The 121,896-nt window shown below is 40.4% G+C and overlaps 2 long non-coding RNA genes across 3 annotated transcripts; one reads left to right on the forward strand and one right to left on the reverse strand.

Moving 5' to 3' along the window:
* The first annotated feature begins 22,956 nt into the window (after nt 1-22,956).
* Nucleotides 22,957-121,176, forward strand: LOC136304212 (uncharacterized). Of its 2 annotated transcripts, none has more exons than XR_010724426.1 (5): nt 22,957-23,020; nt 55,195-55,456; nt 56,422-56,468; nt 64,126-64,295; nt 119,064-121,176. It is a non-coding gene; the product is annotated as an uncharacterized lncRNA (long non-coding RNA). The 2 variants fall into 2 exon arrangements; XR_010724423.1 differs by lacking the exon at nt 22,957-23,020 and adding an exon at nt 54,634-54,782.
* LOC136285791 (uncharacterized) lies at nt 59,402-61,149 on the reverse strand. Its single transcript, XR_010719529.1, has 2 exons — nt 60,726-61,149; nt 59,402-60,616 (listed from the first exon to the last, which is right to left on the reverse strand). It is a non-coding gene; the product is annotated as an uncharacterized lncRNA (long non-coding RNA).
* Nucleotides 121,177-121,896: the final 720 nt, after the last annotated feature.

The following is a 121,896-nucleotide window of genomic DNA, read 5'->3' on the forward strand; positions in this document are numbered from 1 at the left end:
TGATAACTTCGCAAATCTAGACTTTATTTTATATTTTTCTCCTTTTTCTACCTGTGGATGCTTTCTGAGAGGATGTGCACATGGAAGATGTTCTGCACGCTTAGCTTGATGGGTTTGCGTCTCTGTAAATGGTGTCTTCCCTTTCTGAGGGCCTGAGGGTAACTCAATAGCACAAAGATACCAAGTTGCTCTAAATAAAAGGAAATAAACTCAAATCCTATAAAATCAGGGCTAGATCTGGTATGTGCAGGTGGGAAACGGGCAGGTACATCTCTCAGTTGTACAAAAACAATGATGTTACCAAGAGTGCTAAGAGTTAACACTGATGTTAAAAAGGAGGGCTTTTATGTGGCACGTGCAATGTGCAATTCAGATTGTGACCTTATTCTGAGTTTTACAGGTCCCCCTGACCCCACTGGCATCTCATTTTAAGATTTTTTCAGAAGAATGTTGAGTTCTTGGATTGACTTTTTAGTCTCTCTTCAGAGTGCGGTGGGCATCTTCATTTCAGTGCCCTCTTTTCATTTATTCCCAACATTGTAATTTTTTATTTTACACACACGCACACACTGAGTATCTGCTATTTTCCATACTTCGATACCTCACATGTTTGTCACCTTGTAGCAGTAATTTGTTTTGTGGGGGTGGAAAGTGAGCTGGAGAAAGGCACGATGCCCTGACGCCGTTTGGTTTGATCCCTGCAGGGCTGTGTGGTGGAAGGACACGCAGTCTGCTCAGGCTGGAGGAGTGCCAGGAGCAGAACATCCTTTCCTTCTACCTCTTGGCAGAGGGAATAGTCACTCAGATAACAGCCCTGGTTCAAACACTCGATTATTTTTGTTTGTTTGAGATGAGATTTGTTTTGCATAATCACTGATCTTATTTAGAATCTACCCACGACATCAAATTTTATCAGCTGTTAGCTTCAAGGTCAGCACTTCTGCATCGCCTGTATGAGCTTGAAAACAGCTTGGCTGGATTTTTGACTCCTGGCCCCTTGTTTTGTCTTGTGTTTACAGACAGAGGGTAAGATCTTTGGTCTGTAAAGCCTTCCCAAGCGAAATGAGCTAACTGCATCTTTGTAAAACCATAAAAATTCACTTGGCAGAACATCTTCTGTCCAGGTCATTCAGAGGAGAGACTGTTTAGAATGTGTTGCCAGCCAGGCTGGGAATTCTTTGGGATGCTAAGCCTGCCTTACAGAGCCTGCCTTTGAGCCACAGGTGTTTGGTATGTGGCCTCTGTCGTGGCAGGTCAGAGCCAGAGGGGTTTCTGAGAGTTCTGCTGCTGGGAATCATTGGCATAATCCCTGCTTTTTGAGCAGGGAGAATTTCCAGCCTTGTTGAGGTAGGGGATGTGGAAGACGGCTCTGGAAGAGCATGGGGTGCCAAGGGTGGGATGAAAGGGAGCTTGTGAGCATGGCTGAGTGCTTCCCTTGCCAGTGACACCTGGGAGTCCTTCACTTTTGGACAGCACCAAGCCCTCACTGAAACACAGAGTGCCATCTCCAGGTTGATTCTCAATATATAATTCTCTGCTTCGCAGTTAATTAAATGTTGTTAATAAATCAATGGCCCCCTTGGATCCTAATGTGATTTTAGTCACGTGAGGTGAACAGGGTTTTTTGCCTTGCAGCAGTCACTTTCATTTTGATCTCTGCATTTTTACAGAGTGGTGGGACTCCAAGTTGCTCAGTGCTTTTCGATGGCTCTGTTTGGAGTTTTGTACAGTGAACATCCCCAAAACAGTCAGAGGATGCTGGATTTTGAAAGATAAACCAGACTGTTGAGCTTTTAGTGATAGGAAAACTTGCACAGAATAGGAACAGGAGGTGTCTGCAAACAAATCCACTTTTCCCCCCATTTTGCTCTAATGGGAGGAGATCTTTCTTTCAATTCAATTTCCTGAAGTCATAGAATGTCCTGAGTTGGAAGGGACCCACAAGGATCACCAAAATCCAACCCCTGGCCTTGCACTGACATATTTTCTTAACTTCAAACTGCATTTTAGAATGAATAAATTTATTCCCAAAAACATCTCCAACCCCCCCATTTTTGAAAATTTTGAAAAGCTGAGTTTGCTGTGAGCTTTTTTTTTCCACGCTATTTTTAATTTTTTTACTCTGAATTTTGGGTGCAGTCTGGCACTGCTGTTGTAAACTAAAATTCCGGCCCCATTCAGTTAAAGGCTGTAAGTTTGTTTTAGGCTTGACTTAAATCACAAAGCCTGTGCAGGGCTGCAGAAAGAATGGTTCTCTTTCGTGTTTTCATAGGGATACTCCTTTGTGTACATCCACTGGCCTATCTAGTGATAAGAATGGATGTGCTCTTAGAAATACACATAATATGCAGAAATATCTAATTTATGGAAAGGGAAAGCCTGGGTTCCATTGACCTCCTATACTGAAGTGTGGATGGCATCAAAGCACACAATGTTGCAGTTTTCTTTTTTATCTGTAAATTAATTAAGGAGCTGCAAACATTGTGAAAGGAGCTTTAAGAAAAAGGTGATTGATAATGGACAAGTAGAAGAAAAAATGTAAATTTAAGACGCCCAAGACTTTTCTTTTGATTGCACAGCCTGCACTTGGGTTGTCTGTGCAGTTTGCCAGGGATGCACATCCCCTCTGGTGTGCCTACACTTAAAAAGAGGCTTGCATTGTCTAATGCAAGAGGAGGGGCAGTCCCCAAGCCCACAGGGGTGTTTTAACTCCTGAGCCAAGCTGCTGCTTGCTTTTGGCTGTGGAGCTTCTTGGTATGGGGTGTTTCAGTCACGGTTAACAGGATTTCACTGAGCATTTTCCACCGTTCCCTATTTCCCCTCATTCTCACCTCTTTGCTCAGTTACTCTGCCCTCCTCCATGCATTCTGCTTGGAAGTGTTTCTGTGATTTGTCCCCATCCTTGCCTTTCCCCACACATTACTGCGGGCTGCCAACAAGCAGCGTGCTGCCAAGTGAGCTAGCTGCAAAGGAAAGCATATGGAAAACCTCGTGGAAATGGGGGGAATAATCCATAGACCACAGCTTTAACAACAGTATTGACAACATGCACTGCTAGGAAGGAGTTGTTTTCACTGGGGAATGATCAGCTTTGGCTCTGGAGCTACGAATGAATGAAGTTCTCTGAGCGGTGACCAGGCTCTGAGCATGCAGGGGTCCTGTTTTGCTGCTTTGTTTAGCTGAACTCAGCAAAATGCCTGCCTGGGGCTCACAAATCTGCCAGCTCAGCGCACTACACACTGAAGGAATTGGAAGAATTTCTAGATTCTTCTAAAATCGCAGCCCTCTCCAATTAACAGTGTGTTTCAGAAAATTGTCCTTGGAATAGTCAACTTGATATAGAACCCAGGTGACCATGGTAAAAGCATTGAAAGACTTGTCCAAAGTATTTACTGCCACTTTTGTTGTTTTTTTTTTTTTTAAGGTGTAAAATAAAAACCTGGCTCGTGGCAATCCCAGCTTTAGAAAGTCATGCATTCTGCAGGGTGTTTAAATCAAAATCAATCTCTTTGTCCTCAAACTTGGCGCGTTTCAGATTTATTTCCCCCTTCTCTTCTTCTTCAACTGACATGGTCATTTAGAGACACACAGAAAGTGATGAAAATGGGATTCATTGCTGCTGAGTGTTAGCTGGGTTTTATTGATTTTTTTTTTCATCTTTGTCAGTTTGTTTTCCTTTGTTTCACTTTTTGACGGGAACAAAGATGCCCCTGATGATGTGACTTTTGCATGATAGCTTCAAATATGTCTTTTCCATGACTGCATCAATATAAAGCCTTGCATGTAGTTTTCTACTGCCTTTATTTTTTAATTAAAAGTTGATAAACCAGAAATAGGATTTCCAAGGTTATCTTTAGCCATTAACCTTGTTTAAAAGCTAGGAAAATCTCTGGGAAACACTATTACAGCTACTCTGCAAGGCCAATTTAGTGGAAAGGCTGAATGGTCACTGTTTTGCATAGGATCTATTAACATTTTTTTTCTTCTTCTTGTGTTGATAAACAGATGGTAGAAAAAGCCCTAATTTACAATGCTTTTTAAAGTTATTATTATAATGGAGAGTGATGTAGCAGTGTTAGAGTCTAGAACTCATCAATTGGTTGGTAATCAATAAACCTGTAGCTAAGTTTATCTAGATTTGCTCCACAAACTCCTATTTTTTTTTTCATAAAAGAAACATTTTAGTGTCTAAGATTTTTTTTTTTTGAGATCTATCTTGAGCTACAAATTTGGGACCCCTTACCACTTTTCCTGTTGTTTGTGTAACACCTCTCTTTTACTTTGGAACTTCAGTTTAAAAAGGACTTGTCTCTGAATTGACCAACTTAAAAAGTTATTAAGGAATTAGTGCTTTAGCAAAGGATGTGTTTGGAATGAAGCCCAAATAAATCTACAGCTTAGTGCTCCTTTAGCCATGATTTTGAATGGAAGGTAATGCACTAAATAGAAGTGGAAATCATGAGGCTGCTCTTGAACTTTGTACCTGCAGGAACTCAGTTGACTGGGGGTGTGGGGAGTGGAAAAATGGTGTCAAAAGGGAACAGAAGAAAATGTCTGATGTGCCAGTGGTGATGGGAACATGTCCTTGGCAGCTCAAAAAAAGAAACAGCTTTAGTTGTCATTTCAGTGCAAAGTTCGGGCTTTGGAGATAGCTGAAAAAAAATGAGTAAACACCGGTTTTCCAAGAGAAAATGGAGGAGTCACATTTGGCTGGCAGTGAGAGTTCCATGGAGCTCAGTGCTCTGGCCTTGTCTCTTTCCAGCCAACATCAATGGCACAGATGTGGGAAATGAACTAATTGAACTTGCTGATGCCACAAAAACAAAAATTGAGGTCACTTCTGAGCAGCAGGTAAAATTCAGAGCTGATTTAGATCTGCTGTTTAAGGGGGCCCAAAGAGAGCAAATGAAGAAATTGCATGTCTACGAGTGGAGTGCAATCCGCATTTGGCTTCAAAATGAATTCATGACTATGAATTAATGGGATTGAACTGGAGTGGGAGAAAACTGGAAATGACTTTGAGGTAAATAGCTCATGCACGGTGCTGTCAGGCCATGTGACAGGGTGCTGGTGCACCTTGGAATGGCAAAGAGAAGGTCCCCTGGAATTTCTAGCATTTAAATAAGAGCCTCAGGAGAATGAGCAAAGCTTCAGCTGTGCAGTGGTGAGTGCAGTGCCATGGATAACCTTTCCTTTGCTGGAAAGACTCTGTGTTGCTCGTGGACAGTGGGGTGTTTAAGAACCTTAAGAATGAACAGTCCAGATATTAATGGGGAGAGAAAAAAAAAAATCTCCTCAGGGGCATCCTGAGCTTGATTGGTTAGAGGGAATTTTATTAAAATTTTTTTTTTTGTACTATTGTGTTGATCTTATAAAATTCACAAAGCCTCCTGGGTTGCTCATCACTGTACTTTGCTCCATCAACACAATCACCTCTGCCTTTGAATTAATTATTTTGCCCCTACTGCTTCAATCAGAAATACACTTCAGAATATTGTTGTTCTAAGAAGTAGAGGTTGTCTTCAGGTGCTGTTGCAATCCTGGTGGTTTGTTCAAGGATCAGAAATGCCCCGAGAAAATCTATTAATCAAACATTTATTTCTTATTTCCCTTTCTGTTCGCTTGTCCAGTGATATTTACTTTAATGCCTGCATGATCAGAGCAGATCCAAACTGCCCTTTTCACTTTCCTGTTCTTAGGGTAAATGAGAGATTATATCTCCTTTCTATTCTCTTTCTTTGCACAAATCTGGTTTCTTTTGTGCACATGGGTGGCTGGAACCTCAGGCACTGTTGCAGGTGAGGTTCACCAGTGTATTGTGAATTGTGGCGATTTCTTTTCCCATCTCTGAGATAACCATGAGGAAGATAAATAAAATTTTGTCAACTGCAACAGTTAGAACACTCGTCGACGAGGCGTGAAATGCTGTTTTGTGGCTCCTCAACCCGAGTTTGTTCCATTTGACAAGCTCCTGCTGTTTCGCTGCAGCTTGTGGTGACATCGTGACCTTTTGTTGTGACGTGAAACATCCGTGATGGAAGAGAAAATAATTCTGTTCCAGTCCTTGTCATCATCCTGCCTGCTTCGTGCAGTGCTCTCCCCACCCTGTGTTGATCACACCTGCGGCTTCATCTCGCAAAACACTTCTTGTTCTGGTGCCCAGGTCAGGTGGTAGTGCAAATATCAACAAATCCTCTCTTTCCACCTCTCTTTCTGATGCTCACCTCTTCTCACTAGGCCGGTGTTCCTGTTCGGCCTGCAGGGTTTCTGACCTTCCTGCTGTTCGGGGCAGATTTAGGGTCAGGGTCACGCATAGGGTCAGGGTCACGCAGGGTCACCGTCCCAAGGGCTCTGCAAGGACCAAGACACAGTTGCTGAGTGTCCTTTGCCGTTGTGTTGGAGAGAAGGAGGACGCAGGTAAAATTCCAATGTCACAGATCTCTAAGAAAGGAGGGAATTGATACCTATCATATCCTCTAAAATCTGCCAGCAACGCACATCGTTTGGTTTTGTTCGTTTGTTTGTTTTCCTGCGCAGCGCTCGGGAAGCAAATATTTCAATTGGGGCTTTTAACAGCAGGAACATCACAGGCTGCACATCGTGCTCCTCACACACCCAGATCCCTTTCATCTGAGCAGCTCACGTTCAGATTTTGTATGCAGTGTTCACCTCTTATCGCAGTGAATGGAATCAAGTGTTGGTGTTGCTGATGAACGACTCAGGCATGTCTGTTTTGAAGTAAATCCTGCGAGATCAAAGACATCTAGAATAAGTAATAGGCTCTTAAACTATGGTAATTAATTAACCCTTTGGGATGTGGCAGGGCTGTCAGTAATTGTCTGTGGCAAGCACAAATAATTGGAGCTGTTGCTCCGAAGTCTCAGAGTTGAACCTTGGTTCCAGTCGGTGGCTCAGGGTCTCCTCTTTAATATGTATCAGGGTAATATATTACATTACAGAAGCCTTTGCAGAATGTCCTTTCCAGTTCTTAATTGCTTGTTTTATTTTAACCTCAGCTATGGAAAGGGCTTCGTCCCCATTTCCTGAAACTATCTTATGCTTCATCACTGTTTATATGATAGTTTTAGCCTTTAATTGAATTTTAAATGTCAGTGGCTCCATGTGACCTGATCTCCAAGAGTGTGTTGCAATCTTTAAAGTGCAACCCAGTCTCACAGAAATGAGGGGAAATTCTAATTTAACAAACAGGCAAGTGTCTTTTTTTTCAGCTGGGAGCATGAAACTCAGTCATGTAGAGGAGGTAATTAAACTCTGAGCATGTCAGAGAAAAGATCAGAGTTTTTGTCTTTGCCAAAGGTATTTCTCTGTCTGATGATTATTTTCCGTTTCCCCTCCATCCCCAAGTATTTCTATTTAGATAGGCAAATCCAGAGTCTGAGTGCCTTTCTATCTCCACAGTGAACAGTGTATCATTTAATCCAAGTCTGTGTGTGCTACTTGATAAGAGCACTTCATCATCCATCTCTGATACAGGATTTGTAAACTTTGAACTGTCCTGTCATGTTTTGTTAATTTTTCCTGTGGAAATATGTATTATTTGTTCATGATAAGGGAATGATAAGAGGGAAGGCCTGTCTTTGCAAGCCTGTCCCTGCTTCTCTCTGTTTATTTGCAGTGTTGGACTTGGGAAGCTCTCCCTGGGAGCAATGAGGGAGTGCTGCAGCAGGGGATGTGAAGTGCCAGAAACATCCCATCCCTTTAAAAGTAAAAAATTCCAATCCATCCAGGAGGTGGAAAACAGGGTGGAAAACTGAGTGTGGCAGTTGCCACTGAGGGACTAAAGGCTTGACAAATGTTTCTGTTGAATCAGTCCGTGGCACAGCCTTATGATGATATAACAATCAGGCTGCTTTGGTCTGAAATGGACTCTGACTGCAATTATTTAACACGTTCCTTTCAGCTGCTGCAGCCTCCATGGTTTCAGGGAGTGCATTTTGTTGGCATAGCAAGAGTGAGATGGGCACTGCGGGCAGCCTCTCCCTGCACAGCCCCCCCCCTGCCCCAGGGCACAAGGAATAAGTGGATTTTCTGTTGATTTTCTTCGAGATGGGTTGAGGGCTTGAAATGGGCTGCAAGGACAGAAAAGTGTGAGCATGCAATAACACTTCCACAGAGGAGAGTATTAACTTTTCCAGGAGGCTAAGAGCAGGCTTTTTTTTTTTTTTTTTTTTTTTTTCCCCTATTAAAAATACTTGTTTTACCCATTTTACTTTCTTTGGTTGCTGACACTGCTGTGCTTGCTCTATCCATTAAGCACAAGGGGAAGCTCAGCTGGTGTTTGTTAATGTTCTAAAATATCCCCATCCATCACTCTTCTTCTGAGACTGATCCACCAAGCAGGAGGCAAGGATTGTTTCTCTCTTGCAGGTAATTATGCTCTAAAGTACCAGCCACATCTAAGTTTCTGTAGCCCTGTGTCTGTAAATGGTTATTTTTTTTTTCTTACACTAAAATGGGCCAAGCCCAGAGGTGTGACATTGACATTCTGAAAGCAAATTAATCCTTCAGCTGCATGCTAAGATTAATGTACTTCTTGCATTGTAAACTGCTTTTTGATTCCCCTTGGAACAGCTGCAAATGCAGTTTTGCTCAAATGCATTTGTTTTTGCTCTAGAGCCAGTAGGAGTAATGCCATTACAAATATTCTTGGGCTGCTGTTAAGGAATGCTGCTTGCAATGAACACTTTGAAGTACTCATTAAAAAAAAAAAAAGTAAAAGAAAAGAAAGATGAGAGATGTTAGTTTAAAGGAGTAGATTGTGAGTGTGTGCATAAGCATTAATTCAGAATCAATGCTGGGGATAAATGTATTCCTTGCTAACCTTACGAAAAGTGCATAAATTCCCTTTCAAATACACCAGCATAGTGAGGTGAAAGATGCATGCATGCTGCTCAGCATTTCCTTCTGGGAGCAGGCTTTCCATTAAAGTGGGAATTCTCAGCTCTCCATCCTGTGCCTGCACATAAGCAGAGACCCCTGGAGGTGGAAAAAAACTTCTGTACCTCAAGTACAAAACACATCCTAGAGTTTGGGTTTTCCTTTCTACCTGGAGAGCTCTGAATTCTGAGGTTCTAGACTGATAAAAGCCGCCTTCTGTCCACGAGAAGGATCCAAAATCAGAAATCAAGGATTGCTTGCACCACGTTAACGACACGAAGGGAGGCTCTGCAGAGGCGGAATCTGCTGTAAAACCTGCCTGTCTAAAAAAAGCTGAGCAGGCGCGCATTTAAAGGTGGGCTGGTGACCCGACAGCACCTGCTGTGCCTTGTTCCTCCCTGGCAGCACGGGAAGCTGCTGCTTAATTAGGATGCAGGGCGCAGAGTGCATCACAAATTAAGCCGATACATTACAGCAGTGGTTGAGCTCTCACGGACTTTGAGGTTCTGCACGCCTGGCAGAGTGTTTTTCAGGTCGGAGGATTCTTTAAAGTAGACTTTTGGCTCCTGTTATTTTCTTTCTGTTGGTTTGTTCGTTTTGTTGGTATTTTTGTTGTTTGTGTTGTTTTGTTTGTTTGTTTGTTTGTTTTTCCCCTGTAATTTTTCCTTGGAATTACAGAACCAGGGTGAGGATGGGTTTATGTCCAGAAAGTGAGAATGATTTGCCCGAATGATCTTCTCTCCATAACAGAGACACCATGCTGCTCCAAATGACCCTTGGAAAAATTGTTGGGGACTCTATTTCCAGGCTGAAAATCCAGGTGCTGGTGCCACCCCTCCTCCAACCGCTCCATATGTTGTGCCTACCCTGACAATCAGTGAGGACACTTTGTGAAAACCTCAATTTCTGCCTTGCCTTTGAATCCTAAGATAGGCTCCATTTCTTGCTTTGCTCCATGACAAGGAAGCAAACTTTTATTTGTGAATGGCATTTTTTTTTCTTGTAGTCATACAAAAATATAAAATCATAAATGTCCACAAGACAGGGGCAGAGGTTTTGGGGTTAAGTATAAATTCACTTTTTCATATATTCTGCTCTTGTACAAAAGTTTGTTTAAGGATGAAACTGTGTACTTCTGTCAGAATTCTTTGAGTGTTTTCATCTGTACCTTATCTTGGATATCTTAGAAGGTTTGGGGTCATGTCATAGTATCAGAATAAAAGGAATGCAATTCAGTGGTGTCAGAAAGGTAGCTTAAAGTAACAGATATCAAAATAAAGTTATCCTAACAGAGACGTTCAGGTGTGAAAGTACAAATGCTGTTGTGAAAACCTGACTGATGGAGCAACGGCCTCAGAATTCACTTTTTTACCTGTGTCTTGTTGGCAGTGAGGGAAGGTGGCTAAAGGCAAGCAGAGATGGACATCAGATGCTTCAGCAGTGGATTTGTGGCCAAATTTCTGAATGCTGTTGTGCAGCAAAAGGATTTAATTTGTAGCCAGCTGCCTATTTGTTTTTCTAAATATTTCTTTTCCTGTTTGATAGTATCTGATTAAAATGCAGGAACCTGAGAAAATATCTTCCATCTCATCATTAGGAGTCAAAGGAATGTGTAAAGAAAGTTCTTTTTAAGTGTTAGTGGGGAAAAAACCTCAGCAGTGGGAACCCTTCAACACTGAAGAATTTGAGAAAATATTTTTATTTCTTAAGTTAATAACTGCACAAACTACTCATAAACAACAGAAATGTTGATTCACAGCAGCTATTTTTTTCCACATTCCATTTTCTTCCGGAGTCCATTCCCAAGGCCATTGTCAGCTTAGTAAGAAACGTCTGGACTTTATTCAGCAGTAAAATAATATTCAATATTACAACTTCTAAATGTTCTTGTTTAGACAAAACAAAGGGAAACCACAAGGACGGAAAAAATTCTCTGTAGATATTTTGTTGGAGATAGAGAATGGTAAAATTGTGCTTCCTGATGTTGGATTTTTCAAAAATAATTTAAAATATTTTTTTTAAAAAAATTATATTAGTTATGGGCTACAGACATGACATATATTTCTTTACCGTGTTGCTTTTGAGGACATAATAAATAATTGGACTGATACTGCTCCACAACTGTAAGTCTCATCTTTCGGTGCGCCCACCTCCAGGTAAATGTGATCATCTCCCTCTGTCTGAATAGCTGCAGAATGTTTAATGGGAATTGCTCCTCAAGGATGCACTTGCCATCAGCTTTCAATTTGAAGGGTTCTTAAATCTGAAAAAGCAAGCACTTTGCAAATTGATTTGGATGAGCCAGCTCCAAGCCAGTAGTTAGGAAATATTTATTTGATAGTTTTGGCAGCTTAGCTTCACCTGCACTTTCATTTCCTGTTCCATCCTGGGGCGAGCCAATAGTCTGCTTCACTGGTCCAACTGGTACCGAAGCATTCAGAAACCTGCTTTAACCTGGAGATTGGTTTTGGTATCCCTTGCTGTATTAATTTCAGGTTGTATTCCATGAGCCTAAACACTTCAAATTTGTATTTTACTTTATTTTTTTCTACCATAGTGTAAAATTGGTTCCCTCCCCACTGCTGCCTTCTGTGACACTATCACAGACACATTTAAGATTATGATTTAAAACCGAACTATCTTCTTCAAACAGCTTGACTGTAGGATACAAGCAGTTTACTGAGCCCTATTTTTTTCATTAGAGTGGGCTGTTTCTCAGCTAATCAAGTGAGCTAGCTAGAAATATTTTATATATAAGGTGAGGTGGTTGCTAAGACCAGCACAGACGTTGACGTTGGCTCAAATCAGGTTCCAAACAAGGAAGTCATCATCTCTGGAAAGCTCCTGCCTGCGGCACTCACTCCTGCAGGAGGTCACACAGACACAAGCGCCTCATTTCCTAGAGGGCTGATAATATTATGATCACTGATAATGTTCCTTGTTAGCTGAGATAAAATCAGGTCTTTGGCTTTGGGATAAACTGAGTTTGAAATTCAGTCCTGATAAGCAGAGAGCTTTCCTGTGAGGCAGTGTGGGACTAACTGTGGGATGCTCAGAGGTGCAATATTTTTCCCTGATGTTGTTTGTATTTGATACTCTTTAAAATATCACTTGTATCTCTGGCTTCAATCTGGGATATGAATTAATCATTACTGACCTAGATATTTTACTCCAGCATTCACTGTTGTGGATATACCAGTTAAAAATTTTCAGGTGGATTATTCCAGTACAGGTTTCCCTCTCTTCACTGTTTTTGTTTGTTTGTTTTCTAATTACCTTAGATTTCCGTGGATACCAACAACCACGTCTCCAAATATTCTTCACTGCCAACAAATCTCCAAGTTTATTGAGAAATGGGGTGTTGAAAGCAAGTGATGTGCATCACAGAGTGAGACAGGGATCTTGATTTTGTAAACCAAATGGTAACTGATTTTAATTAGGCCAACAGAAAAAAAAAAATTGAGGTTTTTTTTACTGTAAGAACTTCAGCATTTCTGTCAATCAGGACAAAAATGAGACTTCAAAGTACCTGTGGGAATTTGAGGGGGAAGAGGAGGAGACAGAGGTTTGGACTAACTCAGGAACCTACCCTGAACTAATTTTCATTCTTTGGTTTCCCCAGTTTGTGACTATTTCTGATAATGTTTTAAGAATTGTACATTGAAACCATTCAGAAATTTCCCAAAATACAGTCTCCTTATTTTAAAAGGTCTCATTTAAAAGATCCAGCATTCTGAACTCTTTTTTTCCTTGATGAATTTTGCCAGCAAAATTCCAAATTGCATTCCTCTCAGGTTCAGTGCCTTGCACAGTAAAACACTCACACTTTCTCTCTCCACCACCCACTTATGTGGTGGCAGAACTACATCAACAAATTGCATCACATCATGACAAAGTCTACCTTTGAATACAGATAGAGACAAAATTATTTCAGGTGTGCAGTTTAATTATGCATTCGGGTCTCCCAAAATGAATATTGATGGCGTTTTATGGCTGTCAGTTTCTGCTTTGGGGTTTGTTGGTTTGCTGTGATGGGTTGAAAGGTGATTTGAGTGGCTTTGTTTGCTCCTCGATCAGATGGCTGCTCGAGTACTTCTGGTGTGAAACCTGACTCTAAAATTTCCCTCCACAGACTGGCACAGCAGACACAGATTTGTCACAGGGGCCAAAGGAGCTGATTTCTTACATTATTGCTTCAGGAGAGGCAGGAATTTTCACGGCTTTGTGATTCTTCTCTGTTTTTGCTCAGAAAAGCGGCGTTGTTCAAATGCTGTTGTGAAGGAAACAGGAACTGGTGCTGGGATATGATGACAGAGTGAAAACAGTGAAACTTTCATTAACAGCAGTGGCTGTACCAGCCTGAGTGATGAGTATGAATGTGAGGCACATTTCTGGTGGTTACAGCACGTGGGCTCCCACTGAACTTTCAGGTGTGATTTTCAGATTCATAGGTAATGCATCACAGGCTGTAATTTTTTACTGCCTGATACGGGCTGATCCTTTAATGTCCTGTCTGCACAGATGTGATCGGTGTGGGCAGTGTCCTAGGGGTCCTGAAACCAGAACAGGTGACAGGAGAGTCAGAGCTGCCAAGTTTTCCAACTATTTCTTGTCTCTTATTGTCCTAAAATATTTTTGAGAAGGTGCCTGTATTCTTTGAAAGCACGGGCAAAATAAGGCTTCGTGTAGAGGACTGGGATATATTTTTTAAAATATTTTTTACATATAAAATTTGGTCTCTATTAATTCAAGCAGTTAATCACTGCTTGAATTAATAGAGATAAGTAAAAAAAAATAAAATAGACCACTGTGTCTTGCTGGTCCTTTTCTCATGCTGAGAAACTTCCACCTGAAGGAGTTGAAAAACACCAGGGCAGAATGGAAAATAATCACTAGAGGTGTTTACTTGATCTGTGGAACGCTTTGTGTTCCACTTTGTGGAGCAAAAACATCGAGATGGTTTTGGTGCTAAGATTTCACGTGAATTTAAGGAGAGGCTGGGCAAATTCATAACAGAGAAATCCTTCGATATCAGTGAAAAGGGCCTGACCACAAATTGGTGGAGGAGTATTTCAATGGAATGCCAACAGTTCATTTTAATGAAATACCAACGCATACCAAGCCTTTTTCTTAATTTTTTTTGGCTCTTTGGCTACTGTCAAAGCAAGCTATTGGGACTAAGTTTTGACACACTGGTGCTGCTCTGTAATCCATCAAGAATTCAGCTGCTTGTTTTGTTTTCAAAAGAGCGTGGTCTTGCAATCAGAAATTTTACATTGGGGAAAAAAAACCCCAACTCGCTAATCATGTCTATGCTGATTTTGTTAGGGTGCTCTTTTTGTTTCAGCTCATTCCCTCATAATCACATTTTAATTCATTCCTCGTAGCTGGCATGTTGGTCGTTTCCCAACATGACCATTTTCAGTTGTCTCCAAATGCCCACAGATCAAACACATATTGCTTCCGTCCTTAAGTTTCCCCCAGCCTAATAAATACAAGATAGTCTTTGCAATCATGTTTTCTTTTAGTGGGAAAACACGAAAAATCTGAAACAGATTTGGGATTTCTTACTTTTAATGTGGTGAGGTGCTTTGCGGGGGTTTCTCCACAAAAATTGAAAAAAGTAGGTATATAAATTTCCGGATCTCTTGAAAACTATTCAGCGTTGGCCCATGCAGGAAAATCAGAATGAATTGTGCATAGATGTTAAAAATGCCTATGAGGTTGTTGTGACCCGTGCATATGTTTAGCCAGGCCCTTTGCTTTTTTAAGGCTGTCTGGTGGGTATTATCCACCAATCTAAACATAAAAGCAAATTAAAGAGGTTGTTCACTTCTCCTGGAAACCCAGTTTGCTGAAGGGAAGCGTTCCTGCCATCAAGGAAGCCAGCATGTCATGTTTAAGTGGCAGCTCAGTGATGATAAAAATGGACTTTTGTTATCAAGCAGGGGATTTTCAGCTAAACCACAGCATTTCCACACAGTTTTATTGCATTTGGTCCTTTTTAGCGATGCCCTTCCCCTGCCCTCTTTCTATCTTTGTGACTGGAAGGAGCTTTGTTCCCTCTCTGCCCCGAGCCTGGCCCTAAGCATTGATCTCCAGTGGGTGAGTTGTCTGCATTTAGCTCTGGTAAAATCAAAAATAAAGCTCTTGGCTGAAGATTTCGGAAGTTTTGCTCAGTTAAGGAGTCTCTGAAAGTTTCCAGCCAGATTGACAGGTGAGAAAACACGCTGTGGTTTGGCTCCCTTGTGCTAGAATGCTGTATTCTCCTGGAGTTTACTGCGGTGATGGGAAGCTTTATCACATAAATAATGCATTGATTCAGCTCAATTATTTGCTGTATCATTGCCTATGTGCTTGAGGAGTTATAATTTACATATCTATTTTAAATAAAGCCTTTGAAAACAGCCATTAAGCTTCAGCATGAACAGTAGGGTGGGTTTATGTCAGAAGCTGCAACTTATATCTTACAAAGTCTGACTAAATAACCTTAAATGAAAGAGGTTTTTCTCTTCCCTGGGAAGTGCACACTATAACTTCTATGCAGAGAATGGCAGAATCTGTTTCAACTTAAACTTGTGCTGCAGGTTTCATCCAAAAATATTTTTAAAAAGCAGCTTTAGTTACAAGCAAAGCAACCACCACTAGAAGGGAAAGCGTTGCACTGAACACTGCATATGGAACAATTTCTTTTTTTCCTTCCACTTGATCTTGCAAAACCCAGCTTTGAGTAGAGGCAACTGCATGACCCAGAACAAAATCAGAAAATTTTAAATTTGAAGACAATTTGAAGCCTTTATCATAATGGTACTGTATGATAATTTCAATTTGTTGTAGGTTTTGAAAAAATTTTAACATTCTTTGGAAAGTCTGGAACTTTGCATGGAGCTTAGTTTAGACTTCTCTAGATAGTTACAAAAGCAAAGGTGAATTAAAAATCAAGCCTGACATTTTAAATCTAAATTTTGGCATCAAAAGAGATAGTTTTATTTATGGCGTTCAATAGAACAACATAAATTAGGGTTTCTGAAAAATCTACTTATTTTTCTTCAGATGTCAAGAAGCAAAGTGAGTGTCACCAAACTTCACAGATTTGTGTTTTTCTTCAGTAGAGTCTCCTACAGAAAGACAAAACAGAAAGGTAATAAAAAGTAATTTACTGAATTGTCCAAGTCGCCCTTCTCTGAGGAATTAAAATATTCCCCAACTTTCCCCATCTATTTCTGTGATGCTATTTTAATTGCACGTCAGTGGCTTGGAAAAGGGTGGGTGACGAATTGCACCCACAGGAATGCTTGGCACATAATTATTATTTTTTTTTTGGACTTTCAATTCGTTGCAGCTCACTTGAGGCAATAAAGATGACATCTCCAGAAAAGGAGTGTATTACTTGACGTCAAGTGTCAACTTGATGTCACGATTATTAATCCCCAATCCATCCTAGGACTTTCTGTGACGAGCTAAATTTAAAAATAAATAAAATTTTAAAGAGAGAAAAAAGGCAAAAAAAGCAGCACCCTAACATTTGGTCTCCCCATTATTTTCCCACACAGGCCAAATATTTAAAGAGTACAGTGAAATTTCAGGCGCTAAATAATCTGGGTAAAGATATTACAGGTAAAATTATGGTTGTTGGATCTTTTATGAGAATTAAACACAAAAGAGAATAGTTATTTGAGAGGTTTGTTTGTTTGTTTGTTTGGTTGGTTGGTTTTTGTTTGTTTGTTTTTATTGGTTTTTTTGGGGGTTTTTTTTGGTGGGGTTTTTTTTGGCAAGAAAAGGAGAGTGAAATATTATGACTGAATTGGTAGGAATGATTATCTTGAAAACAGAGCAGTCGAACAGTTGCAGTAAAGGATAAGGAAACCAGGATTTGTTTTTTGGTTTGTCCTCACGGTTCAGTATGTTTTCAAGTACACAAGATTTGGCCATTGTTGTCCTTTCATAAATATGTGGGGGGGGTTTTGTTTTGTTTAGTGAATATCTGTAACTTTAGGCCTTTTTTAAACTTATTTTCTGCTAGGAGGAAAACCTGATATTTTTCATGGAAAAAAATGTAGGAAAAAACCCCATTCTGGTCAGCTAGCACTTCTGATTTCATCTGTTGAGTGATTAAAAAAAATCTGACAGTGATTATAGATGAGTTGGGGGGAAAAAAGTGTGTTTTCTTTAAGCTGCACTATAGATCTCACATTTTTAAGCAGTGCTCGTGAAGATAAAATCCCCAACTCTGCTATTTTACAGAAACATCCAAATGTTTATTTGCTAATCTGTGTCTGAACTCCTTTTGATGGCTGGTCTTCATTTATGCACCTCTCCTTAGAGGGAAGACCAAGACAGGGAACTTCCACTTCTAGAATGAGTGAAGCCCAGATCAGTCAATGATCCCGTTGGTTTTTTAGGCAGAAACCTTGGGTGGTGCACACCTTGGGCTGTGTTCAAACTCTGGATGTGTTGATAAGATTTTAAACCTGCTCATCTCACAAGCGCACAGCTACCCCAGCATTTCCTGTTTTCCCCAGCAGGGCAGAACAAGCGGGATTTAAAATAATTTACCCCAAAGTGACCCACAGCAGTCAGCTCTGAAGTACAAAAAAAACCCCCCAAAAAATCCAACCCTCTACTTCCTTCTGAGGATGGGTTAAAAGACTCTTGTTTTGCCCCCATGAAGAGTGACCTCAGGAGGGGTAATTGACCTTTCTGATTCCACTATTAGATATGTGGTCAACCCTCAGTCTGATAAGCAAACTCTAGACAGATTATTATTATTATTATTATTATTATTATTATTATTATTATTATTATTATTATTCTACAGAAATGTGCAGAAAAGAAGAAAATCAGCTGGAATACAAGGATGCTGTACTGATCCATGACTCCACTCTTGCTTGCCCAAAAAAATCCTACAAAAAAGTGAGACGTAAAGCCTGGTGTAGGAGTTTCCAACTCTGCCAGGTGTATTCACCTGCTGAGGGAGCCCTGGGTTCGCACATTGATTGGGTTGTAGTGGATTTTTTTTTTTGTTTCTCATAATCATACAACTTTGCGCTTTCGGTAAAGAAAAGTAGCCAGGTTGGGATTGACAGATAGCAAGAAATACTTTCCCACTTCCTGTCTGTAACAGGAATCCTCTTTGGTAGGGATCCGCTGTTTCTTCAGGGCTGTGTTGCTTTTTTAATGTTGTTGACTTGCAGCCACGTTATTGACAATAAACCAATTACACTCCGAAGCAAGGATTTACTAGAAGATATTTTATAGGTCTTAGAAGCAGTGCTGTCAGGAAGGATGATCTGGGAAGGAAAATTGTCTTTCTCCAGCTTTGGTGGTGGGAGTTTGTGAGGACTGAGCCGTTCAGTGCGAGAAGACAAAGCAGGATGCAGAAATTGAGCTGTCATTTCCCATTACTGCAATGGGAGAGATGACCTGAGCCCCTGTACAAAGATAATTTTGTTTCACTCTTACCCTTGGCAAGGTTGATGACTGAAAGCCAAGCTTGATTTTTAGGTGAGGAGTCAATACAATGCAGGGGCATGTGCTCTGGAATTAAATGCACAAGACAAATGAGGCTGAAGGGGAGGGAAGGAAGGAGAAAACCAGAAGCCCACTTTTGTCTCCCACTTTTATTGCTGTTTTTTTCTCTCTCTGTACTTTGTTAAGTAGGTACCATTGTAAATACAAAAACGACAACAACAGCAGGAAAAAAACCTCCATCCAAGACCCAAACCAACTCCAAACCCTCTCAAAACAAACAAAAAGTCACCCCTTCCCTCCCCACAACGTGGCAAAGGCTTTGGCGCTGTGGCTCTGCCAGGTTCTCTGGTGAAGGAAAACACATCCAGTGGTTCATAACAGGGACGATGGTCCTTTGATTACTGCTTTTGGCAATGGCAAATACGGCCTGACTTTCCTCCAGCTGCTGCTAGATATTAAGCTGTCAGCCTTCCAGTGTTCATTCAGGCCAGGCACAGAATGTCACAGCTCAGTGATGATCGACCCTCCACACCACGAGGGCTTGGAGCAGGTGACACCTTTCACAGCAAATGAGGAGGGTCTCAGTCTGACCTCCCTTACATTGATTTTATGGGTCTGTTGCCTCCTGTGGGGGCACTTCTCGTTAATATGGTGGGCTCAGAATCAGATCAGACAGTTTAGAGGATAATAATAGCACTTTGGCAACTCTTTTTTTTTTTTGCTTTTTCTTTTGTTGTGTCTGTTTTTTTTAATAAAGAGAGGAAATTAACACTCCTGCATTCCTTAATCCTCTTTAGGTTTAATTCATTCCTCACTGGGAAATCCACTTTATTGGAGGTGATTATGATACAAATCCTGCAGGGCAGTGTTGGTCCTTTCTTGGTCATGCCTTGTAGAACATTTAGGGCAAAGATTCTCACAGCAGCTCTCTCTGCTACAAATCTTTACTGATTAAATTCATGCACTTGCTCAGATTTTCCCTTTGACTCTGAGAGTTAAATATATACCAGAATAATCTTCTGATTATACCAAATATTAGTCCCAGATCCTCTGGCAGGAAAGCAACTTCTAGAGGTGGCTCCTGTTTTAAAGACTTCATGTCCTGATTCTGACTTGTGCACAGGTATTGCTCCCTATAAATCTAGGGGAAAAGTGATCCAATAGTGAATTCGGTGGGCACAGAGCCTGGGAAGAGTCTGATTTAGGATAACATTTGATCACTTGAATTTGGAAGCAAAAGCTGGGGAAAAAAGTGGGGAAAAACAGAGTAGTTCCTCATGAGGGAGGAAGCTGAGGGAGTTAAAACTTACCTGTTCACATTTTCTGTCGAAAAACTCTTCAGAGATAAACAGGGACAATTTTTATGACTGCCTCTATGGGATTTTATCTTGATCTTTCCAGCCCTCTGCATGCCCTCTATTGGGAGCTCCACACAATCCTCAATTTTCTTTCACCATGCCAATGCTGTATTACACTTCAGTGATGTATTACTCTTGCCCTGTGCAGGTCTTAAAACAATTTTCCCCTCCCTGTATGAGTCCTCACTTGTATTGTTTTATTCCATAAAGGCTTTTACTTAACAGCAGACAAGGGCTGTGTAATCTCTCCACTCTCTAGGATATATATATATTTGGTTTTTTCCTGTTAATTTTTACAACAAATCCATTCTTTGCATATCACCTTGTAAATTGATAACAGCAATGTCTTTGAAAATAAAATCAAGGAGATACTAATTTCTGCTAAATATTCTACCTAATCCTGCAGACAGGGTAATTTTTTTTTTTCTGTCATCAGAACGCTTCTGTCTGATCTTCAGAATGATCAAAACAATTGTCATCTAAATACTTTCCTAATTTAATCATATTCCTTGTGAGGGGATGAGGTTTGTTGTTTTTTTTTTTTTTTCAATTTTATTCTACTCAACAATTTCTTTAACTTCTGTGAGCAACAAATTGAGTTATGAGCACTGTAGCCTTCAGCCAGTATGTGAATGATGCTATCAGATTGGACTGAACTGCTTATTTCATTGTCTGGATAAACGTTTGGCTGGCATTGGGACCTAATAGGAAGGATAGTATCCAAAATGCTGTCCGCTTAGTGCCTGTGAATGCATTTCGTTCTGTTAAGACAAACAGGTCACAAAATTGCTGCAACTTTATTGTTTTAATAGAAGGCAACCACTAATTTTTTAATCGAGGCCATAAAAAGCAGATATTTTTAAAACCCCAGGGATACTGAGGTTGGTGACTGGAATATCTGTGATTAACAAAGGGTGATAATTTATTGATGGTGAAGTGGCTTGATGAATTTGGCAAGAATATAAAAATACAGCCTCTGGATTACTTTTTGTGGTGTATTTTTTTTTCTTGGCAGTGGGTTTTTTGGTGGCTTTTGTTTGTCTTGTTGTTTTTTTTTAATGATTGGTTGTTATATATCAGTAACCTCTGTGGAGTCTGGGGGGAAAATGCTGCTTTGATGGTCTGCTCATGCACAACCATAGCTTTTGTTTAACTCTACAGTAACTCAAAGGGAAGCCTGCGTAACTTAGCCTTGATTGACCATTACTGGAGTTCTCCACGGACTGTGAAGGAGCCAGGATTTCACACACAAAGTCTAGAAAAGTTTTAAAACACTCAAACTTTGTCCCAAGGCAAAGAGATCTCTCTTCAATCACAAAAATCTTCATTAACACAGAACGAAAGTAGCAACTTCCTTCTTCCAGCCCTTCCAGAACTTCAGCTTGAGGAAATTCAATGACCTGACAAGTCTGCAGCCTCAGTCTCCAGCTGAATCAAAAACTGGTTTTGTTTAAATTGTTTGTATGAGGTATATCTGCATTGCATGAATGAGAGATTAGGTGGGTCCAAGGGTTAATTGTGCCAAGGTTGTTCTTTGAGGTGACCAGACTGTCAGGTGATGGAGACTGTTTGGAGTGGAATCCAAAGTTTTGTGAGTACCCTGAGAGCACATTTTTCTGCAGCATCCTGTTGGGCGGTGAAGTTCAGGTGCAATGAGGCTGGTTTGTAAGATCAGGGATGTGTGTATTTGGAATGGAGAACAGAAAATATTAGAGGATAAAATTGCCTTGGTTGTGACATTAATAACCTTTTGTAAAGTCAGGGTAAGACTAAATAATTACTGATTGCTGTGGTTTCAGATAACCACGTGTATGTGATCATATTTTCACTGGGACATTGCTCAGAGCCACGCTGCACTTTGATCTGGCACAGCTGGAGCAGTTAACTCAGAAATCAGCTGTGAATGTGAGTCTTATTCATCTGCAGAATAACCAAGACCTCTGGCTGAATTTAGTCACGTTTCCTTTATTTAGTCACAGTTTCTTGCAGGCTTGCATTCGGACTGTTACGTACAAGGGAAGAGCATTTCTGATTTCCCCCTTCCTATTGCTACTGTGAAAGTTGGAAACAGAGATTATGGCCGTTCACTGAATGGTAGTTGTAGGAGTAAGAAATTCTCAGATACACCCTGCATTCAAAGAGATACCCCCTGCATTCAAAGTGTGGCTGTTTGAATACATGGTCACTCCTGTGGTTGTCAGCATGAGGGAAATACACTTTGTCCCCCACCATCAGCCATAGAACTCACACAACATTTTCAGCCTCAGTCATTTTGCAGGAGGAGTGAACTCTTAACAGGCTGGAAATTGCTTTTACGTGGAAAGGCTCCTTGCTGACTGAAATGCGCCTCTTTGCTGTGAAAGGACACAGACTTGCAGCTGCTGTTTCCAAGTTTCCAGGCAAACCAAGCAAAGCTCTGCAGGGAACTCATCTGTGTGTTGAGGAGCTCGGTTTCACACACCCCTCTTCCAAAGGCTTCTGTTCCTCAGGTCCCTGGAAACAACAAGCAAAAGGGAATTTCCCTCCCTGTGGCCCAGACCTAGATTGGTCATGGGACACTGGGGCAGAGAGCACCCCGCAGACCGGGTCCCACCGGGAGCATTAACTCTGGATTTGCCAGGTGGAGGCTGGCGGTAGTTTTATGGTGGACTGCTCTCCCGTGGGACTGTCTGCTGCGGTTAATAAAAAAGTGAAGAAGACAGCCTGTTCTCTTCTTCATACCCTTTTCTGCAGCTTTTTGGTTTTCCAAACAGCTGGGAAACAGCTTGCAGGGCTGTGTGCGGGAGAATGAGCAGTTACCGGTGATCAGAGGAATGAAGAAATCTGGTCCTGATGGTCCTGACTGTGAACAAGACAGAAATAGCAGATCCTGGCAGGTTAGGAGGGAAGGTCAGGAAGAAGCAAAGGCTGCAGGTAGAAAGAATTGTTGGCCTGAGAAATGTGTGCCCTCCACTGCCCCCCACCAAATTCTTCCACAGCAATACTTAGAAAATTTCTTCAGTTCTGCTTGCAGCTCTTCTGAAAGGATCCTAAATTTTTCGGTTTGACCAAGCGCAGTTCAGTCATCTCAGTGAGGCAGGGAGCCTTGTTCACTAGTCAGCTGTTTGCATTTAAAAAGCTGCGCTCATTGGGAATTAGGGACACTGACAAAGTGGGTGTGGAAAAGGCTGTGCCTCCCACAGGAACAAACTTGCAATGACTCGAGGCCTTGTGCCATTATTTCGGTTGAGGAAAAACTGCGCAGGATTTTTTTGCACCCAGTGTCTCTGACAGTGATTATATACCCTCAGTTTGTGAGTATAACTTGTGAGTAACCGGGTGAGTGAGTGAGTGAGAGGAAAAGCTGTACTTCTAGAGTGACTTAAAAACCTGGCTGAGAGAGCACTTATGGATTAAGAGTGCAAGATCTGAGTGAGGCTGCGGTTTGTGTGTGTTTAAAATTTAGTATTAGGTACCTTGTAATAGTACCACAACTATGAAACCACACAGAGATGGTCAGTTAACTTCTGAATTTTTTATTTCTTCCTGTTTGCTTTCCTGGAACTTTAAGCTGAGTCTGTCGTCAGGCTGACTATGTGAGCCAGACTCTTTCTTTAGATCACATGTCGGTGCTGTAATTTTTATTTTTTATTTTTTTTTATTTTTTTTTTTTAATATATATCTATATATATATGAGAGGCAGCTTGGAAATCTGACAGTTTCTCTTAATAGAGCTGTTCCTCCCAAAATCATTTGGATTAAATCTAGAAAACTGATACCTGCTGAAAGCTTAAGAAAAGGTTCTAGTAAGGAAATCCTTTTATGTGCACAATATCTAGATTTTCTCCTGTCTTAAGGGGGAATGTAAAGAAAGAGAATCAACATTCCACAGCCAATATATCCTTGTTTGGGTTAAGAAATTGAGAAAGATACTTTCCCAGCTTTGAAGTGAGCAGGATAATTTGTCTGTTTCTTTCTATAACTCTTCCTGTTCATTTCCTGCCTCTGTCTAAGCAAAAAGGCTGTCTGGGACTGTGTGACCCTTAGGTGTAAGAAGACCAGATTATCAAAAGGCTCCAAACAGCAAAAATAAACATTGCCTTAGCCCTGGAATTAAGGCTTTCCCCTTCAGGTAGGATACTGACACCGGATATTGCTCACAACATGTTACCTGGAGCACTGCAAGCCCAGGAGGGAAGGATGGCATTTCCAGCTGCTCCTGCAGGAAAGGAAATCACCCTCCAGTCTCTGACAGCTCAGTGGGGTTGGCCAACAGCCCCCCAAAAACTGGTACAAGCAAATTTTTATGTACCGAAGGCATGCTGTTGGCAGACTCTTGTTTAGAAGATATTCTCTCTTTTGGTTAACCCGGAATTCAGCTCTTTATTTTGAGCATCATTTACAAACTCCGGTATCCAGATAAAACCCTGACTTCCTTTTAAAGCTGGCAAATCACATCAGCTTTCTGAAATGGTTTTTGAAGCCACCCCAAACTCTACTGTGCATTAGCAAATCCATTTTAATTAAAGCTCAGTTTCAGTTGATAGCCTCAAGCCTTAAGCTCCATAACTCAATTCTTCTCTCAACCTTGTTGAACAGACTCGTGCTGAATTTTGAGCTTAGTATAAATCTGCACAGAGATTTTTCTGAAGCTGTTCAGAGGGTGTGTCTTTGCAGTACTGCTTGCCTGGTACAGTTTAAAAGTGGAAGGAATCTCATGCTCTTACATGGCTGAAACAACTTTGCTGAAAAAAGTACACTCTGATATCCCTAATGATTTGTGCCCCCATCAATATTACAGTCTTTCATAGAGGAAAACCACGTAATCCTCTGTCAGGGAAGGGTTGAGGCTGACTTACTCTTTGTCAGTAAGCAGTGGAATAATCTTTTCCAGAAACACAAAGGAAAAGGCATTTGGGACAAGGCGGCCTAGATTTACCAAGGACACGTCTTGCCTGGCCAGCCTCATTTCCTCTCTAGTGAGATTGGTGGTGTGCTGACGAGGGGAGAACCATGTGTGTTGTTTCTCTTGCCTTTAGAAGGGTCTTGGGCAGGGTTTCCACATTTGGTGGGTTGTGGACTTGACAAGTGGATGGAAACTGTCTGGACACTTCAGAGGTTGTGATCAGTGGCACAAACTGATGGCTGTCAGCTCCCAGAGGTGGATACTGATGCAAATTCTATGTGAAGTCTCCATCATCAGCCTGAATGATGGGCTAGAGATGCACCCACAGAAAATTCACTGGATGAATTCGTGGTGGGAGATGAATTTGGAGTGCTGGAGAGGGCAGGCTGATACTCAGAGGGAGCTGGAGATGCTGAAGAAAAGGGATGGACTGCAGGCCATCAGCACAGGGAAGTGCCAGGTCCAGTCCCTGGGCTGGTATCACGCTGCAGGGCAACATCTTGTGTCCAGAGAAACACTTTTGGAGAACAGGACACAGGGGCTCTGGCCATTAACAAGTTTATTTGAGTCTTCAGAGTTCTGACTCCGCTGTTAACCTTTTCAAACCTAAGCATAAGGATAATAATATATCCTCAAACTTCAGCCTCTCTCTAAATAAACACATGAGCAGCTGGTGAAAGAACCGAGCATCTGTCCTTTAGCCTGTGGAATGGAACAAGGTATATGCTGGAAATAAATGTACCTGCACAGCCTCCTTCTACTGAGATTACTGACACACCAGTTGCTGTGCTGATTCATTCTGTGGAATTATTTTCAGAATGCCAGAACTGAGGAAAAAAAAAAGAAGGGTTTTCTTCTGCAAGTAGAAGAAATCATAGACTGAGGGGAACTCTTTTTTAAGTTGTTTTTATAGAATGCATTTAGGGACTAATTCTGCTCAGCAACTAAAAAGTCTCTCACGAATGCACTTCTGTCTTTTAGCAGCTTAAGAATGGTAAAATTCAGTATGTGCTGGCTAATTCCTATTAAAATCTCTTAGCAGTTGTGGGCTTTTACGTCATTAGGTAAAAGAACACCTTAACCCTGAATTTATGTCAGGTATTTTGTCTGCCATAAACATGCCCCATCATAAACGTGTACATTCTATCAACATTTTTAATATTTGTGTGGTTTATTGTTAAACTACTCTTTTTAAGTTAAGAGTTGTTTTACTTTGAAAGTGTGGAAACCGTTTTAAGGAAAGCAGGTGAAATTTTGACAGATCACATTCACATTTAGAAATGTTTTGCCAATCCAACTGATTTCCATGGTTTGATAAGAGGATCCTGGCCAGATTAATCCCTTGTAGTGCTTTCCTAAATGTCAGTGGCATTGCAGGAGGAAGGGGTAATTCTACAATTTTCATATTGCTGTTAATCAAAGGCCTGCCGGAGTCAGGCTTTCAGCATTAGTGAATAAAAATTCCCCGTAAACCCAGAGGAGGTCAACCCACAGATCTGCAGCCCTGTTGTCCAGTCTGCAATGACAACCCGTGTCACCTGTAGCTTCTCCCCTTGGCTCTGGCCAAAAAGAAGCATCCTGGCTTTCTCTTTTCCCTGAGTTGTGCCAGGATGTGCTCATTTTGTCGAGCAGAATTCTCAGTTCTGATAACTGGATGGAGACATGGCACAGGAGAGGGCTGGAGGTGTGAATCTTTCAGGAGTGTCTGTACACAAAGTTTGTTTAGTTTTCCCTGTCTGAAGTTGAAAGCAGATTTCAGTACTTTGAATTCTAAGGGACAGGTACAGGGAGCCTGGGCACTGGAACTAATCCTTTCTGACAAGCCTCTCTTTCCTGTTGTGTATGGAAAGAGTTTCACAAAAAAAAACCCCCAAAAAACAAGCAAACAAAAAACCCAACAAAAACCCCAAAACAAACAAACAAAAAACCAAACCAAGAAAACCCCCAAAACAAAAAACAAACAAACAAAAACAAAACAAACCCCAAAAACCAAAACAAAACCAAAAAAACCCCACAACTGGATACAGCCTGAAATCTCCATTTGATTATGTTTGATAGATTACCCTAGGTAGTGTTTGGCAATAAAGGTTGCCTTGCTGGAAAAGCATCACATGCTCTCAAGCAGCACAAGCAAGTTGATCTCTGTAAGCAATGATTTTGTGCTGTGTGGAAATGTACAGTAGCTCTCTGGAAACCTGATCAACAGGACTTGAATTATTAGGCAGAAACGGTTTTTTTCTTCCACAAAATATATATATTTTTAATTATTCATCTCAGTGAAAGTAAAGGTACTAAATGGAGAGGCACTGTAGGTGTGTGAACAGGAGGGAAACAACAGAGTCTGCTGCATCATCCCCAGTTGCACTCAGTGACCGAGATAATTTTCTTTTTTTTCTCTCCAGTTAAAAAAAGAATCTCTCCCCCAGCAGTTGCTAAAATTCAGTTATCCTGAATAACACCTGTGTTTCCCACATGAGCTCTATCCAACACTTGGGGAAGGTGGAGATGCATCTCTGAGCACAGCCCCAGCAGTTATCTGCCCTATTTTGTACACAAATACACAATTTTTAAACTATCCATTCCTATATTTTCTCCCTGTCACTTCAAGTACTTATAAACATGATTTTTAACTTGCTTCTAACAGCAAGTAATAACAACTTGCAAATTATTTCACTTTATTTTTCTTGCACCAGGACACCTTGGTTTGAAATGTTGCTGAAAGCAGAATTCTAAACAGAAAGACTAAAGGGGCCTTTTCATCTTACAAAACCTTCTGTAAATATAATTAGTTTCATAAACATAAAGGTATTTTCTAGTCTGTTACACCTGATGGTTGTTCTTCAGCAATGAAAATATAAGTACTTCAAAAAGTGGACAGCAGCAGGTGTCTTAGCTATTTAGGATTAAATGCCTCTTCCACGATCAGATTAAGATTCCTCCCACATTTTCATATTTATTTTTCTGTTGCTCTTGTCAGATGCTCTTAAAAAATTAACCAGGTCACTCTAAGTCATGATATTTATTAGAGCTGTGCGTGGTTTATCACCACTTTTGCTGCACTAACTCTACTCAGAACTCTTGTAATGAACCAAAATTCAGGGTTAGTCATGTGCACAGTTATATTTCAGATCCTGGTTTTAGTGCCTGCTGCCTGTAAGAGGAAAATTGAAATCCAGAACTACTGGTAGGAGGTGGTTTTTTTTTTGGTTTTTTTTTTTTTTTTTTTTTTTCTTTCAGATTTTAAGTTAAAGACACCACTCTGTTCGGATGAAAATCAATGTTAGAGTTAAGTAAATAAACCCCAGTGTGCTATGTATTCTTCTCAGGTTATGACAGTCTTCCTAAACAATTGCCGCTTTGATATTTGTGGTGATTAATGAACGGATTCATACAAGTGTGACCGTATCTTTTCTGTTTTATCTAAAATCTCCTATGGCTGAATTTTCTCTAGCTCAATGATAGCACTTAATAATTTCTATACGTTAACAGCCTTTCAAAATGTGGGGGTTTTGTTTGTTTGGGGGTTTTTTTTGTAGTTTTTTGGTGTTTTTTTTTGGTTTTTTGTTTGTTTGGTTTGGTTTGGTTTGGTTTTTCTGTTTCGTTTGGTTTTGGTTTTGTTTTTTTCTGGGCTTCTTTCAACATCCTTCATCCCTACAGAGACTTGTCTATTTCTCAGTAGAACCTGTGGAATGTTGAGCGGCAGCCCGTGCTGCAACAGGGAGGTCACTCTTGAGCACTGATCAGCCAAGCCCAGCCAGAACTGTCTCCGTTTCCTTGAAAATAATTGTTTTAAGGCCAAAAGTTTGAATAATTTTCACGGAGTGATCTGAACTCTAGAAGAAGCAAATAAGCCCATAGCTTTGCCAAGTATGATTTATTTTCATATTTGTGGCGCTTAATGGTTTTTGTAAATTTCAATTTGTGTTAGATAATTTATATCAGCTTCAATTTACATCAAATTTGCAAGTACATGGGTGTCTCTTTATGGTTAAGGGAATTAATAATCTGAAATTACCAGGCACCAATATTAATCAAATGCCTTATTACAAGTAGAATGACTCTTATTATCATACATACGAGATAAAAGAAATGCTAATTGCCTTGGTTTGGAGAAATTATTCAGCAGTTATCTAGACAATGACAGTGTAGGCACTATTAGAGCTTCTTTATCTTTCAAGTAATGTCGTCCACAGAAGCTTCCCTGCTTGTCTAAGGTGGGGTAACTCCAGGTAGAAATATTTTACTAATTTTAGAAACCTCTAACTGTGTGTATTTGCATGCGCACAAGTTATGCACGTAATATAGGGAGCAATGAGTTTCTGTAACCTACAACCCCAATTTTTTTCTCTAATATCTTGAACCATTAATACAAAATGTTCATAGTTGGATTGTAAATCAAAACTGAATTAATGTGGGGTTTTTTCTGTCTTCACCTTTATTTTTGTGTTTCTAAGACAGGAGCACTTTTCTCCAATGTTTCTCCTTTTCCATTAGCAATGGTATACCACTGAAAAATAACAAATTATAGTTCAAATGAGCCTACTGCATGTTTCCTTCTCTGTATTAATGTTGTATTAATCCCACACACACTCTGATTACTGCTTGCTTGATTTAGTTCCTTTCAAACAACAAGGCCTGGTTCTTGCAAGCTTCTTCTAAAACCAGAATAACCCAATTTTCTATAAAGGATTCAGGTAAAGCAATAAAAGTGACCATTTTCTATGTTAAAACCAGCTGATAATGGAACCATTTGAGGTGGTTTGTTGCATCAGGTGGATAAGTCAAAATGGAAATTCTTTCAGTGTCTGTAGTTACAAAATGTGAGTGTGGCTGTATCATGTGTGCAGAGCACTGACACAAGATACTGTTCACAAATCCAAAAGTTGTTGTTGCAAGCAAGTTGTTCTCTTCTTAGTTAACTTTTTTTTTTAACAAAAACAGGAAAGTTTGCTACTGTTTTCTCTCTCTTTTTCCTCCTTAAATATAGGGGGAAAACAAAAAGGCAACAAAGGGATTACTCAAACTACGCAATTCATTTCTTCCAACAAAAATATAACATTCTTTTTTCAAAAACACAACCAACAGTTTTGATTAGTCCAGACAATAAATGTGATCGTAAGTGGCTGTCTGAAGAACAATCATGTTCTATTCTGCAATTTCACGTCGTCAAAAAGGCATTTTAATAAACGTTCTGATATTTTCATCTGATTTTTCCTAACATACTTCCTTAAAAAAAAAGCTTTGACATAGGATGATGAACCTATGTATTGTTACCCCTAAAAAAAAAGCTTTGACATAGAATGATGAATCTATGTATTGTTAGTTCGTTGATTCAAATACTCAGTAGTTTGAGAGCTTCTGATATTTGAATTTGGACTTTAGTCTTTACTACTGCCCAGTCCATGGAAGAGTCAACCAATTGGGAAATCCTGAAACAGCAGCATCACTCTCTTTTCTAACATTAACCAGAGCTCTCAGGTCAAGATGGCAAAAGAAAATATTGATGTTTGTTCCATTCACTTGTTTTAGAAATACTTTGGCTTAATAGTTTTTTCAGCCAAAATTCAAAGTTTCTAAGAGGCTGAATTACAGGGTTTGACAATGTAATCACGTAAGAAATCCAAATTTTGGAACATTTCTCCCTCTTCTTCCACTTTTATTCAACATTTGATGTAAAGCTCTTCTTGTCTTTTGGAGCTCCGTCTGTGCTTCACTCTGTCTCTCATTCTATGTCTAGTGCTTCGTTAAAGCTCCTGGTCTTGTTTCAGCCATATTTTTTCTTGCCAAGATCACTTGCTACGAGTGATCTTGTAAAGTTTTCACGTCTTTTAAAACACGCCTTTCATTTTCAAACTGGCAGGGACGAATTATTTCTCCTGTGTGCCCATGAAATTGCTGTTGCTATTGCTGAGAGACCTGTGAGGACTCTTTTCTGCCAGCAGAGCTGTGTAAGGTTTGGAGCCCAAAATGGCCCTGAACCCTTTGGGGCATCCCAGTCCAGGGCTGACCCGGAAAATCCAGTGAAACTCGAGGATAAGGCATTTTTACTTTCCTACAGTGAATGTAACTAGATAAAGTGTTAAGATTTACACGAACTTGCTCATAAACTGTTTTTGCAGTTTTTGGTGTATTCACTCTTAGCCTGTAGGAAAACATCCTCATTCAGGAGCAGGTTAGGATAAGGGATATATGCTCTTGAACAATTGAAGCTGAAATGATGTATATCCACTTGCTGGATTTTGTTAAGAGTGCAGATACTGATGGATTCAAATCACAGGATAGTCCCTAAACCCCTCAGCTGTCTCTAATGCCCTTCAATATCCTGCATTTGAAGGGGATAGACTGCAAATGATTTCCACACTTTGAATTTCCTTGCACCTGTATAAATCAAATATCCAGAGCTGCTTTTTCTTTCCTCACAGGTGAGTGAGAATATCATCCCCAGACGCTGTGAAATATTTTTTTAAACACAAAAACAGGCCTACAAATCTTTGATTTTCTGTTTCTGGCCTACTAAAACAGCTGTTGATTGGATTTAGAAAAGAATTTTTATTAGAGGAACCAATATCAATAAAAGCCTTGATGGGAAGAGGGAGGGAGAAAGCTTAAATTGGTTTGTGCCCTACCAGCAGTGATGCATTAACCAATAATGCCTAGTGATAGACCCAGAGTGCCGAAATGTCACCCCTGCTTGAGGGGTGCCTGAACTGGCCATGCCTCACCTGCCAAAAGGGATTTGGTGTTTAATTTAAAGCTCTGCTCCTGCAGCAGAAAAGAGTGCTTAATACTGTGTTAGTGAGAGAGCACCGGGCATCCCGCTCAATAAAATAGATTTTTTTCTGCCCCCCGCTTTACAAATAAAATGAGAAAGTAGATAATGTGTCCTTTGCAGCTTTTGTGAATAGAAAATCTGACCCAGCAAATGTTGGCTCTGCCTTTTCCTTGTTAAACAAAATGGGGGAGACTGAGAACTTTTCACTGTTTTAAAAATCCTTCCAGAAGTGCTGATGGTGCAAATGATTCCGAGTTATTTTGAAGTTTTGTAGCTCTTTGCCTCTGACAAGCAGTGCTGGTAATGACAGAGCACGAGGTATTTGCAGCCAGCCATTCTTCTGATGCAAGAGGAGGGAATGATTTCGTAGTGGAGGATAATGAGGAAAGAATGAAGGATTTCAGAGCTGAAACCTTCTGTTTGTTGTGAGAAGAAAGCTGATGAACATTGAGCTGTCCCTTAACTGAGCGTGATGTTTGCCGTTATATTTTGACTGCCACTGTACCACTGCAGGTTACACCTCCAAAACTATCACAGTTTAGTAAAGTTTATTTTCTACTGACACCAATGTCAATTGATGCGGTTCATCAGGCAGAGAAGTGCTCTAAATCAAGAGCAAAGCACACAGAATATTATTTTGGTGTCACACTGACACATATATTATATGTATGAAAAGTCTGGCTTATAAAATGTCTATTCCATCATGCAAGAACGTGTGAAAATCCCAACCCTACCAAAGATCTAGCACTATTATTTAAAACTGCTTTTGGACAATTTGATCGCAGTTTATAACTTCTCTTCAAATACTGTATAAATTAGGTGCAGCCCTTAATTTTATAGTATTTTTGTAAGTTTAGAAGAGGGTAAGCATTTAAAATATGGTAATATACATGGGTATAATCTCCTAGGATGATTTATTTATAAGCAAAGAGGGTATCCCCCTTTGGAAAGCATTCCCATTCATGTGCTCCATGGTGACTGACTTGGATCAAAGACCTTTTCTGTGGAGGGTTTCTCCCTCCCCAGCCAGGGTTCATAATCACAGGAAATTAATGTCAGATTCTGTGAAGTCCTCTTGGAGATGAAAAGTAAAAAAAAACTTCTCACCTTCAGGGAAACATAAAATATTCAAGTTTTCACACCTTTTATAAACTCCTTTGTGTCAGGAACTGCAAAAATATATTTGTCTGTTTGTTCAGAAAGCCTTTCTTTCTCCAGGCAGTGTCTTGTGTGTTTGTGCAGGTTTTGTGATGTGATAACAGAAGTTGCAGCAGCACAGAATAAAAACTATGACTGAATATAGGGGCAGATACTTCATACAGGTCTTGTTTTCTTATTTTTTTAAAATTCTTTTGTCTACCAGCCTTATATTTAAGCCGGGCATATTTTTGGAAACATGAGTGGGATTTAGTTTTCTAATCCTATGTATGAGTCTGTCCTGATTCCATTTACATTTTCATTGCCTTTTGTAATTTTTTCCTTCTTTTGTGCCGACGAATACATGCATGTATATCTTTTTTTGCTCCTCGTTTGCTTGACATTAAGTATTGCAAGAAGCTTGGAAAAGATTTTGCTTAAATGTTTCAACTTTGGCATTCCAAATACAAAGGCAGTTAAAGATTTGCAGAAGTCAGAAGCAGGTAGAGATGGGGACCTGACCATTTTCTGCAGGACATAATCCTGTGGTCATTGTGGCCTTAGCACAGGTCCCTCTGGTGACCACGATTTGGAAACCAGGTGTAGAAGGCTTTGATTGACCTTTATAAGCATTGTTCTTTCATTTGGCCGCAGCAGCCATTGATTAGGAACACAGTGCAATTGAGATTCGACAAAGGAAACAAAGAGGAGGTGTTAAAATGAGATATTCTGAACATTAGAAAAGGCACATTTGCACCTTTTAGGGTAATCACTTGCTTATTAATTAGATTTTTCTTTACTGGAGTCCCAAATTCCTGATAGCTGCAGGAAATTCAGCTCACGGAACTCCTTACTACATTTTTCTCTCATTTCTTAGAAGTTGTGCTTTTATCCACCAAATGTTACACGTTTTCTCTCTTGCGCTCCATTATCTGTGTTTACAAGCAGATGCTGCAGTTCAGAATAGCCTGAGGTGTAATTTCCTTGTGGAAAAACCCACCTGTGTTGTCCTTTAAAGTTTGGTAAATGGTGCTGTGCAAAGCTATTGCCAGTTCTCCTGCCTGAATTAACATCTTGGAAACGCAGAGCAAAGACATAAATATCCCACCAATGGGGCACATAATATTCATAAAATTATTACTGTCGTACTGGGATTCCTCCCAGATTCATCCTCTGAGTGCTCCCTTGCTTGTTATTTGGGCTGAAGTTGATGTATTGCTGGATCACTAAGTCGTGCTTTCCAAAGCAAGTTGCCAGCTACATCAATATTCCTATACCTGGTCACATTTTATTTTTCTCACTGTATATTGATTGCAATCTTTTTCAATTTATATATAGCAGGTTTTGACAAAACCTCTTCACAGCCTCTTTCATGTGTTCATGTCTTTTTTTGTTTTCCTATAATGCTGCAGAAATGGTATCTGGAGGAGGTGCCTGGGGTGTATTCATGTATTCTTTTCTTTTTGTTTCTTACTATTCTTCCTCTTTTTTAAATCTTTCTACCTGTTATTTCTCTGAATAGCCAGTAAAAACCCCACCCCAAACCCAAGAACAAAATGTTACATAAATATATAAAATATTCTTGTATTGAGCAGTAAAAAGGAAATCAAAGTTGAATGGAAGGGAAGGAAAGCAGAGCTTTGTCTGTTTTAATCATTTGGGGGAGAAGTGTCACTTTCAACATGAAATATTCTCAGCTTTCAGCGCTTGAGATAATTATTTAAAGAAAAGAAAAAACCTAGGTATTGTTTAAGAATACTTTTACTGAGCAGTAAAGGAAAGCTCAGGAATATCATTAGCTGGACTGGGCAAATGCAGTGATTGTGTTCCATGCCGTCAAATAAATATTTTTTGGAGAAGTGGGTTCTCCAGGGTCCTGATTTCTTGATAAAAAGTGTGCCTTGATGAATAGCAGATGCTCCAGCAGGGCTGCAGGCTGTTTTGGGAGACGTTTGAGTGTGCTTGCCCACAGTGGAGAACCCCAAATTCACGGTAGAAAAGGAACTCTGCCAAGATGTAACCCATCTCTCTGTCTAAGGGAGAATTTGGGATCTGTTGGAACCTTGGTCACTGAGAATTTAGACTTTCTGTGCTGACAGGCACTGACCGCCAAGCAAACACTGCATTTGACCTGAGGCCGTGGAAAAGGCTTCCAAATTTGAGTGATAGCATTGGGATTGTGGGTGTGTAGTTTGAATAGAAGTGTGTGATATCACAGGGTGCAAAACTTAGAGTTTAAGGGTTTAGAATATAGTTATATATATATAAAGCAAGGAGGAGGTTTTAGGGCAGAGGCTGAGTCCCTCTCTTTCACCTTCTTCTTCATGGGTCTGGGTGGTATTTTGTAACTGGGTAGAAAAGTCCGCATTGTGGACCATGGGTGATTGGTTATTGAGTTAAAAGTAATTTAGGTGTCATTTCTTAATTGGACAGTTTATCCTTAAAAGGCCTTGTAGAGAGAGAGATGGGGGTCATTTTTGGTTTGTTAGCTAGAGGTGCTGTGGAACTCATGGCTTGTGAGACTGTAATATAGATAGGAATTAATAAACCTCTGAGTCTGAACATGAAATACCATCTCGAGCATTTAAAATGCAAAAAAAAAAAAGATAAAAAGCTACAGGGACCTGCTGGGCTCAACACCTCCTCATCCCTCACAGCTGGCCCAAGTGCAGGTCTGCCTTTGTGCCTCGTGGTGTGGCCAAAAGCACTCCCCAGCCCCTTTCTGCAGCAGTGTGATTCAGTGTCCACAGATATCCCCACCCCTGGAACCTTGGAGAGCGTCTGTCCCGCTGCTGTGAGGAGAGGAACAGAAATTTGGGCTTTGGTTTGGAGTCCTCCGTCAGCCTCACGTTCTGTCCCCCCACTCTGACCTCCGTAGGAAGGAATGGAGGGGCCGAGTGGCCTGAGGCAGCACTGCAGACCCAAAACACATCCCAAAGTTCTTTGGGAGAAGATTCTTGGCTGCAGTGCACCGGGGAGCAGCCTGAGTCCCTCTGTTTGCTGCCGACACCGTGAATTCCTCGCAGCGTTGTGTCCTCTGTGGGTGCATCCCCTAAGGCCTCTCAGCTCAGACAGATGGCCAAAAAGGAGAAGGTTTTCTGGCTGATTGCTCCTGAGTTTCCTCTCCGTTATTTCCTCTCCAATTGTGCAGTTGCCTGGAGATCCAAGCATGCAGAGCCAGGCCTGTTCCATTCCTCCAGGACACACTGTGCTTTCCTCCTTGAGGGGATCATCAGAGATCATCCAACCCAAGCCATCTTGGATTTTCACACAAACACTGAGACATCACCCACCTCCTGTTTCCCTCTCTTTGTTCAAGGGGGGAGATGGAGCATAAATCATAAAACGTCTTTCCTTAACCCCTTTGCAGTTATTTCCGAGTATCACTGAAGGCGCTCTTGTTGATGGGCCTGCTCTGTCTCGTGAGATGTTTTTGTGGAGGAGTTAGTCACACATTTTTTACCACCTGGCAAGAGAAATCAGGGGTTTCTAGATGCAGTGGAGTCTAAAATGATCCAGGGGATCTGAATGTACACCCAGGATTAAAAGACTCCTGGCATTGATGGCATCTAGGATGAAGACTCGTTATTCAGGACCTGGTTTGCAATTTGAGCTGCAGGCTTATCAACAGCTGAGAGCTCCTATGACCCCCAAAATTCATAAAGTGTTCACAGCCCAAAGACATCGTGAAATTATTCCATCTGTGGTTGGGATGATTCCAGGCAAGCGAGCAGTACACTCGCACATTTGAAAGTTATTCTGATTTTTGATTTGTGCATTCTTGAGCTATTTTAGATGTCTCTCTTTAAATCTTTTTTCATTGTGTGGAGTGAGACTGTGCACAGCATGCTAGTTGTGTGGTGCATGAAATGGTGTGAGGGAAGGCAGGGCTCTGTTCCCAGTGGTGCTGTTGTCACCTTGAACAAGGAACCTCTCCTTGTGTCCCTTCACACAATTTTCCCTTGAAAATTTGACCTGAAAGTTGTCTGGAGCTTGGCTGCTGCTGTAATTAGGAGCAATTTTCAAGGTTCTGGTGCACCAGCTCACAATTAATGCTTCACTCTATGAATACTGGGGGCTTCTTTATTCTCCCTTCCATGTTCTGAAAGAGATTTATTTGTTGGCAAACTTGTTCAAGGCACGCAGCACCAGCTTTGGTTTTGGCAATGCTGTAACACACAGGATATGGTGTGTTTCCAACTACAGAGTTAACTTGGGTTGTAAAACTTGATTATTTTCCATAGCTGGAAGATTTATTTTTTTTTTCCTATGGTCAGGGAGAAATTTTTCCCACTTACAGGATAAATTGCTATTGTAAATATGCTGTAATTGGATTAAATTGCATTAATGCTTCCTAATGCGCTTTTGGTTAGGGCAGTAGAATAGGAATGAACTCCATTAAACATTTATCCTAACAATACAGAAATGCTTTTTTTCCTTCTTGAAATCTTACATATTTAAGACAAACTATTGCAAGCATCCTCTTCTTTCACCAAAACATTTATACCAAGACCATCAGAATTAAAAAAAAAAAAAAAAAAAAAAAAAAGAAATCTGTTCCACCAAAAGCAGTCTATCCTCACAAAAAATTGGGATTGAGGAGAAATTTTTTCAGAGAAATAAATACCCTGAGGTAGGATTTTCTATTGTGGTTTATATTCAAGTTGCCCCCAGCCTGTCATGCAATGTGTGAGCTTTAGTTTTCCTTTTGAGCAATAAGAACATGTGAGCAGGTCCATTCAAAATGGGATTCCATGAAAGGGTGATGATGTTTTCAGCAGTGAGACTTGCACCAGAAATAGTCTCTGAAAGATCATGGTTTTCTCATGCAAAAGTTTTTTTGCAAAACTTGGAAGTCTCCAAGAAGCAGACTGAAAACAAATAAACAACCAGAAATGTAAATATCAGGATAGAAGGGCAGAACCCCAACTGATCCAGATCTATTTAAACTTTATTGATCTTTTTTCCTGAGCTGAGGATGTGGACCACTATATTTAACATCCATTAGTCAAAACTAAATAAAACTTGTAAACACGATTCTAGTTTCTAAAATTTCAGAGCCCTCAGCATTTTCTTATTTTTATGCATTTGATGCATCTCCTCTGTTTTATTAATGCCCTTCCTGTGGTATTTTAATAGACTTCAGGGTTCTGCTGAAGGGGAAGGCAGCTGCCTTTGGAAAGCATTCAAAATAATCTGAACAGATTTAAGGCTTCACAATGCTGCCTAAAACCATAAACAGCATTTCTGTTGCAAAACTCAAAGGTTCAGATTTCTCAGGTGTATTAGGATATTTGTTAACATTTAAATGATTTGCTGACAGCGAAGTAAAAAGACCTTTCTCACTGCATCAGCCTAAGACTTGAAGGACACTTTTTGTGCTGTTCCCCAGAACATCTGGCACTGTCAACAAATTGGACTGAATGGTAGCACTGTAATTTTCCCTTGCAGTTGAACCACAGTTTTGAAACTTATCCATAAATTTAGCTATCAAATCCATACTCAGGCACAAAAATAAGGGTGACCGGATGTTCAGGACAGGAAGAGATGACTGGAGACCAGATTTGGTTTGCATATACTGAGTTTTGAGTAGCACTGTGATGTATCTTAATCAATCAGTACTTGGAGTATGTGGGGTTAGTCATAAATTGTTAAGTTTAACCAGTTACAATTCTGCCAAGTCAGTCTCAGAGGGAAAAAGGGTTTGGATGCAACCTATGAAAAAGCTGCATTTTCTAATCTCTAGCAAGAGACTTTGCAGACTGAAAAATCTGCAAAAGAGAAAAGAAACTGCTAGATAAAAGTTCGTTAGCTTATGGAAGGGCAAAATTGAAAAGGGAGCAGAATGAATGGTGATTATGGACCCATTGAAAAGCAATAAAAGGGAATTATTTGATAGCTGGAGGGGTAATTTAGGTATAGGGCCATCCAAGGATGAAGGAATTATGTGCAGAAAAAACTGTTGACTGGAAAAGAAACCATGCACAGTACAAAGAAACATAAACCACTAAGGTCTCTCAAAGTGTAAGGGATAGGACCGGCAAAAAAATCGAGGCAGATCGCTAAAAGATGATTTTATTTCATCCCCACTATATCCATTCAATTTTTTGTACTGTGTATAGCACTGACAATTTTTTTTTTTTGCAACCTCTGCAGTCCTTGAATCAGTTTGTGTCAAATATTATGTACTTCCAAACAGGAGTGTTGTAAACCCAGGCTGCCAGCAGAGCTGCTTCTTTGAGGAAAAAAATGTGTTTAAATACCAGGATGGATCTGGGGCTCAGCAGAAGTTCTCACAGATGGGTTTTCAGGTACAGTTTCCAAATCCCTCGAAAGCTGAAGATTTGTGTTCCTTGTGAGCTGGGAGAATGAAGGCAGTGCTGCAGGATCTTGGTGACAAGGAGCTCGAGGATGAGCTTCAGCTCCGCAATGTGCATTCAGCTGTGAAACCCATCAGAAAGTTCTAGAGAGTGGCTCAGGTAGGAGGGCAAGAATAGTTTGTTTCACTGGAACATTTGGATTTTTTTTTTTTAATCCCTTAGTAATAAATGATTTGTAATTCTCCAGGTCTTGAGTTAATCGGATGTTGTCAAATGGCTGTTGGTAAAATCCCCCCCCCCCAGTTCTGGGATGGGTTTGTGTAAAATAAATAGAAATTCTTTAGGTGACACCTAAGCAGATGCTGTGCATTGGGAAAGGGCACAAAGCTGAGGCACACGGTGCTCAGTAAAGGTCCATAAGTGGTCCTGATTTCTTCAGACTCGTTATCTATTAAATACTTAAATAACATTTTGTTTATAAGGTTATTTGATGACTTCTGTCAAACTCGTGCAGAAGGTTCTTCATTCACCCACTACTCAGTATTCAGAGTCAAATTAAAAGCATATATTTAATGATTTTTCATTCATTTTCTGGACATATAAAATCAGGATCGCTTAGGCCATGTGGTGCTTTCCTAGGGGAAAAAAAACCCAAAACCAAAAAGGCAACTTTTCCTGATTTCTTCATGCTCAGAAAATAATTCTTAAAAAGAAAGAGCTCATCAAAACTTCAATCTGGACAGCTTCTCATGGCCAGCCTGGTGAAACATTGATTGTCCACTCAGTCCTTGAGGGAAGCCTGGAGACTGATCAGGGTTTGTAGACTCCCAGGTTTGGAACTTGCTGAGCTGAGCAGGTTTTTCTCTTCTGCCTTGCATTGTGTGAAGCTTTTTATTCACTATAAGGAAAAGCCTGGCTGAAGCCCTGCTGGGGTGATCTCCCAGTAAATGATTTCCCAGGGTTCAGGGCATGTGACAATCAGCCCCGCGCTTTATAATTGTTTCTCGCTAATTGCCTCTCTCTCACACGCACCGTTGTTTTCAGCTCTCAATTTGTCTCTCCCTTTCGTGCTGTCTAATTTCCCATTTTTCTCCCTGTTCCTCCAGTGTGGAAATGAAAGCAGGCTGTTCACGGGCTTGGCTTGCTGCAACCCAAAATGTTGTGTTGAACGGGCTGCCCGTGATGACTCTCAGTATCTTCATCTGTGCAGCACATCACGGGCTGAGGGTGCTGCTGCCACTGCCTGCCACCTTATTAATGCTGCCCTAATTAGGCCGATCAGTTTTAATTAGCACACTGTCATGTAACAATCTCAGAAAATACTTTGTGTAAGAAAATTGATCTGGCTCTAATGCTAATTAGTTTGCTGGGCTCCCTACCTTATAAATGGGAATTGATTGCTTCCCTTCAAGCCCTCCTTCTTTCCTATTCAATAATTCTCCCATAAACTCTGTGTTCTCTTTTTTTTTTTTCCTCCCCCTCACATCACTTTTTTTTTTTTGGTTGTCCCTGTGTCTCTCTCAATTAATTCTGACCATAACCCCATCTCTAGTGTAACCTGGAAAGAACAGGGCTTTATCACTTGCCAGAGAGAGCCTTCCTCAGTTAATTTTTTTTTCCTCTCAGTTTGTGTTTCTCTCTTTTTTTGCCAGGTCAGAGGCCTGGTATCCTCAGGACTGTTTCAGAGCCAGAGCTGACAGGGTTTGGTCACTCCACTTGTGAATCAAAGGCAGGAAGGAGCTAAGGCTGTACCTTGCATCGAAGATTTATAGAGGCAGCAGCATCAACATTACACAAGAAGTGTTTCATTGGGTCTCACATGGGATTTGTTTACTGCTAGTAAACTGCAGAAGAGTGGAACAATGGGGCTAATAAACAAGATAAATCAACTACTCCTCGGTGCTCTTAAAAGCTCCTTGAAATTGGGATTAATTTGGTTAATTGTGAGCATAGCAATGATGCCTAGAAGAGTGTGAAAATCCTGGCTACATAAATTTAAAATGTTGTTCGGGTTCAGTTATGTTTTTGGGTTTTTGATAGAAAGGAAATTAAGAGGCAGAGATGAAAGCGACTGCTGAAATTTTGTTCGCTTTTGTTCTTCCTTCTAAACTGGTGTTCTATGAATATAACCTATTTGGGGTATTTAAAAGAAAAAAACACCCAAAATTAAACCGCAAACAAATAAGAGAAACTAACTAAAAAAACCCTGAAAGATAAAATGAAAATTTTATTTTTGCATTTGCCTTTATATTTTTGTTGACATGCTGGCTCCAACTGGTGTGGGATTAGGTGCGTATGTAGACGTAATAAGTACCAGTGGATCTGGAATTGATGTAATCAATTTGCTGTGCCATGTTGGTTTCCTGGATGGCTGTTCATGCTTTGGTGTCTCCAGGCACTCTCCTTCCCACTAGGTATCTCCACCCTGGGGATGGTGTTTGGGGCTCAGCGTTGATATTTGACAATTACACAGCAGATACACACACAGAAGTGCAGGAAAAAATGTCTTTGCACCGTGTCAGGCCTGTACTCATCATTCTTTGCTTGTGTTTAATAAAAGTCTGGCCATCTTGCAGGCAGTGTTTGCAAAGCCAAATCCCTTAAGCTTGGCTGTGCCTGCACTTCTCTAAATCTGTGTGCAGAGCACCTTTTTAGTGCATTAGACATGCACACATCACAACCCATCTCTTTTCCTGGCCAGCTCAATATTTGTTTCTGCTGTTGCGGTACAGATGATGGGAAGGAAGCAGGAGAAGGATCTCTGGTTATTGAGTGATCAGTCATTGTCCATTTTTGCTCACAGTGGCATCTGTCATGTTCAAAGGTGACGTTTTCCTCCTTCTTGATGAAATCAAAAATCCAAAGGCTGGTATAATTTGATGAATGTATCTGTGTCAAAGAAATACTCAGAGACATTATGTAGGATGTCAAATTGTATTTTTATGCAATTTATTAATTTTGGGAATAGATTCTTTCTTAGTCTTCAACTAATTCTTGTTTCATTAGAAGAACTACTTTTTTTTTTTTTTTTCTTTTTTTTTTTTTTTTTTCCCCTCTTTAGCTTGTGGCTACCTGCTAAGAAATGTTACTTATGCTTTAAGCTCTATGAAAGTAATGTCAAATGTCAGTATGTATGACTGTTTCCTAACTTCCTGAAATATTTTCATCTATTTAAAAAAGAAGGCGTTCTAGTTTATTTTACCAGAGATACTTCTAAAATGTGGTCTCAATGGCAGCTGAAAAGAAAGGAGCCTTTTTAACTTGGTTAAAATAGATTTTTATAATTTGTAGTAAATTGGGCCCTGACATTATTTCTTGGTTAATTGCTGTCTGATCAGCATCATCCTTCTTTCCTTGTTCCAGCAACATTGTTGAAACAGCAGGAAGGATTATTCCTTGCTAATGTGATATGTCCAAACCAGTTTTTTACTTTGGTTACATCAAAATCTTGATCTCCCTTCCATCAGGACCCATCTTAGTTTCCTGCAAGATCTGAGGAGTGGGGATCAATTCCCAGCACAACTCTTCCTCTGGATATTCCAATCCCTTTAAGGGAGATGCTGAAAATACTCTGGTTTATATCAATCTGCAAATGAAGCAATGACACTGAGGATGAGAAATAGTTGTAAAAGGGAAAGGCCAGGATGAGAATCTCCTTATTTGGTTCAGTTTACAACTAAAGTCTCCCACACCTGGTTTTTCCTGCAGGAAAAGCGTAACTTCTCTAACCACAGACTGACTGAAATCTCTGAGCAATGGAAAATTTGCCAAAACAGTCACATAAATGAGGCTTCTCAGCAATTACCTTCAGCTTCTAATATTAATTTAATATCCTAATATTAAACTTGTCTATATTTGGATGTTGATGAAGTCTTTGGTCCCTTTAAAAAAAAAATCCTTTTGATATAGGTAAAACCTTTAAAGAAAATTTTAAACCTTAGAATAAAATTAAAGTCAACCCATTGCTTCTGGTAGATCTCAGACCATGGCTTCAGAGAATTACAGAGGCCAATGGTCTTTTTATCCAGGTGCTAAAGGAGATAAATTCATGCATTTGCCCATCCAGTGCTTCCCATCCTGAACCCTTTTGCTCAGGATGTTGCTGTGTCCTCTCCAACACCTGCCACATTTCACCCCAAAGCTGTCCCAGCATTGTGAGGAATAACTAAGAGAGGTCAGGGTTTGCCAAGTGCTGCTAAACACAACCCTTCTCTCTGTGTGAAACAAACAGAATGAAATTCGGGCACCACTCTGAGGGAACTGACAGGAAATTTTGATTTTGACCGCAGGATATCATTAAAAATATCTTCCCTGCTGTGCCATATGAGGCTTAATTAAATATTTGTTCAAACAGCCTGAGTTTCCCCAAATGAAAGGATGTAGTATGAATACATTAGTATAATTTAGATACCTGAGCCTCTGAAATCTTCCAGTTATCAGGAGAAAAAAAGAATCAGCCTTGTAAGGCACTTTTGGGGGGGTCTGTCCTGAGGTCACAGGTGTCACTAGGACATGCCTGGATTACACAGGAATTGCCATAAATTTGTGGTCCCTTCTGCTGTCCCTTAATTCTCTACTTGGGGTATGCCCAAGCTAACATTTGGACAACTTCAGAATTCTGAAATTGGAAATCTGTGTCATGGAGCCATCTCCCATCGCAGGGAGGAGGAATTCTCTTCTCTTAATGTCCTTGTGCTCCACACGATTTTCCAGAAGGGTTTTTTTGTGTGTGTGTGATCCTGCACTGTCACTAACAAAGGAGTTTCTCCAGATACTCTGGGGTACCCTTGAGTGCCATATAGGGTAGGAGAAAAGTCGTGGATTTATGTCACCTCTCACTCGAAAAGGGCAAAGACAGAAAGCGCTGAAAGAAGAAAAGGGTAGCCTACACATGCCTTAAAATATATATGTGAGTTCACACACTTCTAAAAAATAAAAGTGGACCAGAAGGAGGCAGGAATTTTGTATGCATTTTAATTTTTGAAGAGAAAAATGCTGTCCTGCTATTCTGAATTTTAAGGAGCTCAGTGTCTTTGAGGCTCCTGGTTGGTGATTCAACACCTTAATTTGCATAAGAGTGTGATTTTTCACAATTATTTTATTTGAAAACGTGTCGTAGCAAAACAAGTTACCATCGCCATTGAAACAATGTGCCCTTTTGGTTGGGTTTTTTTTTTTTCCCCTAAAATATCTTATTCACCCTTTTAATGCAAGGAATGAGATGATGATGAAGCGAAATGGAGACTTTCTTGATCCCAAAGCATATTTGCTTAGGACAGGGCAAAAGAATAAAAAGAGAAGAAGAGAAAAACTCAGGCTAATGTTCAACAACAATGCTGATGTTGCTACCAAAATGTGGTCGGTGACTCTTTGAATATTTATCTTAGATTGAGGAGGATGCTAAATTCTCCCAGCTTGAAAATAACCTGTGAGTGTCGTGTGCCTGAGGCTCCCTTTAGTTCCAGAGGCACTGCTTACAGTGTTTGCTGTGTGCACTCTCCAAAATCTATCTGATCTTTATCTCTGATGTACACAGCAAAACTTCCACTGCCAGCTGGCAAAAAACGAGTGCAATGTCATTGAGGGGTCACATTCAGAGTTACGATATAGTTGTGGACTTCTGTGGCTTTATCAAAGGACAAAGGGGTTTGTACAGAACTTTCAACACCAGAACAGCTGAGAGCAAATGAATTTTCTGCCTTTGTGACATCTGCCTGGGCCGTTGCTGATGTCATAATTCTACCAGTCAGTAAAATATTCATAATTTTAGAGATCAAACAGGGAGTAGAGCAGAGCAGTCCCACTTTTGGGGACTCAGATTGGACCTTGGATACACAGAAGCTGAGGGGAAATGCACAGAGGCTCTTCCAGGCCTGGAGCTCGTGCCCTGCCCAGGTCTGAACCCATCAGCAGGGACACTGAATGTGCCCAGGAAAGGCATACAAATGCCAGTTTTACAAAGGAAAGAGGAGACAAAAGAAACTTGGTTCAAAACCAACATCTGACCAAATGGGAACAAGCTGACTGTTTCATTTTGGAGAAAATTCTGTGGCTGTTGCCTCAGCTGCAGGAGGGAGCCGAGTGCCTCAAAACACTCAAAACAGAGGAGAGCAGCTTACAGAATGTACAGAAGAAAGGGGGCAAATGGGATTGAATTGCTGCTCTGGATAGAGCCAAACGTTTCTGTAGTTACTGCAGCAGGGAGGCCAGGGAGCGGGCACACTGCTCTGCCCTGCTGCTGCTTCTGTTTCATCTCTTTTTCCAGGAAGGAAGGATCGCTGTTAGGAGGAGCTGTATCAGTAGCTGATGTAGCTGACACCTAAAATGTGTTTCCTTCTGTTTTCTTTTTTTTTCAGTTCTGATTGAACGCGAGCTGGGTTAGAGGCAGTGCTGGGAAAGGCCTTGAGAAAAGGAGAGGGGGAAACTTTGGAGGCAGAGTTTCTTGCTGGGAAGTGACCTGCAGGCTTTGGGGAAGTTGTTCTGTTGCAGATGGCCTTTTCCATCCGAAAGCACCTGCTGTGGAGGCAAGGGCCTGCAGACATTCTGTAGCTTCCAACTCGTGCCTGAAACCAGCTAATCTCTTTCCATGGTTTCCCAGAGCGTGGAAATTTACATTCAGTAAGTTTAGGAAGGCACTGATTTAATGAGAGGGAGAATCTTAGGTTGTAATTTTATTTTATTTTTTTTTTCTCGTGGTTTTAGTGCAAGTTGTTTTCTTCCCCTGGCAGCGTATTCTGGTCTCTAGGAAATAGAATGCCCTCTATCAACTGAGTTAACTTGTGGTCTGTCCTGTTGAATATGTTAAAAAAAAATATCTTTGATCAGAACAAAAAAAAAAATCCTGCCTAAAAAGTTGTTTTTCAGCCTGCTGTTTTGTGGGGTGTTTTTTTTGTTTTGTTTTGGTTTGGTTTGGTTTGGTTTTTTGTTAAGTGAGCCTGATTTAAAACAGGCTGTAACAGAGCCTGTTGTAACAGAGAAACTCAGGCGGTGAAAAAGTGCTGAATAGAGACAGCAATGAGGAGCCAGGACAAATTAGCCCTAATTAAACCTAATTAAGGCTTAAAACTAGTCTTTTTACAATAGCTCCTATGTCATGGAACATCAATCTCAAAGGTCCCGTTTTCGAACAGCTGAAATTGTTCTAGTGTAACAATGGGGGTGAGTATAGGCAATTACATTGCTCCATAAAGATGAAAAATTGTCTTTTGGAGAGGTAATTCAGATATCCTTGAGTGACAAGTGCCATCAAAGAGCTTTTTTCACTCCAGCATGGGATCCAGTAACCCAAGGTGATGGAAGTGGCCTGGTGCATGGCAAACAGGCCCCTGGCAGTTGTTGTAATTTTGACCATGAACTGACTGAAGATGTTTTAGCCCTGGTGTCCTGCATGTCCAGCATCCTCCATGAACATTAAAATCAGCCAGAGAATGACAGTGATTTCACTTTTTTACAGCTCACTGGACCTCACACCAACAGCCTTCTCTCAGCACGTTCAAAATTCTCCCCAGGTCTCTAATGAGACAAAGAAAGTGAGCAGAGTGGCATCTTTTTCCCCATGCTTGCATAATTCACTCTTATTCATTGTGCTGTTTGAGCATTCACATCCCTTTCCTTCTTTCCATTTTGAGTTTATTCAGTTCAGACTTTTATTTAATCAGGTACACTAATCCTTGGAGGTTTTCCTTTTTACATCAAGGTAGTCTCACACCGAAACCAATTTTCATTGAATTTTGTATTTGTTGAATGTTAAAAGTAAAGATTACTAAGATCTTAATAGAATTACTTTTAGCTAAAAATTCAGTTATCACTTTTGCCATTATAGCTGAGGCATGGATGTGTAACCAGCAGTTTACTGGATTCCTGTACATTTGTATTTCACAACAGGGTAAAACCACAAAAGTTCATGTATTTTGTTATCCCCAATAAATATCAGACAGATAAATTTAAATGTTTACATGCAGGCCATTAGTCCCAAAAATGATAAATGCCCAGAGGTACTGGCAACCAAATGCCAAAGTTATAAAGGACATTGTTGGTATGAAAGCGTGTTTGGAAGAACAGATTAAATTGTTTCCTCATGTATATAATTGGAAAAAGAGACTGCATCTATTATTACTTCCAAATAACGTCTTTATCTTCATATTTGCTGGATGATCTGCTAGTTTTGCTGCCTAGGAAGACAGAACATTAAAAGCAGGTCTGTTATCAATGAGAGCAGTTATTTCTGAGTGTACATTTTCTGCAGGCCAATTCCAGGACATGGGGTGTACAAAACCACACCTGTGTACTGGAATTTACCTGGCTGAAGAGAAATACAGGAGAACAGAGAGCACCTAAACTAAAATGTGTGTGACTGAGGTTCACATCCCTTTCAGCTGCTTTTCTTTATTTCAGCCTCTGTTTCTTCCCCCCCCCAACCCCGAGCTTTAGATTTATGAGCCATTGTAAGCTTTTCTGACTGCTTCTGAAGAGGATTCATGGCTGCTCGTGCTCGCAGCATCCAACAAATCACTCATTTCACAACGTTCATTCCTTTCATTAGGTGGTATTCTTCATTTTTTTCTGTACCCCTCATTTCATTACAGTAATTTGAAGGGTTTTGCATACCAATCTCAAGAGAAAAATGTTTTATTTGTTGTTGGCTTGAAATGTGGATTTCATCAGCTCTGGTCCTTGTTTTCTTTTTTGTCACCACGGCATGAAAAATAGTGAAAGGCAACTACACATTAAACTGAAGGCTAATTTACAGGTTCTATTTTTTGGAACAGTTGATTTTTTACCTTGAAGAAGAAGCACGGACTAACTGACCTGATGATTTCCCTTGTGGCTCTGTTTTCTCTGCTTCTGTGATCGAATGAAGATTCGTGGGGGAAAATGCATTTTTGATACTTTTGAATCAGACGTTTTGCATTCAGAATTTTTTTCTTTTTTAAATTGATATTCTTTGCAGTTTAGCCAAATGACATCTTTGAATGTGAAGATCTTTGAATGTAAGCTCTGGATGCGAGGCATTGGGGTTTCCATAGTGCCAGATGACAAATAGATGCATTTAAAATACTACTTAGGTATAGAAAATCGTGCTTTTCTTTGAGAAGACAGGGCTGATATTTGTTTTGTCCCTTGGGCTCCTCTCTGTCTAGATTTGGGAAGACCGCAGCCTTTCCTGTGTCTCTGTATACGGGGAGATGGGCGGTCCCCAAAGAGATACACATCCTGTAATACTCCTCATTATTTAATCCTCCTCCTGCTCTCTAAGTTGAAAACCAGATAACATTAACTTGCATTTTTATTTGAAGCAGACACACAAAATTTTTTTCTCTTCAGTCTCTTGGGTGTGACTCAATTGCTCATCTTGGTTATTCCTTCTCTGGGACAATGACATCTCCACCAGTGGGTGAAAGACCAGTCTAGAGGAGTTTCTCATACCCACCCAATGGCCTGGGGAGAGGACGCAGGAAATTAATCATCTCTCTCCCCTGACAGCTCCATTTCCCCCAGTCAACAGAAATAACTGTTACACCCCTGTTTTCTTTCAACCACCCGTGGTAAAACTTTGATCAGGCGTTTGTTGTGTCTCTGTTTGTGACCGGATTTTTGACTTGCAGCTGCAATCCTTGTGGTTGTTAGTTTGGGAGTGTGGCAGAACATGAGAGGTCATCCATCTCGGCCCCCCACAGCACCAGATTGTTTTCTGTCGTGTACCCTTTGGACACAGGGGCTTTGTGGAACTCTTTTTGAAAAGAGTTCCTTGAGGGGGTCTTCAGAATTTCTACTGGCAGACATCTGTGTCTCACTGTGAGAAATTGCTCGATGCTGATTTTGTGGGGTTTTTCCTTCTTTTTATTTTTTTTTTAAATTGATCTTAATTCATTGCGACCCTTTGCTTTTTCAGTGCTTTACTGGTTAACAGGTGTCTTATGGCCTAGGTTGTTATAAGTCAGTTCTCTTTATTTTCAGTTTTCTCCTGAATTGCCTTTTCAAGCCCTTTTTAATTGGACAAACAATTATATTTGACTTCTTTTTCACCTACTTCAGTTCTCCTGTCCAGAAAGACCTGGAATTCAAGACAGTGTCTTACACCAGAGTCTCTGGAACAGCACTACTGGGGTGCTCAGGGCCTGGCCAGAGAGTGCTCCCCAAGCATCTGAGTTCTGGCATCTGAGAAGCTCCTACTTCTATTTCATTTTATTAATGGCTGTCTAATTCCAAGATCATATTAATTTTGTTCTCTGCTACTGTCCTGGATCATATTTATTTTAGCGAATCAAGCTTACTAGTATTCAGTAGTTTTGGCTTTTTTTTTTGGTGTTGTTTTTTGGGTTTGGGTTTTTGTTGTTGTTGTTGTTTTGTTTTTCATTTAACATGCACCTTTTAATCAGCCATACCAGTATATTCTACAAGTACTAGCTTTTTCAGGATCCATACGATATATTTTTTATATATCTTGATACTTGTGGTCCCCTGTAAGGCAAAAACAATACAGAAAGGAAAGAACTACCTGTCTAAGATGTGAGACTGCTAATTTCATTCATATCCATGAGAAAAATGACCTTGTGAAGGTTGTGAAGGTTTTTATTCGGGGCTGGGTGATGGTTTGACACTAAATGAGCCAGTAAGGAATTTTTCTTTCAGTGACTCTCTCAAAGCCCCATTAATTCTACTTTTAGAGACAGAAATGTTCTAAATCTTCCAGGCCATATGTTTAGCTTACGACCTCATTTGTTATCAGGCACAACAGGTCTATTTAATATTCTTTTAATGTGTGGTACATATGTGAAAACTGCTATCGCTGGAGAGGTGAGATGGTGTAACATGCCAACAGAGCTTCATTTCATTTTTATAGGAATTCTCTAAGTACTCTGCAGTGACCAGTGCACGAGGAAGTTTGGACTTAAAATCATGCATTGATGAAAAACAATGAAAAGCTTTTCCTCCACATGCAGATCTACCAGGAGGAAATTTATTTTGTTTGGCGGACACGGTTGTATTATATTGCCATTAAGAAGAAGCTGCTGAATCAGACATTTCTGACATTTTTGCAACTTGATTAAGCTTATGCCATAATTAAAGAAATCTGCCACTTTTTTTTGCAGATATGACACTAATGTTTCTGAGACATGTGTCCCCAATCTGTTACTGAATCGCATTCTTGCACAAATGTAACTCCCAGGTGTGTTGCTACACTGGTGCTTTTAATTGCATTTTATTTACTGTGCTCCAGAATTATCACTTTGCTCTCATCAACACTTATGGTTAATTGAATACACGAAAACTAAATTCATTAAGATCAAAGCACTAAGTGTGGTGCTTGTTCCATGCCTTCATTTCTATTGCACTTAAAACCTTTAGGTTGAACATGTGTTGACGTGAGTTCTGAGTGTATCTTTTGGAGCAAGCTCTGTTTCTCTTTTGCCTTGAAAGCTGTTTCGCTTCTGTCAAGACCAGGTCATGAGATCTCCGTGCCTGACATGCAGAAAATGAAGACAATGGTATTTACAACTAGAGTGTGAAGTTCATAGCAGGTGACATGGAGGGGAGCTGTGCAAAAGGATCCTGTCCCTTTGCTTGTGTTTGAAGGGTGAGATATTTAGCGTGCCAGCTGTGAGGGGTCACCGTGAAACCAGTGATGCTACTTAAGGTAGAAAGCACCAGAACAAGCAGAAAATGATGCAAAAATTTGCTAGCTGAAGCACTGATAAAGGTAAGATGGGGTACACCAAAAATGAACGTTCATGTGCCAGTGTTGTAACACTAAATATTTCAAATTCCTCTGCTTTGTCCTCCTGCCTAGAATGTTGGCTCTTGAGTGGAGCTAAATTAAACTCAGTTACATACAAGAGGTTCCAACTCCCCAGTAATTTGTGAGATGCTTGATTGCAGTTGTCCTTGGTGAACTAGTGGTTACTTAAAGATGCTGGATTTCTCTGCTGATTCCAGTCTAGGTGTTTGACAGTCAGCAGTTTGGGGGTTATGCACAGCAATTGGGTGCTTGAGAGTCTGAGGCCATTTATGCTTTTGGATGTCCTGGAAAATAATTTAGTGAATGACAGGTCTGGAGCGATGGCAATGTGTGTGAGCAGTCAGCTGGGAAAAAAAAGAGAGCCTGGTTACAGGGATTATAAATGAGAACAACTGTTTGACTTGAGGAGAACAAAACGAGCTAAAAATACAGCCCAGGAATAAATGGTCACAAATAAAGGCAGCCAGCCTGGACTCGATAATAGTTTCGTCTTTGGTAAACACTCTTAAGCTCCTGCTCCCAAAGGAGAGAAAATAATACAAGAAGTGAAATCTAAAGCAAAAGAGTCACTCATCCATCCTGGATGGATCTCAGGGGCTGTAGCTGCCTGAGAATGGGAGAAGAAAAAAGGAGCCACAGGGGAGGTTTGGTATCTCGGCTGCCAAGGGTAAAACAGGACTCTCAGCTCCCTGGGTACAACAGATGAGATTTCCGCTGCACACAGAGAAAATGAACCTAACAAAGACATGGGCTTGGAGATAAGAGGGAGAGCTGCCAGGATGAAAGAAGGGAGCTGTTTGGCCGTGGTACAGATTTTCTTTGGATTGCCACTGAAAAGCATCCCCTGCCTGGCATGGAAGTCCTTCCTGTGAGGTCATTCCCACGCCTTTAGCTGGGAGGCCTGGAGGGTTGAATGCTATCCACACCTCCCAGCTGTGCTGCAGAGGGACCAGTGCCATGTCCTGTGTGTAAGGCTGCCCAGTGCCCAGTTTGGATTTAAGGGAAAGTGCTTTGTCTTTGGCTGGTACTGAACAAGGTTTCACAGGCCTCGGACAAATTGAACATTATTTGGAGCCGTGCATTCCTCTGCTGGCTGCTGTTCCTCATGCCTGTTTCTCTCGTGTTTATTGAAGCCCTTCTTATAAACTTCTTCCCAGTGGTCAGAATTTGAACTTTCCTGCTTGTGGTTTGTTACTGGATCACACTGGAGCTCTTGAATACCTTTAGTTGTGTTTTACAAAAGCTGCCGTTCAGCCACAAGAGCTGTAAATGATGAAGTCTCTCACAGCGAGCTTCTTGGAAAATATTTTAATCCAGTTTCATTGGATTAGCAGTATGTGTACAAAGCAGCAGCTGGTGTCCTGGCTTTAATGGAGTATTTATTTCCTGTTGCTCAGGTTCGCAGGGACTTTTCTGAGGTTCCGTTCAAGCTGATTTATCTTTTAATCCTGAGCTTTGTAGTCACACTTCCATACAGGATATCCTCCTCAGCTGGGTATCACTGGAAAGGAGAAGCAAGCAGGAGAAGAGAGAAGCAGGGACATTTATTAAATTCTGATGGCCCAAATTCAACCTTCCTCAAGTTATCTCATTTCCTTAAAAGCAGTACTGCTTGTAGTGAATTAGAAACTCATTAACACATCAGTCACGCTAAAAACCAAACCCAAACAGCTCAGGAATAGATTATTCTTTGGGGCATTTCCCCACAAGTAAAGAAACTCCCATAACTCATCCTGGTGACAGGCATTGTTGACCTTGTTTAGCAATTATAAACCGATATCACCCAAGCACTTTGCCAAAGAACTTACCAAATAGCCTGCAGTAACATCTCTCTGGGTTTAAATATGTGGGTAAAGACAAAAAAAAAAAAAATTGTGTAAATGCCACAAAAGCCCGACAGCAAAACCAATATAAAGCCTTTGAATAATTGCTTCTGTGCTAGGTCTTTGTTCCCTTAAAAAGTGTTGAGCACATGTGCCCAAACACCCACAATCTTATCCAGGAGGATGATAGGAGCACAAAAGCTGAACACAACCCAAGCCCCTACAGGAGCGCAGAGCGGGGTAGGATCATTAAAACAGCCTGAGCCATTTGTGCTGCCTCCTTTCATGAGGAACAAAGGCAGCTCATTCACTTGGGCTGCTGGTGCACACCAGCAGAGAGAGAGGGTAACAGCATAATCTGTCAGGGTGTTGGTTTGGCAGGCAGGGGGTTGTGTTTCCACCTGGAGCCTGCCAAGTCCTGGCTGAGTCCAGATTTCAGACTTCAGCCTCTCCCACTGGCAGCAAAGTGAAGGATCCTGCGAAGGGATGTTTGCAAAGGGCCAAATGCTGTGCCAAGAGCCTCTCTTACACGTCCATCGTTATAGCTCCTGGGTGTTATGGGACAAATATTCTATGGGAAATGTTGAAAGGGATAGAGACTCTTCTATAAATAACAGCTTGGGTTTTAAAACTGCTTCTCTCTCCATTAAAAAAAAAAAAAATCCACAAAAAACCGAAAAGCAAAACAAACCAAACAAGAAAGCAAAACGGAGCAAACAACAACAACCCCAAAAAACCCTGGGAAACTTCCTGAAGAGATATAGTTGCCTGAGGCAAAAATTCAGGAGGTGTTGCTTGCTTGGACCAGAGGATGAGTGAGGGAAGGGAGATGATTTCACCTCTGTTTGAGCAGGTGATCTGGATGTGGATGAAATTTTAAAGCCTATGTTGCTGTAATTCCCTGATAAGTTGCTCTAGGATGCTGGTTGGATGCTGGTTTTGGTGGTTGATATTTGGGCATTGACTACAACCTGTTGTGCCATCTTGTGTCTTTAGGAGACCCAGAGCCATGAGACAGTGCAGCCAGAGGAGACTTTGCTTTAACAGAATTACCCTGAATTTGCTTTGGGATTTTCTGTCCTGACAGTTTTGACTTCTCTAAAGTAGATCCAATGCAGCACCTCGTTATTTTGAGACCAGACAAATGAGCTTGAGTATTCATATTGTATTAATATGACACCTAATATAAAGCTATTTCATATTGGTTCTGTTATTCCTGCCACAACAAATGGTTGCTGAAACACCACCGTAAAAATTTAATTTCAGTGAGTAGTCCCTTGTTTGCTTTCTCTGCCTCAATGGCTGTGAAAAGCTGGAATCAATCCATCATCCTTTTATAAAAACCTACCCCCAAAAAAATTCAAAAGCAAAGTTGTTACTGGATACAAACATGTTCACACACTCCACCCCTTGACCTTGGTGTTACTTGATGTTAACTGCATTAACAGATCAACAATAATTAATTCCTCCTTCAGTCAAAGTTAAAAACCTGTCTGGATTTTAAATACCAGTCACTCTCCTGAAGAAATCAGACACCTCATTCCAGACTGTCCAGGACAAAGGGCATTAAAACCTTCCTGTTTCATTTATCTTGCTTTAATTACTTTGTTTATTTAGCATTCAGTCGGGCTTTTTGTTGCTCAGGAGAATTGGATCTGTGGCAACAGGGCAGGGAGTGCAGGTCGAGGTTTCAAGCACTGACTGGAGTTAAGTGGGAAAACTAAGAGTGAATATTAAGCTCATCTGGGATGTTAAAAGGAATTTGAGAGAGGACAGTTCTATTTCTGATTTCAGGAGAGTGACCCAGGCACTGGATCGATGAGGAGCAGAGACGTGGAGGGATTTGAGAGCAAACAACGAAAAATTAACCATCTCAATACCGTATAAAAGTCTTTTCTTCAGTCTCCTGCGTGGAGAATGAAGGTGATGGGGCCTGTGTGGAAGTACTGTGAGGATACAGCTCGGTCCCCAGATAGAATGTTGGCTTCTGTCACAGGAGGAAGCAGTGCTGGAGTTAAACCTTCCCAGGGATGTCACCTCCTGTTTTCCTTCCAGACAGTCAGTGCCCATTGATCCACTTCTTCTGGCACCCTGTTCTAATGATCCCTGGAGCAGGAGAAGAGCAGCCATATGGCTTGCAGTAACTCGAATTTCAACACAGAATTGAAAAAGCAATTATTTTCCTCCTCTTTTTCTTTTTTTTTTCTTTCCTTTTGTGCCTAGATAATGCTTGGAACCCGGTTTTATACAGTCTAAGAAAAACTATGGAAGCTACCAGGCAGCTTAAAACTAATGAAAGAGCATCTTGAGAGAGGACAGCACAGGAGGTGTGCCTGGAGGACAGTCCCTTACAGCTGCCCCTGGAGAGGCCTCAGTGGGTAGGAAGCAGATGGCTCAGCTCTGCCAACACCCCAAAGTCCCCTAAAACACCAGCTTATTGAGGCGGTGAGGTTCTGGCTAGCTAACTACATCTGAGATGCCCATGGGCATGGCTCTCTTTCAGCCCTACGAGACAAAATAGAATTTTAATCCCTGAAAGAAAATTTTGGAGTGGAAGTATGTGAAAATGGGGACTGCAGGGTAGATGAATGTTAGCTAATGGCAGCGGAATATTGGATTTGGGAATGTAGGAGGGCTTTTCTAGCTTTACAGACCCATTGTATTTGTAAAATTACTTTATTAAAAAAATCAGTGGGTGTTATGCAGGGGCTCTGCTAAATATGAATAATTTAAACCAGTGAATAATTAAAACCTGTCTGGGAAGAGTTATATATGTAATTTACATTTCAGGTACGCACAGAAGGAAATGTGAACGCAGAACAATTTGGGATTGCACGTTAGGTTCGCACTGTTCAAATGAGCCCTGATCTGAACCTTGAGCACCGCACTGTGTGCCACCACGAGCAGCAAATCCCAAAGCCGTATGAAAATGTGCTTTACTCCTGGACTTTATGGACTTTCTCTTCAAAGATGACGAAGTGACTTTGAAATGGGAACTGCAAGTACACTCCAGCTCCTGGGAAAACCACTCTGCCTTTCTTTTGATGTAAAGGTCATTGCAAATTGGGAAGTTTAATTCATGTCCTGCATGTTTTGTGCCACCAGTCACGGGCCCTGGGTGATAAATAAGAAGCAAAGTGAATTTGTTCTTGAAGAGTATAAAATTGGCCAGCTGCTTCTCATGGGGAGGGTTTAACCACACCTTTGGTTGCAGCGAGCTTTTTATCTATTTTGCAGCAGATGTATTTGTAAGCTGCTCATTATTTAGTACAAAGAATGACAAATAACGTATTCAGGGAGGAATCAAAGGGATGACACAGGGAAAGAGATGCAAAGAGATCCTGGATGCAGGATTGCCGTTTCTGGGTTGATGGATTGCCTAAAAGAATAGGCTGCTAAATTTGGGTGCAGTAACTCAAGCAATAAAAATAGTCTCGCCCAAATGAAGTGAATGAACTTGATTTGCTTCTACACCTCAAGCACAACAGTACCTGGTTTTGCATTAAAAAGTCAGAAACAAATGAAATTCCTGTAAGAGATTCATGTTTTTAAGTCATCAAATGAAGGAGAAGGTGGAAGAGAGAGACAGTGACATGGTAAAGAGAATAATTTTCAGAAATTTCCGTTGCACACGAACAAAAGATTTGCTTTCAGAAGCTCCAGTCCTGCATACACTATTTTTTGGTAAGGAGAGTATCCAGGAAGTTGTTGCAGTATCTATATGCCAGACATGAATAAATGAAGCTTTAATGTTTTCTGGTACTTCTGTTTGCTTTTCCACGCGGCACGTGCATTTTCTCTGGAAATTTTTTTCCTTACAATTGTGTGAAATTCATATCTGTGAAACACAGAAACATGCATGAGGGAAAGAGAGTGTGAAGAGAAAAAGTAAGAACTTACTTGTGTAATGATGTTTAGGTGTAAAAGCTACTTTTACTGGAAAATGGGTTAAGAGGAGCTTGGTTTGTTGGTGGATGGGCTTTTAAAAAAATTTACTCCTATTTTTTTTTATTTTAGGGGTAGCAGTTTTCCTTTCTTCTAACAGAAAAAATCCTCCAGTTCAGGTAAGAACACTCCTTTCTGAATTTAGAAACTCATCAGCTCCATCATGTTTGTTACAAGTGGTGCTGCTTTGGGATTTATTTTTGGGATAGAACTCGGTTATGTTTGCCCTATAGGAGCACTTTCTACTGAGGTATGCCCCTTTACGTTTCAGTTGTGGAAATCAAAAGATTTCCAGGAGTTTATGTGCCGCTGCCATGCCTTTCTTCTTGTCTCAAAACCAGGGAAGGAATGTGGGGAGTTTCTCTGTGTCTTACAGAGAACTGAGGGTGGCTGAGGGAGAAGCTGAGTTAATGCTGAGACATGCAGCAAGAACAACTAAAACACGAAGAGAAAGAATAATTCACCTTCTAGTCCCTACTTTCTAATTTTTTTTATTAAATATATGTCATTCCAGGTGTATTTCCCTTTTCTATCAACTCAGAACTGTAGGAGGACTCACACAGTTATGTCTTCCAGAAGCAATGTCAACGTTTCTGGACTTAACATGTCCAAAATAACCAGTCAGGGTTGTAAAAGGATAGGATTTTGAATGGAATTTTGAATAAAACTGAAAGGAATGTTCTGAAGAAACATGATTCACACTCAGGTCTTTTGTTTCTTTGTTTTATAGTGAATTAAAAACCAGGTTTCATAATGTGTTTACACTAGGTTAAAAAATAAATAAATAGTGAGAAATGCATTTGTAATGATAGTGCCTATTTTAACCATAAAAAGGTCTATAAAACATTCACTTTTATCCTTCACATGAGGTAGTGGAGCTCCTTGGACTGCATTCAGTATTCAGCACAAATCAGATTTCTACACAGCCGGGTCTGTGTTCCTGCTTCCCTTGTTATAACGCAGTGATTCATTTTCCATTCATTTTCACACAGATTATGCTTCCTTGAATATTAACAACAACGGAGTTTGAATCCAAACCTGATCCAGGACTTGCAGCAAATAAAAATAACAGCTTTTTGCCTTAGTGTCATTGATCTTCTGAGTCAATGACTTCAGGCATCCACTGTAGGTGCAGCTCTGCCCTTGGTTTTCTCACCTCTTCCCACGTTGGTAGTGACAGGAGATGAGCAGGAGGGAATGTTCATCCCAACTTCTTTGGGCAGAGCAATCAGGCTGTAATTTAGGGTGACACAATGGGCACAGAAAAGGCAGGTTTTTTCCTGGTGGCAATGGTGGCAGCCCAAACCCTCAGGCAGAGGCTTTTCCAGAGAGCTCCTGTGCCAGGTGATGTGCACAGCCCTGCTGGCACCACAGCAGCCCTGAGGCTCTGTCTGCTCAGGAGAGGGACCTGGATGTCTCTGCCTGGATCATTTACTTGACTGAAAACCATGGTTTAGCCTTCTGAGCAGGTAAAGATGACACAAATAAATCCCCCCACACAAAAATATAAGTTTACTTGCTTTACATGTTATTGCTTCTGTAACAAGAATGAGACTAGAAAACATATTGCAGTGTGGCAGTGAAACAGACGTATTATAGTAAAATTCCCCAGGTGGTAAATGTTTTTATGTTTCCTTAGGGTTCAAAAAAATCTTTCCAATAATACTATTTTCCTCAGGAAATGAAAATATTTTTCTTTTAAGCCAGACTTCGAACCATTTCCCGTGTGAAGTCAAACTTCTTTCCAGTTTTAAGACTCGTTCAAGCCCTGTTATGCCAGGATACATTAGAATATCACTTTCCCATTTGTGAACACTATAATTTTCTGCTCACACCCCTGCTTACTCAATTCCTTATACATGAGTGACTAGATATTTTATTTTGATAGTGATCAATAACCCTTCATTGCTTTAATGTAATTTAAATGCAATTTTAAACCAACCATGAGAGGCAAAAATGCACTGCTTAAATTCCAAGCATATCTGTCGAGCTCCTTCCCACAAGAAAACTGAGCTCCTGTAGTCAGCAGAGCAGGTGCTCCTTTGCAGCCGTGCTCCTGCAGGGTTTGTAGGCAGGAGAGGGATGTGTATTAAATATAAATATATTTATTCCCTAGCAAATTGAAGCTGCTGCTGTGTGATCTGTTTGTGGTGGTAAAAGTGTGTGCCTCATTATGGTGCCCAATGTTGTTTCAAGTGTTGTGGCTGAGGCTGTGTCTCAGAAAAGCCTGAATGCTTGAATTTGTCATGCCGCTTTTTGAAAAAAGAACATGATTAATTCAACCAGAGGAAATTGGAATTTTCTGTTGTTTGTAGCAGGAAAGGGCAGCTCTAAAATCAGGACAATTTTAACAGGTTAGTTCCACTCTGTGTCTTGGCAGAAGTGTAGGTTCAGGTTCTCTCAGGAAAAGAGAAGAACTGAATTGATTTCTCTCTGTTCTAACCCATGATATTAATGATCTAAGGACAACAATGGCACTAGAAACTGTGGTTGCAGGGATAGAAGAATTAATTCAAAACTCCACTTTGGTACTTAAAACAAGAAACTCCTGCAGCTGAGGTGCACAGTGCTGGTGAAACCTTTAGAAGATTTGATTCAGGGGATGTGGAAGTGTAAATGGCATAAACAGATCAAAGAGAATTTCCCTACGTTTTGGGAGCTGCTACGAGAAAACGAACTAATAAAAACTAACATGAACATACCCACCAGCAGAACTTTAATTTAAAAAGGGCTGAACAAGACCAAGAAAATGTGCTTAGGCATCAAGGCCACTTTCATTTGAGAAGCTGACCATGTTTGCCTGGACACTGGGGAGATGAGAACAGTGGAAAGGGAAAACAAAGAAGTTTGCAAGCCATGCTGGGCAGGCACCCTAAGGCAGAGAGGTGGCAAAGAGCAACAAGGTGTTCGCCAATAATGCAATGCAAAGCTTGTATCGTGCTGAGCAAAGGTTGAGATTATTGGCATTTGGAATGCATTCATCACCAGGATCCATCTGGGGGAAGGCAGCATCAATAGTACTTGCCCTTGCTTGATTTAGAGTCTTCTCTAGTGACTGGAGCTTGGCTGCTTAGTTACTACTCTCTCTTCTGGCTGAATTCTAGCCCATGTGCAGCTCAGTTATATGATTCTGAGCAGCCTCCCCAACTTTATGAGTATCCTGCCTCAATATTGAAAGAAGAAAAAAAAAAGTCTCTTTGGAACGTGCTAGATTGTAAAACTCCACAGCTGAACGTTCCTGTTGTTTTTTTGAATGCGACACTGCTCATCAAAATGTAGCTGCATTTTTTTTTTTTATTATTGCTTAGATTTGATCACAGGTTGTTCTGAATTTTTTATTTTTGTTTATTGAAAGATGACAGTACAGGAAAAGTTTCATACCTCTTTTTTTTTTTTTTTTTTTTTTTTTTTTTTTTTTTTTTTTTTTTTTTTTTTTTTTGTGTCAAGATACACAGACCTGGAGGAATTAATTTCTTTTCTCATATAGGAAAGCTGTCTGCTGCCTTGTATCTTTGCCGTGCAGTGGAATTCACTCCCAGTTTCTAGCCCAGAGGACAAGCAGAGTTGAAAGTCTGGACCTGTTCATTACGCATGCTGCCATTGTGCTTTTTAAAATTAAGTTGAAGTCTTGAAAGCAGGTGGAAGTAACAAGCACATTGATTTAATTTATACCTCTAAGTTGCTCAGGCTATGTTGAAAATCCACATGAATTCCTTCTGTGTTATTGCGGGTCTGGGAGGGACACTCTGAGGGCAATTTTCAGTGCCTTCTCCAGGTCCCCAACACCTGCTGCTTTCCAAATTTTAACGAAAGCTTCTACTTGCAGGTCCCCTCGTGTCAGGCACCATGAGCTACACTCAGCAAGCTGTGCCCCACACCAAACACGCTGAGATTTTGTTATGCATCTCTTGTCTGATATCAAAAGATAAAAACCCTTGCAACAGTGTTAAAATGGTAAGAGTAAAAAGCAGTTCTTTGCTGGGAGCTCCCAGGTGCATCCATAGTTACGGGCTATGGTCACACTCAGTATAGGATTTCTACAATTTTTATAAGTTTAGCAAATTATCATATCTAACAAACATTGTCCAATTAGAAGAGCAGCTGGTCAGGTAATTTTTCCCTCAGATGCTGCCCCACTGGAGTTGGTCCAGGGCTTCTTTGTCCCATTTCTTGTTGTTTCTCCTCAGATTGGCGAACAAAATGTTCTTCCTGCAGGTCCTCTTCTTGAAAATAACACTAAATAGTATTTCAGAAATAGCTTATTACTCTAAAATATAAGAGAAAGGGTAGAAAAAATACCAGGAGCTGTGTAACCACATATTAATAGTCTACAAAGCTATGAAAAACGTGTAAAAGCTGAAATCTTTAGGCATCACCTCCAATTGCTGTGCACAAGATGAGATGTGGGGGCCAGGCTTGCTGTGTCCGGGGGGTGAATTCCTTCTGCACGGGTCTGTGCAGCTTCTGTGCTCTCTGAAATCTCACGGCAGCTCCTGGAAAAGCCTCCGCTTACCCTGAGGGATGCCTGTGTTGGGCCCATGCTGAGCAAACCTGCAGGTGTGCCCCTCCTGCCTGCACCTGCCCACCCATTCCAGCGTCGAGTGATGTAATAACAGCAATCGTGTGCTTCTCTTTTCTTCCCCTGAACATCTGCTCCAGCGTTTCCAGCGCAGCATGGAATGGCATTATCCTGGTTTTAGGGCTCATCTGGCTCTTAGAGCATCAGGAATCCCGGGCATCTTTGTGCTCCCTCTGGAGAGCAAACCCACTGCAGGTGTGTCACTCACACCCACACGGGCTCCTGCTCATCTCACACCATCATAACTGCAAATCTGGGGAGTTTTACGCTTACTTATTGCCCTGTGGAGGAACCAGCTGACCTAATCACTCTGGGCTCCCTGACTCACGTGAAGAATAGTAACTGGTGTCAGCCAGGAAAGAAACATCCGAAGCTTCGAGCAAATTTCCATTGAAATAAGTCTTTTTGTATTATGACATTTATTTCATGAAACATTAACTTCATTTTCTGCAGACTGTTTTAACATTTTTGAGTTAAAGGTTTTCTCTCACTTTTGCATTACTAGATAACTACAATAATGCAGGGCATATCATAAAGTTTGCAGAGAGCTGTACATCTGAAACTGTTACAGTTCAAAAATAGAAATGAAACAAAGTCCAAAGAGAAAACTGTCAGTGAAAATTGGTAGCAATTGGATACGTATGTAAATTACAAAAACTAATCTACCAAGATTCATAGGGCAAATAACTCCAGCTACTATTACTTGGCACCAAATAAAAACATTTCATTGAAAGTGCAGCTGCTAGGGAAATGAACTGATAAACATAAATTGAACATAAATGGCTGCAGGCAAACTGGAGTAGGAAACAGAAAAGGGACAGGGGAAAAAAAAAGTGTTGTTTGTATACATGTGTGTGCCTGTGTACGGAGTGTTATCCTCCTGCAAACATCTGAGAGTCTCAGACATGGAGGGGATTGTCAAGGATCCCCAGCCCAGAAAGTTTCCCAGATGGAAAACCCTCAGTCACTCCCCCCAGGAATGGAGCCACTCCCTGGCTGCAGGTGGGGAAGTGTGTCCAGAACAGGGCCCTGCTCCTGCTCTGGAGATGCTGACCGTGGTCAGGGATGGAAGGATAAAATCAGGCTCTGAATTTCATGCCTTGCTGACTGATAAATTTCATACATTTGGCTGTTGTACAAGAATTTATAAAGTCTCAGGCCAAAACCTGATATGATTTTTAGGAATTCAAATACGAAATTACTCCGTTATTCCCAATAGTAAGGATGAAAACTGAGGTTTTACCTTATCCTTCCTCCCCTTCCATTCTTGTCTCAGGATCCCAGCTAGGTATGCCTTTCAATTGATTCCTTTCCCTAAGGACCCCCATTAATAAACACCAAAGCCACGTATCAATTAGAGAACACCAAAACCACACATAAAACCATGTAAATGCATATGCACAGATAAACTCCCCTCCTCCGTCCAGGCACAGAAGTGCCTTAAATCATTCTCTGCAGTTTCCTAGGAGCCACACTCCAGATGTGGTGTTTGAGAGTGAATGTGGCTAACGTTTATTAGACTTGAACTGTATTGTGGGTAATTGTCCAGTAATAACCTTTGGTAAATTATATGAAGCCTTTACTTTACTTAACAGGGAACGCAGGCTCCCCAAACTCTAATATTATCATCATTCAAGGTAATGAGCAACACAAACCATTCTATTACCAATCTAAAAGCAATAAATGTCAAAGTAAAGGACTATGCAATATTCTGGCCTGGAAGAACAAAGGACAAAAGTAATGATAATGCCTTTTTATATTTGCAGTCTATTATATCACGCATAACAAATGACCCTGTAATTGTAGACAGTGTTATTTTAGCACGTTGTAAAGGGAAAACGGTGGGGGTGGAAAGGGAGTGTTTTGAACACTGCCCCGAAAAATGCTGTAGGGCTGGTGAATTGGAATGCCTGATGATTTATTTGAATTTTACCCTGGTAACTCCTGCTGGATTATTCAGAAGCTGTTCTGTTTATCACCACGGTCACCTGGTGCAATCTGACACCAAATCCTTGCTCACGTCACTGATGGCTTTACCAGGGGCTTGGTGTCATGAGCATAAGCAGGAGCAACACCACCATTTCATTGATTTATGGGAATCTCTAATTTGGGATTTCTAATTTGCAGACCATTCAGAGGTCACACAGAATTTGGGCATTCATTCATTCATTCATTCATTCATTCATTCATTCATTCATTCCGAGTTGCTACAAATAAGGGGCTCTTTCTCTACTGCTCTGCATGTGGTGCTGTAGCTCAGGTGCTCCTGGGTTTGTAGAGTGACTTCACTTTGGGCCATCCTGGTTTAATTTTCTCTTGTAAACAAAAGCAGAAGTGAGGAAACGATTTGATCAGCATTCAGAGCAAATTTTTTAAAGTTGGGGGGAACAAAATTGCTGGAAACTGGAGAAGCCAATGGCTCAGCTACCCCAGTGTAAAAGTAGGATAATTCTGATTTTCTTGCACCTTATATTCAATGCCTATTTTGAGAAAAGCATTTTAATCAAGAAATGCTCTCTCTTAGCTCACATACACTTCGTGCCAGTGTGTCTGCAAAGCGAGCCATTCACTAAAAGAAATATTTAAATGGCTCTGCTCTCTGTGGTTTAAAGAACTGATTCATGCAGCTTTGATGAGGGCAATTAGTGCATGTGGCAATTATCCTTTAAATCTCATTCCCCAATATGTACCGCCAAATTCTGATACCGGGTGCCCACAGCCAAATTCTGATACCACGTACCCGGGTCTGAAGTAAATTCATCCATCCTGCTCTCTCTACACTTGTGGACATGACGAGTAGGATTTAGCTGAAAGGGGGAAAATTTGAGAGTTCTTGGTCCAGAAATGAAGGTTTGCCTTTTATGGGGCTTCTATGATTTCTTTGGGCAAGATATAAGAAATGATATTAAACGGAACTAACCCTGCTTGTATGTCCCTTATTAAGCTGGTTTAACAAGTTGCCTTTGTCATATAATTGTTGTTCATAAAGGTCACGTTGCCTCAAAAATGCATCTGCAGTGTTTGTCAGAGAGAAAACAGGCCCTCAGAACAAAGCTGTAAAATTTAAGTTATTTGTACTGCTGCTTAAGAGAAGTGACAGGAAAAAAACCAAGCAGCAAGCAGTTATTTTACATAACTTTCTTTTTCCAAGGAAAACAAATGATGAAACTCCTCAATATTTGCATTTTCTCCATCAGCATACATCCCAAACCTGTCAACGAGTGGCAGGGGGTGATAGTGCCTGTCGCATCTCAGCTTTTGGAAAAGATCAGAACCCTGATGGCACAGCCATACTGCAGTTTCCATGGCAGATCTCAGAAAAAAAATGTTCCCCAGGAGAGGTTTTTTTGATGTCACCATTTTTCAGGTAAGTTCCACGATGATGATCACAGCTTGTGTTGTGTTTTATTTCTGCTCCTTCTTCCCCGTATCTAAATGTGTGTTATGCGTTTATCTACACGTTCGTCTGTTTCTGTTTGTCTGCGATTTTATGTGGTAGCATCTGCGAGTGGTAGTTTTGTATAATAACATGAATATAAGTGAAATCAACAGTTGGGTTTAAGGGCTGTGTTCAGCAGGAAGAGGAGTTTTGGATGACTCTTAACTATGGATTGACTGCTACATAGCTGGTGTGTGAAGAGGGATTTGGTTAAATAATTCTTCTAGATATCAAGATTATCATCGTCTTTTCCTGGGATACTCCAGAAAAGAAACTTAGCTCCTTTCAGTCTGAAAGGAAAATTCATCATATATCCAACAGAATGGTATTTTGGCTCACTGTCCCCCCATCCCAAATGACATTTGGTCGCTTTTCAGGCTTTGTCAAGTTCAGAAACAGCTCAGGAAAGAACATATGTGAATCCACCCTCAGAGAAAAGTGTAAATGTTAATGCTGCCACTGAGCTGGGAGCAAGATAAGTGACAATGTCCAAGATAGTCAGGGGAAAATAATTAGAGAAATTGTTATGGGATTACTTATACATTGAGATTTAATTCCCAAACGGAGTGGGAGGCCACAGGAATGTTCCAAGTATCAGTCTGGAGGCAGAAGTGTAACCACAAAGGCTTATTACAAACTGATGGATTATGTTGGCATGGTGGAGAGATTGAAATCTACCTAAACAAGTCTGGGTGCAGGCTGCCACACACCTACCAAACCCAGCACCTGGGAGCCCAGCATGTGCTGTGATATGTTCAGTGCTCCTCCACCAGCAATGAAAGAGCTCAAATTTGAAGAAGACTTGAAATTAGTTAAAGAAAGCTCCACAAAACTGCCCAATGAGCTGCTCTGCCTGTCTTATCCTCAGGCAAATGGCAGTGCACTTCAATGGAGAGTGTTTTTGGTGGCATTTTGCGCATTCATGGAGGGTTCTGAGGTATTTTCTGCACCTTGGACGTGGAGAACACGTGTTAGAGGGGATTTGCACGGGATGATAGTGCAGGGTCTTGTGAGGCTTTCACTATTTCAAATAATCTCGTCACATATTCTCTGGAAGGAAGTGCTAATTAAAAGTATAAAAGAGCATATGTGGTATTTGTGAAGCTGCTATTCCAAAGCTGTGTTGCTGCATCTGTTCTGCGTTGCAATTAGTTGCAGTTAAATCAGAAAACAAGATATGTGAGCTCTGCACTTCTAAAACTGCAAATCCCTCCCCCACCCAAAAGAGCAGGCACTGTGCACCTGCAATGCAGCAGTGGGAAAAGTAAAATATCACCCCCTAAGCAGAATGTAGGAGTTCTTTTTGTTCCAGTCTTACGAAATTTTAATATAAGGATTTATTTAAAAAAAGGAGAATACTATTAGTGGAAAACCACTATTAATATTAGGAAAAAAAGTAGTATGAATTAAAGGGGATTTTTCTGTGTTGGTTTTGTGACTTGTGGGCCTGCTTACATCTTAACCTATAATTTATGGTGGTACAATGATCTTCTGTGGCATCCAAAATTAGCACTCTCCACTAATCCAACCACACAAGCCACAGGAGTAGAAAGGAAGAGAAAATCCACGTTGGTACAGCATTTTCTCAATTCCTCCTTACAGTTTTGAAATACGAAAGAACGGTAATGCTGATTTTTTTTTTTTTTTTTCATTTTAGCCCTTGAGTTGTTTTTGGGGTTTTTTGGTGTGTGGTTTTTTTTTTGGTTGTTTTTTTTTTTTTTTTAGCCCTTTAGTGCTCTATATTTGCTGTGGGTTTGACAACAATTTTTGGGTTGTTATTTCTGCTTGTAGGGTTCCCTCTTTCTGAATTTTCTCTTTTATTTCTGAAAAAAAATTTCTCAATCAGGAAGGCAGGCAGTTCTAGCACAGATGGGGCCCAGGCCTCAGGGAAAACAAGTGACCTTCCCAGAAAGTGTCTGAATTTCCCACTTCCAGTACATTTTATTGCTAGGCAGTCTTCCAGTTCCAGGTGTATAAAATACACTGTAGAACTCCTAAAGAAAGAGATGGGAAAGTACCTATACCAAAGTGGTTTCTATTAATGTGTAATTTAGCACTGAATATGCCAGCTATGATCTTCTTTTTCAGCTCTTATTAGAGGCTTATGGGGTGCTCTTCATCAATAATGTTCCAGAGCCCCGTACTTATAATTAGAGCTGGGTGAATTATTCATCCCAAACAATATTTATCATAAATTTATGCTCTTCATTTCCTGGAAGAACACTACTTGTTTTTATGCTTATTGGGTAAGACAGCCTGCTGCTTTCCAAGGGCTCTCGGTTTCGGGGTTACAAGGTCCACAAGGTATGAATTTTGTATCCCAAGCCTTTTGTTTTCTCTCAGAGGTGATGGGGGATGGTGTTCCCTCAGGGGCAGCACTGAGGAGATACTCCTCATTATTTGCCTGGTAACTGCTGAAGCAAAGGAGAGGGTTTTGAAGGTGTGACCTTTCTCTGGAGGGAAATATCTTATTTCAGAGTAGCTCCCAGCAAATTGATTTGTCATTCATACACGGTTGTGGTTCACTGGGGCTGTTTTGTTCCGGGCCAACCAAGCCTCATGAATATTATTCATTGTGGTCTCAGCACCTCCTTTTGAGGTCAGCCAAGCTTTTTTTGGCTCTGGCTTCCAGAGTGTGTGTAAACTCATCTGACCTGAGCTGTTAGGAGGTGCTAATATGGTCTGGCAGCTTGCCTGCTGAACCCCGTGGGGTGGGAAGCTGTGGCTTTCTCTGGATCCACTCCCTCATGCACACAGTTGAGTTCTGGGCTGCAGCACATGCCATGATTTATCCCTGCAGGTCAGCTCAGCTCCCCTCAGCCCCTTGTTCCTCCCCACTGGGATGCGGTAGAGAAACTGTAAGGGTTAAAGGGAGAAAATTCCTGAGTTGGGATCAGGACAGCCTGATAGGCGAAGCAAAGGCTGCGCACACAAGCAAAGCAAGGAATTCATTCATCACTTCCCATGGGCAGGCAGGTGTTCGGGCATCCCCAGGGGAGCAGGGCTCCCTCACATGGAATGGTGCCTTGGGATCAAACATGCCAGGCTCTGAACGTCATCTCTTCCTTCTCCCTCCAGCTTTTGTTGCCCAGCATGACCCCAGAAGGTTTGGGATATCCCTGTGGTCGCTTGGGGTCAGCTGTCCTGGCAGGATGGTGTGAGAAACAGAAAAAGCCTCCTTGTTGTGCGAGCAGTAACTAAAACACCCCTGTGTAATCAACACAGGGATCACCACAAATCCAAACTGTGGCCCCACTCAAGTTACCAGGAAGAGCTGACATCCTCCTCTCATGCTTGTTCTGCTCAGTAACGCTCATCTCTAACCCTGTGGTGCAGTTTGAGTGGTCGGTCGTTGTCTTTCGTCCCATTATTTTGGTGTGGCAAGGGTTTCAAATGGGAGGAATTTCTTGGGATTGGTTCCGTGGTGCCTGCAGGAAAGTCACTCTTGTGCTCGAGCTGTGAATCTTGAGCGTTCTCTCAAATAAAAGGAAAATGAGATTTCCTTAGAGAGGAGATAAAGTCCCAGCTGTCGGGTTTGTAGACATAAATTTACAGTAAGAGTGCAGAGTAGTTTAAACAATTAAAATACACAGAGTATTATAAAGAAAATAGAAAGAACAAAGTCTTTAAGAAGATTGCTCTGTGGTGGGTGCTGACTGTATTCCCGTGGTTTGTAAATATATTTTTCTTGCAACTATCTTTACAGATTGTCACAAAGTGGGTCTGAAATGGTCTTTGGTGCCGATAAAATGACAGGGATTTTTTAAAAAAACTATCTTATTGTCCTAGTTTAGGGCAAACCTGGGAGAAAACCCTAGGACACTTATGTAAAATCCATGTAAATTTGTCAGCTTGCACATCTTTCCTAATCATCCATTTTTTGTATCTCAATTGCTAACAATAAGGAAGCTAGTCTGACATTTTCATTTATGTATGGATCTTGTTTCATTCAAAAACTTGTAGCAATTCTTTTGTTTTAAATATAAAACTGTCTGGCTTCTTTGCTTTTTGTATTGTTTTCCCTGTATCTAGCAATTACCAGGATACTTCGTGAAGGGTCAATAGATCCTTAATATAAAAGATTAATAAAAAGGCAAACTTATCTGATTATTTACAGGACTGCTTTACTCCTGGTAATTTGAGTAAAATGGATAAAATGAATTCTGATTGCAGTAAGGATGGGAAAATCACTCTGTGCTTAAAATTGGAGTGGTTTCTGTTTCATACCATCAAAAAGACAACACTAATTGTCACCCACACGATGCACAACTTTCATGCTGGCCCAGAAAGTTTATATATTATTTAAGATTTTTTTCAGATTCTTAATGACAAAGGTTTCATGACCTGCCTGGTGGAAGCCATGGAGGATGGAGCTGTTGGCAGATGGATGGGGAGTATGTATTTCCCCAGAAACTATAAAAATGTTGTACCTGAAGATGATTTTACCTCTGTCTGTGAGCACCTGTGGTTACAGCGGTTCCATGTTTGCCTTCTCCAGCCAAATCCAGATTTACAGGTTCTTTTTCTTGCAAGAACTACAGATAACCAGAAAAAGAGTAGGGAGGGACAGGAGGAATTCTGAGGGGAATGAATGAATTTATTTATTTTTTCCTTTTGCAGAAGATACAGTGATTTTCAAACACCTGAGGTATTAGGGGGGAAAAAAAGGTATACCATGAATTTCAGTAGAATTTAACCTAATCTAATCCAATTAATGTCTGTGAAAGTCCCATCTCCTACCATTTTACAGAGAGATTCTGATTTCAGTTAATGCCTCCACATGTTGCTCTAATATAAACAATAAGGAAAACACCTAAAATCACAATCATTTGTCCTCTGGCTCACAGTGACTCTGTGGAGCCCAGTCTGCCTCCAGGGTGTGGTAAAACTGACACCAAACAAATATTCTCTGGGGAGAACAGGAGGAGGAGGACATAAGGAAAGCGAGACTAAACAACTGCATATCCCTGGAGGTATTGCAGGTGCCAAACATTTCAGCAAATGAGCCTCCTGGAGCATATTACTACTAAAACTACTGTAATAGACACAGGACAGCATGCCCCTATTAATATCCTTAGGAGTTTTTTGGCAGGTTCTGGGTTTTTTTGTTTGGGGTTTTTTGTTTTGTTTATTTGTTTGATTTTTTTTTTCCTTCATTGATGACACGCCTCAGTGTCTCTACCTGCACTCTGTGAAAGTTAAAAAAAAAAATCCCTCCTGTCAGAATGCAAGTTAAGTCATCTGTCTTCAAAACTCTTTTTTCTCTTCTTTAGATATCCATTCTCTCCTTCATCCTAGCTCCTTCCATTGCCTTAAGAAAAAATCCTCTCAAGTGCTGAGGAAACTGTATGTCCTCAGAAATTACAGGTTTCCTTGGTTCTTCTCTCTGTTTTCTTTATTAAACTATTTAAAATAAATATTTTATCTGAAATAAGGAATAGGAAATGGGGAAGATGTGACCTAGTTTCCTTCTTTTTCTTATGAGGTATTTTCAGTAATTCTTAAGAGGATTTCCTCAAATGTCCTTTCCAATATTCCGCTTCCCTTCCCACGATCTCTTTTGTTTTAATATTCATGAAGGACCTGGAGCTGGGTAAGATGTGGTTCTGTCACTTCATGGGATGAGAGGAGCTCGGTGGAAGGAAGTGCGTTCTCTCAGAAGGCAGAAATCGAGCGTGTGCGTGGGAGGATCAAGGGAGTCTTTCAGAGACAGTGAAATCTTGCTTTTCTGGAAACACAAAAAATCAGATATCATGAAGTAGAGTACTTGAAGTTCAGAAGGCAGTTTGCCTGATCTTCTCACATGCCCTCCCACATTCTTCATATTTTACTGAAATAATTCTGATTTTTTTTTAAAATTTTTTTTTAGGTGGAAATGGAAGTTGGGAACAAAGTTAGTAAAGACACATTTGCATTTAACTAGGTCTAGTGATTCCAACTACCTCACAGCACAATACAGGCATCCACTAAATGGATCTTTATTCACAGGACACTTATATTGGTCCATGGACAGACATTTCATTTGCTTCTCACGTGAATTTTAAATATTTTCAAGTATTGAAGTTATCTTTGGAATATTAAACTTTTCATTTGGAGTAGTGGTGCCATTTACAGTCATTTTGATCATCACTACCTGAACAGCTTTTTATTTCTTTCAAGTTTGTTAAAACCTTAAGAACATCATCAGTTGCCTTCTCCTAATTTAAGTTCTAAAAGGAATTGGAGCTCTAAATCTCTTAAAAGTAGTTTGTCTTTCACTGTAACAAGTGCAACAATTGACGTTTTCAAGTTTGACTGATGACCTGAGGACCTCTCTGTGCAGGGAGTGGTTTGCCTGGGGAATTTTGTTTGGGAAGACCCCAGGAATTCTGTAGGTCTACAGGCATCCTGCGGCTCTGCAAAGGTAGTTCTGGTAGCCGCTGTTAAATAATAGAGGATTGTTTTTGACAAAATGGGAATGCTTGGAAGTTGAGTCATAGGTATAAGTCTCTCCTCTGGAGAAGAAATATTTTTTTTCATAATAACAGAGACAAGATAAGAAATTTAAAGGCAGAATTTTTCACAAAGTGTTTCTATTTTTCTTTAGTGCATATTGCAGGAAAAAATCCTAATGGCACTATAGAACATGGATCTGAGGAAAGACAGATTTCGCCTTAGCAGAAGGCAGCCGGTATTTCTGATAAAATGTAGAATTTGTATTTAATTTAATTTTACTTTTTTACTGAAGCATTAATGAAAATAACATTTATTTATTTGTTAACTTAGGCCCTCACCTTGTAAATTATTTGCCTCTGCAGGTTTGCTTTAAAATGCAAACGAAATGGATGTGATGTAAGGTTTTTGTTCCTCTCCTGAAGCTTCCCCACCGTTCAGTGTTTCAACCAGAGAAATTTGTTTCATGCCGGCTCAACAGTGGCATCAAAAGTGAGAAGTGCTGACAAACAGAGCATCTCTACAGACAGTGACAAGCTCTGTTTGAAACCAACAGCATTTGTGGCTTTTTTTTTTTTTTCCTTCTCTTTTCTCCTTTTAAATGCAAACACTGAAGTTTACTGTACTGCTGAGTGAAATCTGAGACACGACATCCATGTCAGCATTTCTGCTGTATGAAGAGTTTACCCTTAATCCGCGGTCTTTGCCAGAGCATCAGTGGTATGCAGCACTGAGGAGAAGTGGGTGCGATAATTAGCAAGGCTTAATTTGTCACTGGGACTTTTTGGCTATTTGAACTTCATAAGTCCAAATTTATTATTATTATGATTTATTTTTTTTTAAAAGAGGGAATTTCTGAGCCTTCCATAGATTGTTGAAAGTGTCAGGTTGTGATCCCTGGTGTACAGTGAAAGCAGCTTATTTTTCAGCTTCAGTGTTCTCTGCAACCTGATCGATTTTTGCATCGCTTTTCTGCCTGAACATGGGTTCCATCTTCCCAGATGAGAACCTGATACCCTTCCTTCATGGAGTTCTGGACACATGATGACATTTGAAGAGAAAATGTCGTTTTTTTCTGACATTTTCTTCCTGAAGGTGTGAGCAGACGTGCTGGCCTGGCAGGCCTGGGAGCCGGGGCACAATCAGAGACATCAGTGCTAAACTGCAGTGTAAGAGTTGAAAAATTCAGTAATCTCCTGGGTACTTTTTGTAGGAAATGTCATCTCCAGTGGGTCGGTGTTGTAGTGCAGCCCCATACCCATATTAGAAAAAGGGTTTAGGCCTCACCACCTGAACTTAAAAGGAAAATGAACCAGAAACTTCCATGCACTTCTCACTGTAAATGGCCCAGTGCCAGTGATGCCTTGGGAAGGCTGACCTGGAACAGAGACTGCACAGAGCTAGAGAATAAAGCAGGTATTTATTGAAAGGCCTCCAGGATCCACCTTGGGCAGAACAAGAGCCTGACCAGGGCTACACCCAAGGTGGACCCAGAATGGTCACAAAATCTTACATTTTTATAAGTTTTGGTCCATTTGCATATTGGGGTTTAATTGTCCAATTACAGCTCCTGGTCCCATCCTTCTTGTTCCTCCCTTCAGCCCACCCTTGTTTGTGCTTTTGGGCTGAAAGTTGTCCTTGGTGTTCAGCAGGAAAAGGATTTGTTTTGTCTCCCTGCTCTGTGAAGAGCTGACTGACACCGAATGTGAGGCTCAGAACTGCACCCCTGGGCAGCACAGAATGTGAAAAATGAAAGCTAAAACTTAAGGCATCCCCAGGACAAAGGCACCTGTTGGATCTTTGAGCTGTTCCTCAAGAAACACAGCTATTTTCTATTGGGCAGCTTGCCAAAGAACCCTCCTAGATCTTTAAATATTTAAGAGAGAGCGCGGAGTCTCTCAGGGCATTTTCGGGGTGTCTTAGCAGGTGCAAGGGACCTCCCTGCACCGTGCACAGCTTTCCTTCTTTTGTTCTGTATAGTTTGTTATTTTCTTTTTTATTAAAACCTTTTTGCTTTTTCAAAACACACCCAATCAGCCATCTCGCTGCTTGTTCTTGTTCTTGTTCTTGTTCTTGTTCTTCTTCTTCTTCTTCTTCTTCTTCTTGTTCTTCTTCTTGTTCTTCTTGCTCTTCTTGTTCTCCTTGTTCTTGTTCTTGTTCTTCTTGTTCTTCTTGTTCTTCTTGTTCTTGTTCTTGTTCTTGTTCTTGTTCTTGTTCTTGTTCTTGTTCTTGTTCTTGTTCTTGTTCTTCTTCTTGTTCTTGTTCTTCTTCTTCTTCTTGTTCTTCTTGTTCTTGTTCTTGTTCTTGTTCTTCTTCTTGTTCTTCTTCTTGTTCTTCTTGTTCTTGTTCTTGTTCTTGTTCTTGTTCTTGTTCTTCTTCTTCTTCTTCTTCTTCTTCTTCTTCTTCTTCTTCTTCTTCTTCTTCTTCTTCTTCTTCTTCTTCTTCCTGGGAGGTTTCTGGACACCCTAAGAGTGTGTTGAGCCCTCAGCAGGTTGGTTTTTCTGTAGGGCAAGAGCAGGTGTGCCCTGAGGGGTTGTGTTGTTTTACAGGGCGGTGTCCCGTCTAAAGGAAACTGGGAGTGGTTGTAGCTTTTAGATGCTTCTCTCTATAAATCAAATGGTTGTTCCAGCAGATTTCACCCTTAAAAATGGCAGTTAATTATTATTTTTTTCAAGTGAAGGACTCACCCAACGGAAGATACAGTAACCTCTCTGTCCCTGTGTATGAAGTACTGAGAATTTATTTCTAGGAGCAATAAACCCCAGGGCTTGTTTGAATTGTAAAAACACGACCTGAAAAGTGCTGACTTCAGTGTGAGGAAGAGTTGAATAGGAAAAGTTCAACTCCATCTGACATAAAGTTTGCACTGTCTGCATTACCCCCAATAACCTTGCCAGCATTATGACTTTTTTTAACCTTTTCTCTATAAAGGCCTTAACAGTGTATAAAACAAACACCAGCAATAGCTGCCTCTGCATTTTCCAAAGGGAATTTTGTTACAAATTTTTGTAACAAATTTTTGAACTTTTGTGTATTTTTAAGCTGTTTTTGCAATGTATTTTGGCCTCTCCAAATTACAGTGGCTGTTCCCACACTTCTCCTCATGCCCTGACACAGAGGAGGAACCAGGGCGTCCCTGCAGCCGGGACAGAGTGTCAGTCACTTGGAAAAATGCCTCTTGGCTCAGCTCCAGCCTGCTGAGAGCCGAGGAGGCTGATGGCATCCATCCTGAGATGGAAATCACTGTCTTTCTGAATGGGAAATCACAAGAAATTCGTGTGTCTGTGGTACAGAGGGTATATATGTATAAATACATCTACAAACCTGTGTGTGTATAGATATATATATCTACATATATATATATATATATATAGATAGATAGATAGATAGATAGATTTTTTTTTTTAATGACAGCTGGAAAGTACTTAAAGTTTAAATGCAGTCAAACTCTGATCCTGCAGAGGGGCAGGAGCCCTGTGCCAGGAGCTGGAAGGGATCATCCTCTCATCACGCCCTGCCTGGTCAGCCTGGGAGCAGCAGCTCAGCAGTTGACCCCAGTGGTGTCCCCTGGCCATGCCCTGGCCCACGGGGTTGGCCTGCTGGCCCTGTCACTTTACAACCCTCAGAAAGAGCTGGAGAGGTGATGAGCAGAAGGTTTTGGGGATGGTTTTGCCTGTGCAGTTGGTTTGTTGCTGAGATCTCAGGGTGTCAAAAGCCAAAGTGAATCGGTATCTCGGTCTATTCTCAGAAACTGAACATAATGAGTGTTGTATAACATTCTGCTGCTTGGAGTACTCAGCCAGCTCTTCCAAATTCAGTGTGTGCCTCGCCAGTCAACAGTCTCACAGAAATATAGTGCTCTAGATGAGCCAGGCTGCGCGGAATAATATATATTTATTTATTTTTGTGCAATCATTTGTGAGCTATTTACTGTTTATAGGCTTTTGTGGATGTCCGATTTTTTCCTGAGGTCCGAGTGATATTTTATAAAAATCAGATCAGGTCCCTGGACATTATGGCATAAAAATATAAAAGAAGTGGGCCAATGATAAAATTATATTAACCAGGTCATCCAGAATGCAAAAGCTGTGTTTGCACGAAACTCTCTTCTCACAGTGGCAACACCAGGTCTGGTCTATTTGGCAGAAGGAGGAAAAGTAAAGAGGAGATGATCAGGAACAGATAACAAGTGGGTAAATGTTGTGCTTATCTCGAACTTGGATTTATGTTCGGAAACAGTATTAATGATCAGAGATGGTAACCACATAATTTCAATTATTAAAAAGCACTTAAAGTTTAAAAGTCTGAAAAAGTTTGATTCTTTTGTTTGATTCAGTTCTAATAGCATTACGCAGCTTTTTGTTTAATCCTGATTCTTTTAGCTTTTACTTTTTTTGGGTTTTTTTAGCCAAAAGATACCAGTATTTTACTTCACCTTTTCATCAACAGAAAAGAGAACAGAGAGGAAAATGAGAGAGTGTTTCTATCAGAAACTTAGAACTCTGAATCCCTCAGAATGGGACCCTGAGAAGTTGGGAAGGCTCTTGTCGTTAAAACAAACATGTAATTTTAACCTTAGCCATTGTAAGAGCTTCATTCTCACGAGAACTGAATTGAAGAGATTAATTAAAAAAACCCTAGTGAACTGAAAGAAATAGGAGAGGAAACATCTCCTATCCAAACCAGCCACAGTGACTGCAAGGGATGATATTTTGAGTAGTTCTGTGGTTCACTGGGGAAGGGAGTGCTGTGAAGGTAGCCTGGAATGTTTGTTCTTTTAAGGCACAGCTGACAAAAAGAAATAGAAGCAGAGATAGACGGGCTGGGTCTAGTTATATTCATTTTTAGCTCAGTCATTTGCATCAAACTGCATTGCAGCACGTTCAAACAAAGTGGAAACAAAAGCCACTGAATCTTCTGCATCACAGCAGAACAGAAGGAAGCCAGAAATCTCTTTCTCATATAGATTAGTAGATCTGCTGCTGTTCCAGAACATCTTTTGTGAGGGGGTGGTGGAGGTGGTGAGGGAGAAAGGTGCTTCCATGCAAAGCCAGACCAATAAAAAAGATTTCTCATGACAAGCATCACCATGGCTCTGTTCTCCTGTGCACCTGCAACTTTCACACACACAGGCTGGCCTGGGCCTTATCAGCCCTGGGTAAATTGGAATTAGGGTTTCCTATGGAATTTGAGCAATCCTCAGCTGCTCTATTCCCCTTCGTTTTCACAGGTTCCAGAGGGTGTATTGTTTGGCTTGAAAAAATTGCTACAAGGGGGACTGTACAGTGAGTTCAGTTTCCCAGGGAGAGGCACAAGCAACAATGCAACCTGCAGAAGATCTAAATTGCATTTTCAGCATTCCTGGTGATGCACTGAATTTTGGAGTCCACCTTGCACTAGGACCTGTTCTAAAGAATGTGCACGTGGCCATACATACATGCCTACCCCTCCCTAATCTTTCCCTGTTTATTAAAAACATTTCAATGCTAAAATTTAAAAAAATGTCGATTCTTAAACCTCTGCCACAATTATACTTTAATATCACATAGTATTTGCCAAATCAGTTAAAGGATTAATTTATTCCTAATATTTATTTAAGCCTGTTTATGAATCGAATTGCCTCTGGACTAATTAAACAATGATTACCACCAGCAGTGCACCCAGCATGAGGTTCGTTGTTTCTCCTTTAACCACTTGTCTTTGGGTTTTATGTGAAGGGTGTAGGAAGGAAATATTGCAAGTGGAGTTAATTTGATGTTTCTACGAGAGCAGCCTTTGATTACATGGCAGAGCAGCTTCTATAAAGACCTCTTTGGCTAAGTAGGGCTTCTTAACTCCAAACGGGGAGAAAAAAATTACAAAATGACTACTCAAGTGAGTATAACAAGAACAAGGAAGATAATCTTACTAAGCCCTGGGAGGCAGATCATTAGCTGGAATTCCATCAGTAAATGTATCTGCCACACAACTTCAGCATCTTTGAGGTTCTGTGCAAGCTCCATCCTGAAAATGTGCTCATGGGGTTGTGGTTTTTTTGTTGTGTAAAGTGCTTTTGCTTTGTTTTCGAGTCACTAAAAGGAAAAAAAAAAGGCTGCACCTTTTAGTCACATTATTCTTCATGTTTCTTGCAAATGATATCTTAATTCTGCCTCCTTGCACTGCTGCAATATTTTTCGGGGTCTCTATTTTATATCCTTCAAAATATTCAGAGCAGAATGCAGGGAGAAGACACTGAGAGTTGGTGAGGTGATGGAGGAACCTTCAGAAAATTAAATTCCTTTTTCATTTAATCTTTTATCCTGTGTGAAGAATGTCAGTGTTGCACAGTAAAACAATATTTGGGTCGCAGATTGCTTTGTATTTTGTGGAGACTTGCAGTAAGAGAATTCTCACTGCCAGTATCTCGTGTAAGATGACTGCTGTAAAATGTGACTTTGCAAGCATTGTAGGCAATAAAAAAAAAAACTTTAAGGGATTTTGGTTTTGGTTTTTATTGATATAAGGTGGATTGCCATTTAAGCAAATTTGATCTCAGGCTGCCCCTTGGAAACAGTAGCTCAGGTTTTTTATTTCTTTTCTTAGCTCTTTTGTTGCCTTTCTCTTTTCCCATCAGCAAAAACAGTACCCTCAAGATAAAAGCAGAATGTAAACAAACTCCATTGCATATTCCAAATGTTATTTCCTGCTTATCATTCAGATCAGCTTTTTTTTTTTTTTTTGTATGTGTGTAATTGGAAAAAGGGATAATAAAGCATTGGCAAAGAGAATTAAATACTAAAGGAAAAGCCACATAGAAGATTCATATATGGCAAGTCTTACACAGCACTCTGACATGATCAATAACAATCTCTTTTCGGAGAATCTGAACTTAACATCAGATCTTATTCCTGAGTAGAACACCAGAAGGATGAAACAAAATGAGGACATTGCCTCCCAGGTGCTGTTTTGATGCCCTACTTGTGAACATCTCCCTGGTAAGGCCATCCAAATTAGACAGGAACAACACAAATCTATATGAACTTGATAAATGCTACAGTTATGTATTGATTTTTTTCAGCAGGCCTTTTCCAGGTTGTTAATGGCTGTGGTTGAAAGAGGCTTAACTCGCAATTTCTGGCCAGCTGTAATTCATGTCCCAGCATTTCTTTGGACCTGATTGACTCTTGCCTGTAATTATGGTTTGCATCCTTCTTTTACACCCCTGCTTCAGTAGGTGTCTGCATGATCTGGTTACACGATGCAGGCAGGCTCAGAACTGTAAATCCCTTCTTTCCAGAAGTGTAAATTCCTCCTTTCCAGCCCTGCAGTCTTGTGTGCCTCACCTGCACTTTTTGTTTTTGTTGAAAATCTCATCAGGAGGGAATCACCTCACTCTGCAGCATTTTGCAAAGGATGAATTCTGACCTCTGAATTTTTTTGTAGCTCAGATGTAGGAGGAGCAATATCAGAAAGACAAGAATATTACATTATTTTTCAAATTAATTTCACTGACTTTAGCATCCCCGAAAATGTTCTGACCCAAGCTGATGGTCTGGGCTTTTTCTATAGCAGTGGGAGATGACAGTGAGGGCACTCCTCATTCTTTTTCAGTGGTGGAGGGCTCCTAAATGAACAGCTCTCACCAGACTTATCCTCAGTCACCCTGGATAAATGTTATGCAGGAAAATATTGATGGGGAGGGAGTGGATGTGAGGCAATAGGAGAAAGAGGAGCAAATGTTTATGGTGCAGTGTCCTTTCACTGATTCTCTTTGCCCATCATCATGCTGAAGAGGATCTTTGCATCAGCATCCTGTAAATATCTCAGGTCTCTTGAAGTGACAGGATGAGTCCCAGCCAGAGGAGGATTTTGGTTTTTTGTGTGTGTGTAGAACAGGGCAGCTTTTCCTCCCTAGCAGAACTTAGGAAGCATTGAGCTCCTCACCTCTGCCAAAAGTGAAGCTTGCAGAATGATTCTAAAACACAACTCAGGATGGGAAATCATCACCCAAGAGGGACTCACACAAGAAAAATACAGAGAGAAACCTGTATCTTCAAAGGTGAAAAATAACTCCTCCCAAATGATGCTGGGAGATTTCAGGTAAATGATCCTTGGAGATTTTTTGACTCCCAGGTCATGCAGAGCTGACTTCTTAAGAGCACAGGACCCGTGGATTTTCAGTGCTTAAGAGTTCTCAGCAGATTCTTATCATTTCGAGGAACTGCATGAAGTTATGCTGATCAATAGTTTTGCATTTCATCAGAGAACTACACGACGAGAAACTCAGTGTATATGTGCCCTTTTTAAAAGGGTCGCTTCCTTGAAACAAGACTGCAAATATATAAAATGTGAGACATAATAAGTGTCTTTAAAAAGATTGAATAAAGAAAATACTGAGAAAAAAACATTTAGAAGCTTAGCTTCAGGGATAGTGGAGAATAAAGGAACACAGTGAAAATGTAGGAACTTCAAAATTCATTCCTCATGATTTTTTTTTTTTCCTTGAGAGGCTCTTTACTAAGGAAATTTGTGCAGAGTATGCAAGTACAGCAGTTGGTGTTCTGCTTGCAGTACCATCACAGCTGTAGTGTTAATGACAGAAATTAATCAAAAGACTGTGTGGGAACTGCAAAGAGCAGGGGAAAACCCATTCAGGACGGAGGAATTTGATGAAATTATAATGTGTTTCATAACCTTAGTTGTTAAAGTACTCATAAATTCATTACTTGCTCTTCTGGAAGAACAAGACAAGGAACAGCGTAGATTTTGTAACTTTGGTAGAGATTTCACCTGGCTGGACAGGGGCATAGAAGTGGGAATTTCTTCATTTTGCTTGCAGGATCCCGTCACCAAATAAAAGGAACAAGAACACAGGCTGGCTTTGACAAAATTAAGTAGTAAGTTGGATAAAGTTTGTTTTATTGCTTAATGTTTTCAAGTAGAGTTTGACCATCTGTAGGCTTGAAAATGTTAAGTGAGAGCAAGTCAATCACCAACTCAAATACTTCCATTTAAATTGTCAAAACAGAGAAGGAAAACATTCTTCATCTTCTTCTTTTCAAAAGGTTTTTCCAAATAAATGCTGTGGTGCCATGTAAAATTTGGAAGGACTTTGTCATGTATTGACTTAAGACTGGAATTTCTTTGGGATGCATTTGCAAAAAAAAATAAAAAAAATTAATTCCACTTCTAGTGCATTTATCCTATAAAGTTGAAGAGTCTTTTAGGTATGATATTATATTTATTGGGACGTTATTGTACCTGGCGGGTCTGTTTCAACTTTGTAAACGGCACTAAAGGTGTAACGATCCATCTTTTCAACTAAAGGTGAGAATTGAACCAGATACAGCAGGATACCGTGGAGAAGGAATATGAGATCAGGGAACGTGTGGGTTACACGTGACAGAACAGTAATTACGATATACATATATATATATGTACACACATAACTTTTAGAATTTTGTGTGCTGTTCATGTATGTGCATTTTTCTCACAGTGGGTCTAACAGCAACATCCCTTGAGCTGAGCATTTAGCACCAAATTAACAGGAGACTGAATTGCAGCTCTGTCAAAATCGTCGTCCACCTTGGACGTCTCTACAATGAGAGAGAGTTTGGTAACAAAAAACACCTTTTGAATTCCATGCAAGCGTCTGAAATGATAATTCTTCAGGAGGAAGCTGTTGGGAGCTGCCTTTGTGGGGTGTCGGTTCAGCACCATCCATCTCTGAGCAGGGCTTGGAACAGCCGGGACCCGACACCGTAATGCATTGACCCTTCATTCCCCCAGCCATTGCTGCAGGAAAAATTGCAGGAGCTTTGATGGGTTTTGCTTGTTGCAGGTTAAAGATCAGTGTTCAGTGGACACACAAGGCAGGGAGACAAGCTTCTCTTTCACTCCCATTAATTTTAGGAGAGGGCTGTCTGCAAGCGAATTATTTGGCTTCTTCGAGGATCTACAACAGTGCAGCAGAACTCCAGAACTCCATGAGGAGTGGAGAACTCAAAAGATAGATTCATTTCTGGATTTTTTTTTTTTTTTTAATGTGATCAAAACCCACCTGCATTTGTTTTCTTCGGTTCTGTCAGCAAGTATTACTTGTGCTGTCTGCCCCTTTCCCTGCTGTCAGCATTCTCCACAGCTCCCATGGGGTGCACAGGTCTCCGGTTTCCATCAGCTGCTGTGTCCTGCAGCAGTTGTGTGCCAGGCCCTGGGAAAATCACCTCACAATACGCAGAAAGCTTGCACACTTCACCTGCAAAAACACTAATAAAGATCACAGCTCTAAGTGAGGAGAGAAAATTTCCCTTGCATGTCAGCTGTGTGATTTGAACTGAATTTTCTCTGCTAACTGCTGCTATGGTTCACCTTTCCATCTTCATAAGTTTTCTTTATTTTTTCCCCCCTCATACACAGTAACTGCTTTGCACATTTTCAACCCTTTGGAAAGTTAAAAGCTTTTTTCTTCATTTTCAAAACAATTGCTCCTGTTCCTGCATGTGTTCTCTATTTGTCTCTGCTGTAATTTTTCTTGCATTACTATTTCATATACTCTTTCAGATATATCTTAATCAGTTTTTGTTGCTAGCTCAGTTTTGAAACTGATCCAACATTTGTAGCTCCAGTGAAGCAAAGCACAAATTTCTCCTTAAACGCTCTGAAAATGTGTTCCACTATTGCTCACAAAGTAGGAGATCAAGTTTAATATTTCTGCTTTTTTTTTTCCTTTTCAGATTTATATTGAACAGATTTTGATTTTTATGAAGGTAAATCATATTCCTGTGTTTTGAGGGATTTTACTTTACAAACTAGTCTCTCATTTCTACCAGTGTGTAAGATGGAATTGCAAAGTTAGAGAGGTTGAGGGGGGTTTGGGGGGTTCTTTTTGGTTGGTTGGTTTTTACAGTTGCTTTTAATGACAGGTAGGAAACATTCACCACCCTTATGGTCAATCTGGGAAAAGAGAAGAGCTACATTTTCTGTCATCGGTGATGTGAATTTGGTGATACACAGCACAGTTAGCCAGGAGCAAGGGTATTGCTACCAGTAGAAACTGAGAGAGAAAAATACAAATGGAAGAGAGAAGCTGGGATCTCAAGTAAATTATGTAGCTTGCCTCCAGGCCCCTGAAACAAAGCCCAGTGCCAATTCACAGACACTGCCCTGAAGTCAGTGGAGCAAGTTTTGATCTACAATCACCTCAATCATTTGAGAAATAGAGAGCAATAATGCTATTTCATCTGCCTTGAAGTCTGCCAGGCTCTTTCGAACCCACAGATTTCCACCAGACAGAATTTCATCCTCCAAGGATAATTCAGAGCCCCATGGTATTGGTGGGTTTAGGTTCTAATTATGTGCTCCCAGATATTTTCTGTGATACCTGTTATGTACAGTTGTGTAGCTGCTTGGAGGGAGGATTCCACTCATGGTGCATCATCTGTCTGCCTGAACATCTCCCTTATTAGCTGGCATCTTCACTTTATCCAGGTTTAGGTGTTCTGGCAAGTAAATTATTTGGTAATCAGGTAATATTGCCCATCAAAATCCATGTTTTTCAAAAAATGGGGGTGCTACTCACACTAGGAGATACCACTGGGAAAAGTGCTCTGATGGAAGCAGCATGTTACATGAATTTTTCTGTGTCAATCCAGCAGGGATCACAACTGGAAGATGGCTTTTGTGCTCCATCCCAACACCTTTCTCACTCTCCATCTCTTCCTTCTTCTGTGAAATCACAGAAACCGTGCCCCGATGAGGGCCAGTTTTGCTCCTGGTGTCCTCTTCAGTCTCTTCACTCAAGTGGATCTGTTCTGCTAGGACAGTTTCTAAAACAGGCCCAACAGCACGTGGGGGCCACTTCCTTCAAGAGATTTCTCTTTGGTGAGCTCAGAAATCCAAATCAAACTGGATTAATCAGCTGTTTAGGGCAGTCTTCCTGGGCTGAGCACAAAACTTTGAGATCACTTTTTTTTGGAGGCAGAACAACCCTTCTGTTGATCTGCTGACAAATACTTATGCACTAGACGCATAAATAGATTATTCTGTATTTATTCTGATGGGTTCATGTGCCACTAGCACATGTATATATATATATATGTATATGTATATATATTTATCACATTTATCTAACTCTCTGGAGAACACCTTAACTCAATACACGGGAGTCAGTGTTATTGTATTTCCCACCCAGCACAAAATTATCTGGGCAGAGATTTCTCCCAGACACCTTTTCTCACTTTTTAGCAAACACAAAAAATCTATTTCTGAGCATAAAACACCTCTTTTGCTGGCAGATACTGCCTTACTTTTTGAGGAAGATTCAAAACAAGGTCAGTATTTTCACATCCACGCAACATAAACATTTCTTCCCATTTTTTTTTCCCCGGGGCAGTGAGATTTTTTTGCACACCATTCTGGCCAGCAGCAGCCGCCAGGGTTATCAAAGTGAAGCCTTCCATGAAAAAGCACTAAAATACTTGTGCTGCAGCATGAAACTAACGGAAGTCTATATTTTTTTCAGGAGACGTTCTCAGGACTAAGCATTTCACCTCAGTTTGGTGCCATTTTTCTCCTGTCCACCTCTGGGAAATGAAAATTACAGTCTGACAAAGCCAAAGATTTGCTGGCTGACAGATGCTAACTTTAGTTTAGCTTCTACTTCTAATTTCATTTTTCCCCCCCCCCCCCCCCCCACGTCTCTAGTCTGTTTCTCTATGACTTTAGCTCGAGTTATTTTTTCATTCTTTGGTCACTCCAAGGAATTCCACGGTCAGAATGAGAGAGGATCTCCAACTGTGCATTTTTCTTTTCTCTTACTTGTTACTTGTCTGAAAGATCAAGAGCAAGTGCCCATTTTCAAAACAAGAAAGAAAATGATTTGATGAAAACCGCAAGCTTTATTTTGACACGTTCCACAATTTTTCTTAAAGCTCCCACCTCAGCCTGATCATGCACTCAGCTGGTGGAGAACTGGGTCTCCAGTGAACATAAGAATGCAATTTTAACTGCTCCGTGTAAAACTTCACTTCCTTTCTCCCAGCTGGACTTTATTTCTTTTCCCAAACTTGCAAATGCTTGTCAATTTAGACATCTAGACATGTTTAGAAACGCCCCTCTTATACTCTGAATTCTGTCCCCTTTTTGACCTTCTCATCTCTCCTTATCCCTTTCCTCTCTTTTAGTCTAGTCTACACTACAACCATCCTTTCCTCCCTACAGTTTCCTCCTCTGCCCATTTTTTGTCCCAAACAGGTCTCGTTGTGAGCATTTCCTCCTCCTCCTCCTCCTCCCCAGCACGCCCTCTTCCATGCCACATTTAAAGGGTTTGTGTAGGATGAGGCTCTGTCGACTTTCATGCATGCTGGCAGAGAGCGGCCTTCTTCACAAGAGGCAGCTTTGCTTCTATTTCCATCATGGACAAGGCAACTTCAATCATTTTGAGGCTTCCAATTACATCAGAGATGGCTGGTTTTTCGTCCTTTCCACTTGAAGTGCTGATTCACTTAACTTTTTGATTATTTTTTTTTTCCCCTTCATCTTTCTGGCATCCCGCTCTTGTTGTATTTCTTACTCTTTTACTGGTTCTTCCCTTCAGTCTCCACTGAAGCATTGAGTAATCCTAGTTGAAAAGATAAAATATCCCAACTCATGGTCACCAGAGAGCGGAGATCAGTGCCTGCCCCTCCTCTTCCCCTCATGAGGAAGTTGCAGACTGTGATGAGGTCTCCCCTCAGACTCCTCCTCTCCAGGCTGAACAGACCAACTGACTTTACCAAAAGCATAGATATTAAATAGAAATTTGCCATCAGAGGAAACATCTCCTGGTTTAATATATTCTGCTTTGTTATTGCAACAGCTTTTTCTTATCAGCTGGGAACTGATTATTATGGAAACTGGAAAAAACAAAAAGCAAACATCCTTGCTTGAAAACGAGTTTCGGTGTGTGCACACAAATCTAATTGATAAACTCCGGGATTAATTTCTATAATTGCAAAGGCGTGTTTTACAAAAGAAAAATCTTTACCTGTTATCTTGGTAATACATTTCTGTAGCCATTCAAGGCACTAAAAGAGAGAAAATTGTAGTCTAATTTTTTTTTTAAACATGAGGCATTAAACTGCTTTTTTGGTTCATTTGGATTTTTTTCAGCAGGATAATATGGAATCAAGAGGAAACAAAATGGAGTAGAAAATCCACTCAAAGTACTAAAAGACAAGGGCACATTGCATAATGTCTCATTTTGGGATTACAGAATGAAATTTTTTTATTAGCATAGTTTCTGACTTTTTTCTCCCAGAAGTGCTTTTAGCTGGATTAGTAAAGCAGTGCTCTGATCCCATCTGCTGTTTTTATCTCTATTGTCATATATCCCACAGGCAGCTAAAACATCCCTCTGACAGAAATACGAGAAATTGCATGTGAGCTTTTGAATGTGGCAGCCTGTAATTGGCTGCTAGCCAAAAACATGCTTTAAATCTCACCACTAGCTGGAACACCTTGATGATACCACTTCTTATTCTGCTTTATTTCTTCAAGTATTCCACATACAATTCGGCTCAATGCATCTGGGAAGAAAGATCATTACTTTTTTTTTTTTTTTTTTTTAATAGACCTCCTTTTGGAAATGCAGTGTTTCTAAATCTGTAGCCTTCAAGCTCAGGACATATCTCACTTTCACACTAAGTGGAGCAAGTGGCCATGAGGAAGTTCCCTGACTAAAAACCATAGTTGGTAGAATGTGCTTTTTTTACAGGCGTAATTAGTCCTTACACCTCCTTGCATTGAAGAGCTAGCAAGCAAAATTTTTCCTGCGTAGTGGAATGATGTTATGATTTGATATAAATATTATCACATGTAACATATTCATTTATATTGATGATTGCAATATGTAAATTCAATTTTCTCTCAATCTTACAAAGTCAAATTTTTGTTATAGTAGAGAATATTGAAGGTACTTTGTACTGCCTTTTCCAACAGTTTATCACAGGGTTTTTCAACCTGGTCCAGTGGAAGGCGTCCCTGCCCATGGCAGAGGGGTTGGAGCTGGATGATCTTTAAGGCCCCTTCCAGGCCAGGACATTCTAAGATGATTCCATGAAGTTTTGTGATCTTTCTGCTCTTTAAAGTTCTTCCAAACGTCCTGTTTCCTATTTTTTTTCCACATGCAGGCTGTCTGCTCAGCTCATCTGCAGGAGAATGAGGAAAGAATTTTCCTCATTTCATGGAGCACATCTTGACATGAATTTGTAAAATCCCCAGATTTTACATTGTGCCCTGAGTTAGGAATGTCTTCGCTTTAGGGGTTAAAAAATCATAAGGAAATTCTGCTTTTTGGAAAATCCCAGTCCCACAACCTGAGTATTATCATTTTTAGTTCTGGACTTAATGACAGCATTGCAAATATTCCTGAAGTAGAACTTTTCAAGCCTGTCTACACGTCTCTGGTGTATTTTGGAATCTTCAAATTTACGCTATAAATACTTGAGTTTAAGAGAAAGATCAGCAATATTTACAGAGTCCTAAAATGTAATATTAAATAAAAATCATGTGAATAATGAATGCAACCTTTAGATTAAAAGTTCTTTTGGGTGTATTGCCAGTTAAAAACAGATAACCTGTGCAATATGAAGCACAACTCTTATGCTTTCCCTTAAGATTAATTAGCTTTGTAGCATATTAATCAAACAATTTGGGGAGCAAAATCAGAATGCATATTTCTGTGTGGTTCTCAGACATCTCATTTGTTTAATGGAGCCATTAAGATAATTAAGATCAGCAATAATTAAGATCAGTACCAGTAATTTAGCTAAAGTGCAATCTTTAAAGATTATCTGGCAATTTGCTTGTGTTTGTCTCAGCTTTTTTGGTCTTGTTTTTCTCCCTGGTTATTTATATACATAGCTTGGTAGTTTAAAAAACCACTCTTCTGTAGCAAGGGAAATATCCATTTATATTGATAGAACTATTCTAGAGTGTTTGTATTCAAGAAGGCACCACAAAACAAGGAGTTAAGGGGAGGTCCTATCTGATATTTTGGGAAAAAATATCTCGTTTTTCTTCATCTTCATTCCCAAAAATCCAGAATTTTTATCAGTGCTGGACTGCACTTAGGTGAGAGCCTACCCTCCTTTACACTTTTTTTTGTGCTGTAAGAGGAGAGGAGTGCTGTGCATTTTTTGCATTTAAAAGAATTAAATGAAAATGATTCTGCAGTAATTTTATTTAAGTGCAATTACTTCTATTACTTGTGGGAATGAAGTTTTGTAAATTTAATCTTCTCAACCAGAAGACTGTGCCTGACTAGTATTAGTAGATTTGAAAACTGTGTGAAAATGTTGAACGTTAAAAATTAAATTGAAATGCGTGATTTCACTATTTGCTAAAATAAAATGCATGAACAGCCTAATAACTAATATCTTAGAAACGTTTGTACTAAGGATCTTTGACACTTCAATGAGATGATTGAAAAAGCCCATGCTGTTTGAAGTATGGCACATTAATAAATTAGAGAGCATAAAAAGTATTACAGTTCACATAATGCACTATTCAGGCACACTCTGGTGTTCCATTTCTGCCTTCATCATTCAAAATTAGGAAACAGACCTTGCAAGGTGCAAATTTGAGGCAATATATGCAAATCTGTTATTCTAGTTCAAAAATTCAGCAGCTATTCAAGCTAATGGATCCATAAAAACCTCCATAAAAGTCCATATTATCCGGAGGTTTGCTGCTGCAATTCTGCCTCTTCGAACAGAAGTGTTTTGAGTGGTCTGTTGTTAAATATGTTGTACCCAGCTGTTTGTTTGCCTTTCCAAGGCTGAGGAGCTGTTTGCACTGTTACAAAGGAGAAAAGGAAATTGTGGAATACTGCAGGCAAATTGTCATGTTATGTCAGGAGCTGATATTCCTAGATTTTGCACCTGTTAAATATCTGAACGTGCAATCTTTACTCAATAATTTAATTTGGTGCTAGGAGTGATGAGCCTCTGGGTAGATTTCTCTGGGACTTTTATTCATGCCAGTCGCTTTTTCCCAAGCAACAATAAGTGCTGGCAAGATCAGTGCTTTGTATTTTAAGCCCAATATGACTCAGGTGGGATATTGGGCAGCCCTGGGTGTTTGCAGAGTGATGTTCTCATGTTTTTTGGAGGAGGGAGCCAGTCGTTCACGCAGAGCTCACACATCAAGCACCGCAAGCAAGAGGCAATAACCCCAAATCCTACCAGTGACTGGGGATGTGCGTTTGGGCTGTTAAAAGAGGAAAAAAAGAGAGACCAAGCTTGGCACTGGGGGTGGATGTTTAGGCTGCAGAGCTTCAGTCACTGCAGAAGAGGTGAAGATATAAGTGACAGCAATTCTCTGTCTCTCCATGTGTGCTCAGGACTGGACAATGGCCCAACTGGGGTGTTATGACAGCTGCACCATTGATTCCATGAAAAATATCATTACTTTCATTTTAAACCACTGTGTTCAAGATTTTTCTTTTTTTTTTTTGGCTCAGCAAGATAAAATAGAAGGTAAAAATAGGAGTAAAAATATAAAAATAGGAGTAAAATAGGAGATAAAAGATAAAATTACTCCCTGGAGTAATTTTTTCTCTTATTTAATAAAACTCAACCAAGGTGTAACATGAGAGGCACAATTCACTTGCCTCACCTCCCAATTGCTTTGTCTGTCAGTGTGTATTGATTTGCATGTCCTGACACATAAAATTCAAGTTTGAAAACATTTTATTTGAGTACCTTACGCTTTTAAGGGATCTCACTGGTGTTCTTTAGGCAAAAGTAAAAATGCAAACGAGAACAATGCCAGCGCTCTAGAACAGTGTTTCACTTTGTTTTATCCATTTGCAAATGTCACGCCCGGCACTGAATGTTATTTTTTAATGTAGTTGTGATCTCTTTTTAATAGTAAGGCCGAAAGAGATAATTAAAAATGATGGACTTTGGTGAGACAGGTGTCTCTGGGTTTTCTGTTTGAATCGTGAAGGGCTCTCCAAAGAGAAGTCACAAAGAGGTTGAAGCACAAGTGTGCTGAGTTGTCAGAGAGGAGGAGGAGGAGGCATTGTGTGGCTCTCTTCCACTGCACAGAAGAGGAGCCTGTAAATTCATTACTTGTGAGTATCCTGAAGTGTTTCAGTGGTCCCTGCTGCTGTTTATATGTTTGAGTGCCTTTGAGATTTTCTGGAACCTGGGTGCCATCCTGATACCCCTCAGAGGAGAGAGAAATTGCAGCTATAGCAATTCCACTTTCATCGGAGTGGGAAACCTGGTTTATTAGTTAACCAAAGACAAGGATTTTTTTCAGGTTTCCCTAGAATAAAAGTCAATATCCTTCCCCAGCACTTAATACATTTCATATTGGAAGCATTATATGAGGTTAGTTTCGCACAAATCGCATTGTGGGTTTGGTAGGAAAGGTTTCATATGGCTACAGTGAGGAAAATAAATGCAAATATGAGTCCGTGATTTGCTGATGGTTATTAATTCCCCTGCCTTTCAGTGGCATAGCTGGAGAATTGGGTTAAGCTTCTGGGCATGAGCACAGCAGGTTTCTGTATTTATTCTGTATAATCTATTTTTTCCCTTTCTTTTTAATCTTTGTTTACTTGCCAGGCTTTCCTTCGTGGCCTCCTTTCTACTATGGCACGCTGAGCTCTGCTCTCTCATGTTGTTTGCTGTAGCTTAGACATGAAAGGACAATGAAATGGACATTTTAATCAATTAACTGTAGCCTGATCAAAGATTCTTTCTTCCCGATTGTGGTTGTTGTTTTAAAGTGTTTTTTATTTACGACATCCAGTGGGGCTTTTGATTCATACGGTGTGACAAAGTCACTGCCTGGCACAGAACTGTGTGAGCTGGGAGCCTAAAAACTGCTTTTGATCAAGGCCTTGCTTTAATCAGGGATGGTGTCAGAGCTCCGAGCAGCTCAGCTTTGCTCGTGGGCTGATGCTGAGAGTGTTGGTGCAGCAAAACCTTCACTGAGCAGAGAGCACAGGGAAAGGGATTGAGTATTACACATTGGCCCTTCAAGCAGCTCCTTTTGCCTTCAATGTTTTCCTCTTAGAAGAGAAAACTAAACCTTCAATCTCAATTCTTGTCAAGGGTATAAAGAGGGTATTATTCACATGAAATCGTTATCCCCTGTTTGTGAATATTCCGAGATGGAAGGGACCGGAGTTATCAAATCCACCTCTCAAGTGACTGGCCCATACAGAGATTGAACCCACAGCCCTGGCACTATTAAAAACAGGCTCTAACCAACCCTGTGTCAGAATTGGAATTTTTAGGTGCTGGGATTTCTTTTAGTTTTTTTTCCTTTTAAGGGTGCTGCTTCCCTCAGCTGCCTTTTCTACCTCTGAGTATTATGCACAACAAAGTAAAGAAAAAAGTGCGTCCTTTAACCCATCCAGAAATTTGTGTGGGCAAATTTGGTGGCTTTTTTAAAGAAAACATGACCTGAACATGCACTGTCAGTAGCAACCACGTATTCCTTCTGATCCTATCTTTTGAACGCAAACAAAATTCATTTTCAGATTTCTACGTATGTGTAAATGCATGCAGGTAAGAAATGGGTCTGTTTTGTTTCCCGCATTTTTTTTTTCCAGTCTGTCTTCCCCAGTGGCAGTGGTTAATGAAAAAGATTATTTTATTAATTAAACATTCAAAACAATGCAGTTTCTTGCTGGCAGCCACTTGTTTGCAATAATATTGTCTGCACAGTATCCTTCTATCTTTGTATTTAATTGCTTTTCCCTTTCCCTCCCTCTGGAGCACTCTTTGAAAAATCTCTCCTGACCTTTCATGCTGCTTTTGCATTTCACATAATTTCAGTTAAGAAATGTTTAATTACTAAAATAATCACTTCTGCTTTTAATCTGTTTATGTTTTTCCGTCTAGCTCTTGTTCTTCTGCTGTAAATCCTGATGGCTGCAACGATGCCTGTGCTAAGGGGAGGAATTATCTATCCCAGTTCTTAGGGCTCCTTCATAGTCACAGGTCAGCTTTTAGTCTAACAGGAGTTCCAGTCAAGCCACCTAGCAAGGAAAATTCATCTTAAGTAAGAGAGAGTGTCAGCTTTGGGGGTCACAGAGGTTTGCACGCAGGTCAGAAACAAGAGAATGACCCCATGTGAAATATCAGTGAAGACTTCACCTTGCTATCATCAAGTGCACCGCATTGGAAGGGGTAAATCCGTAGGGAAAAGCAGGGCTGTGGTTTGGGGCCAGCTGCTCCTCAGTGCCGCACAGCCACTGCCTCATCCCCACCCCTCCCTGGTGGGATGGGGAAGAGAATTTGGGGGGGGCGGGAAAAAAAAGCTAAAACCCATGGGTTGAGATAAGAACAGATTAATAATTGAAATAAAAGGAAAGAAAATAGCAGCAATAATGATGATAATGAAATGGAGACAAGAAAAAGGGAGAAGGAAACACCAATCAAAACAGGCGATGCACAAAAGAATTGCTCACCACGCCCTGACCGATGCCCTGCCCAGCCCCAGGCAGGGATTGTCCCATCCCAGGGAGACACTTTTCACAGCCTTAAACGGAGAAGATCCATTCGTAGCTACTCTGCTACAAAACTCATGACAAACCTGCCAGGGCTTGAGACAAACATAATTTGTAGCTAGCTATTTTTAAATTGAAACAAGCCTCATTTACAGATTTGGTATCTTGGCTAGCTCTTCCTCTCTTCTTTCTTTTTAAATGAAAATGTGGTATTTTCCTTGTGAATTTATTGAGAACCTACTATATTATATTCAGCAAGCAGAGATTTTTAGCCCCAAGATAACTACGTGATACAAAAGTTTAAAAGGACCATTTTTACATATGTGGTCTTGAATAGTTGTCAAAACCTTCAAATTTCCAAACAGCAAAAAACTTCTGACTCAATGGGTTTTCTGCAGATGTATAGATGGCATCTTATCTTTTCTTTCTTTCTTTCTTTCTTTCTTTCTTTCTTTCTTTCTTTCTTTCTTCCTTCCTTCCTTCCTTCCGTCCGTCCGGCCGTCCTTCCGTCCTTCCTTCCGTCCTTCCTTCCGTCCTTCCTTCCTTCCTTCCTTACTTCCTTCCTTCCTTCCCTTCTTTCCTTCCTTCCCTTCTTTCCTTCCCTTCTTTCCTTCCCTTCTTTCCTTCTCTTCTTTCCCTTCCTTCTCTTCTTTCTCTTCCTTCTCTTCTTTCTCTTATTTTTCTTCTCTCTCTTCTTTTTTCTTTATTGAGTTAGCACGGGGGATTGTGCGAGTGACAGTCTGAGAGGACCCATCCAGAATAAGCTCAGAAAGAAACGGGGGAAATTTGTTGCCACTTATTGGTTTTTCTTTTTTTTTTTTTTTTTTTTTTTGTTTTTTTTTTGTTTGTTTTTGGGGTTTTGTTTTGTTTTGTTTTTTTGCATTTGGATTTAGCTTTTTGATTCTGACCTGCCTCTGTTTTTCAGGAAGTCAGACTTTACGTGTAATTTTAAAAAGTTTGTTCAACATCCTACAACATCAATCCCTGACTCATCAGACAGAAGATATGGAAGAGCCTTACAAGGCAGCTGATCCCTCCTCTGTATTGCAATCTGAGGTCTAACCCAGTGTAGGGACCCTGTGGTGAATCTTTAAATGAGCTTTAGCTAATTGATGCCTTTTTGAGTACAACCACAGTGCAATGGTGCAGGGAATTTTGGGTCCTTCAGGGAAGATGGCTCTTTACACCTCTTGTCAAGGCTGTGGCAAAATGTGACAAATTAGTTCTCAGTTTTGCAGTTCATTTACGGGTTTGTCTGATCTCCGACAGAATATTTGAGGGAATTTTATTTAGGAACACCGGGGTTACAAAGTCAATAGGCAGAATTTCTTGTAGTGTATTATGCTTACCAAGGTTATTCTCTCACACACAAGAAGAATAAAGGTTTGGAAAAAAAGTTTATTACAAAGCAAAATAAACTAGTTAAACTAGCTGCCCTTAGGAAGAAAAAAAGGAAAAAAAAAAAAAAGAAAAAGAAGTCATGATCCCCTTGTGAAGTTATTAACTTCCTGTAATTTAGTTTTGTAGAAATGCATTTTCACAATGTGCTGTGCTACTGAGCATTTATTGTGCCTGTGCTCACCACAGAGAATGGACTCCATTCTGTTGGAGATCACATCTCAGGCAGTCCAAAAGTGATTATGGAGCAGCAACACAGCAGCAGCCTGATGAGCAGCAGCATTATTGGTGTGGGGAGTGTTGATGATCTTGGTTGCACTCATTTCCCCATGGGAAGACTTGCCTACTTCTGAGTGCAGCCTTAATTAAAAAGGTGGGCCTTGGAAATTACTTTCAGCAGCTAAAACAGTGGGAAAAGAGCCAGGGAAGGGAAATCCTCCAGGTCTGTGAAGCTGCAGCCTCTTCAGGGGTAAATATTTGGGAGGCACCTGCCACGTGGACACAAAAGAGATTACTTAGGGACACAAAACTGTCTAGTGTGTGCCCAGGGATTTTCTAAACTCTTGAATTCTATTCCACACAAGATAGGTAAGCATTTGCACTAGTGGTGAGTTTGTTCAGTTTTCTACATCACTGCCTGATTTTTGCAAAGGACTGTTTACAGTGAAGAAGTTAAATTAAATGTGTACTTCACACGTTGTGTGTTCAATTGACTCTTTAGGTAAAAAATGTGGCTATCAACTCCCTTTATGTTTAAATAAACTTCTCCTTTGTTCAATGTTGTCAAAAAGGAGAACAGTTCTTCAGGGGGAAAAAAAAAAAAAGGTCACTATATCATTTAGCAGGAATTCCCAAGCTTCTTCAAATCCAGGACACCCAATTTGTTGGCTAAGCGCTTGTATTCTTTTAAAGATTTGCAGTGATTTATTTTCAGTGTCAGTAACAGCATCATCATTACTGGAAGATCCAACTGTACCAAATGTTACTTTAATAAATCATCAACCCTGAAAATCGATACTCCAATGAATTGAATCAAAGGGAACCGTTTCTGCTGCACAGTTTCACCCACAAAGTCAAAACCTCTGCTGTCCGAGTCCATAAAATTTCCATCATCAGGTTAAACCAGAGCCATCAGGCACAGCTCCCCAGACTCAATGTCAAACAAACCTTATCTGTTGATGGATTTATTTTTCCTATGTCAGCCCAACAATGTGTCTGTGGTGCTGTATTATGGCATTTGCTTCCTCTGAAGTGATATGAACTGCTGCCTTATTTCAGATCCTGAAAAGACACCACGAGATAAGTCTGACCTGCCTTTTTCTCCTTGTATGCTCCTGGATTTGTGTTCTGAAGGAGCTCTGTCCTCCTCTACCTCCTTTTAAACCTGCTCTTGCAGGAAAAAGAATAGCTCTATTCATTTTTTATCAAGTTTGCTCACTGGCCAAGTACACGGCATAATAAGTGTGTGTATTTGTAAAGACATATTTGTAATCTGTGCCAGGATGTTTATGTTGTCATGTTGGAGTTGCTGGTAGGAATATTTTTTTTTTGGTGTTCACTACATTTTTTTTCCCTGGAAGTCTCATGGAATTTCTGGTAATTTCTTTTCCAGCTGGCATTACTTCCTACTAGTGATGAAGAAGAAATTTCTTGTGGCCAAGAAAGCATGCATTGGTAGACCTTCTGCCACAACTGTCAAAAACAGGGGGAGAAAATGAGTTATTTGCAGAATCACAGCATGGGTAATGCAATGGCGCCATTATTTTAGGGATCAAGGATGTTCTGCCTGATGAGGAAAATCCAGACACAGTTTCTTTTATAAACCCCATGTCTTTCTTTTTTAAATGTTCCATTTTCATCTACTATGAAGAGAAAACAAAAGCATTTATCCAACCCTGAAGATGAAACTACAGGCAGACAGACCAATTTTCTGTTCTCATGTGATCAGTTTTCCAGCTTCAGATTTAATTTGATGGGGAATACCATAAAGTTTTGGAGCAGTTTGCACAAATTCAGCTGTAATCAGAAATACTGATTTTTTTTGCTGATTTCGATGCTTGTGGTTCCCTCAAAGAGCTGAAAAAAGGCTGCTTTTGTTAGCTAAGTTGATAAATATATTTTAGCAGCTTTTCTTCCTTGTACTCAGCTGTCATCTCTTGCAACATCCTTAAACATAAATGTTTGAAAGCTCTGGTGTTCTGTGAGTGAGCTTCTGCCACTGGGGAGAGGCGGGAGAAACCCTCTCTGTGCTCTGATGGCGTTGATGCCACAGGACATTCGGGATTTTCTCCTCTTCTGTGTGTTTTGCCTCCTCACTAACTGCAACAGAGTCGAGTTTTTAAGTTCATCCCCATTTTCCATTTTGGAAACTGGTATTTTTCAATTTCAATTGTCGTGACGTTTTGGATTGAATTCCACCCTTTCACCTTACAGTCATCATCCTGGTTGTAACGAGAAGGAAAAAAGCACACCAAGTTTGTGTCAGAATTAGAATCAGAGACTCTGTTCTGTGTCCTTGTCACAGGTTATATCTCTCCTTGTCAGGACAGGGATGCTTGGAGCATCTGCAGACTCCAGAACTCTTCTCTGCCTCCTCCCCTCTCCGGTGCCAAACCTCCCTGTTCTGGTGCACTGAAGTTTTCCTGTGTCCATGTTGCACCTGCTCCTGCTTTTCTTGATGCCTTCTGGCCATGCTATGATTGAAAGGGCTGCCTCAGGGCTCTGAGATCTTTAAAGGAGATATTGTGAGGTGTTCGAGCCTTGCAGGTTTAGAGAGTTGTTGCTGGACATCAGAAGTCTGTGAACTCAATCAAGTTCGCCTCGGGGATGTGTGGGTTTAAGGGCTCTGAAGGCTTTGGGGATATAAAAATGCTTTTAATAACTAGGTAACTCACCTTTAGATCTTCCTAAAAGAAAAACCCTATTAAAAAAAAAAAATAATCATGCTGGACAACTACAGTAGATAAGGTAAAATAGATCTGTCTTCCCAAAGCTTTATCTGAAATGTGGGATGCACCACTCTGCACCACAGTTCCTTGCAAGACGTAGATTTAGTCCAGGTAATTCTTGGGGCAAACACGGAATTATAGTTGAGAGTATGAAATTAGGTGTAGTTATAATAGGACAAGGTTAATCTACATTAGAAGTTATTTTTGGAAAAAGATTTTGAGATTCTTACACCTTAAAAAATAATAGCCGCTGGGTTTATTTATTTTTTTTTTTAACCAATATGTGGAGTATTTCTTTTATCTCTGATATTCCTCAGGGTGGCAAAAAATCTCAGCTGCTCTCCAGTGACTAGTCAGGGAAGAAATCACTGAGTTATCCTTGGTGTTAATGGAGTTTACAGGTTAGTTCAGCAGTTCAGCTCAGAGAATGAGGGACATAAATGGCTCAGGTATCTGAGAACTGCAGGACTCTTGCAAATCAAGGCTTGGCAGAGGCGCTGTGTTAGATTAAGGCAGTGGCTCGGTGTCCCTTGCTGTGGGCACAGTCACAGCAGCTCCTGTTTACATCACAGCTGCTTCCTGCTTGATCTGCGCCCATGCTGCTGAAATCTTCTTCGGAGGAGAGGTTTGATTGAGAGGGTCATTATTCAAAAATGTAATAAAGTCAGGGGCGTGAAGGAGCAGAGGTCATTTAGATGTCATTAGTTACATGCTATTAAATGGAGATTAGCTTGTGCTCATTACTGTTTGAACAAAGCAGTCCTGGCTCTTTCTTCTGGGTGCATTGGGCAAAAGAAACAAATATAACCAAAGGAAATGAGCTGTTAGTGATTAATTATAAGAATTGGCTTAAGGCTGCGTTGTTGAGCACGGTGCCTGGAAACTCAGTCAAAGCAGAGAGGTTTGTCACCCTGGAGAAATAAATGGAGTTTCAGTTTTGGACAGCAATGCTTTTAGAGGCTCCAAGGTAAAAGGGATCCTGTTTTTAAGCCACAGAAGAAAAATATGGATCATATGGGATTCTAATACCAACCTGAAGAAGTTTATTTGTTACCTCAGAAATTCTACAGAAAAAAAAAAATAGCAAATCAGACAGCACAACAAATGATGTAAAGAGCCTCTAACTTCAAACCCAGACCACCACATTCATAGCCTTCAAACAAACACTGCTCTGTGATATTTTCACACTTTGAAAAGTAAACCCTGTAGTCAATTAGGATCAAAGGCATCTCAGATCTTCTCTAGCTCTCTCCAATAAGTAGCTGATCTCATTTCCCTACTCCAATTCCAGCACAGGCCCCAGTGATAAAATAATGACAAAGCTGCACTTGAGGGATTGGATCACCCATAGCTTTCCTTTCCGTTTTCTTGAGCGCTTCTTAATGCATAAGCAGGCTTTCCTTATTATCCCAAGGCAGATTGGTTTCTCCAAGAACCTGCTGAGGTTCACATTCAGTTTTGCCTAATATATTTGAATTTCAGAGGTTTTATAAAAAAGGGTTACAAGACTCTCAAGCATTCTATATATTAACTTAAAATTCGGGTTTTCTTTTGGGGAAGGAAGCAGGGAGGAAAGGAAGAGGAAAGGTGACTTTAAAGATGGGGTTTAACAAACCAGGTGCGTTACAACAACTGTATATTTTGAAATTTTAAATTGCAAATTAAAGGTGCATTTCTTTGTATGGGGTGGGGTTAATGGCTCTCTGAAAAAGTGCTGCCAGGGGCTGTCTTTTAACCAATAGTTCTTCAAATGGCAAAATATTAAAGCTTTTCACACAAAGGAGAACTTGAACATACCATAAATCTTACTCCTTTTTTCCCCCTTTCTTGAAAAATAAATTAATTCTTGTTATTTTACTCTGTTATCCTTTCCCCACCTCCATTTTAAATATGGTTTTCTACAGCAAGGACTATAGCAAGACTAAGTCAAGATCCCGTATAAATGACAAAAAGGATGTTTAAAGATGTTAAAAGGTGCATTATACTACCTCATTCCCTTACCCAGTGCGTTTATTTCAGAAATTAGCAGCAGTGCCTACTAAACCCCACGTAGTCTTTTCCTTACCTGATAAAAACTTATGCGTATGACACAGAGTATTTTGGATTCTCTCTAAAGGGACGGGGTTAAACTGGGATCTAGAGATGATTTTTTTTTATAAGTTTTGTAGTCTGGAGGAAAGTTAATTTATTAATTTTGCCATAGACCTGTCCCCTCTTCAAAGTGTAGTATTTTTTTCAGTGACATTCCTTCACCAAACTGTGTTTTGTAAACCGGCTATGACTAATTTTTAAAACTCTTCTCTGCACTCGAAATAAGTAAGTTCACCCACTACCAGCACTTGTCACGTTCTGGAGCGCACTGATTAAATAATGGAGTCTCAGGAATAAATGTAGTAAAAACTGGCTTCATTAGAAAACCAGGTTGGTGACAATGGACAAAGAGGAGAATTACAGTGAGGAGCAGAAGTGTTTTCTCCCTTTCCCGTGGAGGCAGAGAAGCTGTGACCTGTCAGGACCTTCTCTACACCCTTTCATTGTGGAAGGACGGAATCAGATCTCCTGCACTTCATCAAACCTGCCTCTCCCATTTCTGATGCCCACAATATTTATGAGAGGTTCTCACACTTTCACAGCCTCCATGAATCATTTTTAATTACTTCTACGTATGCAGAAGCAGCAATTTAGGTCTTGTGGAACCTAATCTTTTGCAGCAGATTTAGTTAGTTCTCTGAACTGCCGGTATAACTAATTTATACATGGCTGAGCTCCGAAACAATTTGTTCCGTAGGAAGGGAGATTTTGCAAATAGGAATAAATTTGGTTAAAGATAGTAATATATCATGATAATTTGAAAAAGAACGGGTTTGGGGTTTGATTACCATTTATATGTGCATTAATTTACAATAGTTCAAAAGACACTACTCTCTGGTAGCAATTAATTTTTAACTTTCTCATGGCAAAGATCTACACACAGAATGCAAAAAACGAGTGAGTCAGGCCTGCAGGACCTCAGAAGAGCACAAAGTGCCACAGTATGCACCTGTCTAATGCAAGTCTGGTTTAATAAAGCTTTAATTACATGTTAATTATTTATTCATTAATTTGTTTATCCTCGTACGTTATCAACATCCTCAGGTGTCCCTGCCTAGGAGCTGCAGTTCTTTCAGTGGCTGACAAAAGTTCAGGCGGGGAAGTGCTGCAGTGCAGGGTTGCATTTAAGCCAAAGTTGGTGAGATGACGCTTTTAGGTGGAGGAGGAAACCTTTGACACTTCCGAGTATCCAAATTTGTGAATTTTAAAGCTTCTCTGACACCCTAAAAATAAAGTAAAGCCATTACCAAGGAGCAAGTACTGAAGTGCAAATTTAGCCCTGCAGTTTTCTTGATCCATGGTTCATTTTAAAGTATTCAAAAATAATAATAAAAAAAGAATACATCTCAGAGATGCCTTCCCCCCACCCTCCTCCTGTTGAAGGAGTCCTTTAAACACGTTTTTTCCTTAATGTGCACAGCGAAAGCTCATCCCCAAAACTCTCCGGAGTGTTCTAAACAGCATCACGGTGCAATCAGAATGTTTTGTTCTGAGACCTGCTGAATCACAAGATGTGGTGATTGAGGCCTTGCAAACTGAGCACTGAACACCTGGAATGGGTGAGAGGCTTTTACATCATTGCCCAAATCAAGCTTGTTTCATTCAGCTGGGTTTTCTCTCCTTCTTTCCTGCACTGCTTGTTCTTTTAAAATGATAATATGCAAAAGAGGATGTGGCACCACCATAGTGGCTTACCCTGTTTTTCTGTACAGTCGGCACTTAAAACAGTGTATTTTGTAACATTATTAATCCCCAGAGTTAATTCTCAGAGGGTAATACTGCATGATGATTCTCATCTCTTTTATGGTTAGCATGCAGTCTCCAGGCTACCGTATTTTTATGCAGGTTATTAAAAAAGAAAAGCAAAATAATATGTTGGATCCTGAGCTTTATTTAAAATCTGCCCTTCCGAGTTTTCCTCCGTTATTGTTTATATTTATTCTCTGCCATGTCAGGTTCATACTAAGGTGTCACAAAATCTTACACTACATACAATAATAGCAAAGCACTTTAGATTATGGTTAGAAATTGAAACCCCTGAAAAGAGTCTCTTGATTCCACATTTTGAAGGGGGCAGGAGGGCAGAGGTGGGGAAACCCGGGCAATCAAACCCATATATTCAGTTGATTAATTAGCAAACAAGCTTTTTCATGAATATGGTGTGTTAATTCCCAGGCAAGCATAAAACTGAGAGGTCTTTCCAGAGCCTGTAAAATAGCACCTGGCTCTTGCAGTGGTTCCACAGTAAACCGTTCATTTATCCTCCACTGGGCCTTCTCACAGATCTGATATTTCTTCTGCTTTCCTATGCACAGCTACGGTTTATTGCTATTTCCTGTGAGAATTTCCTTCTTCTCCTCCTGGAAGAGGCCTGGGAGTGATTCTGTCCATGATATTAAACAGACAAATCTTTCAGATGTAGAGATTGGTGCATGTTCGGTTCTGCCCATGGGCGTGTGACTTGTGCTCTGATCCACAGTGCCGCTGCAGGGACAGTCCTGAATCCCAAATAAACTGAGCCATTTTATTCCTCTGCATCCTTCTGTGGCCAAGATTTGTTCCGAGAGAGACAGATGGATGTTTATGGAATGTCTCAGATCTGCACTGCTCCTTCTACCTAAAGTTTTATGAACCTCCGCTGACTTTTAATTTCTTGACAAGCCGGCTGTTGTAAACAACTCCTATTTTATGTATCTGTGAAATGTAATCATGAGTTTTATGATGTTAGGGATTGATGGCCTTCACCATTTGAGCAGCGAGGGTTGGAAGATTCGAGGTTTGGCAGGAATGGGTGTTTGCTTTGTGATACTTGGTATCTGTGCAAGATGCTTTATGTCTCCAAAGGGATTTCTGAAAATAAATCAGGTGTCAAACAGAGCAAGTTTTCAGAACCCTTTACCACATTTTTGTCACATGATTATTGTTCTCTGTGGTTTTCTTTAGATAGCTACCCAAATTTTGACTCTCTTCCATAAATATAACCTGTCTAGGAAAGTCCACAAGAATTCTAAAACCTTTGTCCCATCCTAAAGGATGCTAAAAATTCAGTCCCCAAAACCAGAATTCCACAAAGGCTCAGATGCAGGCGAACTTCTGCAGTGACCTGCACTGTTTTTAAAGCATAGGATGGAACTTCACTTTTTATACAGATAATTCACTGGCTGTGTATCTAATAAATAATTGAGGGTGGTCGCATAAACACATAAACAACTTCATGGCTGCCTAGAATGAGAGCTGGTTGGAAATACTTGACAATTCTATTAATTTTATCATTGAAAAAGCATGGTGAAAAAATTCACTGCCTGCCTTTCTATTGTGATCAGTTTGGGCACATGTAGATGGAAGAGGGAGTAAATAGTGTATTTTTACCTGCTGTTGAGCAAAACACATGCACACAGCACCCTCCTCTCTCTCTTTCCTCCTCTCCCTCCCTCCTCTCTGCCCTCTCTTTCCCTCGTCTCTCTCTCTCCTAGTTGAACCCTCCCGGTACCTGAAGGGAGCCTTCCAAAAATACGGAGAGGGACAGTTCCCAAGGGCCTGGAGGGACAGGGAAAATGGCTTCAAATGGAAAGAAGGTTTAGATTTTATATAAGGAGGGGTTTTTTACTGTGAGGGTGGGCAGGCCCTGGCACAGGGTGCCCAGAGCAGCTGTGGCTGCCCCTGGATCCCTGGAATTGTCCAAGGCCAGGTTGGACAGGGCTTGGAGCAGCCTGGGATAGTGGAAGGTGTCCCTGCCCATGGCAGGGGGTGGCACTGGAGAAGCTTTAAGGTCCCTCCCAGCCAAGCATCCTATGCTTCTTTTCTTAATTTCTAAAGAGAGACGTATCTCTTCATTGTGACAACCAAGCCCATCCAAGTCCACCAGGGTTCCTAGTTACTTTAAAAATGTCTTGAATTCCCAAGTGGGCTTTCTGCGGCTGTGTCATCACTTGCATCACTGAAATGCAAGAATGACAATGGCTAAATCCTGTTGTGAACTCTCCATGATGTTTGGGTGGGGGTGTGTGGTTTTGTTTCTTGGATCTGGGGGTTTTATTTCTTTTTGAACCTTGTAGAACTATTTGTATTGCATTGTATTTAAAATGTACACATATGTAATGTGTATTGTATAGTATTGACTATGTAGAACTATTTAAAGTCGAATGCAGTTTGTTTTTTGTGGAGTCAGTCTATTATTTAACGTTGGTTAAAATGCCTGGTGCCTCCAGGCATTGGTTATGTGCCTCCCATGTTAATAAAGTGCTGTCCCGCTGCTCAAGTGACTCTGCGTACATGGATTAACGTATTTCTATAGAGCGGGAGGAAATGCTAGACTCACTCCCCTCAGGGTAACTAAGGAGAGGTGTTTAGGATGGCAGAGTGGATACAAACAATGCAGTAGTTGGGTATCAACACCACCTTCTCCTCTCGGCTGAAGTATAACAAGCTGACATTGTTTCCTCCCTAATTACTTTCCCACATTCCTTCAGCAGGCAAACCCAGCAATCATTCCTTTTCAGAGATTCTATTTTTGCTGCGCAGGCCCCTTTTAAAGTGATTTTGCTGAGGAAAATAAAAAAAAAAAGAAAGAAGGTTCAAGCTGGCCTATGAGTGCAACTGATTCCTCAAAAAACACCTTTTTTCTGTGGCAGAGTCTATTGTTGTCTCAGAGAACTTCACTCACTTCAAAAAGATTTGTGCTGAGCTGCAGGTGTCCTTTTCTCCTTTTGTTTGTCATGATATGGGTGCATTCTCTTTGCAGAAGAGGTTCAGTTACTATTGAGTTTCTGTAATATTTTTGTTTCCATTTATATTTTTTTCAGCCCTTCTCTTTTTTTTTTTCTTCCATTTTTTCCGTTCCTATCTTGAAAATAGATAGAAGAGTAGTGTCAAGATTAGATGAGCAAAAGCAGAGCTCACCATTCCACTGAAAAACTGTCTTTAGCTGAGCCCAAATTTGGCAACTTTGGGATATAAATGACAGATTAAAAACATTCAGTCCCTGTGCCCTTTTCATTCCATTAAGAGCTAACATGTGTCTAATTACCAAAGCAAATGTGCAGCAGGCAATCATGTAAATACCAATAAAACTTTCTTAGTGGCAAAGCTGATTTCATGTAAATAACTCCTCTTAATTTGTTTTAATTAAAAAAAAACCCTAATTATGGAGAGCATATTACGTTGATCAGCATGTTCAGATGGATGATGGTATAGGTCAGCTGTAAGAAAATATATAAATGAGGAAATAATCTATGTAAAGAAATTAAAAAAAAAAAAAAAGGAAAAATAAAAGAAAAAAGAAAAAAATAGTGTCAGATAAGAAAAGTTGATTTAGAATACTGGCACTGAATGAATGTTGCTGGATTCATCCCATGCAGTCAGAAAGTGAAGGATAGATGAAAAGAGTTCAATTGGAAAAAAGGAGGAAAACCACAAAAACCAAACACACTCCCTTTCAAAATCCTTCGAAAAAGGATTTCATGATGGAACGGACTAGATGCTAATTAAGTGAATTTTGTAATTTCTAGTCTTATAATAATTCAAGTACTTAAAAAAACCTTTCAAAATCAAAGATTAGCAGAACTGTCACCAGTAAGGAAAAACAACATAGAATGAATAGATTAAGGAGGGGTTTCTCCCCACAACAACAGTTCACTTAAGGAGAGATAAGATTTTTTTATTATTATTTTTAAATCTCATCATTTTCATTCTGTTCTTTGAAGGCAAGATTTATGTGATCACATTGCTTCTCTCCTGCTCCAATAAACTTTTGACCTTTCAAGTGATTTTAAGCCAAATTTGACGAAGGATTAGAGATCTCAAAGCTTTGATTGAAAAAAAAAAAAAAAGGGTGGAAAGGAAGAAGAGAGAAGAAAATGGTGAGCTCTGAATTTGATGTCATTGTTAAGCATGAGAAAATATACCACTGCTCTCATGTGAATGTTGCTGGTTTTTTAACATACTGCAAAGAGAAAATGAAATAAAGCAACCTGCTCCAAAAAATATTAAAGCTTGTATATTTCTGGGGTAAGTATCACCAAATTTTTAGGAAGGTCCATGTGGTTTTGGTGGAGCAATTTTTGATATGAGTTAATTTCTACAAAGAAGTGGAACAACTTCAACAGGCCTTAGAAGCTGAAAGCTTCTCTGCGCACCTCTAACACTCACAGAGGTGAAAAGGAAATTCACAAAAGGAAAATAGAAACTTCATGCTCAAATTCTTGCTTTACTGTGGCTCAATCCAGGCATTTTCCCAACATGACTTGAGTTCCCTAAATGCCTCAGGCTGCCTCAGTAGCACCAATGAGAATTTAATTGTTCACTGAGGGTAGAAAAGTTTGAACTGTACAACACAAATTGTCTCTGCAGCTCCGTGAGCAGATATGTAAATGAAATAGTCTGAAAGTGCTGACAGGATCTCCCCAGAGAAAACTGGGGCTTTATTCTAGTGCTAAAAAGAGGAAGTTTAGCATTTCATGGCGGGAAATAATTTCCTAAAAGTCTGATGATTCAGAATTCACCAGTAGGTCAAGACCCACCATCTCTACCAAAACTCAGAAAAGAAAAACATCTGCGCATGCACAGCCTGGGAAAAAGAAAAAAAAAAAGTTATTAACTAAAGAGTTTTATTTCTCATTAATCTATTCTGATGTGATTTTTAATGAATTAAATTTATCTCCCCAAGCTGAGTTTTGCCTTTGACAGTAACCGGTGAGTGATGTCTCCCTGCTCTTATCCGGATAAATGAGCCTTGTATTATTTCCTCTCTCACCTGTCCAGCTGAAGATGGGAGTGATGGAGCAGCTTTTGCGAGCACCTGGTGTCCAGTCAGAGTCAAAACACCAGAGCCTGGAAGGCTGCAGCAGGGGCTGTGTTGTTTAAATTATTATTTAAAAAAAAAAAAAAAAAGCTTTCAATCAAGGCCACTCTTTCAGTGACAGAAGATGAAACAGTTTACTGGTTTATATCTTTTTCCCCAGATATTATTATCCTCAGCCATACATCATTCTGCTGCATTTCCACAAAAAGCCATTGATTTAAGCATGACTTGGGAGGTAGAAGGATGTTCGGCAGAGTGATTGCTCTGGTGGAAGCGTGGGCTGTGCTCAGGAGCTGTGGGAAAACATACAACTTGTTAAACACATTATAGATTTACTCTCTTCTGGGGAGATGTCACTGCCAGTGGCTTCTGAGTTCAGACAGCATCTTCTTTTAAAGATGCAGCCCCTGCTCTTCTACCCAAAAAGGCTTTGGTGCACTGAGGTTTGTGTCTGTGGTCAGGTGCACGTACACGCAATAATTTTTCCCATTCCTTCATCCACATGAAAAGGAGGGAAGCTTTCTTGTGGTACCTCTGAGTCTTCAGTCAGAGAGGCTGGGAGTTCCACTCCGCCGCCTCGTATGATCGATTGGTTTTCTCTCTGAAAATGAAGTCACGCAAAAGCCCAGCAGGGCAGATCCTCTGTGCTTCACAGCTCTGCTGTACCTGCAGCAGAATCCTATTTACAGCCAGCAATGCATTGAAAAAGGGTGTCAGGCTGAGAGCAGCACCTTCCGTGCTTCCACACAGCCTGGCCTCCTGCTTGGTAGACAGAGTACAAGTTTTCCTTGGAGGTTCAGTAAGGAGGGCTGAAATTGATGTCTTTAGCCCCGTGGTACCTGCTGGTATGTTCAGCTGTAAAGATAAAATACGGTCTCCTATCCTAGAAAGCAAAAGGGTAGATCCAGCTGCCCCAGACTTCAGTGGCAGTATTTCATTTATGAAGCTGTAAAATATGTCTTTAAATATGTCACAAATATCTGGAGAATACTGGGAGTATGCTGAGGACTTAGAGGTAAAATGGTTGTGAGCCCTGCTACCCTAAAACTCAGAGTTTATCAGGCTTTCAGCTCTGGGGGGGAGTGGACAAGGTTTTGTCTTGCTGGCAGAATTTTCCAATCAACCTTGCCCTGAATCCTTTGCAAGAAATGTTCTGTCTTTCCAAAAGCCTCGAGCTAGCAAGTGTGCTGAGAGCAGGAATGCATTGCGGGTCTCAGTGAAATGAATCTTTTGACTACGAGGATCAGCTGTTACTTAAAATAGCCTCATTGTCATTCTGTCCGAGGGGGGAAATAACAGCTGAGTCTCGAGAAAAATAAACAGCCATCAGCATGTTCTGCAAACAGAGATGAGAAATGTCCATTATAATCACCGTAAACATCCTGTGCATGGGTAGGGTTGCAATACAAGCAAAACTGTGTAAATGCTAAACCCCCTGGTCCAGATGAAAATAATCAATCTCAGCTTTTCCCCATGGGTGTGTTGCTGCTCTGAGTGCTGTCTCGAGGTGCCTCTCACCTTTCAGAGCTGGTTTGTGTGGGGAAAGACAGATAGGGCCCATCATGGGCATTAAAAACCACCAGGGACGGGCTCTGTCTCATCCATCTGAGCCAGCTGTGGGTAAAAAGGCAGCTCTGGTTTAATATTTTACAAATCAGGTATTGTAAGAGCTGATAACCACTCGCCTGCCTAAAACACTTGTTGGCATTTAGTTTGTTCTCAAGAGTACAGAAACAGCCATGTGTGAATAAAACACAGGGAAAAGTGAGTTTAGGGGGATGCCAGCATGGAGACCATGGAAACATCACTGTGCTCCAGCCACTGGCATTTTTTTGTACCACACACACCTCTAAATACATGAGATATGTCTGAAGGCACAGTATTTTACTGGTTGTGTAATATTTCAGTGACTGGTAGACACAAACTGAGCCAAAATATCAATACACCCCTAAGACAAACACACTTCTGCCCACGGGATTTTTTTAGCATTAGAATATGGGCAAGCATAAGGGGCTGTGAGTCCAATACCAGCACCTCAGGCTTTTGTCCATCGTGAACAGGCTTTAAATAATCAGATTTAGGCTCCTCTTCAGCTTAAAAGGTCTTTTTCCTTTGCAGTTGATGACAGGCTGTAACTGTCTCCTCCTTGATGGATTGAAGTTGTCTCTTTGCTACAGTTTGTCCTGTGGGTTCACCAGTAAAATCGATCTTTTCCCCAAATCCTGGTCCTTTTTTATGTCCTCTTATTAGATAACTATTAAATCCGTGTCTGAGAACTCACATTTCTATGTTTGATGATGTTAATTTTTAATTTTAACTCTGGCTTGCGATTTTCTAAATGCTGTGTGTGAACTTGTGTGTCCACGTTTAGGTTCCTTCTAACAACGTCCCCCAATTTAGGAACAAAAAGAACGGAAAACGTTTTTCAGAAAATGTAATTATATTGTCATTGAATGTATAGGACAACTACGATTCTGGTTTTGTTTTCTTCAACGAGACAAAAAACCTCTAACCCTAAGCTCATGTTCTAAGTGGTGAAATTCAGAGAAAATAAATGTTTCTAGATTAATGTCTAATTTATACCTTTCAATGTAAAAGAATCACTTTAAAATGAAGTGTGTAAATAGAGGGAAGAAAGCATTAAGTCACTTTTTAAATCTCTTTATTAAACCACTGAAGGTGAGTTCAGTATAGTATATGAGTGTATATATATAAATACATACATGCACAAACACAGATATCTATAGATACCTGTATATATCCATACATATCTCTGTGTGTGTGTGTGTGTCTGTATATACCTATGTGTGTATAATATCATGGTCTTTTTCCTGTAGACTTCCTCTACAATGAATGGGCAGAAACAAACACTTTTAGAACGTGATTTTCCTGATCTTTTTATTCTTCAAGATGAGATAAATCATGTCTTATAAGCACTGATTTCTCCCCACTGAGAAAGGGGCATTTGTATTCTCTATATAGCAACATGAAGTTGAAATATTCAAATACAGATGTCTTCATTTGGACCATCTAGAGCTAAACAGAATCCTATTGCCACATGCTGCAAAACTTGGGGGGGAAAAAATATTCCTCTAGCCATAACTGCAAATTTTTATAAATCCACTAGTGTTGCAAGGCTTGCAAATCTTTTAGCACAAGCAAAAGCTCGATTTGAGTGTCAAGTCACTTATTTTATAGTCTGAATGGGAATGACACGCTCCTGAAAACCTGTCCCTCTCTGCAGCTGCTGAGCCCACCAGAAAACTTAATTGAGCTGCAGCATCTGACAGGTCTGAGCGAAATGTGCCTCTTGCAGCGTGCAGAGAACAAGTTTAACACCAGCAGCTGTTTGTGGAGCGCTGGGTCTGCTCTGCACCCTGAGGGGGTCACTGATGTCAGAGTGGGTGTCTTGGCTGAGTTCAACAATAAAACATCCTGGGGTTAATTTGGATGGACAGGCTCTGCCAAGGTTCACTGTCTGAGCTCGTTTTCAGGGCTTTGGGAGGGTTTCAGCCTCGTCCTCAATTGATCATTTTTACTCTATTGGAATCAATGGCTCGTCACCAGCTGCTCTCTGGTGATACATTCATTTTTTCTCCATCTCTGTAAAAATCTATGATTTCCTCTCGTTCAAAATCACTTCAGAAAGGCTATCTAATTTACCTGGGTTTATTACTCAAGAATTTCGCCTCTTTTCTTCATGGAAGAGCCATACTGGAAAAATTCTTTCCTCTCCAAGCGCTCCTTCACATCCCTCTGTGGATGTGCTCCAGTCTTAGGAGAGGTTTTATACAGAGGCCCTTTTTTTTTTTTTACCTGAAGCATCAAACACCTGAATAAAATCAGAGAGAACAGGGGAAGCAATGAATAAAACTGTGAAGGGCTCATAGCCAACCCAACACAGGGAGGCGGGAATATCAAGATAACGGTGGCCTGGATCTGAAAGTCAATGACTGCTTGAGATTGCTCACTCTTAACCTTTGACATCTGTATCTGCTTTTCTTCCCGTTCTTGAAAAACTTCTGCAACATAACAGATCAAAAAGGTGTTTTGTGTTATAAATTTAGTCCAGGCTCTCTCTTTCTTCAGGTTGCCTGCATTTCATAAAGGGAAACAAAAGAAAAAAACCCAGAACCCATCAAATTCTGTTTTGATCTTCAGGCACAGGCTCAATTATTATTAAAATGAGATCGGTTATTAAAAAACAGCACACAGTATTTACACTTTTCTTTGTGCTTTGACAGACTTGTCAAATTCATACTGAAGATAAAGGACATGCATATATCTGTCCCATCAGAAATGCTTTCCATCGTATTTATTTATATGGCACTGATAACCTAATACTGAAAGTCATTTGAACATTCATTAATGTTGTTTTCCAGAGAGGTTTTTTTATTTACTCATTAAAAGAATTGTGATGCCAGATTTGTAATTTTGGAGATAATATTCTTGTCTAGATACATTTACATAACAAGCCATAAAATTCCATTTCTCTGTGACAACACCTTGGGTATAAGACATTTTTGGTCTGACAGTCATTTTTTTTTTTCTCTAATTTCACTCAGAACTTTCCACAGTTGTTTTAAACTAGTCAGTTCATGAGAATCTGAATAAAGGCATTTTAACAACTGTACCTAGATCACCATTTTTTGGAGCTGTTTTAGCTATTAAATTCTAATATTTTCCCTCTGAGTTGCTGTGTTTCTCCCAGGAAATCTTGGTTTCACCACCTCATTCTCGCTACCTTTTGATACCACCTGAAATGTCGTCCTACAACCCTAAAGAAAACATATCCAAGGAGGAAACCTGCAATTTTATTCTAATCTGCAATCATTAAATACTGAAAATCCATACTCTTCTTCAAAAGAGTCACAATGTGCTAATAGGACTCCAAGGGGCCAAAATCCTTTGTTGAAACAAGTGTGGAAATCCTTCCTGTAAACGGTCCCTTCTGCTAATGTTTCACTTCACTGGAATCAGAAATACAAAAATCAGGTAGAAATAGTGGGACTGAAGCCACATTCCTATTTGCTGTAGGAATCAGATATATTTTCCCCAATGATTATATTTAATTAATAAAACCTTTGCAGCTTTCTTTAGTCAGAAAGGAACTTTACCTTTTCTTTCACCACTTTAATGAACAGCACCAGAATAAAAAATTTAGACAAGCCATTTGGCTTATTTAAAGGTGCGACCTGTTCTGAGATCAGAGAGGGCCTCTCCCTAGACTTTTCTAGGATTAAAGTCAAGACAGATTTGCAGAATATCCCAGTGAACACAATGTCTGCATTCCCAGCAACTCTTTATCTGAAAGCCCAAGGAGGGCAGACTGGAGCACAGTATGAACACTTTTGAATAAGATGAAGTCCATAATATATTTCATCAACATTCTTTCAACTTCTAGTGGCTTAAACCAGTATTACACTTGAATTTTGCTACAGATTTTTTTTCCCCCATTCCAAGACCAAGTCAGGAGCATGTTCCTTCTGCTCTGCTTTCATTAAAATGTTTTAAAGATCTGTTTTAGAGAGGAGTCACTACCTTAACCTGTATTTGGCTAATTAAGGACACCTCAAAGCATGGGAGAGCATTAGCCACAATCTCACCAAATATAAATGTTTAAAAATCATTGACCTGCATTAGGAGTTTTGTGGGATTTCTAAATAGGTTCCACTGTCCTGTCACACTTCCACAAATATCTCTCATTTTCATTTCAGACAGGATTTCTTCTGTATTAAGTTAGAGCCTGTATTCCCACTCACTGTTTTCTCGGGTGTTTGTTCTTAACAATATTTTTTGCTTGTTTCTGATTTATTCTTATTTATTTTGAGCTTGTGGAGTGATCCACACTCACTTTGCCGTCAAGAGATTTCATTTGTGTGTGAAATCCTCACTCTCCTTTCATAAGCCTGATTTATGGTTTGCCTTTGAACCTGTTCATTTTCTCTTGTACTAAATGTGAGTTTGACACAGAGCTGTACTAATTTGTCATCTTTTGCTACATGAAATTTTCTCCTCCGTGCTTCCCCCTTTCCATTCGTTGTGAAATGTACAGCTTAGACTGACTAACAACTGACTGTTTATTTCCTCTTAATATTTTTAATATCTAAAATATACTTGGCTAAAAGTATGGCCACCCTAAGGCCTTTTCCTGCCATGCCCTTAGGTGTTGGACTTGATGAACCTTTTGGGTCCCTTCCAGCTCGAGATACTCTGTCATAATCCGTGATAATTGTGAAAATCAATTGCTAAAAAATAATGAATACAAAGCCGCCTGTTTGGCATAGCCCTGCTGATTATATGGGAACATTAATGTAGTCAAAAGGAGGTGATTGATAATTAATTGCATTAAAAAGAAATCTGAATCTTGAGGCTGTGATGTAAAATACTCCTTATATCCTTGTGATGGGCTGTAGAGGCAGTTTTCCCATTGAGCTAACCCCTGTCTTCAGCAGCTCTGAGCAAATTTTTGGCATGATTTACTTTTTAATTACTTATTTGGATGAGTTTTCTGTGAGGCTTCTTACCTGGCTAATAGTAAGATCTGAAGTTAAGTCATAGCCACACATGGGATTTGAGCTGTAAGACAGAGCAGCCCGGAGATTCATATTGCCTTCGATACATGTAATTTAGCAGGTTTTACAGAAATTATTTTGGATCAATGTAGATTTTATCCCTGAAGAAATAATTTATTATTTTTTTTTAAAGGCTGATTGATATGCCCTTTACCTTGTCCCACAAAAGATGTTTGCTCAGGTGTTGCCTTTGGAAGCTGTTTTACAGTTTGGCTTGTGGACCTAAATAATCATTAGATATGCCCTGGAGAGTGGAGGATTGCCAAGAAATAGATGAGCAATGGAAAGTAAAAGCAGGGAGAGAAGGATATGAAGGGAAGTCCAAAGTAAAAAATTTTCCAGGGCGGAACGCAAGAGGAAAAAAGATTAAAACAATGAAAAGTAGTCATTATATCTTTGAAAGCTTTTGTGGGATAAAAAAGTACATGTAATGGAAAGATACTGAAATTGGAAGAGCTTTTTATTTTTATTAGGATACTCTCCTGGTTTTATGTGGGACAGGGTTAATCTTCCTGTTAGTATCTGGTGTATGGGCAATTCCATAACCCTGGAAACAAATCTTTCCAAATGGACTCTGAACAGGGGAGAAATATGGTTTCATTCATTAAAAATTAGACATAATTATCAATATTTTAAAACTTTGTAGTCTGCTGCAAAACATTTCATAGAAACAGAAGTCCTTGAGAAAGGTTTGCATTGTAAGCAGATAAGCAATGAAGGAAAAAGAGTTTGTTACCAGTCCAGCTTGTTATTGACCCTTTCATTGAACATAAGTGTCTCGTAAGTACCTTGTATTTGAATGGTATTTTATAAAGCAGTCAGAGGAAGTGATACATAAAACCACTTTTCATATTTAGTTGAGAAAATGACACATTCAGCTTCTGAAAAGCGCTTTTCTTTTTTTTTTGCTGCGTTTAATTTCTTCTTTGCCCCTTTTGAAAGCCAGCAAATACAGGAAAAAAAAAATTAAAAGGTATTTATTTGCAACTCCCTGGCTCTGTTCCAGATTCTTCCTTCTCTGTATGAAGACAACAAGCAGATAGATGGTCCTGCTACTGGTCAAAAAGTTTTTGTGAAGTTTGCAAGGGCTTCTTGCTGAATTCTTGTGTCCTGATAGGGCTGAAGGGGAGCTTTTAATGGTTACAGCCTTGGCTGGAAGAAGCAGCAGAGCTAACCCCAGACTCAGAGCAGTGATGGAAAGTTCCTCACAGCAGCTTGTCCTTAAAACCATGGGGAGGCTCCTTGAACAGCCAGGACAGCGCCGTGCATGACCTTTAATAAGCACTGCTTGCTCATCATCACATTGATGCCAAGGTCTGCTCTTGAAAAGCATGAAGGTCTCTGGTCCTGTGCTCTGTAACCACACACTGTTGTCCCACCTCTGCTGAAGAATGTGTAAAAAACCCCAAAAGTGGCTTTTCACTGACTACGAAAGGGTTCAGGACTCCCAGGCAGCCTTCTCTGCAGCCTGGCCAGCGTGTGCTTTTGGTGCTGTGTACCCCGAGTCAGGAGAGCATCCTGACTGCTTAATTTTAGGTTTTGCCCTGGTCTAGCGCAGCAATCTTTGCCCTTTCTTTAGCTGGAATAACTGTGTTGGGTTATTCAGCTGCACCACCAGGGGAGCCTCTGGGGAGCAAAACTCTTTTTATGGTTTGGACAGAAATTTCCCCGAGGTATGGGAACAAAGCTGATGGGATCTGGCAGTGCCCAGTGGGGACATGCTAAATTCATGGACAGCAGTAGGATCTGGGGTTTAGACACAGTAGAAGCAAAGAGTGTCTAAACCCATCCATCTATCACTGTGACAGTCCCCTGCAGCTGCTTCCCTTCACCTTTGTTAATCACATGCAAAGGATCGGGCTGGGACAAGCAGAGAGCCGATCTTTGCTGCCCACAAACTGACACCTTCAAGGTTTGCACTGCAGAAAATCTGTTAAGCTCATTCTCAGATTCCCTTTATTGGAATCTAGTTCATTGCTGCTATCTCTTGTATTAGCCTTTTTTTTTTTTTTTCTCTCTTTTTCTGTTAAATCAATCATTAGCACTCTAAATTGGGTCTGAAGGGCGTTAGGATATCCTTGCAGCCTGCACTTTTTAGGCATCTGGACGACACTGACTGTGAATGGTTCAGGTGCAGGTGGAGAGTTCTTTTTTCCTGTTTTAGCTTTGTCCTTTTTTGTAATTAACATGTATCTTACGTATGTCTTGTAAATGGGATAGGAAGGCTTCCTGCCTGTGCCAGCCCTGCTGCAACAGCACCACAGTAAAGGAGGGTTTAATGGTGATTGCAACAAGGAAAAGAGATTCTGACCCTCCTTTAAGTCTTATTTTCATTCCTGATGGTGAATAAGAAGAGAAGATAGGTGGGATAGGATCAGTTTTGGAGAGAGGAAGGGTTACAACAAAAGTAGTACAGGAAAAATGCAAGGAAGGCTTTTTGTACTGAAATCCTCCGTCTTGTGAAGGGTGCTGTTTGTCTTTTTAAACAAAAAACTTTAATTTTGATTTTTTTGAACTGATTTATCCATCATGAACCATATTAAGATGGTGGAGGCACACGTGTACATGCATGCTATAGAAATATTAGTTAGTCCATGGAAGAATCTGAATTCTGCCAACAGTGTGACAACACAGATCAGGAACTTTGTGCTGAATCTTTATTTTTTCCTCTATTGAACAAATTCCCTTTTCCTGCACTCTCAGTTCTTGATGGCAGTGCTCAAAGCTGTTCTGAGCTTCTGCTTCCTTTCATTGACTTAGAGGTGACAAATAGCGTATCTCCAAGGAAGATCCAACTTAAAGGCCACATTAGTGCAGAATCTTCAGCTCAGTACAATATTATAATAAACTTCACTCTTTTTTCTCTACTGAGAATACCCACGAGCCTTTTAAAATTTATTTTTACCCTCCCAACGTACAAAATTTGTAAGGCACATGCAAGGCTTAGGGCTGTTCTGGCTTGGGTTTAGCTGTTCCATGGTTTCTGCTGCTCTCTCACTCCTGTCCTGGCTGACAAATCTTTAGTCATAACAGCAGTTCTCTCTCCCTGGCTACTATTTCAGAAGAAGGTTTAAGAAAGCGCTTAATAGCCTTAATGAGGACAATAAATGATCCCAGTGGAACTGATACGCAAATATTTTTTTTTAGTGCCCTGCTGAATCAGGTTTGCAAGGCTTATTTCTAACCTCAGTGGTAGAACCACAATCTTCCTGCTGCTAACCACTTTCCCTCACCAAAGAGGGTTCATTTGGGAACAGCTAATGCTTTCCCAACAACCTACCAGGCACTCCAGCTGAACGTTTCTGTGCTTAGGAAATACGCTATTCAGTTGCTAAGAAGAGTAATGGATCCTTAAGTGTACATAAGAATGATTTATTGCATAATGTGAATTTACAGGCCATTACGGGAAATAATTACATTCCACTAATTACAAAACTTAATAGTCACTCCAGCCTAGGAAACAGCAGTGTGAGCAAGCAGATTTGCAGCCATGCATTCAAAAGAATGAACTCCACGAGAAGCAGTTAGCTGGAAACCAGTTTACCATTTAACCCCAGCTCAATTCAGAGATCTAATTCATGACAAAAGTTGTTTTGAATTAGTCTTTTTTTCCCCGTGGTCAACTTTTCTAGAAACTTGGAGGAAATGGGATCGTTGAAGAGAATGAGTAGAAGCATATTAAGAAAGTTCATCAGTCTTCAGATTCACCATATTTATGATAGAGTCCCTCAGGAGGAAAGAAAATTCTGTTTTGCCCATGGTGTCAGTGGGTTTTGTATTGAGTTTGTAACAATTTGCTTCCCTCTGCACAGTGCAGACACACTCCTGTGTCAGGTCCTGTTGCTCACACTGAGCAGGCAAGAAGGCTTGGTTCTCTCCTTTGAGCTGTGAAAACGATAGGGAACTGCCAGAACCAATTTTTTTAAATGTGCAGAGCAAGGGGCAACAAAGTCGGCTTGGAGATTCCCAGCTGGAATGTAGGCAGTATTTATTTTACTCTTTGGAACCTGGTTCACCTGTCAGCATCTTGCCAAGGCTGCACGGGCTGGGGTGGGCTGCAGGCTCTACAAGCGAGACATGGAATTTAGGAGACAGATTTCAGAGCAGGATCTGTTAAACTAAACAGAAAACTTGCCAGGGGCAATTTTAGTTGGATAGAATGGCATCTAATAGGAAGTGGAGCACGTTAGTTGATGGAAAGGTTTTGTTGCTTAGTAAAGTGAACGTGATGCAAAAAAGTAAAGCCACCCATTATGTGGAGTGGTCTGTTTGACCTTCAGAGTGACTCTTGTGGGTTTTAAGAATAGCTTCTTGGCAGATTATTTGTTTTGTCCTGGACTTGGGAAAGTAAAACCATCTTTCACTGACCAAAAAAGTTCCAATTTAACAAGATTCGGACAGGGACAGCAGATGGTCAGCAAATTGTCAGTCAGTGTGCAAACAGTGGAGAGTGTGTGGCAAAACTTGGTTTTGGATGCATGCATGCTGCAGAAGGTGTTAACTGATAACACTGTCCAAAGCTGATGAATTTTCTTGGAGAATGAGATAACTTCAAGAGCACAATCAGTTGCCCAAGGGCTTATTTAAACTGCAACTTTTGCTTCCATAACTTAAAAAATTGTCATCAGTGTGAAACTGGAAAAGCAATGTTTGGGCTGTTAATGGATACCAGACACATTCACAGCTTTGAAAAATTATGCTTTTGATCTTATCAAGATATAGGAGAAATGTAGTCTTTTTGTAAATATAGAACACACAAACTATTTTTATGTATTTGCAGCCAAAGGCATTGTTTCAAAACATAAGTCCTTCGAAAAAATTTCATTGGGTTTGCAAACAGCAGATCAGGGATTAAGATTTTTGTTTTCTTCTTAAAAATACCATAAATTTAAGATTTTGCCAAAGATGTTTGGTTTTTTCCTTCCCCACGTCAAACCAATATTATTTCAGAATGAAAATGTATGCCATTAAATGCCATTTGGCCTCAGCTCAAGCCAAGCTAGTTGATGTAAATGACTTTCATCTCTCTCCCTCATCTGGAGCTTTCCTAATTTGCTTGCCATAAAATTATCAATGAAGTAGGAATGCCAAAAATTACCTACCTTTAATACTTTGTTAATTAGTCCAATTCCATCAGGTCCTAGGATTTACAGCTCCTGTATGCAAAATGGATTTTTTCTCTTTCCTACCTGCTAAACCACATGCAGATGGAGATAGCTGCAGTTTTCTTTCTGTGCAATTTTGCTGTTGGCTAATTATTGAGAGGAGCTTTTGAAAAATGGGAGAAGCAAAAATGATTCATAGAAACCAGGAGGGAATTCAGTTATATGATGGTATTTGCATGTCTGTTTAGGAAGTTCATGCCTAAGGTTGTATTTTCCAGTCCATGCACTTCCCAGGATTACAAACACGAGGCTGAAGTTGTTCATTTTTACCTCTGCTTACAAGCTGGCTGCAGCAAATTGCAACACACTTGAATAAATACGTTCATTGCTGTTGATTTCAATAAATTCTTACAAAACAAGGAGGTCAGGTCCCGAGTTTTTCTAAGCAGCTAGAGTACAAATGGTTCAGCAGTTCAGGACCACTCAACACTTCGATATTCACACTGCCTGTAATGACAGGAAAGCAGCCGAAATGTTGTTCCTGTGTCCTTAATGGGTGACTATTGCTTACATCAACGTTTTTTGGCATTAAAGGTTAAATAGAAAGATTGTTACTCCGTTAGGTAACCTTGCCACCGACTTTCTTCTCCAACTGAAAAATAGGTTTTGCTCCGACTGCAGCAGAAGTTGCTCACCTCATTGATGGATGCATCCAGTCAACAGCTGGGGAATGATACAGTGAAGGACCATTGAAATGATTTAGCTGATATATGAGCACTGGCCTGAAATTTATGGCCGACAGAGAAAGGACTGACCAGGCTCTGAGACAGCCAGGATTTAAGTTTGCCTGATGTTATCACTGCAGGATGCTGTTAATGTCAGCCTGTCACTCATGTTCCGTAGCCTTGCTACTCGTGTATTTTGGAATATTTGGGCTTGGTCACATCCTGTGCCATTGGAACTGCAGAGATCCCATGCCCTGACTATGGTCTTTATTAATTATGTAGACTCTGTTTCTCCTCAGCAAGGGCTTCTCTTCAGAGTCTTTAACTTAATATCTTCTTAGATGATTAGCAAATACGAAAAAAGCATCTTATATAGCATGTATCCAAGGTAAAAATGGAATATTGCTGGGGTAAAGAAGGCTGTATAATTTACCAATAGAAAGAATTGCAGAGGGGCTTCAGGTTAAGCTACCCACAAATTTCTTTGCCCCAAGGCCCATCCTGTAGACTCCTTATTTATTAAACAACCAGTGTATATTTCAAACTCTGCTTTTTGCACCACTCAGCAGGTTTTCCTTTACCCTTTCCTAGGGTCACAGACACAGCAAAACTGAACCTTCAGCACACCAGAGCAAGACCATTGTTCCAACAATGATCGTTCAACCTGAATTTAAGGATGGATGTGAGATTATTGGCTGGTTTCGTATCTGCTGCCAGGCAGGTGGCATCGTGTGTGTATGTGCAGGGAACCAACTCCCCTCGCTGTGACACCATGATTTGAGCAGCTTACACGGCAAAGGACTTTCTGCAGGCAGCGTGTGCACGAATGAGGAGTGCAAAGCTTTTTTAAACCTGCTAATGCACCCAGCAGCTGACTATGAATGATGACTTGCCAGGCTAAACATTGACATGCTCCTCACCTCCTGATGAAATGCCTGATGGGGCTTTGCAGTTGTCAGTCAAATGGGGATGTGTCAGTCCCCTTTGCGGCTCAGAATGGGCTGGTCGTCTGGTGCTGCTGAATTAACATCTCTGCTGGTTTTTTCTTACAGTTCTATATGCTTTCACAGAAATGTTTTCCTTTTGAATTGTGTTCAGCTGCCGTCTCTCACAGGTGCTTTGCTCTTGCATCCTGAAATGTTTGCACCCAAGCAATTGGTTGTCTCAAAAATCCATTATTACCAGGGAGACCCCAGCAGCATTCCAGCTGAAGCTGACAAGCAGATGATGGATTGTTATCATTAAACACTGATACTCATATTTTAAACAGTGTCCCAAACTTTCAAGGATTCAAAGTAGGATCCAAAGTTAGAGGAGTGGAAGGCTGGAAAGATTAAAGCATTCCCTGGCCCAGAACTGTGGCCAGGTGATGACTGAGTCATGAATTCTCCACCAATGTTTATGAAGGCTTTGGGGCTCCTTGCCTTTGACTATTCTACAAAGGGAAAGTCTCAGATTCTTTTACTGTTGTGTAAAGTGTGCTTTTAATATGTAACAATGGAGAAGCAACTTCTAGTCTGCTTTAAACTTGCAAGTTTCCTCCTGTTGTGTATTAAATTCTCTTATTAGCTGGGTGTTTTAATGTTATATTTGAGTTCTAGTGTAAACATATTCTAAACAATTAACAGAAATTTCTTTAGCATGGGTCAGGAAACTATAATCATCATTTTTATAGAAGAGAAAAAAGTGATTCTAACCCTGAATGTAGTTTTACATGAAGCACTTTAACTAGAGCTCTGACTCTGCATGACAGTGACAGGAATTGGATCATGCTCTTATCAAGTATCCTGGTTTCTACTGAAAAAAATGTCAGCATTACATCTGGCATCAGATTTTTCATTTTCTTTTTTATCAACTGATAACCTGAGGGCTTTGAAAAGGCGTAATAATGTTAATTTTTTATTCTGCCATGGTGATCTGATACCACTTCCTTGCACTTTGTTGCTGCACTACTCCTGAGGCATTCTGCTAAGCCACTGTGGCTGGATTTTGGACAGGGTAAGTTTTAATGAATGTTCATTTTAGACACAATACCAACAGAGGAAAAGAAAAAAAAAAGGCAATTTTCTCTCAGTCTTTGAAAGGAAATCTGCTAACTGGAACCTTTCCCCTTCCCTGTTTATTGCCGAATTTAGATCTGTGCAAGTGATGATGGAAGCAGACACTCGGTGCCATCCGCCTGCCAAAGGGGCAAACACGGCCGCTGGTGTGGAACGGGAGAGTCTGTGTGCTCCGTGTGGCAGCAGCTCAGCCTCTGCAGTGACACATGCCACGGTCCTGAGGAGAAAAACACCCCGCAAACCTGCCGGGGTGTTTCGGTGGCTGGATCAGCACCTGCACACAGCCAGCTTCCCCTGCCAGCCCCTGCGTCATTTTAATTGTTCGAGGATTTTCAGATTCAGTCACTGGCTGAGGTTTCCCCAGTGTGGGTATAAACACTTCCTGATAACTCTGAGTAATGTGGGCGCTGACAGCTCCCAGCAAACTCTCTGACTTTATCCTCCTGAACGCACCTCGTGGAAGATTTTTCATCTGCGCACCATCACCTGCCAGGCGAGACACCGTGACATCTCGCCTTGCTCCCCTGAGATCTGTTTTCCCCTTAAAAGGACACCAGGAAAGGGGGTTTGGGGCCGTGCTTTAAACGCCACACTTCAGAAAGGCATCGTGCTTTGATGATCTTTCTCCCAGCTCCTTTTTCAGGTGAGGGGTGATGAGGCTGCTGTTCAGCCCCAGCAGGCAGCCCGGCCGTGACACCGAGCAGAGAACACCTTGCCACCTCTTCACAGCCAGAGTCACCTCATTTTTTTTCTCCCTCAAAAATGCTGTTTAGTGTACCCAAGCCTGATATCTATTTCCTTTTTTTTTTTTTTTTTTTTAATTTTATTTTTCCCTGAGTGACTAGCAAGATGCGATTTTTAACCTTAACTTGACCTGAAACAAGATGGAACTGTACAGAAGGGGATCAGCAAACACACAGAAAGAAACATAGTCTCTCTTTTTTTATAGGTGACTGCCCCGTTATTAAATGCAATAAAGTAGATCATTTATTCAGCCTACTTATATATCAGTAATATACATTTTATTCAGACTACCCATTTATTAATTAATGCTAGCTTTCATTTATTTACTAAACTATTCCTTTTCACTTGTGATTTGCATCAAACTACACCTGAGACTTTGACTTTAATCAGGAAGGCCTAAAAATAGAAGTCTAAATTTGCAATTAAGCTTACAGTTTAACAAGGGTCTCACATTTTTTTGTAGGCATGATACTGCTGGGGGGTAAAAAAAGAAAAAAATAAAAACAGGAAAAAAACCCAGCAGCTTATTCTAAAATTGTTGGTTTTAATTAATGAGTTACCTTTCCAGGTTCCAAATTATCCTGGACTATGGGACTGCTAGTTCTCACTCCTCATTTAGAGCCATACCTTTTGAGGAAAACAGTTCTGCCAATTTCTCAATACCTCAGAAAATTCTCTCCTTTAAATTACTCTCTGAACTGGTTTACTTTAATGAACTGACATGGGGGGAAAAAAAAAATCTACCTTCAAAGCAAGTCTGTCTGCCAAGAGGACATGGCTGGAAAAAGCTGGTTTTAACTCTTCAAACAGTTTAACTTGCTCACATTAGAAACCTTTGCTTTACTGGTTCAAAAATCTGGTCAGCGACTACTACCTCAATTATTTTATTTAAATTCTAGAAAATGTAATGAATGACAGATAGAGAAGCAAAGGATTTATTAGTTTTTAAATTATGCTGATACATTTCTCTGATGTCAGAGAAATTATTTTGCTTCAATTCAATTCAATTAAAATATTAAACAAACATTACTGTATTAATGTTAAATGCTTCCTTAACAAAGCTTTCCTCAGAAATAGATCCCACATTGCAGGCTCCACACCAATATGATGCCTTTGCATGTGCAGTGTCTCCCAGAAACTTCATTATTTTCAGCCCAGAGGCTTCCACTTCGGGAGAATTTTGATTCTGAGGAATGATTGATCTTCCCCATGAGAAGAAATTAGTCTATTTTAAACAAAACGAAACAAACAAACAGAGAAACAAACAAAACACCCCAAACAACAGCCTACTACTCTGTTCCTCTGTTTAAATTGAGTCCACGTGGAGATCAAGGTACATAAACACCATCTGAGAGGTGCTGAAGCTTTTATTAAAAATTTAGATGAACATTAACACAGCAATAAACATGCTAATGATAAACATGATAATGATGACAACGATGATAATTACGATGATGATGATTATAATAATGATAATAATATTAATAATAAAAAGAATAGTTGTTGGGAATGGTTTGTGCTGTACTCACTCTGCAGAGATCATTGCAATGAAACAAGGAGTTGTAGGAATTAACGAGCTCTTCATTATTATCGTTCCAATGGCTCCCCAATGTGCACTTGGGGAAAAAACCTCAAACACTGTGAGAAGTTAATGTGAACACGCTGCTACCTTTCCCCAAAGGTTAATAATTCATCTCTGCACATGTGAACTACCAGCAGGCCCCAATCTGTGCTAAATTAAGGAATTTCACTTTAAATCTACTTTTCTTTCCAGAAAAGCCTCTTGTTAAAAGCACACCGGCTAAACTGCAGGCTACATTATTTTCCCAACGGAGTCACTGTGGTGAGAAAAGGCAGGAGGAAAAATCCTGGAGGAATTCCTCGAAGGGGAAAAATATTCAAAGTGAAAATGACAGTCAGAGAAGCAAAGTTTACAAAAAAAGAACCAGATTTCCCTGCCAGCACTGACCACACAGCTCTGGCTCTTTGTAAGAACAGTTCGGGACCTTTCTGAGTTTTTCCGCAAGCTTAATTTAGCAGCTTCTTTTGTAGCTAAGGTAAAGTCCAAAGAGGTCCCGGGTAAGCTGAGGGAGCTCACTTGTATAAATTCTGCAGCTTTCATGCAGTGACATCCCTTTGGGCATTTTTGCCTCATCATCCCTGA

This window comes from Chamaea fasciata, unplaced genomic scaffold, assembly GCF_029207755.1.
Source record: "Chamaea fasciata isolate MVZ Bird 193981 ecotype frontalis unplaced genomic scaffold, bChaFas1.0.hap1 SCAF_2, whole genome shotgun sequence".
Lineage (NCBI taxonomy): Eukaryota > Metazoa > Chordata > Aves > Passeriformes > Sylviidae > Chamaea > Chamaea fasciata.